The sequence below is a fragment of the Neolamprologus brichardi genome, chromosome 9, assembly GCF_056152115.1.
Source record: "Neolamprologus brichardi isolate AB-2024 chromosome 9, ASM5615211v1, whole genome shotgun sequence".
NCBI classification, from domain to species: Eukaryota; Metazoa; Chordata; class Actinopteri; order Cichliformes; family Cichlidae; genus Neolamprologus; species Neolamprologus brichardi.
In genome coordinates this window covers 28,594,417-28,707,703 of record NC_142112.1, presented here as the reverse complement: position 1 = coordinate 28,707,703, position 113,287 = coordinate 28,594,417, and the positions used below count along the sequence as shown (strand labels likewise).

Here is a 113,287-nt window from a genome sequence, read left to right as displayed (position 1 = left end):
GTTTATGGCAGGGAAATTGCCATGGGGTTAGGCTCTGGACACTGACTGTGCACTTCTTAATGTCATGTTTTTAGTGAAGGACTTTGTAACTCTTTCTCTTTTAAAGCAAAATTCAAATATCCCAGAAGGAAACAGGCAAAAACACCTGACAGATATGTTCATAGTTCACATCTCTGTCTAGGTACTATAGGTGCAGTGGTATACATCATTATTAGATACTAATGACATGAAAACCAGCTGAGCAGACATCAGCAGATCAATCACTGACTATAATACCAATCCTGCTGATAAGCAAAGCAGCCTTGCCACTTCATGAGCTCAAATGCAGTTAGTGCTGTATTTGCCAAAAATGCTTAAACATGCAAAGATGCAAGTGTACATGTACACATTCATTAATCACTCGTTCATCATTTAGATTTGAAGCTGAAGCCCCATTTCTCTTTACAAAAATAATGAAAAGTGTAAATAAAAAAAATGCTGAAATACCATCACTTACTGATTGAACTTCTTACACCTAGACAAAAATGTAGATTTAGGGTCACTTTCGTTTGTTTGTAGAACTGGTCCCAACACCGCACCAACGATTACAAAAATAAAGACAATGCTACCACTTAATATGCGTTTCCATAGACGAGGAGTCTCCTCTTGCTCTTGCTTTTGCTCTTGCTCTTGCTTTTGCTCTTGCTCTTGCTTTTGCTCTTGCTCTTGCTCTTGCTTTTGCTCTTGCTTTTGCTCTTGCTCTTGCTCTTGCTCTTGCTGTTGCTCTTGCTCTTGCTCTTGCCCTTGCTCTTGCTCTTGCTCTTGCTCCATTTGTAATGCGTAAAAAGTTGGAAAAATGTAGCTTTCTGGAGAAGTCTGCTTCACAAAATGTTGTTTACTTTCACTATCGCTTGAAGTTGGGCATCTATTTATGGAGATGCAGAATGACTGTACACACACAAACTATTCAGGCTCTGTCCAATCAGAAGTCTTGTCCACTCATAATGGAGAAAAAGGTGCAAAGGGGTTAAATGTATCAAGTTCTGATGGACTCAAAAGTCAGTTGGATTATTTTGTGTATATAAATGTGTGTGTGTGTGTGTGTGTGTGTATATATATATATATATATATATATATATATATATATATATATATATATATATTTACCATGATGTGAATATCTGACCACATACAGGTCATCATTGTTTGTTTTTCAGGTAAATTAGCACATCCCCAACAGTAAAACAGGAACTCTTATTTTTCAGAAAACACTAAATTCAAATAGACTAATGTTTCTAATGAAGCCACAGCAGTACTGACAGATGTATCTGTTTGCAATACTAAAGGCTGTAAAGTTCCTCCTCTCCAAGTTGAGAAGCTGCATTTTGTTTGTAGATTTGTGGGGATCAGTGAAGTGTAGTGGGTACACAAAATACACATGCACACACTGCTTTCAATCAAGTTAGATTTTTGAGAAGCCAGTCTCTGGCTTTCATCTAAGGATGACAGTGTTTACGGTATTCACTGTTCTTTTTATTGCACTCGGGATTTACTTGACACTATAACTGACACTATATCTACACATGGTAGATATAGATATTACAGCAGTTTGTGATTTAATCAGATTTAAGGCTGTTTCTGTTTAACAAAGTATTTGCACATGTTTGGCAGGATGACTGTTGCGGGTCCTGAAAGATCATCAAGGTCCTGTGAAGGAAAAACGACCTGTTAATGATTGATAGTTTCATAAAAGTGTTTCCTGTTAGGAACCTCTGTGTCTAAACAAGTAGCAATAAAACACACCTCATGACTTATACTGCATAGGGTTAACAACTGTCACATGATGTGATGCTTTAAGTGATCTAAGACCACTATTCCAGATTGATAAGTAACTTTGATGAAATTAAACTTCCAAATACTGAACAGTGTGAAAGGGCTTAAAATATCACGTACTGGTCATTGTCTGTACAGGTCTGGATTGGTAGAGTTCGAGGAGTCAATTCTACAATGGATCCTTGATTGATTGAGGCAAGTTGTGTAAAGCACTTTGAATCCTCAGAGTAGAAAAGCGCTTTATAAGAACCACAACATTTTACTTGTCAGCGAGGTATTGTTATGATTTCTTGTTCACTGTACTGTACAAACAAGATGCTGTGTCCAAATTCTGCAAACTCTTCTGGTCCATACTGACAATGACTGCATTATTAATTAGTCATCAGTTGTCATGTACTCCAATAACACTGTAAAATTTGAAACCATCCTTGGATTTAATTTAGATCTTTATGTGGCAGCATGAGGAGGTGGGAATTATGAGGAAAAAGGGCGAGGAAGCAATTATGTCACATGCACACATTAGAATGGCAGCCAACTGGAAGTTTTTATGGGATTCCAAATCACACACACACACACACACACACGCACACACACACCAAACATCAGAAACCAAATGTACAAACACACAACAAATTACATTTTCAGTTTAGAGCAGATGACTTGTTATACATACAAACTTCTCTGATTCAATTATTCAGTACATTAAATGCACATTAACAGGCTTACATATGTTGCACATACGGCTCCAACACCATTCTAAAGCCAGAGCAAAGCACAAAGATCAAACATTCTGGGTCACCATGCATGAGACAAAAAGTCGACTCTGAAGCTACTTACTGCTGATGCGAAAATGCAAAGTAGCAGCACTTCTGTAAACGTAGCCCATAGAAACAGTAGTGGTCTCTCTGTAAAGCTTTCAGATGCCCACCCAGGCCCAGACTTCCTGTATGTTATGGTTCAGCTGTTGCATGCAGGATAGGCCGCAAATGCAGGACTCACGAAACGAAAGAGCTAAAAGAGGCAGCTTCATTGTGAGTGTAACAACTAACTTCAAATACAAAACAAAACTAGAAACTGGGAACAGGAATACAAACCAGGACATGTAAAATAAGAAATGGCTAGGACCACAGAAGAAAAAACACAGCATAGTAAGAGTACAACACAACAACTGACAGATGAAAACACAGGGCTTAAATACACCCAGAGAGTAACAAGGGAATGGAAAACAGGGGGAAAGCACGGCTGGACCTAATCTGACATAACAAGACACAGGAAGCACGTCAGGATACACTGACATAGGACACGCACTATCAAAGTAAAACAGGAAGCACCACACAATTTACAAAGATGCAGATTAGACACTGAGATGTGGAAACATGACAGACTCTGGAACAGATGGAACGTGAAGCACAGAGACAAAAGTAACTAGAAGTGGAACATAGTTTTCTGTCTTTTTGTCTTCCCTAAGATGAAGCATACAACACACGGAGAACAGAAACAGAACAGAAACCTAGAAACCAGGAACAGTAATACAAAAAAGAAAACCATAATTAATAAATCATTACTTAAACCAAAAATACAAAACACTGGGTCACCAACACAGGACCATGACACTGTAATGCATCATAAAATCAGCATTTTTGGATAAGTGGCCAATAGGAGGCTTCAGCAACTACAACCTATAAACACACCTGTTTACTGCAAAGTAATATTGTTAAGTCTAATTGTTGAATGTTTGTCATTATGCTTCTTAAATTTGTAAGGTCTTAGTTCAATTTATAGGATCAAGACATTCCTTTGTCCCTGACCACCTCTCCAGCCACTCTGTGCTGGGGGAGGATTAGTACACATCCCTTGTGAAGATTCTGTTTGATGTTTGGTAAGCTTCCTGCCCTTTGTATGGCTTCACTGTGTTATCCATGGTGAACCATACATTTGGTGTGGGGGAGACTACCCTCTTTGTGACCAGGATGTTGTAGAAACAGTTGTGATCAGGAAGACACACACACACACACATTCTCACATAACACACACACACATTCTCACATGCATACAGATGTTTACACATACACACACATAGTGCCTTGTCTTAGAACCATTTGGGGGGTTTATGGTGGGCGTTGTTTTGCTGTGATGTGTATTGTGTGAACTGTTTTCCCAATAAAAGGCAATAAGCGGAGGCCGTCGTTGGGGTCATTTCGTGGTAGACACCGACGAGGCCTCCCTTGCAAGTAAATCAATCGATCGCTGACTGTCTTGTTTTCTTCATGATGAATAAGTCTCTAAACCAGCGGGGCTTGTGGAAACACAGACCCAACACTGGCATTCCCAAACTCCTCCCATATGGCTATCTGATGGGACATTCAGCACAAATTCACAACCAAGTGCCCTTGTACGGTCTTGATCCATTCCTTCAAGCAACTCAGAAAGCTCCTTTCTAGCACCAACAAAGTTTGTCCCTCTATCACATCTTAGCTGGCGCACGGGTCCTCGAATAGCTATGAATGATCGAAGTGCATTCATGAATGCGTCTGGTGTCAAATCGTCAAGGGTTTCTATGTGAACTGCTCTAGAACATAGGCAGGTGAATAACAATCCATATCGTTTCAACTCTCTTCTTCCTTCCTTCACAATAAAGGGGCCAAAACAATCAAGCCCACAATAAGTAAAGGGGGAAGATATCTTAATTCTCTCTCCTGGTAGATTTGCCATTTGTTGAACCTCAGTTGTTCTTCTGTATCGTCTACATTTTGCACACTTGTAAATGTGTGAGGAGACCACACTTCCACATCCTAGGACCCATATTTCGTTTGCGCGCAACTCATTCATGGTCATGCCCCTTCCTTGATGGTGTATGCGCTCATGATGATGTTTGACCAGCAGAGCTGACACATGAGATTTTTTCAGAAGTATTGCAGGATGCTTTACATCATGGTGTAAGGTTGACTGAGACAGCCGTCCTCCCACCCTGAGAACATTGGTTTCGTCCAGGAAAGCATTCAGCTGGCGTAGCCTGTTGTGCCTGCTCAAAGTGTGTTCCTTCTGGCCTCTTATTTTCTTTAACTCTTCAGCAAATGCCTCTTCTTGTACAAGTTTGATGATGAAGATCTCTGCTTCTCTTCATTCTTCGAGATTAGTCGACTCATTAGTTCTCGACTGAAATCCCTTAAACTCTCTGACAAATCTCTCGAGCCTGGCAATTGCTCTCACCACTCTGGAACAGTCAGAAAATTTAGTTAAACGGTTTACCATTGGATTCTGTTCTCTTGCTTTAACTGCATGAACATGTGCTCTCCGAAGTTCAGGATCAGTAGCCTCAACTTCTCCCACCATTCCCACTTCATGTGGGAGATTTTGCTGCCAAAGGAAGTTGGGTCCTTTCAGCCAGTTAGATTCTTTAATTTGAAGTGCAGTCAATCCTCTTGAGGCTCCATCAGCTGGGTTGTCTTCAGAGTTGACATATCGCCATTGTTCAGCTTTTGTGCTAGATCTTATTCGCTGGATGTGGTTGGCCACGAATGTTTGGAACCTTTTAGCATCATTGTTCACATAGCCAAGGACCACCTTTGAGTCAGTCCAGTAATACTCTTGCACATTTTCAATCTCCAGCTCACCTCTGATGATATCACCAATGCGGCCTGAGGTCACAGCTGAAGATAACTCAAGCCTTGGGATGGTTGTTAGTTTGGTAGGGGCTACTCTTGCTTTCCCCAAGACAAGTGAACAACTTATCTGTCCTGTTTCACTCACCGCTCTAAGGTATGAGCATGGACCATACCCTTTGAAGCTTGCATCGGAAAAGTTGTGAAGCTCATATAGTGGAAGGTTGATGGAAGGTAGCTTCTTGGAATCTTTAGAACTGCCAAATGAGGCAGATCTTTGAGCCATGACTCCCATTGTGGCTGGATGTGCTCGGGGAGAGGTTCGTCCCAGCTTACCTTGTCTCTATACAGCGTTTGAAGAATCTGTTTGCCGACAAGTAGGAATGGAGCCACAAAACCTAGTGGATCATAGACTGAGGCAACAGTTGAGAGAACCCCTCTCCTTGTCAGTGGGTTTTCTTTTACCTCCACCCTGAACTGAAATTCATCCGCCTCAACACACCACTGAACTCCAAGTGCTCGCTCGATATGAAGTTCTCCTAGAGCCATGTTTAGATCTTTGGTCTGAGCACATTCTTGTGGTGGAATTGTTGCAATCACACCCTCATCGTTGGATACAAACTTATGTAGCCGTAGATTTCCTGTTTAGCACAGAGCTCTTGATTCCTTTACCAAGCGTATGGCTTCAGCAGTCGACCTTACACTTGTCAGGCCATCATCTACATAGAAGCTTCTTTGAATGAACTTGATGGCTTCTTTGCTGAACTTGCCTTGGCCTTGTGAAGCTAGGTATTTCAGTCCAAAGTTGGAGCAACCGGTGGATGATATGTCTTTTAATTATTCTAGGTGAATAGAACACTTGGTGCTGAATTAGGATGTGATTATACAACAGTCAGTATTACACTTTGGAGTCCAAATAAAGTTTACAAGTTACAAGTTAAGATTTTATTTAAACATTAATACATATTCTACCAACAATGAGATGGCAGCCATGGTACTCAATGTGTTTAGTCAAAAAAAAAAAATCAGATTCCACAAAATATTGTCATAACGGAATGTATTAGAAACATACATGTTTAGAAAAATAAATTTCACATGTACAAAAATTTTATTATCTCAAATTTTATTAAAAAAGTTGCAAGGAAACGAGAGAAATGTTTCTGTGGCTAAATGCTAGTATGTTGTGACTGACATCAGACATCTTCACCAGCAGGCTCCACACGCTATCTCTGGTTTGGCACCGCATTCCTGAATCCGAGATCTGTTTGAATACATTACAGGATAATAACAAGACGTCAGTTGTGCTTCGTGAGGACAGATACAAACGAGTCCTCAGCTCCTCTGTATCGCACATGTACTTACTCAGGCACGTCTTTGCAGCTGTATGTTATCCCTGTATCTAGAGATTGCCTTAAATTATTCATGGATGGATCTGTACAGTTTGATCTGAAGACGTTAGACGCAGAAGAGAAGCAGTGAATGTAGGATCAATATTAAAATATTGTATGCACATTGTGGTGACAGATTTGTGTATAAAGAGAAAATCTTACTTGGCATTCTGCTGTAAGACCATAACAACATTCAGGCTTTTGATCCTAGAGGCCTGAAACCTCACCACCTCAATGCTTGCAAAAATGCTGATGAGAAAAAAAAGAACAGCAGCTTAGAGTACAAAATTAACTAGATATTGCTGTCACCACAACACAACACCACATTTTCTGATATATTCATCTATCTGGCACTTGAGCCCACTTCTAAATAATTTCCAAGGTGCTAAAAGGATCAGTAGTCACCTCAAAGAATTATTGTCGCTGCAGATATGATAGGGTCACACTAAAGAAAAACTGTGGTTGTAGACCGTGGCATTACTGGAAGTATTGTGACCATCTACAATGAACTTGAGCCATGAGACTGCTTTTGAAACGGTTGCTCTTAAGATGAGGACCAGATCAGTAACAGCTTCCTGCTAGCTGCCATCTTCAAAGCAGCTCTGGTGTATCAAGATGGTGATAAAACAGCAATAAGACAGAATAAGTCTGCTATCAGTTTGTGATTAAATGAGGCCAATCTAGCAATTACAATGTGTTTGTGATAAATTGGTAAAAACCACAAATCTGTTACCATTTGTTGCAAATTTATTGCTGTCACAGTATTTTACATTAGAAAAAAATCTATATTATGGTAAATGGCCTGTATTTGTATAGCGCTTTTCTAGTCCCTAAGGACCCCAAAGCGCTTTACACATCCAGTCATTCACAAACACACATTCACACACTGGTGATGGTAAGCTACATTGTAGCCACAGCCACCCTGGGGCGCACTGACAGAGGCGAGGCTGCCAGACACTGGCGCCACCGGGACCTCTGACCACCACCAGTAGGCAACGGGTGAAGTGTCTTGCCCAAGGACACAACGACCGAGACTGTTCAAGTCAAACAGCTCGAACCGGCAACCTTCCGATTACAAGGCGAACTCCCAACTCTTGAGCCACGATCGCCCATATTATCTACTTATAATCAGAGTCCAGCCAGAATTTCATAGATTTGAAAAAGAAATTCTCCCACAAACAGAGATATTTTGCTGATGGACAACAATAGTGTGTGTTGTCTGTCTGCGTTCATAAGTTAGCTGGTACTTATTTGCAAACCTTTGCCAATCTATCCGAGTCTGTGATTGTCTAGAGTTAGGTCGGCCCCCACCAGGGGACCTGTGCAACTGCCTTTCTATCAAAATTGGTCTCCCTGAGGTTGTGGGCTATGCACACTCAACCACTGAACAATGAATTGTTCACAACATCTACTTTATGCGTTGACTATTTCTTCTTCAGTCACCTTTCTCACTCAGTATATGTTAATAGACCTCTCTGCATTGAATCATACTTGTTATCTCTGGCTGTCTTCTACAGCATGTCATTTGTCCTGTCTTCCTATCAAATGGTTGCAGCAGATGCCCCTCCCTGAGCCTGCTTAACAGGAAGCCTGCTTCCTGTTAAAAAGGAGTTTTTCCTTCCCACTGTTGCCAAAGTGCTTGCATTGTGCAACAAAGACAATGATAACTGTTTTTAATAGCACTTCTCTTAATCTGCAATAACGTCTTAACTTAGCTTGAAACTCAGCACATATATCACTGTTAAATTATTTGGTGGCTCTAATTACCACTAAATGAAAAGAGATTATTTTATTTTTCTCAGTAAAAGTCATAAAACTGTCAGAGAAGCAGAAGCAGTCCTACCTTGTTGGATTGAATGGTGTGTCGATGGATCCGCTTAGCATTGCCGTGACATCACCACAGGCAACATCTGCAAACTATGCACACACAAAGGGGATTTTGAAGAAACATCTGAAAATCCAGGAAAAAACAGCGTTTCATTCAGAAAAATCTTTAATCAATTTGTTCACTCAACTTTATCTTTTCCTTACTTTATGGGATTTATGTGCTCTCTGAATTCATGCAAAAGCTACTTTATTTAAAGCTACGTGTTACTTGCATTTGCACAATGTATCCACATAATTACAGCATCTAATTGACCATTTTGGTATTTTTCCTTTTACACACAGTACAAATCAATTTTTCTGGGACTGCTGCACAATTCACCGAACTGGAAAACATTATGAATCAAAGAATATTTGTATGTCTGTTTGCTTTTTTTTTTTAACTGTTTGGAATAGTTGGTTGTTGCACAACAGAGTAAAACCCAGCCAAACTCAACCAAAGCAGGGCTCCTTAGAATGTGTGGGCTGCTGCTCACTCAGGAGAGCGCTCCATGGAGACCAACACAAAGCCTCATTGACAGACAACGAGACAGCGTGAACATTTCTTTTCTCCACCACCATCACTTATACTCAGGAGGGATTTGCTGCACTCTGCAGCCCACTTGTGTGTTATTTTAACCAATGCATGACCTCAGGGCTATCCCGTTTAAAAGAGAGAAAGAAAAGCAAACAAATGTTGACAACTTACAGCAGCAGAGATACGTCTCCAAAATGAGCGAACAGGGTTGTTTTCACACTCTGACCATCCGGGACACCCAGTAGTGAAGGTACCTATGACAGCAACATGCATATTTTCTTGGGTTAACTCTTCAAAATAAAACACAACAAAGGAAAGAAATCTCACAACATTACATAATGACACAGGACAGATAAGAAAAAGAAAAAGCTAGGGCACATTTATGTTAGCTTTCTACCCTCAGCCGCTTAATCAGAGGGTTGACTCCAAATCTTCTCTGAGTAGCTCAAATGTAAAATCACTTCTATAGTGTGTTTGCATCAATTACTAAAAGAATAAAGCCTGAAAATGCTGCTTTACCCAAAGCAAGTTTTGCATAATCAGTTATTTCCAAAACTAGAAACAAAGTGAAACCTTTCACACCTAATAGGGATCACATCCCTGATGACCAAGTTCATGGAGATAACGTGTTTTCACAGAAACATAATTTCTATCTTGAAGATAAGTGTGTGAGTTTGTGAATGTGTGTGTGAATGGGTGGATGACTGAATGTAGTGTAAAGCGCTTTTTTATAAATATATTTGATAAACGATGCTTGCTGTCATAGGATGTGTTTGTCCAATTTGCGCTGAAACCAAAAGTTAAAAAATCTTTTTAAAAAGGGGAAGCTAAAAAGATGCTCTGCTTACATAGATAGTTTTTTAGACTTCTATGTTTCTGTTTTCTGTAGCCTGATTGTGTTTAACTTCACAAGGTTTCTTGAACATTCTCAAGTAATAGCAGGTGTGTGAAAGCTGCGATCTTCTCAGAACAAGTGAGGGCATGGACACCACAGTTAAAGGTGTATCTGATCTGTGTGTGTGTATTCTTCAAGTGACAAGTTTAAGAAATTCTCTTTAAATTTCAGGGCTCAAAAACCTTGACATGACCTGACCTGCTGTTGGTATGTAAATGTAACAACAGGCCGCACAAATAACAAATCCTGTCTTGCACGACAAATTACATATATTTTTAGATTTTAACATGACTTATATAAACTACTGTTGTTGCTCTTTCGCTGGTGTGTAGTTTGTTGCACTGTTCAAATGATCAACTTTGATTCTTATCGACTGCTTTGGGAGTGTTACCCTTGCTGCCTTCTTTCCCACACCACGTCAGACCATCCAGGACAGATCCCAACAGAGTGTCCTCCAAAGTCACAAAACAATCTCTCTTCTCAGTGAAACCGTGGACCACATCCTTTGTTTTGCTCCAGAATATCATCTGACCCACAAACACACATATTAGTGTATTGTTTTACAGACTATGAATGATTATGGCAGATGGGATGATTGAGATGGTGTAATCACTGATTATTACTCTGTTGCACTGAGGCTTGAAGGGGGCTGCAACAATGAGGGGATCATAAGCTTCCACTGCAACTTTACATGGATCCTTGTTCACATAGGCCTGCTCAAATGCATCCCATACCTTTTGACAGTCAGTTCTGAAAAATAAATAAAATTTGCTAATGTTTAGGTGTATTTTTCATTTAAAGAAATGCTAAGTATGCTAAACAGTCAAACACATTTACATAACTCTTATATATTTAATAAAAAAAATAACAAAAAAATAAAAACTGGTGTCAACAAAACCAGATGATTAAAGATATTATTGAAAGAAGTTCATGGCAGGGAAATTGCCATTAGGTTAGACTGTGGATGCTGAATGTGCACTTGGTGATATCATGTTTTGTAACTTTTTCTTGTTTCTTGCAAAATTCAAATACCACAAAAGGAAACACACAAAAACACCCGACAGACATAATGCAGTTCATATCTCCATTTACTCAGTGCACATTATCATTATGTCTACGTGCTGTACACGTAGACATAATGATAATGTGCATTGGTTTACATTATTATTAGATATTAACAATGTGCAAACCAGCTGGCATGATACAGAACGTTAACAGATCAATCATTGACTATAATACTGATCAATACCAGACCTCAGACCTAACGCCTGTTTTTAAGCATCTCAGCCTTGCAACTTCACAAATGCAATCAGTCCTGCATCAAACATGGAAACATGCAAGTGCACATGTACACATTCATTGATTGTGTGTCTTATATCATATGTGCGTGCGTCTGAAAATACAAAAACAATAAATACAAAAGTGTTGAAATAGCACCACTTACTGATCGAACTTCTCACACCTAGACAAAAATGTAGATTTAAATTCACTTTTGTTCTGACGGAGAGTCAATCCCAACACCACGGCGATGATTACAATAACAATAAGGACAACGCTGACAATTAATATTACGCAGCGTTTCCTCCGCCGTTTCTCTAGGCGACGAGACTGCTCATGCTCCATTATAAATGCGTAAAAAGTCGTAAAAATGTAGACTTCTGTCTAACAAGCGTGCAAACAACAAAATGTTGTTTACTGTCACTATCGCGCGAGCTGGACGTCTATTTATGGAGACGCGGAATGACCGCGCACACAAACTATTCAGGCTCTCTCCAATCAGAAGTCCTGCACAACCTTAATGGAGGTAAATGCGCAAAGGGTTGAAACGCAGCAAGTGCTCATGTATTTAAAAGTGTGCTGGACTTAAGGTACAACATCAACCCAAGCATATATAAACTTTTATTTCATATAATCTGCTCAACAAAATGTTGTTTACTGTCACTATCGTGCGAGCGCGGACGTCTATTTATGGAGACGCAGGATGACGGCGCTTTCTCTCTCTCTCTCTCTCTCTCCACACACACACACACACATATATATATCTATATATATATATGTATATATATATATATATATATATACATATATAGAGATATATATATACATATATATCTCTATATATGTATATATATATATATACATATATAGAGATATATATGTAAGATAAAAGTTTAAAACGTTATCTTTCATGTGATGAAACAACAGAAAATATTTTCAGAAATATACTCAATTTTATTTCAACTACATTTTCAACCTGTTATGACAAATGAATCAACATACATACCCTCACAGAGGTGAAGGTGAATGTTTTTCTTTTTTAGGTATTCCGTGGTTGTGCTGGGTTGGATTCATTTTGGCGTACTTTTAAGATGCTGGAAAGATTCCTCTGCGATTTTGGTTTCTATCAACAAGACAGCATCACACAGATGCTGCAGATTTGTTGGCCGCAGAGCCGTGATTTCAGTTTTTCATTCCACCACATCCCACAGGTGCTCTTTTTGACTGAGCTCTGGTGACTGTGGAGACCATGTGAATACAGTGAACTCATTGTTATGCTCAAGAAGGCAGTTTGAGCTTATTTGAGCTGCCCATTCCTTTATAGCTGTGTTTGCAAAGGGGTGGGCATTGTTAGCAGCAACATTTATGTAGCTGTGAAGTTGTACAGAGTTGTCAAAAAAATATCCCTCATATCATTACACTAACACCACCATCAGTTGATACAAGACAGGATGGATTCCTGAGAACTGTCGTTCTCTGGATATTTTCTGTTATTCAGAACATTCTGTGTAATCTCTAGAAGTGTTTCTGTGGGAAAATCCCAGTGGATCAGGAACATCACTGAGGTGAGGTGAGGCATTCCTTTTCTTTCCGCTTCTGGCCACCTGCATCTCAATGTTATTCCACAACTTAGATGCTTTCATTACCTACACTCTAACCATGGAGGTGGACATACTGAATGGCATCCAGAGTTAGGTCTCTTCATTCAGCCACATACCAGCAGGCGGAGTGAGGCGCTGGGTCTTTTTACACCTCTGTTCTCTCTTCATTGTCTGGGACTGGATGGAGGAGGAGCTGGCCATCCAGTCGGGGTCTGGGCTGGTGGGCTAGTCTGCTGCTGTAGGGGCCATATCCTTGGTCTGGGACAGATTGCCAATGTTGGGGTATTGGTGCCTGGACCTGAGTGAATAGAGGGTGTATGGGAGTGTGAGTGTGCGTACAGCATTCATTTTGGTGTGTCTAGATGCTGGGCGACTGGGTGAGTATTTGTATATGTGTAGATGAGGGTGGGGATGATGCTTGTGTCTTGTGTAGCCCGTGTGTCTATGTTTATGTTTCAGGTCAGGCCTTAGACTCCACCTCTCAGAACATCTCAGGCTCTTTGAGGTGGGCCTATTTCCTCCCACCACACACCCTGCCAGTGGCTGGGGTCCCCACCAGTGGATTGATGGTTCTCAATGTCCATGGCTGGCTGCTCAGGTGTGTACTGGGTCACTCCTGGTGCCTTCCTGGTGGGGCAAATTATTGTTGGCCTTCAGACAACAATTCTGATTTATACATTGCCAAATGTCAAAAAACTGGTCATTGTCTGTACAGGTCAATAAACCTTTTTTTTTATTATTATTATTTTCTAATACTTGAATTTGTTTGGATTTACTTAATGAATTTCACTTTCATGTTGGAAGTCTCGTCTTGTTTCAGGAAGATTCTAAAGAAGAATCTCCAAGCTAAAGGCTAAAGGCTCACTGGCAGAACCCCATGTTTCTATCTGTGAGGTAAATACTTTAAAGATAAGGAATTTGTCCTCAGTGCAGTTTTATTGTATTTTTACCCACTATAGCACTACTATGGTCCAGTATACAAATAAGATGTTGTGTCCAAATTAAATGCTGCAAACACTTTTGCTCTATGTTGACATTGACTGCATCATAATTTAGTCATTGTTTGTCAAACCTGTCAGTGTGCTCGTCCACTCTATCAACACTGTTATTATGAAGCCAACCATGGATGTAGTTTAGGTCTTTACAACTTAAAATAAAAGGTTAACTGCTTTCACTTTCACCCTTAGCACTAATTATAATATATCGACCCTTATATGAATCCATCTGACGTTAAAATATAGTATATAAGACAAGAGTTTGTTCAATTTTAATGACCTTTAAATTCAATACCTGGTATGAACACCTTTATTCTTCAACACAGCCTGAACTCTCTTTGGCAAGCTTTCTTGTTATTTCTTTAAATAGTCTCCAGGAAGTGTTTTCAAGGCTTCTTCAAGGACATTCAAAGCTCTTCTTTAGATGTTGGCTGCGTTTTGTTCTGTTCTCTGTCAAGATGATTCCCACACTGCTGTTGAGGTTTGGGCTCTGGGGAGACCAATACATGACTGATAGTCTTCCACTGTGTGTTTTTATATCTAGGTATGTTTTTAGAAATGTACATGCTTAAAATGACTCGAAAACATTAATTGAAACTTAGAACATTTAATCAGCATTTTATTGAAAAAATAGTGCATATTCTGCCAACGAGGAGATGGCATGGTACTCAATTGTTTAGTTTAAAAAAACAAAGAAGTTTAACTTCAGATCCCATAAAATTTAAATGTACATTGTCATAGTGGAATGTATTAGAAACATACATGTTTAGAAAAATACATTTTACATGTACAAAAATTCTCAAATTTTATTTAAAAAGTTAAAAGGAAACACTAGAAATGTTTCTGTAACTGAATGCTACCATGTTGTGACTGACATCAGACATCTTCACCAGCAGTCTCCACACGCTATCTGTGGTTTGGCACCGCATTCCTGGATACGAGATCTGTTTGAATACAAGATAATAACAAGAGGTCAGTTGTGTTTTGTGAGGACAGATACTGTAACGGACATGTACTTACTCAGACACGTCTTTGCAGCTGTATGTTATCCCTTTATCTAGCGCTTGCGTCAAATTCTTCAAGGATGAATGATTACAGTTTGATCTGAAGAAGTTAGAAACAGAACAGAAGCAGTGAATATAGGATCAATTTTAAAATATTGGAGGCACATTGTGGTGACAGATTTGTGTATAAAGAGAAAATCTTACATGTTGTTCTTCTGTATGACCATAACAACATTCAGCTTCTTGACCCTAGAGGCATTAAACCTCGGCACCTCAACGCTTGCAAAAATACTGAAAAGAAAAAAAAGAACAGCAGCTTAGAGTACAAAAATCAACTAGATGCTGCTGTCACCACAACACTGATTTCTTTTCATCTATGTGGCACTTGAGCCTACGACACACTCTTAAAGAATTTCTGCAGTACTAAAAGGATTAGTAGTCACTTATCAATGCAGAGCGCCTTATGTTGCAGTCACACTAGGGGTTGTAGACCGTGGCATTAGTGGAGGTATTGTGACGCTCTACAATGAACTTGAGCCATGAGACTGCTTTTGAAATGGCTGCTCTTAAGATGAGGACCAGGCGATAAAACAGCAATTAGACAGAATCAGTCTCCTATCAGTTTGTGATTAAATAAGGCCAATATGGCATCTACAAGCAATCTGTTTGTGTCTGTCTGTCAGCACACACAGAATTTTATGTTAGATAACAAATCTATATTAACTACTTATATTCAGAGTGCAGCCAGAATTTCATAGATTTGAAAAAGAAACTAAATATTGATATAATTCCTGCAGGACAGCAATTTAACTGCGAAGTGACAAAGGTGACCATCAACTTTGCCTTTTTATACCAATCTAGAACAAAACCCTCGGGCAGCGAGTCGACTCGAGTCCTCTACAGCAGAAAGACAGACTGAGTGCAGTGTGTTGAATCTGTCTGCATTAATAAGTTAGCTGGTACTTATTCATTGTAGGCTCTACCTTACAATATATAGTGCCTTGAGGCAACTGTTGTTGTGATTTGGGACTGTATGAATAAAATTGAATTGAACTAAGAAAATTCAATGCAGTCAGCTCTTCAACTGCAACTTCAAGTGTGCTGATTTCTTTCTGAGTTGCAAGGACGCTTCAGTCCTAGTTTTACTCTAGTGTGACTGAAACATAAATGAAAATGAAGCAGCCCACATCAAAATGACCCAGAGTGGAGACAAACATTTAAACCTGATTTGGTTTGTAGAGCAAGAACATATTTTTCACAACAACCTTTGACCTTGTGCAACAAAGACAATAATAACTGTTTTTTAATAGCACTTCTTTTAATCTGCAATGATAACTTAACTCTCAGCACATATATCACTGTTAAATTGTTTGGTGGCTGTAAATTACCACTGAAAGAAAAATATTACTTTACTCAGTAAAAGTCATAAACTGTGAGAGAAGCAGAAGCAGTCCTACCTTGTAGGATTGAATGGCGTGTTGATGGATCCGTTTAACATTGCCGTGACATCACCACAGGCAACATCTGCAAACTATACAGACACACAAAGGGGATTTTGAAGAAACACTCAGTCATCCTGTAAGAAAAAACAAAAAGTAACACAATATTTTGTCCCAAATTTAGACTTAGGTATTTGTGTCTTCCTGTAAAGTGAGGTTTATCACTATTGATGTGATAATGGAACATTGGACATATCTAAAGTCCCTTACTCAGAGAAATGACTGCACTTCTTACTCCACAGATTGATATCATGTGAACATCATTATATTCATAACAGGAAGTATGAGGCTGCAACATATCACTGAGGTTTTACCATTATGATGCAATGTTGTATTTAAAATTATTTTACTGTCCAAATGTTGCAATATTTCACAGATGTCCTTTTTTAATGCGACTGTAGCCGTTTTTCGAGTTTTTCCATTTCTTCTAGTTCACCTTTAAGTTCACCCAGGCTTTACTGGTCTGTACATTTTGTTAACAAACAGCAAAATGAACAGCAAAAGATCAAAACAAGTTATACTGCTTTTTAAAGATTTGCTAAGATTATCACACACCCAAAAAATGGTATGTTTAGGAGCCAAACGTAACAAATTCCAAGCATAACATGACAAGCCCTCGCTAGCCTTGGGAGAGGTCACTGTTTAGTTGTGGTGTAATCCAGGAAAAAACAGCATTTCATTCATAAAAATTCATTGCTAATGAATTTTTTCACTCAACTTTATCTTTTCCTTATTTTATGCTATTTATGTGCCCTTTGAATTAATGCGAGAGCTACTTTATTTAAAGCTATGTGGTACTTGCATTTGCATAATGCATCCCCATTATTAAAGCAGCTACTTGAGCTATTCTGGATCAATTTCATAATGGGTTTTTTTTACATTAAACTGAAATTCCTACTACAATTACACACAGTACAAATCTTGATTCTGTTTTTCTGGGACTGCTGCACAATTCACTGAACTGGAAAAAAATATAAATCAAAGAATATTTGTGTGTTTGTTTGCTTTTTATTTGGACCGTTTGGAAAAATTACATGTTGCACAACAGAATCAGACGTTGCAAAACAGAGTAAAACCCATCCAAACTCAACCAAAGCAGGGCTCCTATGAATGTGTGGGCTGCTGCTCACTCAGGAGAGCGCTCCATGGAGACCAACACAAAGCCTCATTGACAGACAACGAGACAGCGTGAACATTTCTTTTCTCCACCACCATCACTTATACTCAGGAGGGATTTGCTGCACTCTGCAGTGCACTTGTGTGTTATTTTAACCAATGCACGACCTCAGGACTATGCCATTTAAAATAGAGAAAGAAAATGTAGTAAATTCATGTTAAAAACTTACAGCAGCAGAGGCACAAATCCAAAATGAGCGAACAGGGTTGTTTTCACACTCTGACCATCTGGGACACCCAGTAGTGAAGGTATCTATGACAACAACATGCATCTTTTCTTGGGTTAACTCCTCAAAATAAAACACAACAAAGGAAAGAAATCTCACAACATTACATAACGACACAGGACAGAAAAGAAAAAGCTAGGGCACATTTATGTTAGCTGTCCACCCTCAGCTGCTTAGCCAGAGTGTTGACTCCAAATCTTCTCTGAGTAGCTCAAATGTAAATCACTTCTATAGTGTGTTTGGATCAATTACTAAAGAATAAAACCTGAACATGCTGGTTTATTCAAAGCAATTTTTGCGTAATCAATTTCCCAAAACTAGGAAGAAAGTGCAACCTTTCACACCTCATAGGGAACACACCCCTGATGACTAAGTTTATGGAGACAACGTGTTTTAACAGACACATAATTTCTATTTCGAAGATAAACTTATTTAAAAAAATTTTTTTGATAAATGATGCTTGTCTACATAGGATGTGTTTGCCGAATTTGCACTGAAACCAAAAGTAAAAAAAAAATCTTTATTTGGGTGTAACAACCTTGAATTTATTATTACTATTAACCGACTCATTTATTATTAAATACATCATTGTGAGGTGGCCGTGCATCTTACAACAGTTTCTGTGCCATTTCTGGTGAGCTGAGCTTAAACTATTAGGAAAAGTTTATTTGGGGAAAAAGTGCTATTAATCAACCTTAATATGTTTGTTCTACTGTGGTTTTAATGAGTCTTTTCAAAAAGAGGAAGCTAAAAAGATGCTCTGCTGACATAGAAAGTCTTGTAGAATTCTACGTTTCTGTTTTCTGTAGCCTGATACTGTTTAACGTTACAAGGTTTCTTGATCATTCTCAAGCGATAGCGTTTGTGTAAGCGGCGATCTTCTCAGAACAAGTGAGGGCATGAACACCACAGTTTATCTGATCTGTGTGTGCGTGTAGTCTGCATGTGGCAAGTTTACGAAATTCTTCTTAAATGTCAGGGCTCAAAAACCTTGACTTGACCTGACTTGCTGTTGGTATGTAAATTTAACAACAGGCCACACAAATAACAAATCATGTCTGGCATGACAAATTACATATATTTTTAGATTCTAGCATGATTTATATGAACTTCTGCTGGTGCTCTTTTGCTGGTGTGTAGTTTGTTGCTGCTTTGGGAGTGTTATAACACTCCCAAAGCAGTAGATAAGATAGTAGATAGTAGATAGTAGATACCCTTGCTGCCTTCTTTTCCACACCAGGTCAGACCATCGAGGACAGATCCCAACAGAGTGTCCTCCAAAGTGACAAAACAATCTCTCTTCTCAGTGAAACCATGGACCACATCCTTTGTTTTGCTCCAGAACATCATCTAACCCACAAACACTGCATTGTTAGACAGATCATGAATGATTATGGCAGATGGGATGATTGAGATGGTGTAATCATTGATTATTACTTTGTTGCACTGAGGTTTGAAGGGGGCTGCAGCAATCAGGGGATCATAAGCTTCCACTAGAACTTTACATGGATCCTTGTCCACATAGGCCTGCTGAAAGGTACCCCACAGCTTTTTACAGTCATATCTGGAAAACAAATAATGTTTGCTGATGTTTAGGTGTATTTTGATTTAAAGAAAGGCTAAGTATGTTAAATAGTGCAACGCATTTGATATTTGAAAAAAGCACTAACGAAAAAAACTGGCGTCAACAAAACCAGATGATTAAAGATATTACTGAAAGAAGTTCATGGCAGGGTAACTGCCATGGGGTTAGACCGTGGACGCTGAATGTGCACCTGCTGATATCATATTGGAATCGAATTGGAATTGGAATATTATCAAAAAAGGAAACGGGCAAAAACACCTGACGGATAACCTGCAGTTCACATCTCATTTACTCAAGACACATTATCATTATGTCTATGTATTGTATGTATTGTATGTGCAGTGGTATACATTACTATTAGATATTAACATCGCAAGGGCGTAGATTTGGCATGGACAGAAGGGACATGTCCCCACCAATATCCAGTGATTATTGAATTGTCCCCACCAATAATTTGATCTCTGCGAGTAAAGAAATCAAACCCAATAGAAAGAAAAAACGATCTGTCAGAGTCTCCTTCACCCAGCGGTGCAGAAAGAGTTGCATTACATTCTCTATTGGAGTCCTACGGCATGTGACAAATATGGCCAATGTGATTGGCTGTGCCTTTCAGGGAGCTCTGTTTAGTTTTACCACAACGTGTTTTGGAAACTAACTGCACAACAGGCAGCACTATTAGTTCTCTCAGTCTCAGAGCAGCATTTCTAATTTTGATTGAAACTGTCAGAGAAAACGGCAGCTTTGAGCAAGCCAGGATATTAGTTTACAGAGGCTGTTAAAATTATATGTCTAACGTTAAAATGTTGGTCACACAATAATTTCATCCCAATGGCACTGACATATTCATAGGGTTAATTTTTGAGACAAAATATCATGAGGTAGTCATGATTTTGCAAATATTCCACCTTGTAGTGCAGTTTGCACAAATTGTTTTAAAAATGCACTCACCCTACAAACATTACTGATGAGTCAAGATCTGCACAAATTGACAGAAACACTGAAGCAGCTCCACATTTTATTCTTATTGTCATGTATGTCCTATTTGTCAGGTGACAGAAGAACCAACACAAAGCTCAGGGAGTAATGGTGACACAAGATCACAGGTCAAACTGGATGATGACTTGTTGGTTCATGACTGTATTTGAAGCACATGTGTGACTGCATGTATGTGGAATGTCTCACTGTTATTCATCAGGTGACAGAGGCAGCTCTGCCATGTTGTAGCTCAGACAGAGGTGAAGAGGTGAGGTCACAGGTGACTGACTGATGATTTGGTGCTATAGATTAACTAGTATTTATCATCATAACAATTGTTAGGCTGCTGATGTAAATTGATTCATTAGTGTATATTTGACAAAGAATCTGAATTGACACGTCTCACTTTTTATATGGCACGAATCAATGTGTTATTTTATCAGGTGGCAATATGTCCTAGTGCAGTCAGAGGGGAAGAGTCAGGACCAAAAGTGAGGCACATCAAGCACATAATAATAATAATTTTAATCTGAGGATAAAACACATGTACTGAGGCTAAAAGAAGCTTCAGTGCTCTCAGAAGACTAAAAAGATGGCTAAGGTTAACAGTGACTCAAATGAGATTAAACAATGCTGCTGTATGTCCACCAGGAGAGACTGGACAGTATAGATGTAAAACAAATATGCCAGCAGTTCATCTCAGTTAACGAGAGGAGAAGGCATGTGTGTGGCTCCTTCACATAGTGGACATTGAGTTGTTGTGTGGGTCACCAGTAGCTGTAACAGTAAAAAATCCCAGCTCACTGATTTGATAGGGGCAATAGTGCCTAAAATGTTGCATCATTTTGCCGACAGATCTTTTACTTTGTGGTAATCTTAGATGAGTAGTTTTATGGACAAAACCCACCAGGTCATTCAGTGTTCCCTTAGTGCTAATGTGTCAGAGATGTTGGTGTAACTGAAGTAATGTTGTTAAGTCCTTAAAGTCATATTCTTTTATTGTCATGACTGTATTTTTATTTTTGTATGATACCTGATTTATATGGAACATGTCTGAAGTAAACTAAACTCTAAAATACTTAGTCAGTCATTTGTTTAATAGTAATTTAACATTATATAATTCAAATGTAAAAATATGAATTGTGATTTTAAATGGTTTAAAAGCATGTAGAATAGCATATGTAGGCAAGTATATTTCTCTCTCTCTCTCTCTCTCTCTCTTTTTTTTATCAAGAAGCAAAGACAAAAAGGGGAAAAAAAGAAACAGGGCAGGGTTCAGCGGTTGAATCATCCGTCCCCACCAATGCCAAAACCAAATCTACGCCCTTGTAACATCGTGCAAACCAGCTGACTGGATACAGAACAGCAGCAGCTCAATCATTGACTATAACCGATGAATACCAGACCTCAGACCTAACGCCTGTTTTTAAGCAGAGCAGCTTTGCCACTTCGCGAGTTCAAACGCAGTCACTCCTGCATTTGCCAAGATTGCTCAAACACGGAAACATGCAACTGCACATGTACACACTCAATGATTAATCATTATTAATTTGATCATGTGTCTTTTATCATATGTGCGTGCGTCTGAAAATCCCAAAAAAGTAAATACAAAAGTGTTGAAATAGCACCACTTACTGATCGAACTTCTCACACCTAGACAAAAATGTAGATTCAAATTCACTTTTGTTCTGACGGAGAGTCAATCCCAACACCACGGCGATGATTACAATAACAACAAGGACAACGCTGACAATTAATATTACGCAGCATTTCCTCCGCCGTTTCCCCAGTCGACGAGACTGCTCATGCTCCATTATAAATGCGTCGTAAAAATGTAGACTTCTGTCTAACAAGTGTGCCCAACAAAATGTTGTTTACTGTCACTATCGCGCGAGCTCGGACGTCTATTATGGAGACGCGGAATGACCGCGCACACAAACTATTCAGGCTGTCTCCAATCAGAAGTCCTGCACAACCTTAGGAGAGTAAATGCGCAAAAGTGTGCTGGACTTAAGGTACAACCTCAACTCAAGCATATATAAACTTTTATTTCATATAGTCTGCTCAACAAAATGTTGTTTACTGTCACTATCGTGCGAGCGCGGACGTCTATTTATGGAGACGCAGGATGACGGCGCTTTCTCTCTCTCTCTCTCTCCACATATATAGATATACATGTCAGATAAAAGTTTAAAACGTCATCTTTCATGTGATGAAACAACAGAAAACATTTTCAGAAATATACTCAATTTTATTTCAACTACATTTTCAACCTGTTATGACAAATGAATCAACATTCTCACAGGACATTTTTTCTTTTTTAGGTTTTCCGCGGTTGTGCTGGGTCGGACTCATTTTGGCATACTTTTAAGATGCTGGAAAGATTCCTCTGCGATTATGGTTTCTATCAACAAGACAGCATCACACAGATGCTGCAGATTTGTTGGCCGCAGAGCCATGATTTCAGTTTTTCAACTGTCGTTCTCTGGACCATCCGGGACACCTAGTAGTGAAGGTATCTATGACAACAACATGCATATTTGCTTGGGTTAGCTCCTCAATCTCACAAAATCTCACAACACTACATAACTACAATGGACAGAAAAGAAAAAAGACAAAACTAGCCACACAGCTGCTTAATCAGAGGGTTGACTCCAAATCTTCTCTGAGTAGTTCAAAAGTAAATCACTTCTATAGTATGTTTGCATCAATTACTAAAGAATAAAACCTGAACATGCGGGTTTATTCAAAGCAATTTTGCATAATCAATTATTCCCAAAACTAGAAACAAAGTGCAACCTTTGAGACCTCATAGGGAACACATCCTTGATGACTAAGCTTATGGCGACAACGTGTTTTAACAGACACATAATTTCTATTTCAAAGATAAAGTTTTTTTGTTTTTGTTTTTTTAAATCTTTGATAAATGTGGCTTGTCTACAAAGTATATGTTTGTTGAATTTGCACTGAAACCAAAAAATTGAAAAAATTAAAACCTTTCATTTGGGTGTAACAACCTTGAGTTTATTATTACTATTAACTGATTAATTTATTATTACATATATTACTGTAAGGTGGTCGTGCATCTTAAAACATCTTCTGTGCCCTCTCTGGTGAGCTGTGCTTAAACTATTAGCAAAAGTTTTGTTGGGAAAAAAGGTGCTATTAATGAACCTTGATATCTTTGTTCTACCATGGTTTTAGTCTTTTTACAAAGAGGAAGCTAGAAAAAAAATTCTGTTTTCTGTAGCCTGATAGTGTTTATGTTAGGATGCCTGGGTCGTTGACCCAGGGTTTTTGAGTTTATTATATTATTTATAATTTCTAGTCTTTGGGTTTTCGTTAGAGTCATGTCTTATGGTTTGTCTCTGTGTAATCCTTAGTTGCTGTCTCCCCTGTCTGCTATATCCCCGTGTCCAGTCAGTGTCTGTGTCTGCCCTGGTCCCACATCTCTGTTCCCTTTGTTGTAGTGCCTGCATGTGAGTCTGTGTCTTTTGTTCAGTTTGTGTTATGTGTTTCCTGTTTTACTTTGAAGGTCTCTGTCTTATCTCAGTGTGTTCAGTTTACGCTTCCTTGTCTCGTCAGTTCTGATTTGCCCCAGCTGTGTTTCCCTCCTGTTGTCCATTCCCTGATTGCTCCCTCTATGTATTTAAGCCCTGTGTTTCAATTTGTCATTGTCGCGATCTACCGTTTACCTAGCTGTGTGTTCTGTCAGTCTGTTCGTGTAAGTTATTTTTGGATACTCAGTTTTGTTGTTCTTTTGAGTTTAACATTAAAGCTGTATTTAAGTTCACCTTTGATTTCCTGAGTCTGCATTTTGGGTCCTTCATGTCACCACCCCTGCGTGCACACAGCCTTCACATAACAGTTTATCTACAGTCTTATCTAGAGTTGAGAGTGTTACACTTGCTGCCTTCTTTTCCACACCACGTCAGACCATCCAGGACAGATCCCAACAGTGTCCTCCAAAGTGAAAAAAACAATCTCTCTTATCTGTGAAACCATGGACCACATTCTTTGTTTTTCTCCAGAACATCATCTAACCCACAAACACAGATAATTATGCATTGTTAAACAAATAATCCATGATTATGGCAGATGGGATGTGTGGTAGGACTCGACTTATGTAGTCAAAGAAGTGCAGGAGACTGATGCTGTCCAGTGTAGCAAGTGATTTATTCACCATTTTGTGACCGAAACAATATTTACAAAGAAACAAATAAGAAACTCAACTCTATAATTAACGCAGTTCAAATAAACATAACTAAACTTAAATCAACGGAAATTAAGGTCAAACTGCACACAGCTACACTGACCCGAAACCTTTTCTGAAACACCTGAGTTCTTCTGCTTAAATAGTCCACTTAATCAAACAATTTCTCCTCTGGACTATTCCAATCAGTAGGTAGATACGATGAACATGATTATATTCAAGTCTCTACTACTCCTCTTTACTGGCAACATGAACTCTGGTGTAATCAATACATATTATAACAATAAATCTACTTCTTCATAAACCCTCTAAAATCAACTTTATTAAATTATAAGAGTTCTTCCCCTTCTGCACTTGGTCTCTTCCTGTGACCTCAGATGAACCCAGAAGCTATAAAGCAGGAAGTAAAACTACATTTCCTCCTTTTGTTTCTGGAAGACAGGTAGGTAAGGTAAGTTCTAAACAATACAAATTAACAGTTGAAATAAATAACATGTTAACTTAACAAACTTGTAGGAATTGATTTAAACCAAGATGTTATATTATATAATCTGTAAAAGTGCAAAACATAAACAAACCCGGGATAGTAGATGTTTGCCTATTGCAGATTACATGTGAAATATGGTTAACTCAAAACAAGAATGTTAACTAAGAATATGGACAAATGGTCTTCTCACCCACTTTGTCACAGGATGATTGAGATGGTGCAATCATTGATTATTACTCTGTTGCACTGAGGATTGAAGGGGGCTGCAACAATCAGGGGATCATAAGCTTCCACTGGAACGTTACATGGATCCTTGTTCACATAGGCCTGCTCAAAGGCACCCGATAGCTTTTGACAGTCATATCTGAAAAATAAATAAGTTTGCTAATGTTTGGTGTAATTTGATTTAAAGAAATTCTAAATATGCTAAACAGTCCAACACATTTACATAACTCTTATATATTTGATTAAAAAAAAAAAAAAACTGGTGTCAACAAAACCAGATGATTAAAGATATTATTGAAAGAAGTTTATGGCAGGATAATTGCCATGTGGTTAAATTGTTTCTTTTTAAAGCAAAATTCAAATATGACTAAAGGAAACAGGAAAAAACAACTGACAGAAATAATGCAGTTCATATCTCCATTTCCTCAATGCACATTATCATTATGTCTACATGCTGTATGTGCAGTGTTACACATTAGTAACAATGTGCAATGTCCAAATAACTGGATAAAACAGCAGCTCAATCATTGGTTATAATACCGACCAATAACTCAGACCTAACGCCCGTTTTTACGCAGAGCAGCCTTGCTACTTCACGAGTTCAAATGCAATCACTCCTGCATTTGCCAAGATGGATCAAATATGGAAACATGCAAGTGCACTGTAAACACACCAATATTCGACCAGATTCGATGTTTGCATGAACATGCTTTTCAGCATACTTTATTCAACAGTCGGTTGCTGCTACAAATACACTCCGTCAGCTGCAGCTTTCTAGCTCAAAGCCCGACTCACATCACTAACAACTCTCGGGACCCAGTGCAGATTTTAAAGCCGGCGAGGCATGATTGTAAAGGCCTGCAGGTGCGTCCATTGCTCCTGCAGCGGCACCACAGACCACGCCTACCATATACCCCTATCGTCCAACTGAGGCTGAGGAGCCATCCGGCCGAACCTACTCTACCCCCCTCTCCGACCCACATCCGAAATGTGCCCACACTGCACTGCACTCCTTGATTAATGGTATTTCTGTGCTCTCTGAATTAATGCCAAAGTCTATTTAACCTGTTAAGCCTCAAAGCGCTTTCTGAGCTTCTTGCCCAAAATGAATCGACTATTTCTCTGCAATTACAAACTCTGTGTAAACAACCTTGGTATCAAAATAAAGCTAACACTTGTGAGATTTCATCAGAGGTGGGAGCATATGCAATTAACTCCAGCACTAATTAGGCTACATGTTGCTTGTGCTGGGTTTTACACTGTTTGCATTCAGAACTGCCCTCATTCTTCATGACATACTTTCAATAAGATGCTGGAAGCATTCCTCTGAGATCGTGATGACAGCATCGCACAGATGCTGCAACTTCCACGATTTGAATTTTCCGTTTCGCCACATGCCACAGGTGCCCTTTTAGACTGAGCTCTGGTGACTGTGGAGACCATTTGAGTGCAGTGAACTCACTGTCATGTTCAAGGAGCCAGTTTAAGATTATTTGAGCCGCTGATCCCTTTACATATGGAGTTTAGGCAATGCTCAGTACTAAGTTGCACAGCGTCAGTACAAAGTTGTCAAAAAATATCCCTCACATCATTACAGCAACACCACCAGCAGCCTGAACTGTTGACACAAGACAGGATGGATTCCCGAGAACTGCTGCTATCTTGATATTTTCTGGTTTTCCGATCACTCTGTGTAATCTCTAGAGGTGTTTGTGTGTTAAAATCCCAGTGGATCAGGAGTTCCTGAAATACTCAGACTACCACTACTACTAACCTGTCACCATGCCTAAATGCTTAGAATTACTACCATGTGATCTGCGTTGCTATACAGATTTAAACAGCAGCTGGGGTTGGTATTCATTCCTCCTTATTGAACAATTAAATTAAAGCTCTGCTTACAGTGGTAGCTGCAGCACTAAATGCATCAACCTCTCATTCAGTGTGAAACTAATTCAAAATGCACAAAAATGTGTAAGTAGGTAGGGAGGTTAATAAGGACGTTCATAGCAGCAGTTAAATGTCAATCATCTGCTGTAAGATGGTTATGGGCTCCAGTTTAGATGTCACAGAATAAGTGATACTTATAAACATGTTGAGAAATGCCAATGACCTTTGAGTACAAAGAAGGAAATTCAAAGGAAATGTTTAAGAATGCAGAAAACCTCTTTGTCATCCCTGTTGTGGGCGTATTGGCAGACATGAATTGCCTACTGAAATTCTACCTTGGAGCACACATAAAGTGATGATAAATGCAATTATATGTTAAACTGTGGATGTATACTTATAAGAACACCAAAGTATGGCCTTGGCAGCTTCCTGTGACACAACAAAACAAATCACAAAACTACACAGTGAAACAGGTGCTTCTCATCATGGAGAGGAGGAACTGATAATTTTACAGCCTTTAACGCTGCAAACAGACTCATCTGTCAGTACTGCTGTGACTCCATTAGAAACGTTAGTACATTTGTAGAATTAAAAGCTGCGAATTAATCACAGCATTGCTGACTGTGCTCCAGTCCTCTGTCTTCTGAACTGTACTGATCCCATTTAATTAGCAGGGTTAGCCAACTGAAGAAAAGATCTCCTGTTTTACTGTCAGGGTTGTGTTAATTTAACTGAAAACTAGAGCAAAACAAGACACATGATGGTGACCTGTATGTGGCCAGATATTCACAGCATAGAAAAAAAAGCATATTTGATTTAACTGGGTTCAATAACCTCTTTTTTGACACAGGGTGCCTCAGCATTGTAATCTCTGAAACACCATTCTGTGCATTGATCTTTAAGGGATCACAAAGAAAATATAAAAAGCTATGAAGTTATTGCACACACTACACAGGCAAAATGCTAATAATGAAACCACAATTAAACAGTGCAATAACTTCATAGCTTCATAGCTTCCTTTTTTTTCTATGCTGTGAATATCTGGCCACATACAGGTCACCATCATGTGTCTTGTTTTGCTCTAGTTTTCAGTTAAATTAACACAACCCTGACAGTAAAACAGGAGATCTTTTCTTCAGTTGGCTAACCCTGCTAATTAAATGGGATCAGTACAGTTCAGAAGACAGAGGACTGGAGCACAGTCAGCAATGCTGTGATTAATTCGCAGCTTTTAATTCTACAAATGTACTAACGTTTCTAATGGAGTCACAGCAGTGCTGACAGATGAGTCTGTTTGCAGCATTAAAGGCTGTAAAATGATCAGTTCCTCCTCTCCATGATGAGAAGCACCAGTTTCAGCTGCATTTTGCTTGCAGATTTGTGGGGATCAGTGAAGTGTAGTGGATACACAAAACACACACATGCACACTGCATTTTATTCAAGTTAGATTTTTGAGAAGCCTGTGTTATCTAAGAAGGACAGTGTTTACAGTATTCATTGTTCCTTTTTTTGCACTCTGGATTTACTTTGAAAGATATAGATTTTACAGCAGTCTGTGATTTAATTAGACGTAAGGCTTTTCCTGTTCAACAAAGTGTTTGCACATGTCTGGCAGGATGAGTGTTGCGGGTTCCGGATGCATTGCAAGATCATCAAGGTCCTGTGAAGAAAAAAGACCTGTTACTGATTGACGGTTTCAAAAGTGTTTCCTGTTAAGGCATGGATCTCTGTGTAAAAAAGGAGCAGTAAAACACACTTGATGACTAACAACTGTCACATGATCTGATGCTTTGATCTAAGACCACTATTCCAGATTCATAATTAACTTTGATGTCACGAAACTTCCAAACACTGAACATTACGTACTGGTCATTGTCTGTACAGGTCCAGTGAAAGCCTCTGGATTGGAGGATTTGGATCAGGTCTACAATGGATCCTTGACTACATGACTCTCTGTCAAAGAAAAAAACAACAACACAAACCTCTCAGGCCCACTGCAACTTTCTGATAGGTTGCTATTCACAAGCTGTAAAGGATAACAATGTCACTAAGCAGTAAATCATATCAGTTATTTGCCATACATAAAGACAACCTTTGGGCTGTCACGCCCTGAAAAATAGTTATCCTTTCATTGTTGCTGTTATACAACTGCATGATAATATATTCGGGTCACTAAACTATAGTGTGGTCATAAATGATGGGTAACTGAGGGTTTCAAGCTTTATAACATGTCATCCTATCATCCTAGCAGTTAAGGTGCTAATTAATGGAATTTGGACAATGTGAACTCATCAGTAGTTACTTTTTTAAAACACAAGAATATCCTTTTATTATCCTCACATATGGGGTCCGTCTAGACTGGTCACCACCTTAATGTTGACATAATTCACCCTTTGTGGATCCAGACTGTCCAGTTCAACACTTCCAAACATGCTGCATGAGAAAAAGGATTGATTTAATATGTAGTTCAGAAACTGCACCAACCTACTGAATTATTCATTATTTCTTACCTTTTCCTATTGAAGGCATTAACAATAGATCCATTCAGTAAGATAGTAATGTTGCCACACGCCATCTCTGCAAACTAGCAAATGGATGAGGAAAGTCACAGAAGAGCAATAGAGCAGTGCTGGTTTTGGAAAGGTAGATGATAAATAACACAGCTGTTTGCAGAACAGAGATGGAGCCATTCCAGAGTCTGGATATTAAACTCACGTTTTGTGAAGCTTGCCTCCACAGGGAATAGACCGGATGACTTCGACAGGCCGACCACTCCGGACAAGAGCTGAAATCAAAACCTGTGTCAAATTCACAAGTGTCATTACTTGAGATATGAGATATTCAAGAAAGACATGTGCTGTGTTGACATGCAAGAAGACTAGTTATATAAGAAAAGTCTTAAAAGTTCTGTAAAACGTTTGGGAACACAGCTGCAGCTGTCTGAATTATAAATCTTTTGCTGAATCCCGTTGCTACCAAACAATCATTCTTAATTTGTCATCATTCAATCCACGTATGTTTAAAGCAAGAGTTTGATACCACTCTTATGCTTGTGTGGAAATTATGAAGCTACACCCAGCAGTTTGCTAGCTTTGTTTATCTAAAAGTGTAAAGTGAAACAGCTAAACTGGAATATGGGTGCCAGACACATTTCATAAAGGGGCTATGAAAGCAGGGAATACAAATTCACCGTCTGGAGAGGCTGAGACTGGGAATCAAACCTTGAAGCTACCAATTTCAACACCTCACTGGCTGCTTTATTAGATACACCTGTTCAGCTCATTAATGCAAATCTAATCAGCCAATCACATGCTGCCCATCGTGCTGCAAGCAGCCACCATCTCAAACTGGCTTCTTGGATTCAACAATGAGTTCACTGTACTCAAATGGCCTCCACAGTCACCAGATTTCAGTCCAATAGCGCATCTCTGTGTTGTGGTGAAGAGGGAGATTTGCATCATGACTGTGCAGCTGACAAATTTGCAGTAACTTTGTGATGTTATTGTCATAGCACGGACTTTGAACAAGCTGTTATTCATCCGCTTTTGAAAAAGCACAGCGCTGACCCATCACCTCGCTCAGAATTTTATATTGATAAATTTGCCTTTTATCTCCAGAACCAGCTTAGAGTGGCTGTAACTAAACATAATGTTTTAGATACATGTTAATTAACATCACATGCACTTTATTCATACACCTCTAAGAAACAGCTCTTCCTAGAGTTTGAAATAAAATTAAATTACATAACGACACAGTTGAAAAGTCTGTTTTTGTACTGTTGAATCTTTTGCTGCCTTTGACACAGCTGATCATGGTCTCCTGATTGAGAGACTAAAAACTTAGGCGGGAATCTGCATTTCAGTTTGTGTCATCTTCTGCCACTTTATCTTGTGGTGTGCCCAAAGGTTAGGTCCTCAGGCCCATCTTATTTGCCTTGTCTATGCTTTCATTTGGACACATCGTCAATACCTTTGAAGCCATCTCATACTACTTTTTTTATACAGATGATATCCAGTTGCAAATGTCATTCAAACCCCAGAATATAGCTGCCCTTTATGACTGCATTAATGTTATAAAGATGTGGATGGCAGCCAAGTATCTGTCCTTCTTATCTGTGCCTGCGCTATTTCACTTTCAGTTCTTCTAACTGCCAGAAATCTTGCTTTTGATTGGGTAGTCAGCTTTGATAAGCATCTTGACCGTCACTGCCCATCTTAAACACAGTGCTGTAAAAAAGATTTTGCCAAGAAGGGTCCCGATTTGCATATTTGTCATACTTACGTTTCAGATAATAAATGAATAAGGTGGCACTTTTCACAACACTCTGCAAGAATTGCGAGAACTGCAATCAAGCATTTGTGATTAAGGAATTTTGGTCCAGTCTTCTTTGCAGAATTGTTTAAATTCAGGACATTGGAGTATTTTCCAGTATGAAATGCTTGTATTTTTTTGTTTTGCTTGTTGGTTTTTGCTGGTGTGTTCGACTTATGCTGTTGCGTAACTCAAATGTGGTTAAACTTCAAGGTGCCAACTGATGGCCAGAAATCCTCCTTTAGGATTGTCTGATGGAGAAGATGGAACTTCGCTCCATCACACCACCACCACAAAGCTTTTTATGAATTGTTGTTCAATAATATATAGTGAAAGAAAATTCTAATATTAATATGTATGTAAAATTCAAGTATTTACTTGATTTTCTTTTAATTTACTTGGACCAATTTAATGCAGTGGCACCAAACCTCGGAGAGGTCAAAGCCTTTTATGTCTCCGATCATTTTTCTCGTGAAAATAATTAAATTACACGAACGGTAATGATTTATCTTTTGTTGAAACAAAACAAAATAAAAAACACAATACAACACAAAAAAACAAAACACAAACGTCTACCAGAATCCTCTTCTTGGCCACACCAGATGAGATCGTTGAACATGTAGCCAACCAGCGTGTCTTCCAGTGTCCAGAAGTGACGAAAAACTGCAGCATAGCTGTGCATCAGTGTCCTGGTTTTACTCCAGAAGAGGAACTAAGAAAAAAAAGGTAAATACAAAGCAAGTTAACAAAAAGACTATAATTTAAAGTAGTATAATTATATGACTATAAATTTAAAAAAAAAACGTATATATAAGGCACGAAAATGCCAACACAGCTCACATTATCACAGGGCCAGATTTGTGGCATTGCGTTAAACATGTGAAAATAATCCTCGACGGTCACATTGCAAGAAGAATGACTAATAACGGCCTCCTCAAACTGCCTCCAGATCTCCTCACAGTCATACCTACACATAAAAAACAGAAAATGACTTTAAGCTTTTATTTCGAGATGTGTGGCTTTTAAAGGGACAGTTCAATGAAAGTCAGGCTTTTTTACCATTGGCCTGTCATGCTATTTTTTTCAGTTTACATGAATTTGGCATGAACTGCACAGCTTTAGAGATGTTGGCTGTATATCTGTCACAGATCTTTGTTCAGTCTTACAATATAAGTCATGTCGAATTGTTGTAGTGATTTGGCAATATATAAATAAAGTTGAACTGAACTGAAATGTAGGACTTCTCTTGAATACAGTGGAACTAAATGACACTTTCCTTGTAAACTTGGGTGCATTAATATGACAAACAACTGTTTGATTAAGCAATAATGAAAATAACAGCCTTTGGTGGATCTATGTCATGATTTGGGAAAAAAAGGAGTCTTATTTGGATTCACCTGTACATTTTAAATTATTTGTTGACATTCAAATCCTGCATCCCTTTGGAATAACTAAATGTAACGTTTTATTACTTATGTGGGATTCTTTTTGAAATGAATCTGTCTGTGAAGGTTCTCAGTCATCCAGGTCATCGTAGTCAAAGGAGCTTGCAAAGAAAAGCGTCTGGACTTCTTTAAGTTGCTTGAAGACGTTTCACCTCTCATCCGAGAAGCTTCTTCAGTTCTAAGGTCAAATGGTGGAGAGTCCCAGATTTAAACCTAGTGGGAGTATTCCCCCAAAGAGGGACAAAAGGACCCCCTGATGATCCTCTAATCGCCTGAGCCAAGGTGTGAAACTGGGTGTGGGTCCCAATCAGCCAGGGTTTCAGGTGAGCTCATTGTGAAACCTGGCCCCACCTTATCATGTGAATTCCTGAGGTCAGATGTCCCAGGATGTGAGTGGGCGTTAAGGCGTCTGGGGAGGGATGACAATGTTGTTGCGTCTGTCCTTCTTATCCTCCCTCGCTGGTGTCTGATCTTCTTTTCTGTGCCTCTTTGCTGACTTTAAGAATGCCCAATTAGGATAACCGCATGTTTTGAGTGCTTCCTTTACATGCGTGTGTTCCTTCTTTTTCCCTTCAGGCTTAGAGGGAACATGTTCTGCCCGGTGGTGTAGGGTCCTAATTACTCCAAGTTTGTGTTCCAGAGGGTGATGGCAGTCAAAGAGGAGGTACTGGTCCGTGTGTGTGGGCTTCCGGTAAACCTCGATGCTGAGGTTGCCATTCTCTTCAATGTGCACAGCGCAGTCCAGGAAAGGCAAACAGTCGTCCTTTGTGTCTTCCCTGGTGAACTTGATGTTTTTATCCACAGCGTTAATGTGCGCAGTGAAGGATTCCACTTCTTGTGTCTTGATTTTGACCCAGGTGTCGTCTATATATCTGTACCAGTGGCTGGGTACTCTTCCTTTGAAAGAGCCAAGAGCCTTCCTTTCCACTTCCTCCATGTAAAGGTTGGCTACAATAGGTGACACGGGGGAGCCCATGGCACAGCCATGTTTTTGTCTGTAGAAGCCTTCGTTGTATTTGAAGTATGTTGTGGTGAGGCAGAGGTCTAACAGTATGCAGATCTGATCGGGTGTGAAGTTGGTCCTGTCTTCCAAGGAGCTGTCTTCTTGTAGTCGTTTTCTGACAGTCTACACTGCCTCCGTGGTGGTTATGCAAGTGAAGAGAGAGACTACATCAAAAGACACCATGGTTTCATCTGCATCTAGAGTAAGTTTCTGGACCTTGTCGGTGAAGTCGGTGGAGTTCTTGATGTGGTGTGGGGTGTTCCCCACGAGAGGAGCAAGGATGGTAGCAAGGTGTTTTGCAATGTTATACGTGGCTGAGTTTATGCTACTGACTATGGGTCTGAGTGGGACATCTTCCTTGTGGATTTTAGGAAGTCTGTAAATGCAGGGTATGGCATCCCCTGGATAAAGGCGTGATATGTATCCAGGGGATGCCAAACAGCCACTTCACAAGCGCATGGCACAACATAGAAGAGCCACCTCCAAAGGACAAGACTCAGCAGTCCATCTGCATCTTAAGGACAAAGGTCACTCTTTCAAGGATGCCAATGTTCACATTTTGGACAGAGAGGACCGATGGTTTGAAAGAGGAGTGAAAGAAGCCATCTATGTCCACTGTGAGCTTTGAACAGAGGCGGTGGTTTATGACACCAACTGTCTGCCATCTATAATCCAGTTTTGAGTTCCCTCTCCAGACGCCTTAACTCCTACTCACATCCTGGGCCATCTGACCTCAGGAATTCACATGATAAGGTGGGGCCAGGTTTCACAATGAGCTCACCTGAAACCCTGGCTGATTGGGACCCACACCCAGTTTCACACCTTGGCTCAGGCGATTAGAGGATCATCAGGGGGTCCTTTTGTCCCTCTTTGGGGGTATACTCCCACTAGGTTTAAATCTGGGACTCTCCACCATTTGACCTTAGAACTGAAGAAGCTTCTCGGATGAGAGGTGAAACGTCTTCAAGCAACTTAAAGAAGTCCAGACGCTTTTCTTTGCAAGCTCCTTTGACTTTTTGAAATGAACAAAAGAAGGAAGGAAGGAGAGCCAGCAGTTACTATGGCTGTTCCTTTCTTCACAAGGGTTCATCAGGAAGCTCTGCATAGTTGATTCGGTGAAATTTTTACACAGATGTTCTTCCTGACACAACCACAGATAGATTAGTGTTTCCTCCTGGGATTAAACAAGGATGTTTTGCTTGTTAGGCAACTGTGTAAACGGTTACACTATGAAATTACACAATGAACAAAATGCAAACAAAAATTCAGTAACAGTGCTTTACACTGCTAAAGTGTAATCCATGTGCCTCAGCCTTTTAAATCTGCCATGAACAGCCTCAATAGCGATTGTTTTTTTGTATACTTTAAGTAAGCAGTGAAACATATTAGAAATTCCCATGAAATTTCTTTGCAAAGCACGTATATGGCCTTGTCTCAGCTTCTTTCATCCTTTCTAGAAAAGTCAAACCGATAAAAAGAAAGGAACTCACTGAACATCATTTATTGAACGCCACATCAAAACTTCCCTTCATTTGTACTTGAGCGCTAGCCTCATAATGTGCTGTCGGTGACAGCCCAAACTCTTTTGCTCTGGCCTTTAGGAGCAAATCAGATCTTTCAAGCTCTGGGGCTTGACTCAAATCACAGATAAGTTGTGAATTTATGACAAATCTGCAAACTGATTCCCAATCAAGACGGGAAATGTTATGACATGACAACAGATGAGTCCACATTTACCTTAAGCTGGGGTTAACTAGTGTAGTGTAAGTGTAACACCTCCCGACCACAATGTGTTTAATGTTGGGGGTTGTCCCGAGCTGTGCTCTGAGTTGACTCGGACAGAAGTGAAGCATAATAAAACCTTTGAAATGGAGAAAGAGATAAAAGAAAAGAGGGTGTAATCTATCAAATTTCGGAGCAGCACATTTAAAGGAAGACAGAAAAAAAAATGTAGGAATATCAGAAAGAATTGCTTACAAATTATGATGCTGGTTATTGCAAAAGACACAGATGTTTTTGTGACAGTGACAACTTGTTGTGCTTCATTGCTCTTCAGAAGAGATTCGTGTTTATACATTTTTATTTTCCACCTATAGAAGAGTCAGAATAAATAAATAAATAAATAAATAAATAACTTATATCACCTTTGATGCAAATCAACCTCACAGAACTAGTTCTATGGTAAATTATATTGTGTCATGCACATATATAGCACAGCTTCCTCCTGTCAAATCTTAGACAACAGTTAATAACAAACTGAGCAGCACACTGACAAAAGTAAGTCAAGCGCTGACTCACCCTAGATTAAGTTTCTAAGAAACAAGATAGCTCATGTTAAGGCAACTCTAAATCTATATATTTAAATATCACACACAGTAAGATCATCACCTACAGGCTGTAGCGACAATCTTAAAACCTTGTGTGAATAAAAATGAAAAAGTGTAGACATGCTCACTTACTTCTTTCATTGCATAAATTCAAACTGCAACAAATGGCTCCATGGCTGTGATGCTGTCGGTTGGCTCTGGTTGGATTTTTGCCAACTGGAGTCAGAATGTATCCTCTTTCCAAAACATGCTCAAAAGCCTGGTCTTAATGGGTCAGCAGCACATCCCATCTACAATTGAGAACCTTTAAAAAAAATAGAGATGTGCATGTGTTTTTTTCCTTCCAGGCTCCTCTTGTGAAGAGTAGATCCACATGACTCTTATTATGGTGGCGTTAGGAATCTTGATAAACAGAGAGTGCAGTGTTCTCTGTGGCACGGCTCCCCTGAGCTAGAGGGCAAAATATGTTGCTGTTTATGTCACTGGACATATGTGAACTTAGTTGTAAGGGTTTAAATAAGCTTTTGTCAAAATAAGCCTGACGTAAGAAGTGAAAATAACTATCAAATAGCCAGATGGGTGAAACTTTTCTGGCAAACAGATACAGAATAAGAAGCTTTATTAATTTTTGGAAACTTTGATCTCTCATGAGTGTGCAGTTAGATGTCTATGGGGTGTAACATGATTTTATTTGGGTCAAAAAAACAGGATGTCTGTGGTCTGTGAAATTATTCTCACAGTATTAGAAAATAACATCAGTTGCAACATAAACGTCTGACGCGTCTCACCGGATAGTGCAACAGTTATGAAACATGGGAATATTGCAAATACTGAAAATCTACTGCAATGTAACAGTTTTGCAGTTTACTACTAAAAAAAATAAATGAATAAATCATGCAGAACTTCAGGATAAAATAGTGTTTAAGTTTGTTGCAATGCTGCTACTTTTATGAATGTAAAAACATAACTTTATTGCCTGGTTTTGTTACTGATTCATGATGCTTACAGTTTGAGTACTTTACAGTTTTTATTAGGCCTCTTGGTCTGACTGAAGAAGGAATGTAAAGGATGTGGTTCGTTTTCCATTTCTGGCAGTAACACCCACTTTACTCCAGACTGAAATATCTCAACAACTAGTCCGACTTTACCTTTATGAGTCAGACATCTGTCACTTCACTTGCCAGCTACTTGGATGGACTGACATGAAATATGCTGCAGCGTCCAGGTTTTTTCATTTACTTACTTTGCGGGTTTTTTGCTAACTGGAAAATTCCACCAGCTAAACACGAACATGACTGTCATCATGAGCCCAAACTAGCCCAAGTTACTGTTGTACCCATTTAAGTTTGGAACCATTGTTCCAGCTTATATGAGGAACTGATACATTTCACTTCTGTTCCCATACTGTTAGCCAAAGTGACATAGTTAATATTAAAACCATAAATGCATGGTGTAAAAGTCTTGAGCCATCACCCATTACTTTATATTTTTCTTCCAGGAACCCAAACTTTAATGTGTTTTTTTCTAAAGTGTAGCCATAGTTCTACAAAATTTCTGAAGGTTCTTAAGTTCTTCTTTGGACATTGGTTGCTTTTTAATTTTCAGCCCAGTCCTTTTAACGTTTTTTTTTTAAGTCAATTAACACTGAATGAGTGATTCAAGCATGAAAAAAGTACCTAACGTGAAAGGTGCCTGCAAACATCCCATTTAAAATTTATCTTTAGGCACTTTGTTATGTGCAGCTTTTTTTTTAGTTGGATATACAAATAAACGCCATAGTGGAGGCATAAAGTAGTATTTTTGCATCAGTATTGTGAGCCCCAAAGAGCTACTAGCAGAAAACTTGGCTCATCTTCACATGGTTTTCTCAGTGTGTGCTTAAAAAATTGAGGAAAGTGAACAAGTGGAAGACAAAAGAAGAGATTTCAGGCCTAAAAACCATCTACAGCAGATAAACACTATCTGTAAGTCGTACTCTTAAGAAATAAGAAAAAACCCAGCAAAGACCTAACGTATGACTCGAGAGATGCATCTGGCCTTTCAGCTGAAGGCTCATCAGAAATGGTCCCAGTGACCCCATGACAATGGTCCCAAACACACTGCCAGTGCAGTAAAAGCATATCTGGGTAGAAGTGATGGATTGGCCTCCCCAGAGTCCCAGTATCAACATTACTGGATCATGGAAAAGAACAAAAGAAACTGCAGAACTATTCCTGAAGATTATTTAAAGAAATTACAAAATAGCTTGCCTAAAAGAGAAAGGCTTTTGAAGAATAAAGGTGGTCATATCATGTATAAGATAAAGGTCTAATCATCTCTTAGTTTACTCAGATTGCACAGAGTGTATATTTGTTAATAATTTGAATCATTTTGGATAAGGATAAGTGTAAGATAATGGGGAATTTCAGTTTTTACTTTATAATTTGTTTAGCGTAAGATTTACAGTTAAATTGTATTTTCTTTCCTTGTTTAATTTTTACGTACTGTTCCTTTAATACATGGTAACTGTGCATGGGGACTGCATTCGCGACTGGCAGTGTGGAGTAACGGGGCTTTAACTAGCTGTGGAGTAAAACAGTTTTCTTACCGTGTTTGCAGTGTACAGGAACATTCAAACGGATCACTGTATTTCAAGACTGTGGAAATAAATGTTTGTCTACAAGCGGACTTTGTGGATTATGTTCAACTGCACACGTGTATGGCCCGACTACCAGCTAGTGCTTTCGCGGTATTATATCAAATACTGACTTTCAGCTTAATACAACTCTGTTTCACTGATTTTTAAATGACCTGTTTGCTGTCAACATTGTCAAATAAATGAACAGTCTAAATGGCAATCTCCTTGTCTTGTACACCGAATGATGTGAGAACTTCCAACAGTGACACACACTGATTCTGTTTAATGTTAATATATGCAGCATCCACAGAAAATATGTAGGGAGCTGGAAAGTATAATGCATCCCTAACTGTTGCCAGACATTCACATTAACTGCTTAAAGAAAATGATGATTTTCAATTTCTGAGGAAAGGGTCACTTAAGGTTAAATCTTTAAGACAGTATGAATGGGGTTGTGCCCTCGTGCCTCTCAAGCTAATTGCACTGTTAGCACTCTGCACGTGACTGCTTGAGCTTAATGATCCAAAGAAAGAAAAATGCTGAGAAAATGGTGCTAAACAAGGCCTAAACCCATCCAGATGTTAAAGTAAGAGCTGTGAGCTGTGAAAGCCGCAGATAAAGAGCAAGCACTAATTCCATTCCTACATCAAATGTGCCAATATTTCTTGAAGCTTGCTAAAATAAAAGCAGACCAAAATAAATATTATTAAATACAGACTACAGACAAAGCAGAATAATCTGTAATCTCTTACATAGATATAGAAAGTTGATTAAATTACCATATTTTATGCCATGTTTTGGAAGAATTAACATTTTAAAACTGCGCTCTCATCAACTTGATGTGGGTTGTAGATTTTGTAACAACTCACAGAAATATGTAACAGTTATTTGCATGCAGACAGTCAGTCTAGCGATAGCTCAAGAGACCACAATTTGTATTCTCACTGCATTCCACTCCCCCCAAGGAGGACGGTATTATTTGGCAATTTCTTGCCCTCTTGAGGTAAGGGGCTCCTATCTGAGAATGTGAGTTAGTGTATGGAAATTAGCTGTGGGCTAGAGAGGAACCAGTGCTATAAGGAGACATTATCAGCTGAGTAATTTACTGGCTGACAGGGTGCAAGGGTTGAAGTGTTAACCTGTGTCGAGATGAAGTGTCACCAAGCATGACGCTGAAGTCTAATTTGATCTGTGTTTGCTGCCCTCTTCAGCAGCGGACCTACGGGAAGTCCTATTAAGTATGCTCTTCTTCTTCTCTCTTTTTCTGTTTATGTGTGAAACTGAGACTCAAGACGCACACCCTGGACTTCCGAAAGCGCTTTAACAGGGCGGCTACTGCAAGCATAGTTACAAAACTTTGTGAGATGCAGATAAGCAGGCATTTCCTTGGATGTATGAGGCTGCCAATTGTTTTGGATAAGTAAAGCTGTTTCTCAAGTTTGAATGAGAGGAATTGCATGCAGATGTTCACCTTAAGCTTTTCAGTCCAGACTAAGCAGAATCTGATGTGGACCATGAAATGTAATTCACAATTAGAATTTGCATGCAGCTGAAAAGCAAAATAACAACAACAAACAATTGAAAAAAAAAAGTTTACCTTTTCTCATGAGAGAAAGTGCTCTTGCTGGTTGCTGCGTCACTCAGAGTGTTGCTGCTGCCACCTTCTGGCCTAAAAGGGCGCTAAATATTTATTGGCTATGATCTTTAAGAGTGTAACACCACGTCAGACTTTCAGAATAGTAGTATAGTCAAATTTTCTGCTTTAATGTATTTCGCAGATATTTCCAAAGATCTAGGTCCAGCAGCTGCACCTGACCAAATGGTGTTCAGACAACCTGGTTCCAAACACCAGCAAGACTAAGGAGGTCATTACACACATGTTGTGTCCAGAAAGAGGCAACATGCTCCTGTCTGTCCTCAGACACAGGCAGGAGGTGGAACAGGAGAACAACATCACAGCTGACCTGACCTGACCTAGCCTTACATTAATATTGCTTATACTGTTTCCCTATTATGTGATATCATTTATTGTATGTTTGTGTGTCGTAAATGCTGTCTGATTTAAGTTGAGAAGTAGTGCAAAGAATTTTGCTATGTGACTCCATAATGACAATAAAGTATTCTGAATCGGTTTACCTCCATTAAAAATACATAATTAGAAAATGAAGCTGGGTGTAAGAAATATGATCTCACATCAATTTGGAGTGAAATAACACTATTTCAACTGATTTTTCGCTGTCATTTTGCATAGTGAGTTTTATTTCGCGTGAAAGCAAAGGCACCTTGAACTGTGTTCTTCAGGTTTAGCAAGTATTCGTTATGCCTTGTTTGCAGTGCTTCACTGCCTTTATAGTTTTTAAGCCGGCGAGGTCAGTCTGGGGAATTGTACTTATTTACAGTTAATATTTATTTTACTTTTTTGTCAGTTTGATAAGTTTTCTTTGTCTTCTGAATCTAAAATCGCAAATTTCAGCCCTTATTGCTGCCTCTTCTGTTCAAGCTAGAAAGTTGAGTATTCGCAAAGACATTTTCCTTTCTCCAGGAGACCCACTGTTTCCTGTAACAACGCGGCTGAAGAAAACACATGACAGCCTTCTAGCCAATGACAGCGAAGATTGTTAAATCAAACGGCACAGATTGACCAATTAGGCTGAGAGTTCGGCTTAGCCCCACCTTTCAGTGGCGAAATGTCATTGCTTAGAAGGCATTCATCTCTAGAAGTCCGTCAAATTAGCTCCCGGAACTGGTATGCTGCTATATCTTTTTTTACAAACACAAATCAATGTAATGATATTGCGTTGTAGAAAAGCCGTTAAGCGTATGTTTGTCATTGGGTATCATCAGTGTTACCTCCAGTGTACATATCCCCTTTTCTCCCTTTAAAAGCTAGCATAGAGGGCTAATTTATGCTATTTGACAGATTTCATTGCTTCTTCAATTTAATGCAGCTAGCTTTCCAGCAGTTAACTCACGTCATATATCGGTAATTGCAACGTACCGTCATATGCCGGTATATAATTGCACCTTGCTATTGTAAATGACGAAAGTTGTGCTTCTTCCTACAGCTTTCTTCCGTCTGTATTTCCGTTCTGAATATCGCCTCATCTCCCCTTTATCATGAGTGATCCATGGCAGGAGTGCATGGATTATTGCATAGAGGTCACTAAACGGGCCGGAAAGGTAAGAGGGCCACGTTACCATGCAGGACTATTTTTTTTTCTTCCACCCATGAAAATGAATTAAAAAATAATCCATGCACACATTGCTAAAACACACGTTTGACGTTTGTTGAGTCATACATTTCCTGGGACAACATGTAAACCTAGTTGTCAAAAATATGTGAAATGCAATAAAACTCTTGGAAACCCCCCAAGATGGGATTTTTATTTAGTTTCTTGTCCCAACTTATTGATTACCAAACTTCTACTCAAAAATATTAAATTTAATATAAGTTACAAATTCAATTTATTTTGTTTTGATTGTGTTGACACATTTCTTATTTTTCAAAAACACATTTTTAAGAACAGTGATTAAATTGTACTGCAGTTTGAGTCCCATTAGGTATGTGCAACCTTGTTACTGAACCCTATTCAGCCTGGAAAAGTACAAGACTAACAGTGTAGTGGCATAACAAAGAGGAAGTGCTAACATAACTCTTTGAATATTTTGTATTTTTCCAATCTTCTGACTGGATTGAGTGCGTCACTCTCACCAATGCAACCCTGTTACCTATATTACCAAAACACAACAAATTCATTTCAAAGTTCACTTCCTTTATTTATATAACACCATTTATCCCCGACTTTTGCCGTGCAGTACATTTCACAGCTTGAATCTTTTTCTGAGAAAACTCTGATTTGCCACCATGTTGCCATACATGTGAAACAAACATTAGAAAGTAAAAAAAAAAAAAAAAAACTTCAGAGACTATTAAATATAATTTCTGTGATCCTGAACCATTTTAATCATGCAACTAAAGTATCTCATGATATGTTCCTTTGATGCCTACAGTTGACATATCAACTTTGGATATTTATTAGTTGTTTTTCTTAAATACATAGTGCACCCTTTATTTAATAATATCATTATCTTACCGTTTTTGAAGCCTAAATTTCCCTCCAATTGTAGAATGATTCAGGAGGTACGACTGAAGCTACACTTACTTGATTATGGTTGACAACAGTGTGTATGGAAATGCACTTTGAGTGCAAATAATAACCTCAGTAACATGTCTTTCTTTTTAAAGTGAGATATGCCATTAAGGAGAAACTAGCACATAATCCAAAACAAACAACAAAAAAGCCAAATTACATGTTACACCCATGACTGTGCAGACAGATATGTAATAAATCACTTCCCACACACTTTTTTGGGCTAGCAATTCAGAAGGTGTATACAGTGTCCACAGTTTTCAAGTGATCAGTGTCACCAATTCAGAATCTGGCCAAATGTAAACTGTGGTCCCAATCGCCCCTGATGCTCCTGAGTGATGCCCTTGAATAATGGCCAATGATAGCCACACACATTACACTCAAACAATTAGAAAAAATATGATGTTTTTGCAGTAAAGTTATTGTTTCTCATCCAAAGTGTTATCACTTTATCCTCCTAGGCATTAGTGTGAAATTGTATCATTATTTGTAAATTGTCGAGTTATGCCTAAAAATTGGTTTGAAGAGGTCACGCTGACCTTGGCTTTTGACTAGCAGATTCTTATCTGTTCATTCTTCGACTCTGTTTATGCCAAAATTGAAGAAACTATTCCTGAGAAATGGCTCTTTATGCCTCTGGCCACAGCTGTCCCTAGAAGAGGCATGGAAGAACTTATAACAGTATCATATAAAAATGTACCACAATAACTTTTGACCTCAGATGCATAATGTACAGAGGTCAGCTGTATGTATCGGTGATATAGTTTGGATCATAAATTATTCAGTGCTGGATTTGGGAAAAAAAAAGTTGAATGCAAAGTATTGATGAGCCCAAATAAAATTGGTAGGTACTTGTTAAAAATGCAAATAAAATACTGAGGTAAATGTTTGTTTAAATCAAGCAAAGGTTGAAGAAGCAACCGTGTGGGCGCTTTCATCAAAATCAATTTTACTGCTGCTTACGTATCTTGACATTTGTGCGTAATGTGTGTGTGGGTTGTTTTTATTTTTAATTTTTTGTGTGTGTTATTCCAATGTATACAGAGGCTTCCATCTGTGAGGAATCACATTATCCAGACACTAGAAACAATAATTACAGCTCATAAATATATTTGGACTTCGTAGCCTAAACATCTTGTCATCTGTGCCACCAACATATGTTAACACCAACACGTGAAGCCAATTAAAGCAGCAGATGTAGTCAGTCATCCAAGAAATCTTTTGTTTTTTTTCCCCTCTCACTTTTGTGTTTCTGCCAGATGATCTGCGAGGCGCTCCAAAAGGACATCGCTGTCATGCACAAGAGCTCAGCGGTTGACCTGGTGACCGAGACGGACCAGAAAGTGGAACAGCTCATTATATCTTCCATCAGGGAAAAGTACCCAACACACAGGTACTCTACTTCATTAGAAAACATGGACATGAGAGAGGGTATGTGAGCTAATTGGTCTAAGAACATGGTGAGAAGTATGCATGATTTATTATGGTTTAACGATTTTCCATCTAGTAGGGGTGGGAGATATTACCTCAAAAGTATATTATGATATTATAAGGAAATTTCCAATAATGATATTTGTGAGGAAAAAATGCAGATCGCAGCTTATGGCCAGCAGCAAATATTAGTACAAAAGAACGAAGGGCATGTTTCATCCTTTCTCTCCAATAAGCTGCTGTCACTGATTACAGACTACCTTATGTGAGTCTAATGAAACAAGGTGCCAGCAGTAGCAGCAGCATTAATGGTGACACAGCATTGTATCAAACACATCCTCAGTAGTGTTTTCCCTGGAAATTTGAAGTAAAATGCAGCTCCTGAATGTAACTCTTCAGCTCTGTGAGGGCCTTTTTATTTGTGTGGGCATTTTTGCCTCTAGTGGTAAACACACTGATGTTCCCTCCTTTAGCAGGGACATTTTCTGGGCATGTTTTCATTTTTTTAAAGCCCTGTATTTTCTTTGAGGTTGGTGAAGTAGTTCCCTTTTTAGATACTAAGTCGTTATAGGAGGCTGACATGCTGCTCTTGCTCTCAGACATGGCTAGGCTTATCTTGTTGTTATCCATGCTGGGTATCGTATGGTGTTGCTATCCTTGATTAAGCAATATGACATGTTTTTTTTGTTTTTTTTTAAATAAGTAAAAACACAAACGAACAAATGTATGCCAGTATTATTGTGAATATAGCACAGCCCTACCATCCAATCTTAACTGGAATGCGACCTTTATTTTTACGCTAGCAGTATTAAAACGGAGGTCACATTTGTTACATGTAGTCCCTAATAACACTAGTCCCCTAATAACATGATACCTGCAAATATTAAGAAAAAAGATATTTATTGGTTGGTTTGTTTATTTTGCTTGCTTAAGACTTTGTTCTACCAAGTCTTAAATTACTGCTACCAGCATATGAAATGTTTATACATGTAAAAATTTCCAAGGGAAAGTGAAACACAAGAACTCATATTACTACTCACAATTACATACTCACAATATCACATATTCTGGTTGGAAAGAAAACAGAGCAAGTGTTAAGTGCAGCGTTATTACTTTACAGCTGAGGTACCTGATAGACGATGCATAGAATTATCATACGCTTATTTTCACTTCTCCTCTCTTTTTTCACTTTGAAGCTTTATAGGCGAGGAGTCCGTAGCAGCAGGCGCCCCCAGCACCCTCTCTGACAATCCCACTTGGATTATCGACCCTATCGATGGCACCACCAACTTTGTTCACAGGTAGCACGGTCTGCGATTAAATGTTGTAAAAATCTCTGCGTTACAGTTCTAGCTCTGTTTTTATCTTTGTTGCTCTTCAACTATTTTTATCTTTTAATTAGATTCTTTCTTGGATTGTCCTCTCTGTCAGGGATAATTAGACAACGCTGATGAAACTGAACTGATAATGGAAAAGGATTCCTCTGAGTTTAAACCTGAAGGGAGTTCCATAATTGAATGCTTTATATTGTAACGTTCTCTCGTGCAGGTTCCCGTTTGTGTCTGTATCAATCGGTTTCACAGTGAAGAAAGAGGTACGCTTTATTGTATGCGAACCACTTGTGTGTTTAAACTGTGATGTTTTGATTATGTGAAACATTAACATGATTGCAGACCATTAACCCAGTTAATATCTAAAGATTCTCCTTTTATAAAGCTGCTGCCTTTTAACCAGCCCCACATTAATTGGTGCTGTTTTCTGTGCTGCTGCTTGGTCTCAGATAGAGTTTGGGATTGTCTACAGCTGCATCGAAGATAAAATGTACACAGCACGTAAAGGAAAGGGAGCATTTTGCAATGGAGCCCCAATCAAGGTGTCTGGACAAGAAGGTGAATATTGAGAAGTTGCAATTATAAACAAATCCACCAGATGGAGCTAAAATTCTTTCCCTGTACCGGCAACAGACTGCATTTCTGTTTTTCTCAGAGAGCGCAAACCTGCAGCTGTTTGTTTAATGAGTGAATAATGATATTTTATTTATTAGTATACTTGTTTTTTATTTGTTTCCTTCCAAGATATTAGTAAATCCTTGGTGCTGACAGAAATGGGCTTCAAGAAGGACGCCGAGCAATTTCAAACAATGATGGCCAACATCAGAAACATCCTCAGCATCCCTGTACATGGGTAAATATGCACTTCAATATGTACAAGCTGTACATCCAGTGTTAGTTTAATAGTACACCAGACACCCCCTGAACAGCTGCTTATTCAGAAATACAGAACAGCTGGTGTATTTGTTTACAGTAAAACCAAATCATTGTAATTAAGAAGTGCATGAAATTGCTACCACAATCTGATCTTATGCAGGTGTTCTCTCTCACAATAACAACAGCAAGAACAACAACAACAACAACAACAACAGCTGCAGGGCAAAGTGAGAGCTTCCTGTAGCAGCTGTTTCTTATTCCATTACTGCCCTTAAAGGTGGTGAAACATCCTGAAAATGACAGCAGTGTTTATTTTGATACTTCTTTTATGGATGATTGTGGTCCGTGTTAACCTCAATGACCGATAAGTTTGTTTTCTGTGACTTTTTCACATTAAAAAGCCATCCAACAGAGAGAACCTCATATCATGCCTTGAAATCAAATGAAAAGGGGTTGAATGCCGCACTGAATGTCAGATTCTACCTCTAACATCAAATCTACTAGATAGAGGGGTAACTAGAATGTTACAAAACTGACTGAAGTGCTATCTCCTACAATTAAAAAAACACATTGCTTATCCTACAAAAATGAAAAAAAAAAATCAAGAATTATAACTGCAAATGTACCAAAAAACATACTTAACTCTTAGCAGAGCATCTGGAAGTTGAAAGCAAACATCCCATTTCCATCCACAGAATCCGCTCCCCAGGCAGCGCAGCTGTCAACATGTGTCTGGTAGCGTGCGGATCGGCTGATGCTTACTACCACATGGGCATCCACTGCTGGGACATGGCTGGAGGGGCGGCAGTTGTCAGAGAAGCTGGAGGAGTCATCATGGACATTTCAGGTGAGTCACTGAGACAATGTGAGCTCCTCAAACAACACTGAACACTGAAAGGCTGCTGAGTCACTGGATGAAATGAAAAATGGAAGGATTGCTGTAGGAGTTTGCTGTACAGAACAAAGCAGCAAGAATGGGCTGCTGTTCTCCAAGTGCAAACACAACAGAAGTTATTGTTTATGAATAATTTATTTTCAATAGTTCTTGTTATTGGTTTTTATCCTTCTTGCTGCTTATAAATGCCCAATGAAACACAGCAAGAGATGAGGAAAGGTTTGCTCCTGGCTTTGCACTTGATACAGAGAATTTTGATCTTAAATTAGGACGTAACTGCTACCCTGACATTTAGTGTGTTAAGAAAGCTGTAGTTTCTCTAGTTTCACAACTGCATTGCTCCTAAGAGTAGGCACAGTCTTGATTTATGAAGCTGTTTATTTAAAAAGTGCAGTGACAGAAAGCATGTAGTTGGTGGAGCAAGTTTCTAAGTTACTTACTGTTCAGAGTCCCATTTATTTATTTAGTTTTTGATTAGCTGAAGATCTTTTCAAACGCGACCCTTTTACTGTAAAATCTGAAAATGAGTAAGGTGCTTGGATCTTGTATATACATCAATAATCCTCACCATCTATTTTTATCTTGAGCTTATTAGTGTGTTATCTTTGTCACCAGCTTGCATCTTTGATTGGGTGGAGCAGAAAGTCAGATTACTGGCAAACATACAATATGTGTGTATTTGTGTTTAGACAGTAGTGTGTCATGAGTAATAATTGGGGAGGAAAAAAAAAATAATAATTATTATTATTACCCGTGTTTGTGTGTGTATATACACACTCACTCACTGAAAAATTTGTTAGCTACACCAACAGAAGTGGCTCATTAACGTAAATGCCTAATCAGTCAACTACATGGCATAAAACCAGTGCCTTTAGACATGTAGACATGATAAAGACAACTTGCTGAAGTTCATTCGGAGCATCAGAATGGGGATGAAAGGTGATTTAAGTGACTTTGAATGTGGTTATTGGTGGCAGACAGGCTGATAAAGGATTTCAGAAATGGCTGATATGCTGAGATTTTCATTCGCAACTATCTCTCGGGTTCCCAACTTGCCGCTGCGGGCGGTCTTTATCCTTCAAGTTCGGGTCCAGAGTCCTGGGAGCTTGAGAGTCCTGCACAGTATCTTTGCTGTTCCTAGGACTGCGCTCTTCTGGACAGAAATCTCAGATGTTATTCCTGGCATCTGATGGAGCTACTCGCCCAATTTGGGCATAACTTCCCCGAGTGCTCCGATTGCTACGGGTACCACTGTTGTTTCCATCCTCCTCATGTTCCTTCTTCCTGATGTTGCTATCACTTATAATAGCTACTTCTAACACTACAGCCATCTTCCTCTGCTTGTACATCACTACTATGTCCGGTTGGTTAGCCATCACCAGTTTGTCTGTCTTTATCTGGAAGTCCCTCAGATGGTCATTCTCAACCACCCCGGGGAGCGTGTCCTATTTTGACCTCAGAACTTCCAGGCCATCCTCTGTAAAGATGTTCCTGTATACTATGCCGGCCACTTGGTTATGCCATTCCATATAGGCTCTGCCTGCTACCATCTTACACCCCGCTGTTATGTGTTGAATTGTCTCATAGGGTCTTGATTGGTGTGGTAAACCCCAGGCTCTACTGATCTTAGTGCTTAGCGCTTGATCCTGTACTGCTGTTATTAGTGCTTCTGTGCTGTCTTTCAATCCAGCTTTGTCCACCTATTGGTAGGATATCTCAATATCAGCCACTTCTTCTATTTGCTGGTGGTTTAATCCGTACAAATAGATGGCTCCTCTCCTTCCTCCTCTTCTTTCTTGGGTTTCTGCTGCTTGAGGTATTCACCAACCATGTGATCAGTTGTGTTCCTGATGTATTCATGGATTTTTGTTGTCTCATCCTGGATAGTGTTTCTGACACTCAGTAGTTCTTGGCTTCCTGCCTTTCACTTAGCGTCCCGTCTCAGGGTGCCGAATTTTGGGGTGAAACCCTTGATGTATGTTAAGGAGCCTTCTTGTCTTGATGGTTGTGGCTTAATGCACCAGCTGCTCTTGGGGCTTGCTACACACCAGTTCAACACTGAACTGGAGCTTATCCCAAGGTTGTGGTATTAAGAGAGGTGGGGTTAGACAGCTTCTGTTCAGGGCCAACACAAAGAGACGGACAGCAATTCAAGCTCACAGTCACATCTGCGACTAATTTAGAATCTTCAGTTAACCTAACCTGTAAGTCTGTGGACTGTGGGAGGACACCAGAGTACCTGGAGGGAATCTATGAATGAACAGGAAGATGACGCAAAGTTCACACAGACACCTTCATCCAGAAATGGATTCGAACCAGGTCCTTTTGGCTTCAAGGCGCCAATGCTAACCACCGCATCAGTGTACTGTAGTCTTCATATCTTTTTGTCCTCCAAAAACCTCCAATTTCCATTTTTATTTTCAATTTGGAAGTTCCTACAAGATAAGATAATGGCCTTTTTTTAACATTCAGCTTCAATAACAGCACAGAAAAGCACCTTCAGGGCTATCAGCTGTTACTCCCACACACATTTTTAACATGCACTACTCATGCATCGTCAGAAGCAAGTTGATAATTTAACCACATATACTGTAACATTGAAAGAAAGAAGAGAATGCGATATTCATTTTTACTTGTCTTTTTTTTACCAGGTGGACCATTTGATTTGATGTCTCGCAGGCTGATTGTGGCCAGCAGCAGAATAATAGCAGAACGCATTGCAAAGGAGATAACAGAGTTTCACGTTGGCAGGGATGACACTGATGACTAGTTAACTGCTGCACTGCTCTCAGCCTGCTCAGCTCATGTAAACACCCTCAACTGTTTTGTACATAGAAGGTCTCAAGCCTGTCTTTGCCTTAAAAACAACAACTGTAAACTTACCTCTGAAGAGCATCTGAGAGAGTTTAACTGTTCAGAGCTTACACTTTCAGCCTCTTTTCTGCCTTTTTTTGTTGTTGTGTGTTTTCACATGTCAGGACTTACCTGTTCAGATACAGACTTTGTATTGTGTTTTAATTTAACCCTGGAGAACCCATGGGGTCGGCTCTGACCCCATGGGTTCTCCAGGGTTAAACAGATGCGATGGAGTGTATGCCCTTGTTCATATTAGTTTTTAGTGTGATGTTTTTAATCACTAAACAGTGTCTTAGTATTTATTTATTTGTGAGAAAGAAGATAAAGAAGTCTTATGGTTATTCTTCCTCAACACAGCGCTATTAAAGCAAAGTTACTGTTGAAGTATAAAGTATTTTACTTATACATGAGTAGCTATTACATTTTAGAGTCATCACTGGTTTGCACAATGCGTAATGCAAGTATATGTGTACCTACAACTGTACTGTATATCTGCTTTCTTTATCAAGCCAAAGGATAAAGGGTGCTGTTGGCTAAGGAGCAATCCAAGGATGTTTTTCAAAATGTGTGCTTGTTTTATGTGCTTTTGTAAGAATGCAATAAAGACAGCAAGTAAAAGCAAATAATATCTCTTACTCAAGACTCTTATTTTTTTTGTGGTGCACTGATAAAGTTATAGAACTGAAGCCCTGCAGACAGGCATCAGCATGCAAGCATGTCACAGCTGTAAACTGAGGAAGGACAATAAATGGCAACAGAACTAAAGAGAACAGAACTTGTATGAATATTTTCTCCTGGGGGAAAAAAAAAAAAGCTGACAGTGCAAATTATGCATGGCACAATATGGAGGGAGGGCGGGATTCAGTGTCTTGACTTGCCTCTTTTGAAGTGTTTGAATAAACCACAAAAGTTAACATGACATGTAGTCATGGTTAACATGACATGTTAACAACATGACAAAAGTTAACATGACATGTATAAAGACACCTCACGTTGCGTTGCATCAGTCAGACAGTCCTTTTAAAAAATGCTATTCCGCTTTGTAAAAAACTTATATTGCCAATATGTACCACAGTTGTTCTCTGTACGCATTGTTCGACTCCCAAATACCTGAGCGGCATCTCAACAATGGCAAGAATCAGTGATTTGTTGCTTTGACCTCAAGAAAAGATAAATCTATAACTTCCTCTGAAATGCCTCTGAACAAGATCTGAGCGAGTGTTAAATACTAAGAGCTTCAATTTTAAACCATCGTTCTGTTTTTGTGAGTGTGGAAATATTGACATTCAAAGATACACATTTTCCTTTCTGCTGTAACAAATTTAACAGATGTGATGAAGGACTACTGTCTGCATTTTTTATGGTGTTGTTTTTGTATTTATGTGAATGATTAAACTAGAAAAGAGGAAGGAATTTGATAAATCACTGCAACTCAGCACTATTACAGAAACTTTGGAACAAGTGTTCAAGTTTTGACCAGTAGTGTGGCCTTTCCGTATAGACTGAATTAACATACATTTCTATGTAAATTTCCACCACACACCCATCCATTTTCCAACTGTTAATACATGTATATGTTTTTTAAAATGTAAATTAATGTGATTTTGCAAGTGTATGATAAAGAGAGCAAGTCTCCAGTGAGTAGCAGTTTTCTGAGCAAGAATGCCTTGTTGATGCCATAATCCAGAGAATAGCCAGACTGCTTTGAACTGATAGGAAGGCAACAATAAATCAAATAATTACTCATTACAACCAAAGTATACAGAAGAGCATCTCTGAATGTGCCGTACATTGAACCTTAAAACAGAAAACCAGGATAGATGACACTCCACACAGCTAAGCTACACTACACAAGATTGGAAAAATGTTCCCTTGTCTGATAAGTTTTGATTTGCTGTGCATCTCTTAGTGCTAACTGAGCATTGTTTAAACATCACAGGCTATCTGAGTACTGTTGTTGACCTTGTCCATCCCTTTATGACCAGTGTAACCATCTTCTGATGGCTGAAAGAAAATGAAGAAAATGCAATATGTAACAGAGCTCGGATCATCTCAAATGGGTTTCTTGAACATGCCAGTGAGTTCAGTGTGCTCAAATGACATCTTCAGTCACCGCATCTTAATCCAGCATTGCACCTCTATGATGTGATGGGACGGGAGATTCCCATCATGGATTTGCAGCCAATAAATCTGCAGCAGCTGTGTGATGCTGTCATGTCACTGTGAACCAAAAAGGACTGTTTCCAGCACCTTGTTGAACCTGTGCCATGAACACTTTAAGCACGTCTGGAGGCAAAACCACTACTAGCAGAGTGTATCTTATGAAGTGTCTGGTAAATGCATGCACAGTCATAACACTCCCACCATCTGCACACCCATTGGACAGGAATTTGAACATTTTCTCTAACATCTGCCTCAACCCTGCTCCCTCAAGGACAGATACAGGACATTTCCTTCCTTTGTGTAGTTATTTTTTTTAGCTCTGTTTTCCTTTTGGGATTTTGTAATTATTTTATTGAGGTACATTGTTTTTTATTGTTTGGCTGCTCTAACTTGTGATTATTAAAGCATATTTTCATCTTATGCAACTAATGTACTGTTTAACTGCTTAATGTCTTTATTGTAGAGCCAAAATGAAGTCACCGCATGTCTGTTTTTACAAGACTCCAACAGGAAGACAGAAAATTAAAGCACCATTGAAATTGCTTGTTTTAACACAGGTGGTTAAATTGATGTAATGAAGGTCCTGCAGATGTCAACTTGCATGCAGATGCATTAGTCATGAAGTGAGAAATGACAATAAATGGCAACAGAACTGAAGTCTGTATGACCATGATAATTATTGTTGTAAGTATTCCTGTGACTGGTCTTTTTGTCATTCATTTGTATTTTATTGTAATTTATTTATTTATCTACTTTCTAACATCCCCCCACAACCCTGTCTCAATGTTTGTACCTGTTTGTCTTGTTTCCATAGATACTGTGTCTGTCCTAATGTGTCTCTTTTTGAAAATATTGGTTTAAGGAAAAAAAATAAGTTACATTTGAAAAATTCTTATTTAAAACTGCCGGCTGTGCACGTTTACGGTTCCAGCACTAGATATTGAAGTTTACTGTCTGGACTTGCTTTCTCTGAAATGTCCTAATAAACCGCAAGAAGGAAAACGGCAGAATGTGTCAAGACACACCTCCCATCGTGTGTTGCTCAATGCAGCATGCCAGTTATGTGAAGTTACGCTATGTTACTGTGATAACATAAAATGCTCCCATGCTTGCTCATACGTTATTATGTGCAGCTATTATTGCAAAAAGAAGAAAAAACCCACTGTCTGTATCCATTGTCCGGAAAGGTTCCCAAACCCCTCTGTGGCATCCTAAAAGGGCTCTGAATCGGCGATGTGTTACTTTGACCTAGAAAAATGATAAATCTATAAAATAAAAGCGTGAGCAAGAAAAATGTCTCTTGCGGCAAACAGGAAACCAAATAAACAGAAAACAGGCCTCTGACACTCCATAAAATACGGGAAAAAACCACTTGCTGCTATCGTTGTGATTTAGTGGAGAGATAAAAGCATTCGCAGCCATTACTCCATGTAAAATTCTCCGCTGCATTTCCCCTGCCCTTTCAGCCAGTGCTGCAGAGACTGCACATGCAGAGTGGTGGACTGCCCCCTGGGCTGATGAGCTCTATAAAATAGTCCAGAGTTTTTCTCTCCGTGGGCTGTTTTTTCAGCTGATGGCTAATAAATGGCTTTAAAACACTTTACTTGAGCAAACTCCTGTTGTATGTGCTGCAACCCCCCTTCCGCAGAAATCAATGGTGTGTGTTTGTATACAACAGGGGGTAGCGACGTAATCACCAGTGTTGGGAATGGCTTCCAAAGTCAGTCAGCTAAAAGCCAGCGCTTCCTCTTCTGGCTTTCACCTTTACACCAGCAGATGTTAAACAAATCAGTTCTTGCAACTTTAAAATTTAAATACCCCCCATCCCCCCTTTTAGCTGTAGAGGGACTACAGATTCATTATAGGCTCTCATTGCCAGTAAAGAAATGCCAACCATTGTTCTTTTAAAAAAAATACAGAGGCTGTGCTTTTTGTATCAAACATGTCCCTGGAGACTGAAGTCAGGCTCTGGTAGCACATTTAAACAGCTATAGTTAGACTTTTATGTAGAATTTAGAGTTTTTTCCTTGTTTCAGTCACTTACTTATCATTTTGTGTTCTGATTATGACTGTGATTGTGGTTATTGTTTAGCAATGGCAAGACCTTCCCTCCCTTCTGACATCAAGAGACACTCCCACTGTTAAACTGTTTGAGAAAGAACTTGGTCGTGCTTTTGCCTTTTTTTCTGAGGCCAGACTTTTGACAGCTAGACTTCGACAGAGTCGACAGCTGAACATTACGGTGTAAATAGCTGAAGTTGAGGTAATGGCAGAACAATTTCAGCAAGTCTTTTTTTGTGTGGAAATGGGTAGAAGTGGTTTCAGATTAAGCACTGGCACTTTGTCAAAAGACAAAATGTATGATGGCCGTTGTACTTTCAGACTATAGTTTTCACACACCTATCCATCTATTCATTCACCCATTCATCTAACTGTGTTTCTAGCCATGGTGATGGGGGTTGGTGGCTTCCTTAGCCAGCACCGGGGGAAAATTGGAGTACAACTGCAATGTCCATATTTCTTAATTTTCCACATACTTTAACTGAATATTAACCTGATAACCACAGCTATGTTTATGTCATAGACTAAGATCATAAATTATTATCTTTACATATTGGCATTAGCTTAAATCACTGCTTTGTTTTAAGTACATCCTCTCAGAGCTAAAAGCACCAACTCATGCTAGTTCATCATCACATGATGGATACTGTGTACCATTTGGGTATGTGAAGCACTTTCAGTCACAGTTATTTGGATGATAGACCGTGCAATGCAAGTCCACTTAGCAGATCCCTGTAGGAATAATGGCAAGTTGTTAACAGACACCCCGCAGCCCTCCATCAGGAAGAATTCCCACTTGCTGCAATATAAACCACTGGTCTCCAGCCTCCTACTGCTCTGCTGCACAGAGAAGGGAAATTGGAGGCAGCCCCCCTGCTGGCCTGCAAATTCCAATCAAGTGATGAAGAACAATCTAGACCTTGGCTTCCCTGACTGTACATTTAATTTGTAGCTTATTTCTTCTCACTTCACAGGAAATCCTTAACGTTTACAAAAGTCCAGCTGACAGCATAAAATACTTGTTCAAGTTTTAATGGCCTAATTTTTGCCTTTTACAGTCAAAGAAAATGTGCTTCGCTGCGCTAAAGATACTCTAGTGCAGCGGTCCCCAACCCCCGGGCCACGGATGGTATGTATGGTTTTCAGGGTTTTTAGCGGTTTTTAGCGTTATTTTGTTATTGTTTTTGTCGTTTACTCATTTTTTCTGGGTCGTTTCACATGTGTTATGAATAAATCTTCTTTTTTCGGTACCGGTGCTAGTTTTATTTTGTTGTATTTATCTGCGACACCTTAAAGGCCGGTCCGTGAAAATATTGTCGGGCATAAACCGGTCCGTGGCACAAAAAAGGTTGGGGACCGCTGGTCTAGTGGTAGCTCTACTACCATGCTAATTTGAATATCTAAAGTTGCTTGTAAAAAGTAGCTCAGTACATGGAAATACTAAAGGAATCTGAACCTATGATAACACTGAATTACTATATGGTTCATTTTTTATATTTTATACTTGTATTTTTTGTGGGCAGCAGTTAGCACTATCATCTCACAAAAGGAAGGTCCTGGGTTTGAATCCAGCTCTCGCCATGTCTGTGTAGGATCTGTCTGGGTACTCCAGCTTCCCCCCGGAGTTTAAAGACATGAGGTTAAGTTAAGTCTAATTCTAAACTGGCTGTAGGGGTGAATGTGAGTGTGGCTGTTGGTCTCTGTGCGTTAGCACTGAGACAGACTGGTGAACTGTCCAGTTTGTACCCTACCTCTCACCCTATGGCAGCTGGGATAGTTACAGCCTCTCCCCCAACACCTGAATTGAAAAAGTGGAATAATGTCATCAGTTCCTTCACCACTTCGGACAAAACTAAAATATAAAGTATTTTGTAGAACTGCTCACAGTTCCCAGAAGAATATACCTTTAGTAATCCTCAGAGTTTCACTTCTATTGCACCATCAACAGGTATAAAAAATCCCACTAACTATTTGACAGATTCCCATACGATGTGGTTCATATATTCTGGGTGCTATAAAGTGAACTGAAATCATTTCCTTATTGGTATTATATTGGATGGATTAGTGAGCAGGTCTCCTGGGGCAAACTTGCAAAAGGTCCCCCACAGGTTTTACAAAGAAGAAACACACCCAGTCTTAAGGAGATTTGTGTCTCTTTGCAGTTTTAAGTCCTTCTGTGTCTCATTGTTTTGTGCCTTTGTGGTTCTGAGATTGAACCGCCACCAAGAAATGTTAAGTATCACTTCAAACTGAGGCTCTAGATCAGGGGCCTTTTGCTCTTTGGGATGCTGGGTTTGTGCCTGGTAGGCAGTAATCCATCCACTGAGCATCATCATGAGGTAAAATTGCTAATTTTACCAAATTACTACAACACCAATTACTTTGCCATGAGCCTCACCTGTGCATCGGGGTAGCATATTACTAAGGTGGAAAATGTGTTATAACTGTGAGCATGCTGTCTTTCTGGAGCCTACTACTGAGCCCCATTGTCCCCAAGCACAGCTGGAAGTCTTATTGATAGATCAAAAGGGGCTTGGTGACTTGATAAAGCCTCATCTTTCAGGGTGCACCGCTGACCTTCATGGCAGGCCTCAGTTACAGCTGTGATTCAAGGGAACCGAACATCCGAAACATCCATCATCCCGGATAAATTATTCATAACGGACCTGCCAGGGAGACAGCAGGACTGATGTATTTGTTTTGCTTGTCCTGTCACTTTCCTCTGCGTGTCTCCCAACATTTCTGAGAACATCTTATATTTAGTGCACAACGGGGACATCGGGGTGACAACTGCTCTCCTGCAGCTCCCAGTCAAACAAAATTGTCAACAAATCCCACCATGTAATATCCCACTCTGAACTGTTTTAATTCAACACAGGTAGAAAATCCACAACTTCATCAAGGAGACAGGAAGCAGATTGTTTAACAAAGCTGTTGTCATGTGAAGACTAGCGCCATGCCGTATGACTCACTTGCTTTAAGGATCCTTGCAGATGTAGTTTTTTTTTTTCCCCAAACATTTGCGTCACCACTCATGTTGTCATGACTTGCAGATTAGCAAACTGCAGAAACAGGCTGAACATATTCAACACCCATGAACGCAAGTTATGCAAGGTGTGGCAACGTCAAGCATCACGCTGAAACGTGCCCTGGAAAAAAGCCGACCGTTCTGCTTCATGCAGACATATCACACAATGTAGAAGACAGCACATATTTTGCTATGTCTTACTAGCCCTGTTTAGTATATAGAAGGTCACTTTCCCAGGGTTGGGGGTTGTTGTCCTTAGATATAAACGAGCCACATGTCTCCATTGTCGTCACGTTTGAAATCACAAGGCAGACAGAGATGCAACATCACGTCCTTGAGACGTGCAAAATTTAACTGAACAATTTGTCTTGCTGCAAAGAATTGCTCCACGCAAGACCACTGTCAGGGTGAGAAGTGGCATTATGACTTTGTAAAAAGAAAAAAAAGCACAAAAAAGTGTTTTGTAATGCCTCAGGACCTGAGTGCAGCATGTATTTGAAAGATAGATAGGATATGTATTATGTCATGTCTGAGTCTAAACAGTCAAGACTGGTTTTGCCAGACTTAAGTAGACTTTATAAGATATTTTGAGCATCTTGTAGCTGTTGTGCCAAACAGATGATTCCAACAGAAAACGAGTATTTTCACATTTAAGTTGCCTCACAGTGCATTTGGATATAAAATCTGACTGAGATATACACATTTAGACACATAAATATTGATGCTTATGGATGTGTTTATCTGTTGTGTTTACTTCTACTCAGTTCATGGGAAAACTGTAAAGACTTTATCCAACTTCCAGCAGGCACATTGAACAACAGCCATGCACGCACACATAATCGAAACCGACTCACCAGGGGACCTTTCAAACTATTTTCCACCAGTGGAATACAATAAAAGGACATAAAGAGAAAGCTCAATGGATGTGAAACTGCCAGGAAATATAAAACTAAGCGAAGCTTTGTTTGTCATACCAAATCATGTGTTAAAAGTCCAGAGCTGGAATGTAATTTTTGATTCCTCCAAAAAAGCAACCTAAGATTTCGAGCCCTAAAAATCAGTCATAATTTATAATCCAATATCAAGACTAAGAGTGTGGAAATTTTCTGGGATGCATTGTTCTGTATTCGATAACAACTCACAGACATGTATGGCAGCGGGGTGTGTTTTCCTATGGGACTCCACAAGAATTAGGGAGACACTCAAAATTTTCCACTTACTTTTTTAAGGATAAGGATGCACTCACTCTATGGTGAATGTGCCATCAGGTTGTTGTAGGTCTCCCTGAGATGGGACAGAATGTTTTCCTCTGATTGCTGTGAGAACCATCTGAGGGCGGTCCCAGTACTTTTCCCACTTTGTCATGCCAGCCTTTTTAGCTGCTTCATCTCTTCAATAAGGCAATTTAAAGTTAGGCTTTTCTAAAGAACTTGCAGTAGTATCTCGAGGCAACCTGACTACGCAAGGTAAGGCTTCTTATTTTTTAAATTCTTCACATTAAACTTTTCTTGGATTATCTTTTACAAAGCATTCTCTGATCTGCTTGGACACACTTTAGAAGTAGATCTAATCCATGTGAAGCAGAAGAGCTTAGACACCATATGTTCTGCAGTACAGTAGTACCTCAGGGCACAGTGTGCTCAAGGGTGTTGTCTTGTCCTTAAGTAACAGGCAGTTCTCTCTGCAGGCATGCTGTCTGCAAATCCTCGAATCAATTTAGCTGGGAGTGTATTTAAATGTGATGCAATTTATGTATCCCTAAGTGCATTACTAACTAATTTTCATTTATGATGGGAATGATACGCTCAGTTCCTTTTACAGCCTTCTTAGCACATATATACTGTGCTATAAAACAGACATTCTGATAGGTGGAAGCAGCATGGATTAGCTGGGACACTTTTCTTTTTTTCTTATTTTTTTTTTAAGAAAACCCCCCAAAACAATGTACAGTACAATATACATGGCACACCTACTGCACATTTGTCTGATGTTGTTGATATTAGTGCATAACAGTGCTCACAACTTTAGTCTTACACCAATAAATATCTACTGTTGTATAAACAGTTTGCTAATTACGCAGGCTTATAGCAGTATTTTATTGGTTTCACAGACCAAAAACAAAACTGAGTTTGAACCCACTAAAGGGGAGAGACAAAGACAGGGCCATTCAAACACCTGTGATAACCACAAAAACCTGTCAGTATCCTGCTCCCTAGTATTACATGAAAATAAATTGATGTTGTGATTAAAGTCTCTACTGTCAAATTTGAAAGTGTTTCCTCTCCACATAATGCCAGAGGAACATGGTGCAGTCCAATTGGCAATCAGCACCCAATAAGCTGCAGCTGATGTAATGCAGCTTTGATCCTTCTAACACAATTCAGCAGGCATCTCCAGCAGAAAGGTGGTAACTCAAAGAAAGCTGGGTTATTGAAAGACAAATTAAAGGAGTTATTTGAAAAGAGTGGTTTGCTTAAGTGTGTGAACTCCCAGTTCAGATATTGTGCTTTAAACATTTCATAGCAACGCTCTGAATATATGTACCTCCAATTGTTGTGTCTTTTGTATTTTGGTTATGTGCATTTTAAATGTTTCGAAGTTTTAGAGAGACTTGAAACATCATCTTTAAGTATGGTGACACATTCTTTGTGAATGCCCATTAGGATGGACAAAATAACTTGGACATTTGTTGCATTGTTTAGCTCTGCCTTGTGGATGCTGTAATGTTTTTTTTGGCTGTAACAATTTTACAGGCTACTTTTCTTTTACAGACTCTCCTAAGCAAGCCTCCATATAAAAGCAAAATGGAAGATCCATGGCAGAAGGCGTATGACTTTGCTGTTGCAGTGGCAAGAAAAGCTGGAGCGGTATGTCTTGAACACCCATTTGTTGTCTGGTGACTAACTAACCCCTCCTCCTGTCCTGTCGGTGGCGCTGTCACTTGGTGTTCGCTCGCTCTGTGGTATAGTATCGCTTCCTGTTCCTGCTCAAACACAGTGGTGTTTCTGAGTAGCTTATTTGCTTAGCAGTTTAATTAACAACTTTTAAATACATTCTTTTTTTCACAGTATAATCTTCACGTGCTTCATCCGAAGCACACTTTCTGTGTACTCACTACCTAATTTATAGCCAAAGTATTCACTCACTGTCTCTGTACTGTTTCGCTAGCTTAGCTCGTAGCCGACCCGTTAGCACCATGGCTACTTCACCTGTCCCTTCTGCACTTTCTTGCTCATTGTGTCAGATGTTTAGTTATTCCTCGGCCTCCTTTAGCAGTAATGATATCTGTAACAAATGTAGCATATTTGCAGCTCTGGAGGCCAGGATTACTGATCTGGAGACTCGGCTTTGCACCCTTCTCTCACCCTTAGCTAGCCAGGCCCCTGTAGCTGGTGCAGCCGAAGATAGCGTAGGCCCCGCTAGCTGTTCCCCGGCAAATCCCAAGCAGCTGCGGAAAGAAGGCGGCTGGGTAACGGTGAGGAGGAAGCATAGTCCTAAACAGAAGCCCCAGGTACACCACCAACCCGTTCATGTGTCTAACCGTTTTTCCCCACTCGGTGACACACCCGCTGGGGGTCAAACTCTGGTAATTGGTGATTCTGTTCTCAGACATGTGAAGCTAGAGACACCGGCAACCATAGTCAATTGTCTTCCAGGGGCCAGAGCAGGCGACATTGAAGGAAATTTAAAACTGCTGGCTAAGGGTAAACGTAAATTCAGTAAAATCATAATTCACGTCGGCAGTAATGACACCCGGTTACGCCAATCGGAGGTCACTAAAATCAATATTGAATCGGTGTGTAACTTTGCCAAAACAATGTCGGACTCTGTAGTTTTCTCTGGTCCCCTCCCCAATCAGACCAGGAGTGACATGTTTAGCCGCATGTTCTCCTTAAATTGCTGGCTGTCTGAGTGGTGTCCCAGAAATGATGTGGGCTTCATAGATAATTGGCAAACCTTCTGGAGGAAACCTGGTCTTGTTAGGAGAGATGGCATCCATCCCACTTTGGATGGAGCAGCTCTCATTTCTAGAAATATCAACAAATTTATTAAACCCCTCAAAACATGACTCTCCAGAGTTGGGACCAGGAAGCAGAGTTGCAGTCTTACACGCCTCTCTGTAGCTTCTCTCCTCCTGCTACCCCCCCAAAAACCCATCTCCATAGAGACTGTGTCTGCTTCCAAAAAGACAAAAAACAAACTAAAAACCAGCAACAAACAACTTAAACATTTACAAAGAAAGAACAATACAGTATCCACATCTGAACCAAAGAGTAAAACAGTGAAATGTGGATTATTAAATATTAGGTCTCTCTCCTCCAAGTCTCTGTTAGTACATGACTTAATAATTGATCAACAAATTGATTTACTCTGCCTTACAGAAACCTGGTTGCAGCAAGATGATTATGTTAGTTTAAATGAATCAACACCCCCGAGTCATTCTAACTACCAGAAATCTCGAAGCACAGGTCGAGGGGGCGGTGTGGCAGCAATTTTTCACACCAGTCTATTAATTAATGAAAGACCAAGACAGACTTTTAATTCATTTGAAAGCCTGATGCTTAACATTGTCCACCCCAGCTGTGAAACTCAGAAACCAGTCTTACTTGTTATCATCTATCGTCCACCTGGGCCTTACACAGAGTTTCTGTCTGATTTCTCAGACTTTATATCTAATTTAGTTCTGAGCTCAGATAAAATAATTATTGTGGGTGATTTTAACATCCATGTTGATGCTAAAAATGACAGCCTCAACATGGCATTTAATCTGTTGTTAGACTCAATTGGTTTCTCTCAAAATGTAAAAGAACCCACCCACCACTTTAATCACACTCTAGATCTGGTTTTAACATATGGCATAGAAACTGAACATTTAACAGTGTTTCCTGAAAACCCTCTCCTGTCTGATCATTTCTTGATAACATTTACATTTACAATAATTGATTACGCAGCAGTGGAGAGTGGACTTTATCAAAGTCGATGTCTTTCTGAAAGCGCTGTAACTAAGTTTAAGAATATAATCCAGCCACTGTTATCATCGTCAATGCCCTGTACCAACACAGAGCAGAGCAGCTATCTGAACGCTACCCCAACAGAGGTCGATTATCTTGTTAATAATTTCACCTCCTCACTACGTACGACTCTGGATACTGTAGCTCCGGTGAAAACTAAGGTCTCTAATCAGAAGTACCTGACCCCATGGTATAATTCTCAAACACGTACCCTAAAGCAGATGACTCGTAATCTGGAGAGGAAATGGCGTGTCACAAATTTAGAGGATCATCATTTAGCCTGGAGAAATAGTTTGTTGCTTTATAAGAAAGCCCTCCGCAAAGCCAGAACAGCTTACTACTCATCACTGATCGAAGAAAATAAGAACAACCCCAGGTTTCTCTTCAGCACTGTAGCCAGGCTGACAAAAAGTCAGAGCTCTTTTGAGCCAACCATCCCTTTAACGTTAACTAGTGATGACTTCATGAACTTCTTCACAAATAAAATTTTTATCATTAGAGAAAAAATTACCAATAATCATCCCACAGATGTAATATTATCTACAGCTACTTAGTTCCATTGATGTTAAGTTAGACTCTTTTTCTCCAATCGATCTTTCTGAGTTAACTTCAATAATTACTTCCTCCAAACCATCAACGTGTCTTTTAGACCCCATTCCTACAAAACTGCTCAAAGAAGTCCTGCCATTGATTAATTCTTCGATCTTATATATGATCAACCTATCTCTAATAATCGGCTATGTACCACAGGCCTTCAAGGTGGCTGCAGTTAAACCTTTACTCAAAAAGCCATCTCTAGACCCAGCAGTCTTAGCTAATTATAGGCCAATCTCCAACCTTCCTTTCATATCAAAAATCCTTGAAAGAGTAGTTGTCAAACAGCTAACAGATCATCTGCAGAGGAATGGCTTATTTGAAGAGTTTCAGTCAGGTTTCAGAGTTCATCACAGCACAGAAACAGCTTTAGTGAAGGTTACAAATGATCTTCTTATGGCCTCTGACAGTGGACTCATCTCTGTGCTTGTCCTTCTTGACCTTAGTGCAGCATTCGATACTGTTGACCATAATATCCTGTTAGAGCGATTAGAACATGCTGTAGGTATTACAGGTATTGCACTGCAGTGGTTTGTATCATATCTATCTAATAGACTCCAATTTGTGCATGTAAATGGAGAGTCCTCTTCACACACTGAGGTTAATTATGGAGTTCCACAGGGTTCAGTGCTAGGACCAATTCTGTTTACATTATACATGCTTCCCCTAGGCAGCATCATTAGAAGACATAGCATACATTTTCACTGCTATGCAGATGACACCCAGCTCTATCTGTCCATAAAGCCAGATAACACACACCAATTAGTTAAATTGCACGAATGTCTTAAAGACATAAAGACTTGGATGGCCACTAACTTTCTGCTTCTTAACTCAGATAAAACTGAGGTCATTGTACTCGGCGCTGAAAAGCTTAGAAATATGGTATCTAACCAGATTCTTACTCTAGATGGCATTACCTTGGCCTCCAGTAACACTGTGAGGAACCTTGGAGTCATTTTTGACCAGGATATGTCCTTCAACGCACATATTAAACAAATATGTAAGACTGCGTTCTTCCATTTGCGCAACATCTCTAAAATTAGAAATATCCTGTCTCAGAGTGATGCTGAAAAACTAGTTCATGCATTTATTACTTCCAGGCTGGACTACTGCAATTCATTATTATCAGGATGTCCAAAAAACTCACTGAAAAGCCTTCAGTTAATCCAAAATGCTGCAGCAAGAGTACTGACAGGGACTAGAAAGAGAGAGCATATTTCTCCTGTTTTGGCTTCCCTTCATTGGCTTCCTGTTAAATCCAGAATTGAATTCAAAATCCTGCTCTTCACATACAAGGTCTTAAATAATCAGGCCCCATCTTATCTTAATGACCTTGTAGTACCATATTACCCTATTAGAGCACTTCGCTCCCACTCTGCAGGCCTACTTGTTGTTCCTAGAGTATTTAAAAGTAGAATGGGAGGGAGAGCCTTCAGTTTTCAGGCCCCTCTTCTGTGGAACCAGCTTCCAGTTTGGATTCGGGAGACAGACACTATCTCTACTTTTAAGATTAGGCTTAAAACTTTCCTTTTTGCTAAAGCATATAGTTAGGGCTGGACCAGGTGACCCTGAATCCTCCCTTAGTTATGCTGCAATAGATGTAGGCTGCCGGGGATTCCCATGATGCATTGAGTTTTTCCTTTCCAGTCACCTTTCTCACTCACTATGTATTAACAGACCTCTCTGTATTGAATCATATCTGTTATTAATCTCTGTCTCTCTTCCACAGCATGTCTTTTATCCTGTCTTCCTTCTCTCACCCCAACCGGTCGCAGCAGATGGCCGCCCCTCCCTGAGCCTGGTTCTGCCGGAGGTTTCTTCCTGTTAAAAGGGAGTTTTTCCTTCCCACTGTCGCCAAAGTGCTTGCTCATAGGGGGTCATATGATTGTTGGGCTTTTCTCTGTATCTATGAAGCGCCTTGAGGCGACATTTGTTGTGATTTGGCGCTATATAAATAAAATTGAAATTGAATTGAATTAACTTCAAGTGTACACACAGCATTAAACATCCCAATACTAATGTTTAAAAAGCTGAAATGGGCGTTCTTTAAAAAAACAATTTAAGGTGGATTGGCAATGTGCCAATATTTAATTTAATCAGGAAATTAGGAAAGCTAGAGAGAGTGAAATCAGAGTCATGACAAAGAGCTCCACTGTGGACCTCGTCACCAAGACTGATGAGAGGGTTGAGAAAATCATCATCGGGTCTCTTAAAGAGGAATTTGGAGAAGGCACGCACTGGTGAATCATGCATACCCACCATCCCCTATTATATATATCTGTTGTTGTATGTGGGTGTTCCTCACTGATCCACTGCTGCTTCGTTCTGCAGTTTCATTGGGGAGGAGTCAGTTGCCAAAGGCGAGCCATGTATCTTGACTGACAAACCTACATGGATCATAGACCCCGTGGATGGCACCACAAACTTTGTACATGGGTAAGCTTTTTAAGTGATGTAAGGAAAGATGCATACAACTTCCTAGGCTCAAACAACTTTTGATAAGAGTGTCTATTTAAGCTTTTCTGACTAACTAATGCAATACACATGAAACTGCTTGCAGATTCCCATTTGTGGCTGTCTCTATTGCATTTGCCGTCAATAAGGAGGTACGTCAAATGAAGCTACTATATTAGAGAAAATGCGCACAGATCTCTGGATTAAGTCAATCTTAAAAAATTAAATCTGTTTCAGTTGGAGTTTGGTGTGGTATACAGCTGCTTGGAGGACAAGATGTACAAAGCAAGAAGGGGGAAGGGAGCTTTCTGTGATGACGAACCCATTCAGGTGTCTGATGTGAAAGGTACAATGTTCTCATGACACACGGTTTAGTCTATTATGTAAACACTGGCAAATGGACACCGTATTAAACCCCTGTTGTGCAGTAACATGATGGACTTCTCCAGTAAAATCTTATCCCCCTTCTTTATTAAAAAATTGTCCAACAAAATGCATTACCTGCATGAGCAAATTTGAGTCTATTTACCAGTACTTTTAATGTTTTATCGAACTGATTTGGAAAATAGGGAATTTGAGCTTGGTAAAGGATTGTGCATCGGTATTATCAAGGATGACTAATTAAACATAAATCTGCATTATACCCTGGAGTGATTTAACATCCTTATCCAAGACTTCTTTAGAACCGTACCCCAACTTATTTATTTATTTTTATTTAAACTTTTTTTTGTATCACTTGCTACACTACTAATGGAATTGACATTTAGTGTTTGTGTCACTTTGGGGACGAGTGTTGCTGAGCTATCGGGGTTTTGTCCGAGGGTGGCACAGTTGACAGACTTCTCAAACACTGAATAATTTGATGCATATTAATGAGTTAAAGTTTTAAGGACACTGTTTTAATGATTTTGAACGAGCTGGTGATGAAAATGAGATACAAATTCATGTATCCCTGTTTTGATTTGAATACCAAATCAGATGCTTTAAAAAACAAACCCCAAATTCTAATGTGTACTGCAAATGTAGCAGAACTGGTCCATTTCTAATTAAGATGAAATGTGCCCCGATATAAGAACAACATTTCGAAATGAACATTTGTGTCCAGATTTATCAATATTCCCAATGTACCACTTTCTGAAACTTCTGAATCTTGTAATAAGGTATATATCTACTGTTGCATACTAAGAATGTTGGACTTGCTCTCATTGCAGACATTAACAAGTCAATAATCATCTCTGAACATGGAACTGATAGAAGCCCAGAAAAAGTGACAAAGATCTTCTCCACAATGCAAAAGATCCTCTGCATCCCAGTGCATGGGTAAGTGGGCCTGGATTGAAACGCTATACTGTGCATTGCAGTCAAAATTCATTTCCACAGGGATTTTTGCAGCCACAACTCAACAAAATTGCCTGAATTTTTTTTTCTTTTCTTCAATCTATGTATATTCAACATGACAGGGAAATGCATAAATTGCTGTCAAAGTAACAGGCTTATTGCCTGTTGTATGCAGATCAATACAGCCTGCTCTGATTAGGTGTCAAATAGTCTAGTTTTTGTCTAAGCAGCTGGCATCTCGCATAAACAAGGTGTCCTTTAAGTCTGTGCCATGAGGCAATAGTGAGACAAGTCCCATATGGAGGTTTGTAAAGGACCTGTAGACTCAGCTTTAATCGCAGAGGTTAAACAGGATGATTTTTAAAGGAGTGTTTTCAGCCAAACTCCCATCTTTATCTAAACCTTACAAAGTAATTTTAAAATTCCTAACTAGCTAGTGAAGGTAAAGGGTGGCGAAAGGCATACTGTATGCCAAGGAACACCAACAGTAAAGAGGGTGAAACCAAAACATTTAATGTGTTAAATTGATGCAATAAGTTCAAACTCAAGGTAGATGATGAAACTGCTTTAGAGCAACAAAACCTGCATTTCCCCTTTTTATCTGTAAATATGTAAAGTACCATGATGGATTGTTCCACATAACTTTGGCTTCATCATATTTAAAATGAAGAGTCATGTGTCACTCAGTGTTGAACTTGGCAGCAAAGTTGCTGTTGTTGACCGGTGTGGTATGTTTTCCTCACTGCTTCTGCAATTCCCAGTATCCCTTAGATTTTTTTTTTCCTGACATTTTCTGACAGGCTACGTGGGTCAGGAACAGCTGCCACAAACATGTGTCTTGTGGCGACCGGGGCAGTCGAGGCATTCTTTGAGATCGGGATCCACTGCTGGGATATTGCTGCTGGCGCAGTTATAGTCAAAGAAGCTGGAGGAATCCTCCTGGATGTTGATGGTTTGTATGGTTTCTAAAAATCTTCTCAAACAGCTGGTTATGAAGCATATGTGCTTGGAAATGAGTGTTAATGAATATCATTGCAAAAGCAATATGTTACTTGTTGAAAACACTGACTGCAGGAGTCCTTCTTAATAAAGGTTTTGTTTTGACAACATAGGGGGACCATTCGATCTAATGTCTCGGAGGATGATTTCAGCAAACAATGAGACTATTGCTAAACGGATCATCAAGGAAATAGAAATATTCCCAGTGGTGAGGGATGACGCTCCAATAGAGAAGAAGTGAAGGTGCTTGATGATCGTTTATACTGAATTTCAAGTCCGCTGCAAAATGGGAACAAGAAAAACTCTTTCACACCTTTGTCAGAATAAAAATCTCTTTCCTGTACTCGGTTGTCTTAATGTGAGTGCTGGATTTTTGACTGGCTGCAGATTTTCCATATAGATTCAAAGTAAGTCATCAACTGAAGGATGAAATGGTTATAATTTTGAATACCTGCATAATTTGCACATGGTTTGCTTATGGCTTTCCATTTGTATAATATAACACATGGGGAGCATTCAGCCTTAAAGCTGAAGGCTTATTGGCTGGATTTCCAGTCGCTGTTTATCTCTGTACCAATCCGATGGAAATGGGTGAATTTAATCTAAGGTTCTTATCAGTGGAGATGATGGTCCTCTGCAGTTAATTGAGTCCATTTTGGAGTCACTTGATAAACACTGATCTGGTCAAGTGTCATATAATTAATGTGGTTAACACTGCTGCTGTTCACACAATTTATTCCTCATATAAACGTCGTCCACTAGAGGTCAATAATGCATCAGGAATTCAGTGGGATCTTCAAGGAGGGTTTTTTTTTTTTTTTTTTAATTTATTTATTTTATCCCCCCCTCCCCACCTGCTGCTGCATTTCTTAAAATTAAAGGTTGCTTCTGTTCTCTGGTTTAAAAACAGACAAAATTCTCCATTGTGTCGCTAAACTTCTACATTTTCCCTCCATCACGAGAAGTTTCCCAACTTACAGTCTTTTTTTTTTTTTTTTTTTTTTTTTTTTAAATATTTCTTCTGTGCTCATGCTGTAAAATAACATCTGGCTTCACAATGAATTGGAGAGGGAGTGGGGGGGAAGTGGGAGAAAGGTAGAGCAAGCTGAGGGTGAAAGGAAGCAGGAATGGCGAATGGAGCAACAAGAAAAAACAGCGGGAACAACGGCAGCTGAAGCGGCGGCAGCAACAACAACAGGAGGTTGGGGTAGGGAGTGCTAGGCTGAGGGGTCTATGAACATGTTTACACTGCTGACTTTGAATAATAAATAACTGCAGTTATTGTGCGTAATTATGCCCCTACACATCTGCCGCTGCTGTAGTGTATGATATATGTGAATTAACAGAGATGTTGTTCGTCACTCTTTCAAATGGCAAAATCCATTTCAATTCCACTTCCACCATCTCATGTTCATATTTTGTTTTTTAAATTATTGTCATGAGGGAGGATGGAGAGGAATCAGGCTAGCAGATAATAGTTGCAAATACAGTACATCTTAACATTTACTTGAACTTGCCTGGAGTACCAGATGGTTGGAAATTGCCTAGTAGGACAATACAGTAAATGCCACAGAGGTCAGAGAGCCTCACACAAGCTCATAAAAGTCAATTTAGCATATTTACTTGAAACTATCAGCTTTTTCTGTCTTGTAAAATGAGCTTATTTCATAATCTAAGGCCATTAAGGCTATTGATAATTAAACTGTTTTTCATCTGCTTTTTATGCAGCAACATCTGATGCATTACACTGTGTTGACCTTAATGGAATGGCATATATTAAACACTACCATAGTTAAATATGTTATTAAATGCATGTCAGATGACTTTTAATTCAATGTATCTGAACTATAAACTGATATAAGGATATTTTGAAATTTAGTTTATTAACTTATCAATGTCTTTTGATTCATAGTGCGAGCATCTCAGTAAGTTAACACTGAGTTGCTCACTTTCGAGGTACACGAACATGTTAATAGTATTACATAAAGTGGACCTTGGTTACCCGTTCATTCATTTATTTGGTGTTTATACACTAATAACAGAAGAGAAGCTTTAATAAGCATTTACAACGTCTACACACGTCTACTAACAGCTACACAAACTGTGTTATTAACAATGTGTGATATTCAGATCACCAACAATAGTTTTAATCTGTTACTCGTGTAACAAAATCACAGCTGAAGTCGTCTAGACAGGATTGCAACCTGACCACTCCACAAAACGGAGAGCAACACATCAAGAGAAGGAAACTGTGTTTGGACAGCACAATCTAAAGAGTAATGGATGCAGAAAAATGACCACATGACTTACTTTAGCAGTATTTACATCTGCTGTGATGTTGCCAAGATTTCAGTGGCTTATTGAGAGTAGCAGAGGAGGTAAAATGAGTGTTTGATCCAAAAGATAGAAAAGAGACATAGACCCAAACAGACTCTAAGGAAATGAAGCCTCATTCTTTCACACAAGTGGATTACAGTAACTGCTGATACACTGCTCACGCACAAAGTCCATTATCTTTTCACATACGTCAGATATCCCATTCAAAATTTCCTGCAACCCTGAAATGAATAAGCAGTCAAGAAAATGGATGGATGGACTTCAAAACTCCTCTTAGTACCCCCATATTTTGCTCTGTAGCAGATGTTTTTTAAGAAGCTCTGCAGATAAATGCACTGCAGCTGATTGGGTGGAAAAACAAGGAAAAAAACACCAGAAGAAGCACAAGGCCCTGTCTAACAAGATTGAGCCTAATCGTAATGTAAGATGCAGTTTTTGTGGCTAATCCTATCAGGTTACCTTCACTGTTCCACTCAGAAATGAATAGAAGTTTATTTGGACCATTAGTGTGGTCATAAGATGTTGGCTAGTTCTTTAACAATGATAAAGGCCATATTAATCACTGCAAAGTGCTTAATATGGATAAAAGCAAAGTTACCATGGGTGGCAGTTACAGTTAGACAATTATTTTTATTATTAAGAAGTCACCTATACTGTAATGATATTTTTATTGCTTTAAAAACAACAATAATTTAAAGATGGACTACAGTATGTTGACAAGTTTATCCTCTGGCCACCTGGGATAAACTCGATCCCTTCCCAGGATAAAGCAGGCATAGCTTTTGGATGAATGGATCAGGGATGGATGGATGGATGTTTGCAGCTGCCTCTGCATGCATCATGATGACAAGCAAATAGGTACCAGGTTTACAGATCCTCCATCATTTTTTGCTATGCTATCTGTTTTTATTTTTTTTTTATTCTTTAGTGCTCCATTAGGAAAGGATCTTTGTGCAGACGGTTATAGAGAGGTGTAGTTGTCAAGAAAAGAAAAAGAAAAGGGGAACTGGATGATGCAGTAGCTTCTCGTTTGTCCATAAAGTTACTGTTAAGTGGCAATAACAAGAAATTTCTGATAGAGATGTGAAGGGGGGGGAAGGGGGGAGGGGGGGAAGGCACGCTGTTATTCATATTGTAAGTGCAGATGGTGTCAAAATGAAAACATTTTCAAGTTAAGTGCACCAGTCATTTCAAGATATTTTTTCCTTTGTCAGGCAGGATAATTTAACAGTTGAGCTAGAATTATACAAATAGGTTTTCTTTCTTTTTTAAAAGAGGAAGAAGAAATCATCCAATCTGTTGAAATTATACATGATGAAACAGATTGTAATAGAATCTTGAGGAGTGCGTCCTGTGTATTTTACACTGCAATCAATAGAGCTGGGAGAGAAAAGGGAGTTTTAAACAGCCGTCTAAGATGTCACTGCTGCTTGATTTGCTAATTTCTTACAGTGAATGTCTAGAAATGTGTTAGTCAAGTGGAGTGAAATTGAACACAGAGGAAGGAGGAGACCATCACAAGGAGAAAAGCCTGGAGATTTCCAGTAAGAGTCCACCTTTTCTGCTTCAGTAGAGCCAGGAACAAAGCTGGCTGCATGAGATTGAGTCTGTGAGTCCTGAGGGTCCGGCATATAAAACCACAGTAAACAACAACAGCCCTGATCAAAATGGAAAAGACAGGAACCCTTTAATTTATTCTTGTTACCATTATCTGTCATCATTAGGTAATGAAGGCTTGTGGTTGCTTTAAATGCGTGACCGAAATACACAGCACTGTACATCCTGTACAGTACAGCTCAGCTCTGGCTCGCTGATATGCATGGGTTATTATGCACGGTAAGCTCTACTTCCATTCCTGCCTCTGTCTGTGCTTCTTCTTCCTACTTTTTGTCAGTCAGTATAAGTCATGTTATGCAAAACATCTGAAGCAAAGCCAAAGAAATTAGCTTGTCCTGGCCGGCAGCCATATTGACTTGGGGGCTTCCAGTCCCTGTTGTTTTTGATGCACTATTACGCTAATATAAAAGTTGAGACGCACTTCACCAAAGCATGTGCTGAACTTATGCTTTCTATCTGGGGCAGATCGATGTTCATAACCTTCCTTGAGGAAATGAGGGAACGGTCTGGACATTGTAATGAAATCTAAATCTGAAAGTTTTATGAGGTGGAATGTGTGAGTGGTGTCTATCAAAAGCTGCTAAAAAGTGGTGAATCAATATGGATATTAACATCAAACACGCATGCAGCTATAGACAAAATCAATGGTGATAATCCTAAGTAATAGCCCTCGAAGCCGTTCGTTTTTACATTTATTTTTACTGATTTTTTTTTTTTTGTCCCTGCGAGGTTCCCTTGACATATTAATTGCTTGCCTAAGTGCTCTATTTTCTGAGCACTTTGATTAATCTTCTTTGTCTTGTCTGTCCATCGTTATTGATCCATTAAACACACTTAATCTTTGCTTTTTAAAACCACAGGTTTAATTATATCTGCCGGTGAAGTACTTTTCATCCTTCCTCGCTTTAGCCGCCTGTCCCTTGTCCTTATATGTTACAGTCCAAGGAGTTTTTTAGTGCAAGCACAGCAGTAACTGCACGGCCCCAGTTAGTTACTACCCCCCCCCTTCCAGCAACATGGTACCCTGTAAAACCCTGGTCTGTTGCAACTGGCTTCTCAGTGTCATTCAAGATGTTTGAGATGTGAGGATGAGGAATCAATACGCCTGCCTGATGCTCGTGTGGGCGTTAGCAATTAGCAGTTGCCGCCTTAGATCGGTGGCAGATGGATCAAACCGCAGTGGGGCATGGTTTCTTATTAGCTGCTAATTTAACAAATAGCATGCAAAATTTACCTGACTTACCTTGCACTTTGGTACTTTGAATCATGGAGGAGAGGTGGGTGAAAGTTTTCAACTCTCATTGAAAAACTTTAAGGAGAAGCTGAACTATTCTTCTTTTCTGTGAAAAAGGCTTGAATTTTCTTTTTGTATTAATCTTATGAGCAATGTTCATTAACATGATTTCAAGTGAGCCAGTGTTTGAAAAGTCTGCATAAGAAAATGATGGACCCCGGCTCAAAAAAGCCCTCGATGAATGCACTTTTACTCCTGTTAGAGTAATATTTGCTAACAACTACAGTGCCAAGTGTTGCATGAAAGGAGTGTGCAGGGCTGCTTCAAGAATTATTTTGCCTATTTATTTTCTTTTTTTTAAAAAAGGAACGAAGATTCTTTCATAAGCGCAAGCTTGCTTGGCGCTGACAGCCAAAGGAAGCCCAAGGAAGCCAATCCACAAGTTTCTAACCTTCCAATCTCCTCTCAAATCTTTTGTGTTCAAGATATTCAAAAGATGATTTAACTTGAGAACAAAAGGAAACCTTGACCAGTCAGAGTCAGAGGATCGTTTTGTCTTCACTATTTATTATTCATCTCTTTTCTTTTTGCTTTTTTTCCGTTCCTGCTCGCTGCATATGTGAGGCTCATAAACCCATGGCACCACTAATGCACATAAACCAGATTACTTTATGCTCATATTTAACCATATTTAATTTTAAATAAATTCTGGATAAAAAGCGTGCTGTTTTAGAGGATTTTATAGCGATTTTATGACTTGTGTACGACACACACAGTCTAATAATGTTCGGTATAAAACAGCGACTAGAGAGACTACCTGTAAACTTCAGGATACATCTTGTAAATAAAGCTAGAAACGAACACTGCGCATTATAAATCGGGCTTGTTTTGCCAAACATCAATGCATTTAAGAGTGGAAGGCATAACTGCTTCAAAGCTTCACGCAAACCAGAACTCTTAACCTTTCTTCTCTTCAGTAAGTCTGTGTTCCAGTTTCAAACAAGAGATTTTTCTCCAGGGGTGCTTGGAAATAATAAGCAAAATGATGAAATATTTGCAGGTTCGCGCAATAATTTTAGCTTTGTTTTTATTTACTTTTTAATTTCCCCAGACGTATTTTCTGATCAACCAGAATGTAAAGAAAAAAAACCAATTAAAAACATTTTTTATTTACATTTCAAAATTAATTTTATTTCCAGTGGTCTTAGGAGGGGGCGGGGGGGGGGGGGGGGGGGTTAGGTGGGATGTCAAGAAACCACTCATCCGTTGGTACGTGGGTGGTCTACAAGACCACTGGCTAGACTGTGTCACCCATATGTCTGAACACGGTCATTACTCCCCAGAATCCGGAGAGGAAACACATCACAAGGGGTTTATTACACACGGGGAGTGACCACGGCTCTGCAGCAGGGTGACCCCAAAGGCAAAGCATTCATGCATTTGAATAATCTATTGCACCAGCTCACACATTTGCATATCGCGGCAATTCCAAGTCACTGGGGCACTATGATTCACTTCCCTCTGCCCTCCGCGTTGTTACTAGTATGAAGCAGGATGGATATTAAGCTTATTTGAATGCGCGTTCTCTTCATGAATCTTTAAGGCTGTGTAATAAAGGGCGCGTTGGTGGGGGGAGCGCCAAATAATGACTGCTGGAACATTTTGCTATTTCATTTGGAAACGCTGGGGACGGCAGAAAGCTCTGTCCACCAGGAGATGCCTGATAGAGCTCTAAATTGTGAAGAAGACTGACATGGGTGTGAATTTAACAATTGCCCGTCTGAGTGTAAAGAGAGGTTGTGTGGTGTGCAGTGAAGCAGCCCCTCCATGCTCTCTGCCTCTTACCCACCTTTCATGGATCCTGTAATGGATACAGCCTCTGAAGGATTTAAGGATGGCCAGGCAGCTCACCTTTTAGTAGAGCTTGCATGTAAGTCTATCCTGTGGCAAACTTTGACAAAGCATAATGTTCCTGCTGAAAGCAAATTATTTTAGTGACTGTGAGGATATATATATATATATATATATATATATATATATATATATTTCTCCTTCTTCTTTTTTGTTGCTGTTTTGCTTTGCAAACCTGTGCGGCATACAATGAGAAGTAATTAAATCTGACCTTTTGTGATGTTTTGACATCTCTCTGGTGTGCCTTTAAAGCATTTTCTTAATGAATGTGGCATGTTCAGACGCTGATATCCACCACTGAGTCAACAGAAAGCAATGGGGAGCACTGTGTAGTCATGCACTCACCACCGAGGTTATTGTGAGGATTGTCTAGGAAGAAGAAGAAGAGCACAGAGGAGCTACAGGAATGAAAGATGTTAGTCTGCCAGTTTGTCACAAAAGCAGTGTGCTCCTGTGTGATAGACTGGCAGACCGTACTAGCTCACTATCCTTGGGGACACACAGGCTACTGTTGTAGAGTCACATTTTTTTTTTTTTTTTGAGAAGCTTCTCTCATTTTCTGAAGCAGACAGAGAGGCAGAGAGAAGCCACTGAATCAGTGTCTCGGAGCAGGCATGCTTGGGTCTTGTTAGGCTTCTTGTGTCTGTGAAAGTTTATGGCCTGAGTCGGACAGAAAGTCCACAATCAACTATTATGACACGGAGGATAACAAAAAGAAGTTACACTGGATGGATCCTCTCAGCAGCGTTTGAATGTGTTTGAAGAACTGCCAAAAACGTTCGCTTAATGACATCGGGCAAAACAACTGAACGCTGCTGGAGGTGAGAATAAGGCCACCGCATTTTCTCTTGACATTGTGGGTAGGCAAATCAATTCAAGCAACTTTATTTAAACAGCCCAGAACAAAATGTTACAGAGGGTTTTGCACTCTGTATTGCAGAGAAGCCCCACTGTTCTCAAACCTTCGATTCGGATAAGGATATTGCATGCACAGAGAAGCTAAAATAATGATGGTAATATAATGCTAAATATAGATGTTTGCAAAAAGTAAACTACAACGTCGCATAACTATAATGTGCCAGAAAAATGTATATTCAGTATGAAGCTAGGAACTACAAAATAAACCTTGGTCATCCAAGTGTTACCCTTGTGAGTTGAGAGTTCACGTATTTCAAAAACCATGGGAACTAACGTACTGCTTTAACAGCCTCCAGTTTAGAATCTGTCTTCAGGGATTTGCTCCAATTCAGCTATAAGAGTATCACTGAGGGCCAGAGGTCCTGTGCTGTTCACTGGCTGGCTAGCAAGTGGTGTTCTAGTTCATCCCTCAGGTATCAGATGGGGTTAAGGTCAGAGGTCTGTGTCAAGTCAAGTTCTTCCACTCCAATCTTGAAAAAAACAAACAAACAAACAAAAAAAGCATTTCTTGACATATCTAAGTTTTTGAAATAGTGCTTGGCCAACAAGAACGAGGCTTCCACAGAATCTGAGTTATTAGAATTAGAGCAAACTCTATAGAAACTATACCATAACAAAGTGAGCCCACATTGAAGTGTAGATTCATGTTTCAGTGACTTAAAGGCTTCTTTTTTGACGTAAACTACAGCATGAGTTCATGCTTAATACTCGTACTGGTTGACTTTTAATATGTTTGTTGGATGTTGAGCCGTACAGTTAGACAGTCGTGAGCACCGTCGCCTAATAGCAAGAAGGTTTGGGGTTGGAAAAATGCCTCCATAGTTTCGTTTACACATTTGCCTAACTAGTAAAAATAAATCCCTGGAAGTGGTGTAAAAAACTGCCAAATCAAACATTCAGAGCTACCTGCTCTGCTGACTTCTTGTGAATAACGGAGCAGCCGGAAGTAGTTTTTTGGGGGGCTGATGTGTTGAGGAGTGGAGTTTGTGTGGTTTTTCTGTACTGGAGTGGGCTTTTACACACACACACACACACACATGATTGTTAGGCTAACTGGTTATTCTAGGTGTGAATATCAGTCCAAATGGTTGTTTATCACTTGGATGAACCGCCCAGGGCCAACCGGTGTCAGCTGTGATAGGCTACAGCTCCACTGTTTGGATAAAAGGATGGCAAAATGGATTAATAGCCACTAATATTTTAATTTTAATAACTTCCAGCTCTTGTTTGGTTGATTTTGTATATTTAGCCATAAGTGCTTTTATTGCTGAAAGCTAACCACAGCCAAGAGTTTTAATGTAAACCTTGGCTTCTGGTAGGAGAGTCAAGTGTTTTTTTTCTACACCTTCCACCACACGATCAACTCAAATGTGGCGCTTCATTCATTTAAGGCAAACACTGTTTCTGTAGGCAATCCAAGCAGCAATTACATTATATTAAATATGCACAATGGACCAAAGTGTATGTGGCGTGTACACTTTTCAGTACATGCAAATGTATTACAAAATCGTGCCTGAAACATCATGTTCTTTATTAAATATGTTCACTGGATTTATAGCAAACAGTGTAAAGTGAACTACAACTGTGTATCCAGAGCAACAGAATTAAAACACACAATGTAGCTTATTTAATTACTTTCAATAAATGTTATGTGTACAAGGATTATTTGTGTAGGCTAAGTGTAAATTACAGAATAATTTAATGAATAAGATCTAATAATAAGAAAAAATCTGTTTGTGGCAGATTAATTTCCCTGAACGGAAACTTTCTATTTTGAATCTTTTGTTGCAATATTGTTCTGAACACAGTTTTTATTTATTTCTTTGTGTGTGTGTGTGTGTTTTGTGTTTTTACTTCAGGGGAAAAATAAACTTCTTCAGAAACAAATTATTAAACAATAGTGTGAAAAACATCTCAGGAAAAAAAACCCACAGTTGTCATATCTTGTAAATCTGTTCACAAGCTTCGCCCACACAAAGAATCTTACTGGAGCATCGTGGCTCAAGTATCTGGCAGTAAAACATGATGGGTACAGAGTAAGTGTCAAGGACAGAGGTCAAATGGAGAGCCAACAGGAGCAGGATGGTGCCCCACTAAATAGCTACTCTCACACTGTAACTGTAACTGTTGCCTGGATACTGTATGATTCTAATTAACAGTTTTGTGTTTTGCAGCCTCTCCTGTTATCCTCAGTCTCTCACACTTGCAATGCTGTTACAGCTTATGAGCCATATTCGTTGTTGTGATGAATGCTAAACTAAAGATAAAATTAAATTTCTCAAATAATTGCAAAAAACAAAAGTGTGCTGTCTGGTAGATAGAAGAGCAGGTTGTGGGCGGATCTGCCTTTAAGGTTTACGGACTAAAAACCTTTGTAGATACCCCTCTCTAGCTTGTTATTTTTCATAACATAACAGTCCATGATTATGTAAAATCTCCATTGTGGATCAATTCACCATTTAAATTTTTTATCTTTTATTTTTTGCAAACAATAAAACTCCTTCATATTTCCAGTAAGCTTGAATGTTGCCCCTGGGACCTGTGCTCTTTTAGCGATTAGGATAGCTGAACTCTCGCAGAGTCTGCTCTTTGAATTAAGTCCCCCTCCCTTTTTCAGCAGGCCTCTCACTAGGCTGATCTTGCAGGCTAATTGGCCTCAGGGTTGATGTGCAGTGTTTACCAGGGTTCCTCTGGGAGCTGGATGAACCGGTAGAGGGAAGGGTTTCTGCGGCTCCCCTACTGTCAGTGCCAGCTCAAGGCACGGGCCGCTAGTCCTTATAACTGTCCCCCGCAGTGTCTTGCCAGGAACTAGGCTTCCGCTTCATGATGAACTAGAAATTCTGTAGTTCGTCTTAGATGAATTCAACAATGCAGTGATGGGAAATAAAAGAAACCAACCAGAACCCAGAACTACTTCTGCAGACGTGACTTACAGAAAGCTGTGTGATAGCAGTGTAGCAAGGTGTAAGAATAGTGTCTAAAGGAAGGCAAAAATATAAGGGGTTTAAGAGGTTACATAAAAGCAATCAAAGATTAATAAGCAATCTTAATCATAATCAAGGTTTTTGTTAGTTAGAAACGTCCTTCTGTTAAACAAAAACAACAGTTTATCAGAAATGTTGTTAAAGATAATTGATGATTAGTGAAACAATAATTGGGAATTATGATTATTATCAAAATAACCACACTGATATTCAGAGGCCTGTTTCAGTGTCGCAGTGGCACATTGTGAGCTCTAATCCGACTTTATCATGTTAAAGGATCATTAAAAAAAAAAACAATTTTGTGTGCTGAATGAAGAAGCATGAAAATCATTTAGCTGGACTTTTGTAGTGTAAGTCTTTCTGGGTTTGACCATTATGCCAACATTTCTGAAAACAAATGTGTTCTGGTTCTAGGAAGCGAAGGCCATTCCACAAAAATTCTAATAAAAAAAAAGAAAAAGAAAGAAAATTCATTGAATGGAGTGAGCTACTCTCTTTGCAGAATAACGCAAATTACCTCTAATCAGGCAAGCAGTTTACTTTGCTAGACATCCCTGACAGCACTGCATGTGAGAATCCAAACTGGGTTTTGAACCTGCCAGCTCCTGAGTAAAAAGATGTTGGATTCCACTGATATACAAACAGCTAATAGTGCGGTCCATTCAGCTACAGTACCTGTAGAAATTTGGACACACTCATCCACTACATGAACAAAAGTATTGAGCTATGCTTCTTGATCTTTGAATTCAAGTGGTTTCAGTACTGTTGCCACAGGTGTATAAAATCAAGCACCTCGCCATGCCATTACAAACAATTGTGAAAGAATGGCTAAAGAGCTCTGTAAGGAGCAAAAGTTAGCTTACGCAGCAATGGATTTGGTCTGAAGCTTCTTAGGAAAAATAACAACTTCAGACTTCACCTTTTTGGTTTACAATGAACAACCATAATGAAGTAACACTTAAGCGTAAAGTGTTGCTAAGATTACAGGATTTGGTGCATGGTAATTACCTTAAACAGGAACAGGATCCCCCCCACTACTGGAGAAGGCATTGCCAATAGGTCAGTGCATAATCAACAGACAAAACCAAAGATGGCCAGTACCCCGTAATCCGATTACTTTTTTCAAGTAACGAGTAAAGTAAGGGATTACTATTGCAAAAATAGCACGCTGCGTTACTGCGTTACTAAAATGGGATTTTTTTTGCGAGAGTGTCTCATGACAATGACGTAAGCGAGTGCGACGTTCGTGGCAACAGTTGTGTGCAGATCAGCAATGGATAATATAACGAGTGCGAGAGAGCATGACCGTGCAGCGTTTAAAGCGTGGAAGTACTGACCTTACTTTGCATTTGATTCCGTAAAAAGTGACAAAACATTAGCGTCCGCTGTTCACTGCATGGGAAGAAAACTTCTTTTTACAGCGAAAAAAAACACCTAAACTTCCACTCAAGCACCGAGTGCGCTGCCACTGGAATGTGAAATTCACAGAGAAACTCCCAGATCCTTTCACTGACGACTAGGACACACCTGCACCAGGGCAAACCTCCACCTGCCTCACTCCTGCTAAACAGGTGAAAATAGAGCAACAGGACCGCTGAGTCTTTGATTTTATTTATTTTCTGCTGTGTTTTACTCGCATCCATTTGAAAGAGTGAGTGTAAACACAAAAAACTATTTTATTTTATGTGCTGGAATGTGCAGAAAATAGGTTTAAATGTTTAACAAATTTCTTCCAGTCAGCTTATGCTTAATGCATAAAGTTGAAAGATTAAAACTAATAAAACACGTTTTAAAAAGAGACTTTTTCATTTGATTACATTTTATATGATGGATTATGCAGAAAAAGTAGAATTGGGCTGAAAGATCTATTGCTTTATTTTCTATTCGGGTTGTAAATCATGTTTTTAAAAAGTAACTAAGTAAATAATTACTTTCAAAAATAAGTAATCAGTAAGGTGACAGGACTACTTTTGGGAGAAGTAATCAGTAATTAGTTACTGATTACTTTTTTCAAGTAACTTGACCAACACTGAACAAAACCCTTACTGCTCATTTCTGCTCTTTACATTCCCTACAGCAACACAGTCAAGGCAACAAAGAAATTGTGTCACGATACATAAGAAACAGAATGAAAAAACTCATAAAGGAATCTAGTTTCTTATCCTCCACATATGTGTCTAGACTTTTGACTGGTACTGTATGTGGGTGTCATGGTTACTGCCACCTGCATGCTATATCCAAGCAGCTCGCTTGCTCTAATTTCCCTTATTATTTCCAGTACTTTGAAGCGCACCATTTCCTGCTGTGTGCTAAATGTAGGAAACAAGGAAATTGTTTGAAGTTCATGTGTGAAAAGAAAGATAAATGAGTTGACCCAGACAGCGACCCACCACAACACGTAGAAAGTTTCAGAAACAGATGCTACACAACTTTTAATCTGGCAGCTTTACTGAACAACTGTGAAGGTTATTTTTTCTTGGTATTTTGAAACTATAATCAGACCCACGGAGGCTGATGTCCTAAACACGTGACTAGCAGATTACTTCAACCAGCTGTGCTTACATGACGAATTAGACGTTTAACGCGATATACATAATGATAAGTGATGGTTTGGTAGAGATATTACTCATGATCATGGTTAATATGATAATTACTGATTGTTACTTGGATAATACTTTGGCACTTAAGTGTTAATAACTTCATTTTTCCCTGTTATTACAACTTTGATTCCTCCTTATTACCCCACACATAAAACGACTACTGATAAAATACCTGCTTAATGTTCTTGAAAATTAGAGTTGTATTTAACCAACTCATATTTTGATCAATATGAGAATACACATGAATGCACCAACCACTTCATTAGGTACGTCAGCAAGCTGTTGGATTGCTTGTTGATGCCAGTATCTAATCAGGCAATCACATGGCAGCAACTCAATGCATGCGGACATGGTTAACCTGCTGAAGTTCAAACTGAGCATCAGAAAGATTTAAACCACTTTGAATGAGACATGTTTGTTGGTGCCAAACAGGCTGGTCTGTGTATTTCAGAAACTCCTGCTCTACTGGGATTTATCCCACACAACCATCTCTAGGATTTATAGAGAATGGTCCTGAAAAGGAGAAATATTAAGTGAGCAGCAGCTTTCTGGGAAAATGCCTTGTTTCTGTCAGAGGTCAGATGAGAATTCCCAGACGGCTTCAAACCGATAGGAAGGTAACAGTAACTCAAATAGCTACTTTTCAAAACTAAGGTGAGCAGAAGAGCATCTCTGAACGCATGTCATGTTGAACTTTACAGCAGCTGGAATGCAGCAGCAGAAGACCACACCATGTATCACTCCTGCCAGCTAAGAACAGGAAAGTGAGGCTCCAGTTCCCACAGACCCACCACACAACAGAAGATTGTAGCCTGGTCTGATGAGTCTCCATTTCTGTGGCAGCATTCATAGTACAGGGTCTGAATTTGGAGTAAAAAGAAAATATGCATCCACCTTGCCCTTTATCAATGGCTTAGGCTGTTGCTGGTGGTGTGATGGTGTGAGCAATGTTTTCTTGGCACACTTTGGTCCCTTGGTACCACCTGTGCAGCATTTAAACACAACAGCCTACCTCAGTATTGTTGACAGCAATTTCAATCGCTTTGACCTGTCTTCTGATGGCTGATCCCAGCAGGATACACACTGTGTCCCAAAATCATCTCAAACTGGTTTCTTAAACAGGAAAATCAGTTCAGTGTACTGAAATGGCCTCCAGTCACCAGATGTCAATTCAATAGAGCTCATGTGGGATGTGATGGAATGAAAAGTTCCCATCATGGATGTGCAGACAACAAGTCTGCAGCATCTATGCTATCATGTCAATATGCACCACAACTCGGAGGAATATTTCCAGCACCTTGTTAATCCATGTTGTGAAGAAGACAAAAGATGGCCCAACCTGCTTCCTGCAAGGTGAACCTAAAAGTGTCCGGTGAGCGCATAGTTTCAAGAAATCTAATTTAAAAATTAAGTATGAAGCCTGTCAAAAATGCAGATCTTTATTTAGTATGGTTGCTATAATTTTTTAATGAGGTCTTCAAGGAGTTTCAAACATATAAACATGGTTACATAATGAAAGGCATTTTACAATACAGGGGGAAAAAAGCAAACTTGGGAAGCAAGAATTTTATGTTAAAAAATGAATATAAAAGATAATATATTCGAGTGTATTTGTGATAAATGCAGAATCTGGCAGTTGAAACAAACTAAACAGCCGTAAAAGTCAGTGAGTTGTGATTATTTTGCCTGCGGTCACGGAGGTCACCGCTGGCCGGCTTTTAGCGACCTGACTGGTTTGTGGGATGGGAAACACCAGACGTGCCAGGCATGGGCTAATTGGTCAACAGTGACCTTTTAAGATGAAATACTGGTAAAATGCTGTTAAAATGGTATACATACAACACTGTCTACTTAAGCAAAGCAGATTTTTAAAAAAATTCAAGGTGACAACTAACTGACATGCTACAATAGCTTCCTCTCTCCCACATCTCCCGCACAGCTACAATCCTGCTATTTTTTTCCCTCTATCATTGTCAGACTACATCTTGCTTTTATTACCAGCTTTAGTGGGGAGAATGTATTTTTTCCAGTCTATGGGCACAGAGCATGTATTTAAATTTCAAAACAATGTGCTCATTTTGCAAAATTTCAGTCGAACAGACTCCAATTAAAACTAATGTATTCTGATCAATGTTTTCTGTTTATTTGTATTTAACTCCTCAGGAAACGAGAATCGTCTGTAACATTATGCTCTTTTCTCGTTTCAAGCAGCCTCTAAGTGCGGCTACATTGTTAACACTTGTGAATGGGGCACAGTGATGGAGGGCTCTTGCCTCTAAAAATGCTTTAGAATTGCATTTTCTGTAAATTAAGCAGACACTCTTGCTTTCAAATGGGCATTTGTTTCAATTATCTAGATAGAGCGAGAAGCTGTGTGACTCTGTGCTCCCCTTGAATCTTTTCTTATTGGATGGGAAGCCAGATGGGAAGCATGGTAGGCAGAGAGAGAGAGAGCGAGACAGAGTGTCTGCGAATGGGTGTATGGCATTCACAGGGGCTGAGACAAATCAATTACAGATAAATGCCATGTGCACCAAAAGAATGCAAATGCTTATCAGTAGTTCTGGACTCAGTTGAAGTGGCACAGCTTGAGTTTCACTGACCATTTGTGGAGAAACTCTGAACAATACCAACAACTCTTGTTTTTGCAGCTCATATTAACACCCCAAAATAAGCTGCTGGGTCATGGCAATAATTGTCGACTGGTCGGTTCATCTATGAAATTCTTCAGAAATGCAACTCCATTAGAAAGCCTGGAAATATATGTACCCATTTTTATGGGCTTGTGTTATTTTCAGTACGTTTGCGATGACGAGACAGCGCAAACACCAAATCTTTAACTGGAGTCGCACCCTGATTTAATTAAAGTGATGAGAGCAGGTTTTGGCTGAATAACACCCCAAACCTGTGTCGCTGGATGTTGAATTTTCAGCCTTTATTTTCTTGTTTGTGTGACAAGTGAGTCTACTTTCTTGTTGCTAATACCCAATTAGGGAGATGATTATTGATTGAGGTGTTGAAAGTTGACCGCTAATCTCCCTTCTCTGGGGGATGAGGCGATCGATAGGTGAGTGTAATGAGCAACCTGGTTTCTTGGTGCTAATAAACAGAATTAGATTCACACTGAATACATATTTGTAAAACAATGGATTGGGGATTTGATGTGCACATCTTTTACTTTAATTGAACTGACATGCTGGCCAAGTACACAAGAATAAGCAAGCAGTTTTGTCTATAACACACACACACACATGTACAGAGACACACATACATAACAAAACGTGTTTGTATTTTTTGTTTTAACAAGGCTAATCTCTGTAAAGCGCACTGTGCAAAAAGCCATGTGAGGATGGTCTGTTTTGTTGTTTATATGTGCCATACATATCTATAAAGCCACATCTGAAGTTTCGGCCCATGCTTGTATTTAAATTTTGAGAACCCTTGGGTGCTTATAAACAAACAGCAATTAAGAGCGAAGGTAAGCTAATGCCACCAATTGCTACTGAACAGCATGATTATGGTTAATTACTTCCAGAAGGCAATTTTCTCCCCCTTACACTTTGTTTTACCAAGTTTGGTGCGATGAAAGTGGCTCATGAATGAGTGACTGCTGCTGACCCATCAAGGGCAGCCAAACAATCAAAACATAGAGCAACCGAGGAGCTATTATTGTAACGAGGAATGTGTTTTTCAAGGACAATACAATTGTTCTTGACATACAGGTCCTACACCGTTCTTGCCTTGATTAGACGTAATACCTCAGCGAGGCATCCTTTTTGTTTTTCCCTTGCCATTTTGCCATTGTGCCTTCATGCCACGTTCCTCCACTGTCCTGTGAAATGCACTTTATGTACAACCCACCTGTTTTAGTGTAGAGAAAATGTCATGTTGCCTGCTGGTTGTCACTTTCCTCTGAAAAGAATGCTACAGTGTGCCATGATGCATTCTCTGTGGACCATGTTCTGTTTTCAGAAACCGTATTAAAATGCAGGGAAACTTTAGAAAATATGACACATACCCGAGCACATTAAATCTCAGACTTTTGAGATTTCACATATAATGTAAAATAAGATAGCTGGCAGCTGGATATATATACAGCCTGTCTACGTGGTTGTGAAAATAAAGCCAAGGGGGCTTCAGGTGATATTTGCTCTAAGCTAAGTTTCAAGCATGCTCTCCTCTGTATGATGCCAACACTACATGCAAGTAAGTTAAAGCTCATTTTTCTTGCAGTATTAACTAATCTAAATGACTACGTATATAAAAACTGTGTCTTTTCGTTGCAAATATTACCTCACTGCAGCTCCTTCCAGCTCTACGCAGCATTTTGGAGACTTGAAGCTCATTGTTTTTGTGGAGTATTGTTTATTCTCCTAGCTGTCAGATTGGTTTTAATACATAAGACTATTGTCGGAGCTAAGCACACGTTTACATAACATTTGCATCTCCCGTAGAAGTAAAAAGTGGGTTACAGTGCTGTGCATAAAGAAATGCCACCACTCGTTTCTTTATTTGTTACAAAAATGGGAAAGAGGTGCTTTATTGAAACAGGCAAACATACTTGGAAATACAGTATGTGAGAAAAAAAAAACCTTGAAGGTTAATAATTCGTACAACCACCGTTATTCTTCAATACCACTCTTTTACGCAAGTTGTCTTGTAATTTCTTTAAGTCCTCCTCGGGAATAGTTCTCCAGGGTTCTTGAAGGACATTCAAAGCTCTTCTTTGGATGTTGGCTGCCTTTTGTTATGTTTTCTGTCAAGATGATCAAAAGCCGCTTCTATGATATTGATATCTGGGCTCTGGTGAGGCCAGTCCATGACTCATAGTGTTCTAGTGTGTTTTTTTCTAACCAGGTGCGCTTTTACTCTATTGGCAGTCTGTTTGGGATTCTTGCCATGCTGAAAAATGAAGGCTTTACAAATCAGACACCATCCAGCTGGTAATGCACGGTGAATCAAAATCTGACTGTACTTTTATGCTTTCATTATTCCATCAATTTTGACAAAATACCCAACACCACTGGCTTCAACTGAGGCTTAAACCACAGCAGAGCCTTGTTTTTCAGATGACTGCAGATACTGTTGCACTTCTCTCCTGACCTTCTCTGTACAGACTGATGACAGTTTGAACCAACATTTTTACATTTGAATTCAACTCTCCATAAGACTGGATAGCACTGATTTTCAGTCCACTGATTTTCAGGCAGCCTTTTCTCACTGTTTTCTTTCCTTAAGAATATTTTCTTGACAACTTCCTTTATACTGAGACCATTTCTGACAAAGGGCCTGATGCATCTCAGGTCCTGTGTCATTTCTTACTTTCATATTTCTTAAGGATACAACTTTCAAAGAATGTTAAAAGAAACAAAGAGCTTTTTCTAAACCTGCCACATCTTTTGCCCTCTATTTTTCCAATTTCCCTAAAATTTTCTAAGGACTCACTGCAAACCATGTCAAATTATTGGTTAATAGCTCTTAGGAAATAACCTTGTTGGTGCAAAAACAATATTTTTCAAACAAACTGTGTTATCTTTGGTATTTTTCATAGATTCAGCAAAAGAAATAACAAATTTTATGTTTTTGTGGCAGGACTGTGTGCTTTGAGTTACTACATCACTGGTTCATTCATTCAGTTTACGCTTGAATAATTCTCAGGTCAGTGTTAAGTGGCTTAACAAACTCCTTCTTTCAGCTGCTCCCTTTCGTGATTCTCACCGGGGATCATCTTGGTCCGTCTCATTCTTTCCTTAGCATCATTCTCTGTCACACCAGCCCTCATATGTACTCCTTCACTGCCTCCATGAACCAGCATATCCTTAGCCACCATATGAGCAGCTCTATCCCAGATATAATTTCTTCATTTAAAGCTTCTGCTCTCATGCCCCCACACCCGCCTTTCTCTCTCACTGCCTGCTAACATACCTTCCACTTTTCCCATTACTTTGTCTTTGGAAACTCCTTGGAAGCTAATTATTCGGAAATTGGGATAGGCTCAAGAATTTTGCACAGCATTGTATTTGTGAAAATAAATTGAATATTGGGAAATGGTAAGATATATAAAAGTACTAATGTTTTTCAAATGTACATTTTAAATGCTATTCCATGTTTTTTTCCCTAAGTATACAGACGGATCACAACATAAGTCATTTAACTGAGCTGGGTTATAAGCTGTTATGTTGTAAAGTTAAGAGACATCTAGTGGTTGTTTGAACAACTGTATTCAAAATGCTGGCTGGTGTTATGACTAGGGATGGGTATCGTTTAAGTGTTATCCGATACCAGTACCAAACCGGTACTTTTGAAACGGTGCCGGTGCTTAAACGGTGCTCAAACCGGTGCTTAAAGAATGGAGAACACACAATTTGTCCAAAAACCTCTCATGTTTAGCTGTTTTTTGTGAAAGGATAACAATGTTAGCCTTTTCTGCAGCTATAGGGCATATATGGTATCACTCTTGGCTGGAAGCAGTGCTTAATCAATGGAAAAAAAACACAAACTTTGTCCAAAAACCTCTCATGTTTAACTGTTTTCCACTTTTTCTTTGGTCATTTTAGCCTTTTTGGCCAGGGTGAAGGGAGTATCTGCCATCAAACAAGAAGACAGCCGCATGTGACGACGACGGTGTTTGCTAGTTCACCTTACATGCATTAATGTAATAACGTGGTTAGCGTAAGTAAATTACACACGAAGAACATTAAGTGACCAGTGTTGGGAAGGTTACTTTTAAAATGTATTCCATTACAGAATACAGAATACATGCCCCAAAATGTATTCTGTAACATATTCCGTTACGTTACTCGATGAGAGTAACGTATTCTGAATACTTTGGATTACTTAATATATTATCATGCTGTTTACAACTACGTGAATGTACTATTGCTGTGATTTATTACTGTTACTGACGGTCCGCGGCTCCGAACCGTAGTAAAGGACCTCTGGCTAATACGGTGGATTCTGTGTCGGGCTCGTAGCCGAAAAATAGATTTACTTTGTTGTCTGGGTCAACTTTGTTAGAGAGGCGTTGACAGGCTGCTCCAACGGAACTTATTGTTTTTGGAGGAAAACACGAACACAGCGTACAGTCGAGTCATAGCTTACTTACAACTGGGCTCGTCAGGCACTCTTCTTGGCTGCAGTGGTTATTATTATATTTACATGCTTCCAGCTCCCGTTTTTGCTCGATGACAACTCGTACTTTTCCTTTTTCTCCCTCCCTCGCTCACAGACACATAACGTGTACAGCAGTCCATTCTTCCTGCAACACGGACTACACTGCCTATGATGCTACATTCTTTAGAGCTATACCGGTAGCATTCTGCCTATTAGCTTAGCACAACAACAACAAAAAGGCGCTCTCTCACCCAGGAAACACGCAGAGAGAGAGCGTCACCCTGTAACCATGGCAACCGTAACGCTGCCGCCTGGAACAACAGAACGTAGCTGTCAAACAAAACCCAAACAGGCCTGACCCGCCACAATATGAAACAGGGAAGTACCGCCGTGTAATCCATTTATTTCAACAAAGTAACTGTATTCTAAATACCACCTTTTTAAACGGTAACTGTAACGAAATACAGTTACTCATATTTTGTATTTTAAATACGTAATGGCGGTACATGTATTCCGTTACTCCCCAACACTGTAAGTGACTCACTCAGAGAAGAACGGCTGCTGCTACCATCATCATCCGTCATCATTTCTGCTACATTTCTGGCTAGGGGCCAGGACTGTACTCCTCCGGTTTTTGGGGGATGTTGCAAACTCCGCGTCGGATTACAGGCACCACACCCACAGTAGATGTGCATGGTGTGAGGTCTCGCAGCAACCTATCAAATACGGTGCATTTCTCGGCTTTTAACAAAATGCTATACGTCGCCAGGTGTTTCATCAGATTCGAGGAGTTACCTCCTTTGCACAGTATCACCTTAAAGCACTTGTTGCAGGCTGCTGAGTTTACAGCCAGACTTTTGACCGCTTTGCCTTGGGCGTTTTTAATCTGTAGCTCTGCTCTAAAAGAATGTACGTACCTGGGCCCGCCTACTATCCTTGGAAAGGTAAAATGATTGGCTAGAATCCAAAGTGTGTGACAACTCAGGAAAAAAAAGCACAGAAATAAAGCACCGAAATGTGCGCTGCTTTTCGGTCTGGTTACTACCGTTTATGTCAGAACCTGTGCCATAATGGCACCGGATACCGGTACCCATCCCTAGTTATGACCTTTAGGTGGGAGGAACTCAGAACCCTCTAAGCCAAACAGAGCTTTCTAATATAAGTATACAGCAAATGGGTAAATCTGGATACAAACTCAGATGACCAGTGTGACTCATGACTCTCATATGTCAACATATTACCACAAGGTGTTCACCACAAGAATAAGGTTAACAGGAGTGACAGCTGTGAAGTTTACATGATTTTCTTCTAGCCTAAACAAGCTTGTCTGTAAGCTAAAGCACAATTTGAATCTAACTGTAACCACAGTGCTTGATGAAGGCACAGACCAATACAAATATTTCCAGATGAGTCAGATCACAAAACAAATAGAAATACAAGCCATGTAAAATTTCTGACCAAGAGTCCCATTCAAATCAGAAAGGCTTTCTCTGATTTCCTTAAAATTCGATGGCATGATGAAGTTCATTCAGATAAATAACAAGTCACCAATTTCACTTTGTTTATTAGCTTGCACTTTCCCTCCTTTTAAAGTTTGAACTTTCATCACTTGCCAACACGAGAGCAGAGTCTTTGCAGGTACACTCTTGCAAAACTTTGCCTGCTCATTTGCAAAGCTAGGTTAAGCTTATGTAAAAGAGATGCATTCTGCGTACGTTGGAGGCCCGGAAACAAACATTTCCCCTCCCCCCCTCCCCTTGACAGCCGAGTGACAGCTATTTAAATGCAAACTGTCATTAACAAACACAACCCTGCGCGACACCTGCTTTAATCACAGCAACAAAGGCGCAGCAAGTGGCCGAGTAGGAGCCCCCTCTCTGTGTGATATTCAAATGATGGGGCGGTGCAACACACAAAAACAACAACATCAAAGAATAGGCTGTGCAGGGAGAAGAAGATATGCTGCGGCATGTGCCTCCTACCACCACTGTTAATCAGCTTCATTTTTAAAGTGATTAAAGTAAGAAGGGCTGAAAGTCACTAAATTGCTTACCCTTAGAACTGTGAGAAATTGTTGTGCTTTTCAACGCTCTTCTTTTTTTAACCATGGACATTTCACAAAGAGACCTGCGCAACACACTTTGACAGTCTTTCATGCAATATTTGTTGTTGTTTTGGGTAAGTGTGCTGTATAACAGCGTTCCCCAACCTTTTTTGCGCCACGGACCGGTTTATGCCTGACAATATTTTCACGGACCGGTACCGAAAAAAAGAAGATTTATTCATAACACACGTGAAAAGACCCAGGAAAACCGAGTTAACAATAAAAATGATAACAAAATAACGCTAAAAACCCTGAAAACCATACATTTCACACCTGAGCCTCAACTCTCGCGGCCCGGTACCAAACCCAGGGGTTGGGGACCGCTGCTGTATAAGACCGCACTGCAAAACAGCTACTGCTAGGAAGGGTTAACACAGTGGGTTCAGTGTAATTCTGCTTTGTTTTGGACTGTGGCCTGATGTGTCTTGGTTGTGGTTCTGTCTTGGGTTGTTGTTATTGTTGTTCGCCTCGGTCATAATTTAAATGAGGAAGTCATTGGGCTGTAACATCCTGCATGCTGGCCAAGGTCTGGGCACTTGTAACTAATGCATGGCATTTGTTTTGATTAGTTTTTGTCTTTTTTTTCCTTAACAATTGCCGCAGTATATCCAGCTGTATTTGCAGCAGATTCCCTTTGTTTGTTCGTCGCACAAATCTGCTGAGAAAATGAAGATAAACATTTCTTTCACTGTATTCTGTTGTTCATTTATTCCTCAGTGGTCTGTATACTGCCACCAAATAGCTGCTGCCACTAAAAAATATTCAAAGGCCCCATAAACAACACAACAGTGTGTTTTTATTTTATCTGAGAACCTCCTGAAATGTAATATTTGGATAATACAATCCACCGAATGCTATACTATAATTTGAGCACAAGTAAATGAGGAAAAATGAGTGTAATTCCACCTTAAGTTCTCTGTTTACAGATCGTCTTCCTAATGCATTGCATCAACCATCAAATGCTGTTTTGATGCATTTAGTTAGTAATCCTGGGAAATTAAATTTATGTGCTTACAGACCGAGCTGGAGGCTATAAATCAGTAAAAATCCACATCGCCGGCTACTGTATGAGCCACATTTGATTCACATGCAACGCTGATTAGACTAATTCCTGAAGTGAATCATCTGGGCAGCATCCAGTAGAAGAAGACGTGCCGATTGCATCACTACAAGTTTGGAACCGGTGTAGCACCATTTATTAGACATCTGCTACAAGTACAGTAGAGAATAAATCAGGAGCCACTCTGACTAATCAAATTAAATCACACAACTGGAGATAATTAATGGTCACGGCATATATTGTACCTCTACTTAGGTTTTTCAATGAATGGTTCCTCATAAATGTTGTAATTCTATGCAATGGTGTGTTTCATACACATATGTAAATGTCACGCTCCAGAAAAACTGACAACATGAATAATGAGTCAGCTTCTTTACTGAAGTGAATATAGACCTATCAGAACCACCAAACTGCTTAAAATGCTTAATTTAAAGACCTGCATTCAAACTCTCAAAAAGTATTGAAGCGCCATTGGTAAAATATACTTAAAGGTTAGAGTGCCATAAGATTTTATTGTGTTCAATTAGTACATTTCACACTTTCCACAACAAACTAACAAGCAAACAACACACTGGGCATGCACAGCACTATTTTGTACCAAGTAGGGGCTTGATAAAGGAAGCCAACAACAGACTTCAGTTCCTACTCTGGCCACTTGAGACTGTATGCCAAAACAAGTAAATCCCTGTTAACATCCCAACTTTACAGCATTAAAAACATGTTCGCAGCCTAACAACTGTATGATGCATGCTTTTTTAATCAACGTGTCTGTCTTGATATACAGTTGAGGGTATAAATGACCGGTGTGCCAACAAGCTGCTCTAGCCAGTTGTTGTCTGGTCGACCTCACATTCTCTTGGTGCCTTGTGGAGTGTTTTTCCATGAAATTATATGACAAATAATATGGCTTTCTGTGTGATAGTGGCAGTGCTTAAAATTTGTAATTCACGCATTTGTTAGTTTGCTAGGATAAGCTGATATTTGCTCTTTTCCAAATATAACCACTTCTGCATCACAATCCTCTCCAGTAAACATAAATCCAAGAATTAGGCAATTTTGAGGCTTAAAAATGCAGAAAACAGTTTATGACATCACATGGGTGACATCCATCTTTCATTTACAGTCTCTGTTTACAGTCATGCGATGAATACAAACATAAGCCACTGAAGCTGTTGACAATATATTCAAAGTAAACTCTTTATCCTACTTGAACCTGTGCCTTTTAATAAAGAGGTTTTTTTTTAAACAAATAAAACACATAGTACCATTATGTACTTGTTTAGATAATTCAAATAAATGTCCCTTTTAGTACTCAAACATATTCTTTACCTGAATACTCACAGTGCTTTCTACTGCAAAGCTAATTGCAGTAAGCACTTTGTCTAACATTCATGCACACACTCACAAAGACGCATAAGGGCCTACTTGGGGTTCGGGATCTTGTTGTAGGGATGTTTTAAGGATCGAACCACCAGCATTCCAGCTAGTACCGGCATTACGCTGTCCTTCCTGGCCACAGCCACTACAAATGGTAAAATGGTAAATGGCCTGTATTTATACAGAGCTTTACTAGTCCCTAAGGACCCCAAAGCGCTTTACATATCCAGTCATCCACACATTCACACTACAAAATGAGAACGGCGGTCTAAAGATGTATTTAAGGCCTTCCCAGAAAAAGGTTGGTTGTGAGTCATGCAATGACTTTTAAAAGATCTCAAATAATTTGAAATAATTTTTTTTCCTTGTAATGAACGTCATCTACAGGACTCATAATGTAAAATGACTGCCAAATAAAGGAAATCTCCAAGAACCCCAAAATTTCATCTCACAATCTGCTGTTAATTCTTGTACGTTCTGGTGTCAGAGCACAGTCAGAAAGTGCTTGCACAAATTGGCATGGGAGACGTGCCAGCCTTCGCTGTCCAAAAAGAACATTAGGACAAAATTCAGCCTGCCAATGAACATAAAGGGCAAAGACCGGGTCTTTTAGAATAATGTGCTCTAGACGGATGAATCAAAGATAGTGTTTTTGGACCAAAGTATAGAAGAGAGGAGGAAAAACCTCATACCACCTGTGAAGTGCGGAGGTAGAAACACAATGGTTAGGTTGACTTAGCAGGCACAGTCACGGGTACTACTTTATTTAATTATCTCATTACCTTAGCAGCTGCAGGAAGTTTTTTGAGGAAGAATAATAGAAAATTGTCAGAGAATGATGGACAATTGTGCAGTTTGTCTAATAGCTGCTGTACAACTTCAGAAGAAGAAGAATGCACGTATTGATAGTTTTTGAATAACTGTGAGAAAATGGTTTTGTGGTGTTTTTCTTTATTTGTAAGCACATTTTTAAAAATTACCTATTTTACTTCTCTAAATATGTCTAAAAAAAGTCAGCTGTTATATGTAATTACATATTTTTACTATAAGAGGGAATTTGGCCTTAACTCCAACTTACAATGCTGCTTTCTTTGAAAACTCTTTACACTAAAATTAGACCTTCAGTGTGCACAAAATGCCCGAGCCATGACAGTGAATGATGGTTTTATTTAAAATCATAATACTTTTAATAAATGAAGTACAGGGTGCACTGTGAACTCGTAAGACGTGATTAAATACTCCGCTCCCTCGTTAATTAGATTCCTTCAGGTGTTAACTACTAATGCCAAGCCTCCCAAAACGCACTGGCAGTGAAGTCTGAACGGAGACGGCGGACTGTAAAGAGGCCGCTCGCTCTGTCAGCGGCTAAATTACCTTCATATCGGGCCCGTGAAGCTTATGAAGCCAAGATCAGATGAGGATTTGGGGAGCTTTTCCTGCTAGCAGAGATGAGGAAATTCACCAGTCCAGGAACAAGACAAGCCTGGTGACATTTAGGAAAAGAACCGATGGAAATCACTTCAATTTCAAGCCATTGATATTTACTTTGCAATTAACATTTCTGATGATTAGTCAGAAACTGATGGGCATTTTTTTACTATTATTTTTGTTTTTATTGTTTGGACGTCACAGTCATTCTCCTGATTATCATTTTATTTTGACAGTCCCTTCACACTAACAGCAGGGCTCATAAACAGTTGTCAAAAACACACAAGCAGAACTCAAGGATTAAGCGGATTGCTGCTTTTCTTTGGCAACAACTAAGTTGTGATTACAAAAAGAAGACATTAGGTCTTTGACGTGATCTACTGTACACATTATGAATTGAGATGTCTCATTTATCCTCAGTAGGCTATAATAAATTGAAGCAGAGCATTTGATTCTATTCATTTTGTATAGGTTTGCAACTCACAGAAACAATCTGGACAAGAAATGCTTTACTGTTCATGAGCTTGGACACAAGCTTAGTGTCTCCATGGGTTCAATTTACCCTCCTCAATGGACGGTAAATAATAAATACATGAGGGTTTTTTTGAGGTTGAAACATCAAGGGACTCTGAATATTGAATAAGAGCTCTGCAAGAGGGAAGCTATTTTTGCTTACTTTTTTGCTATGCGAATGCTGTTGTACTCGAACACACTCAAACCCTCCTCGACACTCTTTGTTCCCCAAACCTTTAACTGTACATATTTAACTGCGCTGTAAACTTGTCACCTAAAATCTTTGCACCTGCTTGACTGTTTGCACCGCATCTGAGATGATGAATGACAGCGCTGCCTTTGTTCATAACAGCGAGTGAGAGCAGCATGCAAAGTGGGCAGGAGTTGCATTAATTGAGCCGCAACAGGATGATATGATACCGAGAGTCTTACGCTCTACTGTGGAATTTAATATTAATATTAGATTTACATTATATTACACCAGTCAGCCACAATAATGCAACCACTGACAGATGAAGTGAAGAACTTTAACTTCTTCACAGGTGTCATTATATCAAGATAGATCAGACAGATATTAGGCAGCGACTGAAGACTGGGTCAGATAGGTGAGTGTTAGAAACAGGAAAAATAGGCAAACATAAAGGATAAACTGTGATGTCTTGGTCAGAGCATCTGCAAAATCATGTGGGGAATTCACAGTATGCCACCTACGCAAACTGGTCCATAGCAGGATAATTAGTGAGTTGGAACAGGGTTGGGCCACATGCATGGAGAATGAAGGCTAGCCCGTGTGGTCCAATCCCACAAAAGAGCAATAGAAGGCCAATAGTACGCCTTAGTGACCCTGAACCCCTAGTTATGCTGCTCCTAGGAGACGTCTCATAATGTACTGCGTAGCTCTCTACTCTTTTACTCTCCATGCATTAAGCTATTGTCTTCTCTCTCATGTAATTTGTGCTTTTTCGCTACGTCTGTTCTCTCCTTGAACCTTCCTGCAGGTATCTCTGGCTCTACAGTTGCATGTGTCTATTTTCCCATTGCTGATGCCACAATCCTGCACAGTGTTTATTGTGCGTTGTTTCTCATCTTCTTTTCTCTCTCCACTCTCCCCTCACCCCTACTGATCGAGGCAGCTGGGTGCCTCCTTCAGCCTGGTTGTGCCAGAGGTTTCTTTCTGTTAAAACATTTCCTTCAGTTTTCCATTCTTACTGTTGCTGAGTGGATGCTCAAAGGGAATCATTGGATTTCTCTCTATAATAATGCTCTGTTTCACAAGTCATGTCAGAAAACTATACAGAATGAGATGACTTACGTTTTAATTTGGCACCATGTAACCTAAATGCTGCTTTGGTAAAACAACACAGGGTGCACCACCGTTTGCAGAGTATCCATCCTGACCATTTTTCGTGCAATTAACAGCTCAGAACTGGACTGTCAGGGACCAAGCAGTAAAGCATAAAGGACACAGGTGGTTTTAATTAAAAAAGGGGTTTTATTGATCCAAAAATATGAAAATATATTTAACAAAGCCAAAACTTAAACAGGCAGACCAATAAAAGAGGTCAACTCAATAGACTAAACTCAAGATAATAATTAACAAAACCTCAAACAAACATATGATAAACTGACCTGCTGAAATGACACAGGGGGAACTTAAATACTGGTTTAGCTAAACCAAATGACACACACGGGGGAAAACAAGATGGCTGCCATATAACCAACTAATACAAAACAATTAAACAAACATGAAACACCCCCCAGGCAATGAAGCATGTGGTGCTATCCAATTAGGCTGTCAGTGGTACTTCAGCTCTCCCAGCCCTTTGCCACACCTTTTGCCAGACAGGAGGAGAAGCCAACCCCCAGGTAACTCAAACAAAGAAAGATGTATTAATATAACATAAAACAGAACTTTGACCTTGCAAGGTTAATATGTGTGCACGCCATCTAAACATTGGACGGTGTGATGGAAAAATAAATACATTTAATAAAGAAACAATATTGAACAATAAGTAGAATATTTTAAAGTAGTGACTGTAAATTAAACTAAGGTGAATCAACTGGTGGTGAGGTGTGGAGCTTACCATGTGTGGCATGCCATCACATGGACCATGAAGATAGTAGCCTAGTTTTATAAATCTTTTTTTAATATCACGTGCACAGTCAGGTTTGTTTTAATTGCTTATCTCAGCGGCCCCCAACCCCCGGGCCTCAGACCGGTACCGGTTCGTGAGTCGTTTGGTACCGGGCGGGAGTTGAGGCTCAGGTGTGAAATGTATGGTTTTCAGGGTTTTTATCGGTTTTCAGCGTTATTTTGTTATCGTTTTTATTGTTAACTCAGTTTTCCTGGGTCTTTTCATGTGTGTTATGAATAAATCTTCTTTTTTTCGGTACCGGTACTAGTTTTATTTTGTTGTATTTATCCACGACACCTTAAAGGCTGGTCCGTGAAAATATTGTAGGGCATAAACCGGTCCGTGGCGCAAAAAAGGTTGGGGACCGCTGGTTTATCTGGGGAAGAGATGATTGCAGGATGACTATTTGACCCCTTTTCTTGGCAGAATAGGTAGAGTTCAATTAAAATGGTTGGTTTCTTGGCATCAATCCAACTTTAGAGACTTTAGGCTTTGAGAAAGCCATCCCAGAGGCTTAACTTTAGTCTGTTTCATGCATTCCTAAACCTGTTTTTAGTGTGTTTGCGATAAATGTCCTTTTAGAACACACAAAGGTGTCCAAGTTTCAACCATTGAGTTGTTGACTTGAGGTGAAGTTTCATCAACTTTATAGAATGCATCAGTAACAATGGCACCAAAACAGCTCCAGAGCATGAAGCTACCGCCACCATGCTTGACAATGTGGTACACTATTCTTTGATTTGAAACCTTTACTCCTCCAAATATACCTCTTGACATTGTGGCCAAACAGCTCATGTATTTGACCATACAGCTTTTCTCCAGAAGGTATTTGGCTTGTTCATTTGGGAAATGCAAATTTCAGTCAAATTGGAAAGTAGTGATTTTGGACTGGGGGCATATTTCTTGGTTGTCGTCTCATGACAATGTTAAACCGTCATTACTGTGGAGACTGATGCTGGTGTTCCAGCAGTTTCTAGTTCATGGCAGGCTTGAGCCTTTATGGTTCCTGGGTTGTTCCTGAACATTCTGACCAATATACTGATATCTGAGTGTGACAGTTTGGGTTTTTCTCCAGACCGTGGCAATGTGGTGACACATCAAAAGTATTTGAAATGACGATTGTGGAATCTGCAGCGTTTTAGAAATGGCTCCAAGAGATGTTCTTAGCGTAAATCTACAATTCTTAGTATATATATATATTCTATATATTCTGAGTTCTGAGTTGGACTTTCCCATTGTTCTGAGTATCAGTCAGCCCAATTAGTGCTGTCAAACAATTCTTTTTTTTTATGCTGGCAAAGAGAAACTACCAGTTGCAGTAAATCATGATCACTAATGAGAAGTTAATAGGCCTTGGGCTTGTCAAGTTAAAAGACATCGTAGAGGCTTCAGAATCACGTACTAAAGGATTTAAGTGAGTGTATGTATATATTCTACCAAGTACATATAATTTGACCCTGTGTTGATCAGAGAAAGTCCCAAATAAATTCAGAATTGTCATGATAGATGGATGCTTTACAATCATTCCACCCAGGAAAAAAGAACTTTCCAAAATGACCACAACATTCATGCCCATGATAATTGTTTGTGAATGTCTGACCAAAACTGTACCACCCACTAAATATTAGTGGAGACCATATACACCCCTTCACATGATGGCAGTGGCCTCTTTCAGCAGGATAATGCTCCCAGCTCAGCTGCAAAAAATATTCAGCACTGGTTTAAAGAACCTGACAAAGAGTTCAAGGTTAGCTTCTAAGAGCATTCTCACACTAGGGACAGTTGGCTTTTACCGTGTTCGAGCACAATTGTTTCCCCTTCCCTTCTCCCCCCTGCTGGCCTCTGCTCACACTGGCCTTAATAATCCCAGGCTAAGTTAGTATCAGTTTTTCTCAGCATCTCTGCTAAGCTCCTTTCTTTCACTCACATATACTCACAGCATAAGCTTCATGGTTTTAAGCATTTTGTCACTTAACTAGGAAAGCGGTGACATGGTGACCTCCCATATATTTGTTACATAACAAAGCCATTCTTACAGAGTAATGAACCAGATCCATGGATGCAGATAATGACCAGTTTTTATGCATATCATGCCATAGGCAAAATGAAATGCACCTTGGCCCATGTGTCGAGGCATGACGTGCAACAATCACATCAGTCAAACAAACTGGACTCTGGGGGTCAACTGTGTTCAAGAATAGAATGGATAGTCTAGTATCTGCAATCATTAATTCTGGATAATGCAGGACAAATTCGTATTATTGTTATTCTAGTGGCTTGAGAGGAATCTACATAATACCAGGCAGATTGTTTAGTGGAATAGTTTATATTAATAGTTAAGTGACTGAGGCAGGAAGTTCTTCTGCACAAGAAACCCTGCAGCCTGACAGGAATGGAGAAACAGAGCAAAACGACCAACATCATGGTCGTTCCGCCCAGTTGGAAAACTGTCTAATAGTATCTTCTTCAAATTTATGCACATCATCCTGCAAAGTAGGAAAAAGAGGACCTTGAACACTGATTATAACCAGTTCTTTCCCTCATGAATTTACCACAACTTCTGCGATAAATCCTTGGCCAGAAACAGCTGTGTTTTTTTTTTTTTTACCATCCTGAGCCCTCCCACACATTTGGCCCTTGATACTTTGGGTCTTAACCTTGGCTCCTTGTCAAGTACATGGGGTTTTCTCAATTTATTTAGAATTTCTCTTTTTTTGACTGTGAACCCCAGTCAGATGCTGCTGCTGCTGATTGCGGGGAGGTGTTAAGCACCTCGGGGCTGAAAGGAAATAATTGATTTTTGCCTACAAGGTTGGAAAAAGTGAACTTTGAAAACCCACATAGGCCCAGCGGTAGGCCAATTAATGGTTTTCATTTAGAAAAAAAAAGGGTGAAGGAACTTCTAGTTTTGTTTACCATTGCCTTGAATTAGTGGGAATTTATCAAAGAGTCAAACAAAAGAACTCTTGACATTGAACCATCTGTGTCTGCTCAGAGTGTGTTTACACAATCAAAACATGAGCTTTTCAAAAACTGTTATTAACATAAAATACAGATATTTTTAGCTCCCTCCGTGCCTCTTACCTCGAAAGCAAGTGCAACTTTTAGTGGGATTAGAGAAGTTGCTTCACAATGCCATCTCCTGTGACTTCTATTTATACTGTTTAGAAACATATATTATTAGGCATCAAAGGGTTTTCTCAGCATACTTTTCACGATATCACTGGATTATACATTTCTTTATTTAAGGGTTAGGGAAATGGGAGTTTTGTTGCCCCAAATGTAAAAGGAAGTATTAATAACTGCTTCACCACCGGTCACCTTCCATGCTGTTAGAAGCTTATATAGGTCCCTTTAGACGTGTAAGGCAAATGCAGTACTAAGCTGAGAAATGCGCGTCAATTCGAACCAAATTCATTACATTAATGTGCTCTCTCTAAAATGCTTGAGGTGAGAACCCGTTTACCTTTCAAGTTTTCATTTTCCGTGGTGGATCAGCTTCTATAAACAATTAATGGCTGTGGTAAACGCAAACACCTCCAAGTGCTCATGAGAATCTGCCCGTCCGTCTTTTCACTCATCTATTGTTTGTACTGCAAAGCAGGTTGCATCAAGCAGCTTCAGACAGCAATCAAGCACCGTCTATGAAATGTTGGTTTTATTTTAGCTCTCATTTCAACTCCTGCAGAGCAGATAACGGGGAAAAAAACATCAGGAAGTTTAGTAGTGTTGGATCATATTAAAAGTTAAAGTTAATTTACCTAAATCAACTGTAAACAATAATGTGTAACTGATTGATTATACAATATAGTGCTAAACTGTAAGGAATTCAGAGTAAAGATATTACAATTACATCCCAGGTTAATCAAGTTATCAAGTAATGCTGGGTAGGTATATGACATGGCTGTTACTTTGGGATTCAGGGTAATGTTTTTGTCATACTGTCTGAGTGGACTGGCAAATCAGTGGAGCAAAAATTTGTATTAGTCTGGAAAAATCAGCAGGGAGAGGCTGAAGACAGAAACAAGGGGGCGTGGATGCATAGCAGAACTTGAGAGTGACACAAAATTGCAAAGCACCTATGCCATAGAGGGCTCTTTTGAGGTGGAGGACTTTTTCCCATTTGTAATCCCCTGAAGTGGACATTATGTGTTGGAGCACCATCGTGGTTCTGCGAGTCATATCGGTTTAAGCTGCTGGTTTCAGGCATGTAAGTGCCTGTATCTTGAGCTCTCCTAGCTTAGGTAATACAGGTACAAGAGAGAGAAACAAATAGACGTAAGAGGCCATTCTTTCGTGTGCAACAACCTACGAGGCATATGAGGGTCTGCAGGAAAACACTGGAGACCTGTGCTGCTTTTATTGTCATCAGAAGTGCTATGACTCCATTCTGCCAGCATTTAAAAATATTAACTTGGGGGTGAATTTTTTTTATTTTTTCAAAAGCCGAAACTCCTTATTTAAATGAAATCTCCTTAAGTAGTGATCACCATTCTTAGTGCTAATGACATTTTTTGGAAGCCCCATCCACTGTATTAAAACAGCGATGCTTTCCTTCATTTTCTTTCTTGGGAAGTGGAAGAACTCTCAGATCCAAGTCTGGTGGGTCTGGTTCGTGGAAAGCAGTAATTGTGCAGCAACAAAATTCAGTTGTATTTAACATGTTGTGTCTACCATAAGTCAGTTTGTTTGCAGTGGATATCGTCACACAGATGCTCCATTACAAAAGGACTACTCAACAAGCTAGTCAACACTGATGAAAATGCTGGTCATAGTTCTGGTTGTGCTCCTGACCTGATACGTCTTCTTCAGTCTTAGAAACTGGACTCTTCCACTGCAAAGACTGGAAGAATCCAGTCATGAATTCGTTCATGTGAACGTCAAGTCATCCCATGCACTTTGCTGGAAATCCTCACTGACTTCAACATGCTTTTTCTTCGGCTTAGGAGTCAAAATCCTGGGCAGAAACTTTGCAGCAATGCAGTGCAAGTTCAAGTTTGATGTAAAGATTCCCTGAACTGATTCAAATAAAAGCCTCCCTCCTTTCCAGTTTTGACACACATTCTGCTCAACGTCTTTAACATTTTCAAGGATTGCTGCCATGGAGGGTTATCCTGACTGCATGTCATCTTCCTGTGAAGTACAACCTCTTTTAAAATAGGAGTACCACTCAAAACATTTCACCCGCCTCATTGATTCACAGCTGTAGGCTTTATCAAGCATTTCTAAGGCCTCCTTTACAGATTTCCCAAGTTTTAAATGCAATTTGATATTTGGCCTTCCTTTAAGTTTGAGGTCCACGGTGACATAGAAAATGCATATTTGTAAGTGGTCACAAACGTGTGAGTAGCTCAGATGTAAAACTACACGTCATCACACAGATGACAGCTTTTCTGGCTTAGGACAGTTACTGCTGGCACCTTTTGCAAGTGCATCACCAAGCTAGGCTCCTGTTGTGCACAAAAAAGAAGAAAAAAAGAAAAGAAAAAGAGACATAAAGTGTTACATTATTTATAAATTCACAGAAAATATTACAGCAAAAAGAAAAAAAGATAATTTCACATTTCTTATATAAACATGGAGTCATGCAGCTTTACTAGTGGTACGTGCCTTTCATATTGGCTTAGCACAATGTCTAAATAATATGTGACTACAGTAAATTAGATGATTAAATTAGATTACATTAAAGTAAATGAGGAAAATTCAAAAATTGAAAGATGACATATTGTAAGTTTTTGTGTATTGGTTCAGACTTGGTTCAGGCTTGGTAAGTGAATGGTTGCTGGTTTGGTTTCATCTGGACACACAAACCCTTTTCGGGGTGCTGGTTAGAAGCTCAAAGTAGCTTCATTATACACGTTTTTTAATGTTTGATTACATGCTTCAAATTAGTCCATACCTCTAAGCATAAAGGATGTCCCTCAATATGATAATTAGTAGCAGCTAAGCTTGTCCAGCTACTGTTTAGCCACTCGTGTTTTCAGATATCACAGAAACCTGGAACAAGTCTGTTTGCTTCAAAATAATTTGAAGTTGAATCACTGGGAAATAAATATAAAAGCTTTGTGAAAGTTTGAAGTCTAAAAAAATCCACTTAGTGGTTAAGAGTAAAAAGAAATCGATTATATTTGGCAAACCATGCATTGCTTGAAACGAAGCCTCGCGATTCAGACAGTTTAAGTCATTTACCAAAATAGCAGCACAACAAAAATGATTTCTTACTTTGTAATAGGAGTGTATGCAAAACCTTTTATTATCATCTCTGTTGTGCTTGGGGAAGATGAATTCAACAGCATGCTTTCAATCTTGTTACTTTATAGTGAAAAAGATGCATTAAGCTTAAATGATATATAACTGATTTATAGTACACAGTATATCTGATATATTGATGCAGCATTTCTTTTTTTTTTTGGGGGGGGGGGGGGGGGGGGTTGTCTGATAAGCTTTTATTCTATAAAATGTCAGTTTCTAAGCTCCATATAACACATTAGAAGCATAGTCCTAGAAAATATCCTGTAAGAAGCACGACTGAACTCTGCTATCATCGTCGGGAGACACTGCTTGGGGGACATCGAATCAGATTTATGTGAAATGATTTAGGAGATAAAACCAGGATGTTCTACATTTTGGCGTGTACATATCCATTTATGTAATTAACTAGGAGTGCTCCCGTTAGCGACAACCGTTAATAAGCTCCAGTGGGAACATTGGGAAGCAGGTGAACCCGTGGCCCCAGAGATGTTAAACACAGATGAATAGATGCCATAGCACACACACAGCCTAGTAAATCAGATAAAATGAGCCGCGGAACAGGACTGAAATGGGCCTCACGGTGAAAACTCAATATCGCACAAATGGACAGGCCTCTCATAGATATTGGAAACTGGTAACCTTGCCACTGCGAGCTCACCTTTCCTTACACGCGTGTACATTTACTGGCTTTACCCTCATCATGGCCATTTTAGCCTCCAAAACCTTTACATGTGCAGGCTGGCCATAATGAGCATTTGGCTAAATGAAAGCATCATTTTTATAGCTGTGGTGAAAAGACAGCAAAAACAATATATTATCTAGTCATCTGTGCTATTCCTAAGTGTCTGCATAACTGGTTATATTATGTTGATGTTAAACAGGCCACAGAGACAAGGTCTCAAGGTTGATTTCCATCTATAAGAGTGGCCATGTCATAGATAGATGGATAGAGAGATAGATAGATGTGTGTTTCACTAAGATCTGATAAATCTTTTTCAAGGATGACCCATTTAAAGTCTTTATTTGATTGTATAGTCCTTTGAGACACCTGAACGTCCTTTACAGGTTCTTCCACCTTTGAATGAATCTCAAATGGTTTCTCCTCTACACGTAAAGCTCAGCTATTATAGCGTTTCCGCACTTACTTACTTTTTCCTCTGTTTTGCATTGAACTGAATAGCAGGAGGAGAGATCCCAGAACATTTACTTTCTTTCAAAAAAATATACATTTGTTTTATGAGATTGTGACAATTTTTATAGTCTTCTGCTTCCCCTTCTCTCACAGACGTTGTGTTTATATGGCAATAAATTGTTATTCACAGTACTGTTGAATTCTGAGGCAATATTTTGTTTTTAGTAAAAAGAGCTGCAGCATCAGAGTTTGAGGGAGCAGCAGGAATGCGAAACCACATACCGATCGGTGGTATGATTTAGGCTGTGCAAGACTTTGTTTGACCTAACATATATAAAGTCAGTTCAGGCTTTCCTTCTATGCTCCATGGTCAGAGGTACCAAGATGAGATGCTCTTGTCTGTACCTGTGCCATTCTTGTGGCAGCACTCCAAACAACAGCTTTTTCAGTGGTACAATGTCTGGATCAGCAGCATGTTCAGACACTTCCTTGGCTAACATTTAGTACCGATATGCCTCCTGTTGAACATGTGTGGGACATGCTGGGTTGACATGTTCGTCAGAGACAAAACAACCAATGACCGCTGCACAGCTGCAGGCTGCATTCATCCAGGAATGGAGAGCAATTCATCAACAACAGATCCAGACACTTGTGCAGTCCGTGCACAGATGGATGACTGCTTGCACTGCACCCAGAGGAGGCCATACCTCGGATTAAATGTCATGTATATACATAAATAATAGTGTTAAACACACACATTTTTGACTTGTTGCAGATTAGTTTCAAAAATATGCAATTTCATGATAAATAACCTGCTCCTTGACTAATAAGTAACGTATAATTGTTGTTTTTGTAAGGTCTCACAGTCCTCTGTCGAGGTGAAGGGTTTACTTAATTCACATTCGATCAAAAATTACATTTGAAGGGTTTTTTTTCTTTATTGCACAGCTCCTAAAAGTCAAAAGCACATACTGATTCAACTCTGTCTCACAAAAATACAGCTTTGCAGCTCAAAAGTTAAAAAAAACAACAACTCACATGAAGGCTAATGATAAATAAACTGTTCAGACAACAATAGTCGGATATAGTTAGAGGCTTATGTATTCTCTGCGAACTATAGCACCATGCCACATATCATTAGGAAGTTATTTAACACACAAATTCACTGGAGAGAGTAGGGAATAATTAAACTGTTTGATGCCTGAAATATCCATTTAGATTCATAATGCAAGAAAACTTGAGAATTGAGAAGAAACACAGCCTGACTGTACTGTAGGTCACATTTGATAGAATAACACTGCAAATTTAAAGATTAATAGGAGCTGGATTTAGTTAGTAAAATATAGGCGGCGGGTTTATTTTCCCCTTTAAAGCATATTTATGTATTGCTAGTGAATAAAGCAGGGGCAGAGAATATACTGCAGGTCATCATTTGTAGTGTCTTCAAATATGGTAGCTCGGTTGTCTCACAATTTTTACGGCCTTTGTAATTACAAAATGGTTTTAACCTCTCCAGTGGAACTGCCTTCACTTACAGTCTTCTAATAATAAAATAAAGTCCTGTAATAACCCCCATAACAATGAACTTATCTGAAAAGTGTTTCACATTTATGTTGGCCCTAATTGCACAGAGTTATGGTCTATTAGATGGGGTCCAGAATAGCAGTGCTTGGTATTTTTGTGAAGTGCCAAGATGAGATGGGAAGTGTGGGAAAGAACGCTTTTCTTGGTGTTTTTTATTTCATGAGGTTTTCTGTGACTTTGGGCTAGACACCCTCTACCCCTGCCCTTTTACTTTGTTTATTCATTCCTATGATTTAAATAATGGAACTCCCATGTTTTGCCTTTTAGCAGTGCTCTTGTTCTTCATAGCTGCAGAAGAAGAGTGCCTGGATTACCAGCCGCTGTCACAAAGGACTTTATGGACTGTTATTATTTTTCTTTTCTTTCTTTCTATCTTTTTTTTAAAAAAAACAACAACAATGTCACCTTGATGGAATCACAAGATGGGGCTTCAAGATTTCTCGGGGAGACACCTTACTGAGTTATGTTTTGAGCACTTTGATGTGGTGTGTCGTGTACAGTGTTGGTCAAGTTACTTGAAAAAAGTAATCAGTAATTAATTACTGATTACTTCCCCAAAAAAGTAATCCCGTTACTTTACTGATTACTTATTTTCAAAAGTAATTAATTACTTAGTTACTTAGTTACTTAGTTACTTTTTAAAAACATGATTTACAACCTGAATAGGCGATAAAGCGATAGATCTTTCAGCCCAATTCTACTTTTTCTACATAATCCATCATACAAAATGTAATCAAATGGAAAAGTCTCTTTTAGAAACTTGTTTTGTTAGTTTTAATCTTTTAACTTTATGCATGAAGCAAAATTTTAATTATATGCACCATTCTGTGACTGGAAGAAATTAGTTTAACATTTAAACCTATTTTCTGCACATTCCAGCACATACATACATACACACACACACACACACACACACACACACACACACACACACATATATATATATATATATATATATATACATACATACATGTGTGTGTTTACACTCACTCTTTCAGATGCAAGTAAAACACAGCAGAAAATAAATAAAGTCAAGACTAGCGGTCCTTTTGCTCTATTTTCACCTGTAAAGCAGGAGTAGGGTAGGCGGAGGGTTATCCTGGTGCAGGTGTGCCGCAGCGGTCAGTGGAAGGATACGGCAGTTTCTCTGTGAGTTTCCCATTACGTCGTAGCGCACTCGGTGCTTGCTTGGAAGTTTAGGGGGTTTTTTTTCGCTGTAGAAAGAAGTTTTCTTCCCACGCACAACGGACACTAATGTTTTTGTCACTTTTTACGGAATCAAACTCAAAATAAGGTCAGTACGTCCACGCTTTAAACGCTGCACGCTCATACTCTCTCCCGCACTCGATATATGATCCATTGTTGATCTGCACACAGCTGTTGTCACACACGTAGCACTCGCTTATGTCACTGTCATGAGACATTCTCGCAAGAAAATCACGGTTTTAGTAACGCAGTAACGCAGCGTTCCTACGGGAAAGTAACGGTAATCTAATTACCGTTTTTGCAATAGTAATCCCTTACTTTACTCGTTACTTGAAAAAAGTAATCGGATTACAGTAACGCGTTACAAGTAACGCGTTACTGCCCATCTCTGGTCGTGTAAGGTGTCAGTTAAAAATAAGACTTCCAAATCTTTAAAAAAAAAGAAAAAGAAAAAGAAATATATTTCCTGACTTCAGGTGCAAAGGGACAATCTGCAGGCACTCATTCTTAAAGCAGCAGTCGGATGAGCTATACTCCCAAATGACCATTAATGTAGAACAAGAAATATCTTCTAAGTTATGTGCTCTTATTTTTAGTGAACACAGGCCTGATTAGCATACTCTCCCACTGCACGAGTCCCTTTGGTGGTGTTTCGATGACTTGCAGGCTGATACTTTTTCATAGATTCATCGCAGTTTTTCCACTGATTCAATAAAACGAGAGTCCAGTCGCTTCTCCAGACTCTTCAGTCTCGCCGTTCTCCAACTCTCGCTCGCTCTTTCGCCGTCCATCAGACTGCTCAGCTACGGCTCTGCTGCGGTAATTAACAGCAGTGTTACATCTGGGGAGATACTGCGAGCTATGTCAGAAAATTAGGCTGTGGAATAATGAGGGTTGAGGGACATGTACTGCTGGTCTGTAGCGGTGCATTAAAAATCAAAGGACTTTCACAGCTAATTGGAGAGGGGTTAAACTGCTTGGCTGCCTCACCTCTGTCCCGAGTTCTCCACCCAAACCTACCCCTAGGAGATGAATGCCTCCCTTTTTACTTTAATTTTGTGTTTCATTTCCATACCAAAGTGTGTGTATTTTTTTCTTCTTTACAGGAGGAATCTTCAGAGTTGGGACACTGGTGAGGTAAGTTTGGTTATACTGTATGCAACTTCAATTTAAACTACAAACAAAGACGTTTTGTCATGACTTTGCTTTCTGTCTAGAGTCTGGATAGGCCACCCTGCTAGTTTGAATGGTCACAAACAGCTGAATGTCCTCACCGTCGTACACAAGCTACACAAAGCATAAATCAATGCAAAGTTTTCTCATTTGAGCCGAATTAGCACAGCACGAAGAGGAGACACCCCTTCTCCTGCCTCTCCCTGGTTACAATCATGGCATTAGCAACATGACACTGTATAATGAGCACAGCCACGGTCCACTGCTCAGAGGAATACCACATATACACACCCTTCTTGCTGCGCCTGAGCTTGTGTGGCACAGCTGCTTGGTGCCGCTGCAGCTGTACAGGGGATAATTACAAGTCGGCAGTTGTATTTATGTGTATATTTAAGGAAAAGTCAAACCACATTGTGTTCTTTGCTTTTGAAATGTACAAGATCAACAGTGCATTGATCTAGCAAGCCGGTGTTTGTTTTTCACACGTATTGCATCCAGAAAATAGCATTCATGACAAATTATCTTAATGAACAAGTCATATATTTTAATTATAGCGATGCTTTTAGTTACGCTAATGTGAACGGTTTATAATAAACTAATATTAAAGGAGACTGGTAACACAGGATCATTGGCCAGAGTAATAGCCAACTAATGAAGCATAATGACGTCGTAGGAATATGATAATTGCACACTAACAAGTCATGAATAGAATGTTAGCTGTTTTACTGCAACAATGCTGTTTTCCCCGTTGCAATGTAGGATAACAAAAAACGAGCTTTTTTGTATTATTAGCCATATGCCATGAATAACAACATATGTGAAGTTGACACAATACATAAAAATGTTACTTTTGTAACTTTGCACTTAATTTCTGTGTAAAATTAATTAGTTGAGAAATGTGTTGCATGAGCATGATATAATTACAGTGACATCTGCAGACATGGGAAAATCAAAGTACATGCTGCGTCAAGTCTAAGGTTTTTACATATTAGGACATACTAAAAAAAAACATCTGCTTCTTGTATTTAAATATAACAATACATGAAATACGACACTAACAGCTTTAGTGGCAATAATTGTAAGTAATGGTTTTTTGAATGACTTTTTCAGTTTCTCACATTGTTGTCAAGGAATTTTGGTCAATTCTTCTTTGCAGCTGCTTCAGTTCATTGAGCTTTGTGGGGATTTGTTTATTCACAACTCTTCTAAGGTCCCAGCACAGCATTTCACTTAGGTAACACCTTCATTCTTTTCGTTTTCAGATATTTTGTTAAGGATTTGCTGCTTTGTTTGAGATCATTAAGTTGCAAGACTCATTTTGGACCAAGATTTAGCTGTCTGACAGACAGCCTCACATTTAAATCAAGTATACTTTGGCATAGAGAGGAGTTCATGGTGGAGTGCAAGGTGCCAAGGTCCTGTGGCTGCAACTCAAGCCCAAATCAGAAACCTTGACATCCAGTTCTTGGTTTTTTTTGCAGTTTCCTTGAACATTGCATGGTCTGACTGTGGGTAACTTTGCAGGTTAATAGTCACTCCTGAACAATTTCTACTTATGAATAATCTTTGTCACTGTAGATTCAGATTGATAGGTAGCAACAACTGCTTCTCTAAGACCGCTGCTGGTGTATTTCCTCCTTGGCATTGTGTTGATGCACATCTGAACGTTCCAGACCAGCAAACTGCCAAAGTGCCTGCTTTTATAGAGGTGCTCAAACTTGCTGATGTTCAATTAATCAAATGCATTTAATTATAAGCACCTGGCTGCCATACTTACTCTTTTAATTCTTATGGACGCAGTAAGGGTGCACTTAGTTTTTCACACACTGCTTCTGCACTTTGTCTTCTTCTTTATTAAGTTAACAATGACACAGTGTTGTAGTCAACTTGAGGTTTTAATTACCTATTTTTAAGACCTGCTAAAGACCAGATCAGTTTTGTTAGGTCCTGATATGTAAAAGCTTCGACTAGACAGAGGGTGTACTTGGTGTTTTTTTTAATCATGATTGAGGTACCAAACTAAAAATTGAATCCAATTAAATTAACATAGTAAAAATACATATAATGAATTACACATCTAAAAACTTTGTTATTCCTATCTTAGCAGTCAGTGACCCATTTACTGACTGCCAAGATTTAAGGGTTCTTTTTAATATTTTACAAAAGTCCAGTGAAAGTTCAAAGACACTAGCTGAACTGTTCAGAAGCAAAAATGTGAATTTTAGTTTGCCAAAATAAAACCAGTTTTATGTGACAAGTCTATCCGTTTATGTATTGCAAAGGCAGACCTAAGGCAACATTCCCTTGCATTAAATACTGAATCTTGCAATCAAAACTCTACATGTCTGACTTTTTCCCTAATAAGGTGTTGTGCTTTTTCCCCTGCTCCTGCTACTATTGTTAGGCATTTTTTAATTATTATTTGTGTGGGCAAGAGCTTCTGCTGTCACTGTCAGTCATTAACAGCAGCCACAATAGGTTCTGACAGATGAAAGAGGCAAATTAATTCAAGACTGATATTAGAATTTGAAGTGCTACCATCTTGGCATGAGCAGACTGCGTTCTTCAAATCTGCTTATTTCACTGGAAATGTGGCCAGTCCTGGAAGATGAACAAATTAACACAATACTTGTTTTTTCAATCATCCTACTGCACATAAATAGCAACAGCATGTTTATCAAAGCTTTGAAAAATAACATGTGTGATGTAAAAATTGCTAATTCTTTTTTTTAGAGATTTCATGCTTTCTGGCACTAAATGATTTCTTCTGGTGTTTTTTAAGGATGTAGTTTGACACTGATTTTACATATTTGAACGAATAAACATCCGGGCGCACGGTTCGTTTTGTTTTGCTGCTTTACTTCAAAAGTACTTTGAGTGAAAAGTCGGTATAATTTTGTTTTTGCAAGAGTGAGGAAGCAAGCTAAAATATGCTTTTAATGTACTAATTCATCAAGTCACTGTACTCAAAATGTCATGAGACTCCATTAAAACTCGCTACCTCCATTTAGACTTCATCCTTCAATCTCTCTATTCTGCTTCCTGATTATGTTCCCAGTCCAGGTAGTGCAATTGATACGGGACGGGGGCCATAGCTTTGTTCAGGCCCCCGAAGGGAGGCTGGAGCAGACTCAAGCTGCCTTTCCCTTGTCGCAAGTTTCCATGTTGCAGTTGATGAGGCAGGCAGTGAAGTCAGTCAAGCTTTCCCATTTTTTATACGGCGCAGGAACAGTATATATACTGACACTGTTTCACATGAACTGGAAAAAATGAGGTTTAACATGGATATTGTCTATTTTGATATTCATATGTGTGGTGTTACACCAAATCAGTGATTTCAATGTGGTGTAAATCTTTTGCTTATTCCTAAGAAATAAATAAAAAAGTTTGATTAATAAAAAAGGAAAGAAAAAAAATCAAAAATACAGAATGAATAAAAAACATATATATTTTTTATTTTGGGCTATAGAGGTTTAAAACCGGTGAAAATTAGCTTATTGGATGGAATAGTATTTTGACCATGGGCTGTCTTTCATTCTTGTGTAATAAAGAGGCTATGTGCTTTAAATTTGACCACTTTGACAACAAAGCTTTTTGGAACTTTATTTAAACTGGCCTTGGAATATTGATGCTTTTCCTTTGTGTCATATCATCACAATAAGCATCTAGATTTTTAGAAATTCAGGGTGAAGCAGCTGCACAATACAATGTTTCTCTACTAACAATAGATCATTGAGCTGTTCGTCTTGCAGCATCTTTCAGAATTTTATTTTGGGGCTCCAATTTTATTGATTGGTTTTATCCTTCATCCTTCATCCTTTTTTTTTTTTTTTTTTTTTTTGACTGGTTTCATTCAGTGGATTGTAAAACAGTTGGAAGCATTGCTGTTAGCTGCTTATAACCATGAAGCAGGAAGCAAAGAGGTGAATGTAGAACTTTTAACAACTAAAATCCCCAAGAAAAAACAAAATTTACCAAACATCCATCTATCCATTTTCTTATCCAATTTCAGGACGCAGGCAGGTGGGCTGGATCCTATCACAGTTGTCATAGGGTGAACTTTGGGATACAACTAGGACGGGCTGCCACTCTGTCACAGACAGACTGAAAACCATGCACATTAACAAGTGTTTACAAAAGAATCTGGACTATTTTAAATTTTCATTGTTGCTTCACTGTTTGTTTGATTTTGGTAATTGAACCAGCATTTGTACCATCTTTTTAACGTCCTTAAAGTTATCACCACACTGTGTGCTAAATGTCCTAAAAGAGAAATAATTTCCTTGTAACTAAAACCAACTCATCTACACAATTTTGCAGAGGATATAGCAGCTGTGGATATAGCAGCTTGTCTTGAAACAACTGTAATCTCCAGGCATCTGTGAAAAAGAGAACTTACAGGGTTTAGCAGTTAAAAGTTAGCAGGAAGTTAGCTAGGTTAGCTTCTATCTAGATGGTACAAGATT

The 113,287-nt window shown here is 39.3% G+C and overlaps 6 protein-coding genes across 7 annotated transcripts in view; 2 read left to right on the top strand and 4 right to left on the bottom strand.

Moving 5' to 3' along the window:
• LOC148101471 (ADP-ribosyl cyclase/cyclic ADP-ribose hydrolase 1-like) overlaps positions 1-810 on the bottom strand; it is a 5,680-nt gene extending 4,870 nt beyond the window's left edge. Inside the window, exon 1 of the mRNA XM_087845510.1 lies at positions 497-810. Coding sequence (XP_087701636.1) covers positions 497-810 — 314 coding nt within the window. The remainder of the gene's footprint in view (positions 1-496) is intronic.
• A 5,363-nt stretch (positions 811-6,173) lies between these two features.
• Positions 6,174-11,963, bottom strand: LOC102777377 (ADP-ribosyl cyclase/cyclic ADP-ribose hydrolase 1-like). 2 transcript variants are annotated; one of them, XR_015719644.1, is made up of 9 exons: positions 11,543-11,963; positions 10,722-10,848; positions 10,490-10,625; positions 9,375-9,457; positions 8,646-8,719; positions 6,965-7,051; positions 6,777-6,860; positions 6,547-6,675; positions 6,178-6,514 (listed from the first exon to the last, which is right to left on the bottom strand). XR_015719644.1 is itself a non-coding variant. In XM_006794965.2 (8 exons), the coding sequence occupies exons 1-8, from the start codon at positions 11,719-11,721 to the stop codon at positions 6,618-6,620; spliced, it is 828 nt and encodes a 275-aa protein (XP_006795028.2). In that variant the 5' UTR covers positions 11,722-11,963; the 3' UTR covers positions 6,174-6,617. The 2 variants fall into 2 exon arrangements, 1 of the variants encoding a protein (XP_006795028.2); XM_006794965.2 differs by having other exon boundaries at positions 6,174-6,675.
• A 2,620-nt stretch (positions 11,964-14,583) lies between these two features.
• LOC102777084 (ADP-ribosyl cyclase/cyclic ADP-ribose hydrolase 1-like) lies at positions 14,584-22,383 on the bottom strand. The gene is made up of 8 exons (XM_087846255.1): positions 22,074-22,383; positions 19,316-19,442; positions 19,093-19,228; positions 17,822-17,904; positions 16,434-16,507; positions 15,181-15,267; positions 14,993-15,076; positions 14,584-14,916 (listed from the first exon to the last, which is right to left on the bottom strand). The coding sequence occupies exons 1-8, from the start codon at positions 22,250-22,252 to the stop codon at positions 14,859-14,861; spliced, it is 828 nt and encodes a 275-aa protein (XP_087702381.1). The 5' UTR covers positions 22,253-22,383; the 3' UTR covers positions 14,584-14,858.
• Positions 22,384-28,716: 6,333 nt separating this feature from the next.
• Positions 28,717-36,630, bottom strand: LOC102777656 (ADP-ribosyl cyclase/cyclic ADP-ribose hydrolase 1-like). The gene is made up of 10 exons (XM_035909667.2): positions 36,470-36,630; positions 35,988-36,100; positions 35,748-35,871; positions 32,403-32,529; positions 32,139-32,274; positions 29,967-30,049; positions 29,762-29,835; positions 29,592-29,684; positions 29,118-29,204; positions 28,717-28,911 (listed from the first exon to the last, which is right to left on the bottom strand). Exons 2-10 carry the CDS (start codon positions 36,085-36,087, stop codon positions 28,812-28,814), a joined length of 924 nt encoding a protein of 307 aa, XP_035765560.2. The 5' UTR covers positions 36,088-36,100; positions 36,470-36,630; the 3' UTR covers positions 28,717-28,811.
• A 4,968-nt stretch (positions 36,631-41,598) lies between these two features.
• Positions 41,599-51,120, top strand: impa2 (inositol monophosphatase 2). The gene is made up of 9 exons (XM_006794967.3): positions 41,599-41,700; positions 42,020-42,134; positions 44,365-44,498; positions 45,733-45,837; positions 46,085-46,130; positions 46,317-46,425; positions 46,612-46,720; positions 47,439-47,590; positions 50,290-51,120. Exons 2-9 carry the CDS (start codon positions 42,072-42,074, stop codon positions 50,406-50,408), a joined length of 837 nt encoding a protein of 278 aa, XP_006795030.1. The 5' UTR covers positions 41,599-41,700; positions 42,020-42,071; the 3' UTR covers positions 50,409-51,120.
• Positions 51,121-59,160: 8,040 nt separating this feature from the next.
• Positions 59,161-68,477, top strand: LOC102778230 (inositol monophosphatase 1-like). The gene is made up of 9 exons (XM_087845647.1): positions 59,161-59,212; positions 60,518-60,613; positions 65,453-65,592; positions 65,684-65,788; positions 65,913-65,958; positions 66,044-66,152; positions 67,018-67,126; positions 67,945-68,096; positions 68,257-68,477. Exons 2-9 carry the CDS (start codon positions 60,551-60,553, stop codon positions 68,382-68,384), a joined length of 852 nt encoding a protein of 283 aa, XP_087701773.1. The 5' UTR covers positions 59,161-59,212; positions 60,518-60,550; the 3' UTR covers positions 68,385-68,477.
• Positions 68,478-113,287: the final 44,810 nt, after the last annotated feature.

What these genes read in the sequence shown, in the direction of transcription:
- LOC102777377 (XM_006794965.2), bottom strand. Translation starts at nt 11,721, where the DNA reads ATGGAGCATGAGCAGTCTCGTCGCCTAGAGAAACGGCGGAGGAAACGC. An exon ending in ACACCATTCAATCCAACAAG is followed by an intron (nt 7,052 to 8,645) that starts GTAGGACTGCTT and finishes TTTTCTCATCAG; the next exon opens with CATTTTTGCAAGCATTGAGG. An exon ending in GTCTTACAGCAGAATGCCAA is followed by an intron (nt 6,861 to 6,964) that starts GTAAGATTTTCT and finishes TAACGTCTTCAG; the next exon opens with ATCAAACTGTACAGATCCAT.
- LOC102777084 (XM_087846255.1), bottom strand. Translation starts at nt 22,252, where the DNA reads ATGGAGCATGAGCAGTCTCGTCGACTGGGGAAACGGCGGAGGAAATGC. An exon ending in AGGTGTGAGAAGTTCGATCA is followed by an intron (nt 19,443 to 22,073) that starts GTAAGTGGTGCT and finishes TTTGTTTTCCAG; the next exon opens with ATATGACTGTAAAAAGCTGT. An exon ending in AGCTGCAAAGACGTGTCTGA is followed by an intron (nt 14,917 to 14,992) that starts GTAAGTACATGT and finishes GTATTCAAACAG; the next exon opens with ATCTCGTATCCAGGAATGCG.
- LOC102777656 (XM_035909667.2), bottom strand. Translation starts at nt 36,087, where the DNA reads ATGTATAAACACGAATCTCTTCTGAAGAGCAATGAAGCACAACAAGTT. An exon ending in AAATCTGGCCCTGTGATAAT is followed by an intron (nt 32,275 to 32,402) that starts GTGAGCTGTGTT and finishes TTTTTTTCTTAG; the next exon opens with TTCCTCTTCTGGAGTAAAAC. An exon ending in AGTCTAGACGGACCCCATAT is followed by an intron (nt 29,205 to 29,591) that starts GTGAGGATAATA and finishes TTTCTTTGACAG; the next exon opens with AGAGTCATGTAGTCAAGGAT.
- impa2 (XM_006794967.3), top strand. Translation starts at nt 42,072, where the DNA reads ATGAGTGATCCATGGCAGGAGTGCATGGATTATTGCATAGAGGTCACT. An exon ending in TCACTAAACGGGCCGGAAAG is followed by an intron (nt 42,135 to 44,364) that starts GTAAGAGGGCCA and finishes TGTTTCTGCCAG; the next exon opens with ATGATCTGCGAGGCGCTCCA. An exon ending in CAAGGTGTCTGGACAAGAAG is followed by an intron (nt 46,426 to 46,611) that starts GTGAATATTGAG and finishes TTTCCTTCCAAG; the next exon opens with ATATTAGTAAATCCTTGGTG.
- LOC102778230 (XM_087845647.1), top strand. Translation starts at nt 60,551, where the DNA reads ATGGAAGATCCATGGCAGAAGGCGTATGACTTTGCTGTTGCAGTGGCA. An exon ending in TGGCAAGAAAAGCTGGAGCG is followed by an intron (nt 60,614 to 65,452) that starts GTATGTCTTGAA and finishes TAATTTAATCAG; the next exon opens with GAAATTAGGAAAGCTAGAGA. An exon ending in TCAGGTGTCTGATGTGAAAG is followed by an intron (nt 66,153 to 67,017) that starts GTACAATGTTCT and finishes CTCTCATTGCAG; the next exon opens with ACATTAACAAGTCAATAATC.